The sequence below is a fragment of the Monodon monoceros genome, unplaced genomic scaffold (assembly GCF_005190385.1).
Source record: "Monodon monoceros isolate NGI ecotype Baffin Bay Population unplaced genomic scaffold, NGI_Narwhal_1 Super_Scaffold_22, whole genome shotgun sequence".
Taxonomy (NCBI): Eukaryota; Metazoa; Chordata; class Mammalia; order Artiodactyla; family Monodontidae; genus Monodon; species Monodon monoceros.
The window spans coordinates 48416765-48560943 of record NW_021703779.1 but is presented as its reverse complement, the minus strand read 5'-3'; the positions used below and the strand labels follow the sequence as shown (position 1 = coordinate 48560943).

Here is a 144179-nt window from a genome sequence, read left to right as displayed (position 1 = left end):
CTAAGAGACAACCCTCAGAATGGGAGAAATTATTTTCAAACGAAGCAACAGACAAAGAATTAATATCCAAAATATACAAACAGCTCCTGCAGCTCAATAAGAAAAAAACCCAAACAACCCAATCCAAAAATGGGCAGAAGACCTAAATAGACATTTCTCCAAAGAAGACATACAGATAACCAAGAGGCACATGAAAAGATGCTCAACATTGTTAATTATTAGAGAAATGCTGATCAAAACTGCAATGAGATATCACCTCACACCAATCAGAATGACCATCATCAAAAAATGTACAAACAATAAATACTGGAGAGGGTGTGGAGAAAAGGAAACCCTCCTACACTGTTGGTGGGAATGTAAATTGGTATAGCTACTATGGAGAACAGTATGGAGGTTCCTTAAGAAACTAAACAGAGAGCTAACATATGATCCAGAAATCGAACTCCTGGACATATATCTGGAGAAAAACATGGTTTGAAATGATTAATGCACCCTAATGTTCATTGCAGCACTGTTTACAATAGCCAGGACGTGGAAGCAACCACAATGTCCATCGTCAATTGACAGATGAATGGATAAGGAAGATGTGGTATATGTACAGTGGAATATTACTCAGCCATTAAAAAGAATAAAAATGCCATTTGCAGTGACATAGATGGACCTGGAGATTATCTTACTGAGTGAAGTAAGTCAGACAGAGAAAGCAAATATGATATGATATTGCTTATATGTGGAATCTTAAAAATGATACAAAGGAACTTATTTACAAAACAGAAATAGAGTCACAGATGTAGAAAACAATCTCTGGTTATCAGGGGGAAAAGTAGGAGGGATAAACTGACAAATTGGGATTAACATATGCACTCTACTATATGTAAAATATCAATAGACAACTACTAAGGACCTAGTGTATAGCACAGGAATCTCTTCTCAATACTCTGTGATGACCAATATGGGAAAAGAATCTAAGAAAGAATGGATATAAGTATATGTATAACTGATTCTCTTTGCTATAAATCAGAAAGTTACACAAAATTTGAAATCAACTATACTCCAATAAAAATAAAAAAAAAGAATTGCAGATCAATGTAGTAAGGATCTAGAAACTATAAAGCTGAACCAATCAAAAATATATGATTCACTTGCTGAGTTAAAACCAAAAGGAAGAAATGAATAGCAGAGTAAGTGACATGGAAGAATGAATAAGTAATCAGGAAGATAGACTAATGGGAATATCCCAATCAGAACAGCAGACAGGAAGAAAAATGTAAGATAGGAAAGCAACATACATGATCTATGGGATATAATGAAGCATGCCAACCTAAACATAATGAGGTTTCCAGAGCAGGAAGAGAGAAAGAGGGGAATTGAACACGTATTTGAAGAAATTATGGCTGAAAACTTCCCAAGCCTGAAGAAGGAAACAGATATCCAAGTACAAGTAAACAGAGGGTCCTAAACAAGATGAATACTAGCAGACACACACCAAGACATATCGTAGTTAAAATGACCAATGTTAAAGATAAAGTGAGGACTCTGAGGGCAGCAAGTGAAAAAAGGAGTCAGTTATAAGGGAACCAGCATAAAGCTATCAGCTGATTTCTGTGAAGAAACTTAGCAGGTCAGAACAGAGTGGCATGATATATTCAAAGTCCTGAAAGGGAAGAATCTGCAACTGCAGATACTACATCCAACAAGATTATCATTTAGAGTAGAAGGAGGGATAAAGAATTTCTTTGACAAGCAAAAACTCAAAGAACTCAGCAATACTAAAGGTACCTCAAAAGAAATATTGAAGGGTCTTATCTAAATATAAAAGAAGAAAGAATATATATGAAAGTGTAAATCACAGTGAGAAAGGCAAATATATAAAGGTTTGAATGCCAAGTAAAAAAGGCCTGTACATAGATTACAAAACAATTTTAAAAATTGTAAAAGTTATCAAAACTACAAGTAAAAATAAAAGGATAAGCATGAAGATGTAAGTGGGAGTAACAATAAAAAGAAATTAGAAAATACCTTGAGACAAACGAAAATAAAAACAGAAAGTCACAAAATTTATAGGATGCAGCAAAAGCAGTTTGAAGAGGCAAGTTCATAATGATACAGGACTTCCTAAAGAAAAATCTCAAATAAACAACCTACCATACCACCTAAAATAGTTAGGAAAAAAGAACAAAGAAAACCAAAGATCAGGAGAAAGAAGGGAATAACAACGATCAGAGAGCAAATAAATAAGATAGAGAAAAAGTATACAAAAGATCAATAAAACCAAGAGCTGGTTTTTTTTTGTGTTTGTGTTGTTCTTTTTTTAAGATAAACAAAATCATCCAACTTCTAGCCAGGCTCACAAAGAAGTAAAATGAGAGGACTCAAATAAACAAAATAGGAAATGAAAGTGTAGAAATAACTAATAGCAGAGAAATACAAAAAAAAAGATGAGAATACTATGAACAGTTATGTACTAACAAAATGGACAACTAGAAGAAATGGACAGCTTTCTAGAAAAGGAATGAGAGAAAATATTTGCATATTTTGTGACCAAGAGAAAGTTATTATCCAAAATATACAAACAGCTCATACAACTCAATATTGAAAAAACAAAGAATCCAATCAAAAAATGGGCAGAAGGCCTAAATAGAGATTTCTCCATAGAAGACATACAGATGGCCAATGGGAATGTAAAAAGACACTCAACATGGCTAATTATTAGAGAAATATAAAACAAATCAATAAATGTGACAAAAGGAGAAAAAGATGGACATTACGTGATAATCAAACTATCAATTTAAAAAAATATAATAATTATAAATACATAAGCACCTAAATAGCAGTACTTAACTATACAAGGCAAATATTAAAAGACATAAAAGGATAAATCAACAATAACACAATAATAATAGGGGACTGTAAAACCCCACTTACATCAATGGACAGATCATCCAGACAGAAAATCAATAAGGAAACATTGCACATAAATAATACATTAGACCAGATGCACTTAATTGGTATAAGGAGAGCATTCCAACTGAAAGCAGCAAAACACAGTTTTTTTCAAGTGCATGTGGATCATTCTCCAGGAGAGATCACAAGCTAGACTACAGTACAAAACTTGGTAAATTAAAAAAAAAAAACTGAAATCATATCAAGCATCTTTTCCAACCACACTGCTATGAAACTAGAAATCAACTACAGAAAAAAAAGACTGCAAAAACCACAAACACATGGAATTTAACAATATGCTACTAAATTTCCAATGAATCACGGAAGAAATCAAAGATAAAATTAAAAAATATCTAGAGACAAATGAAAAGAAAAACACAATGAGACTAAACCTATAGGATGCAGCAAAACAGTTCTAAGTGGAAAGTTTACAGTAGTACAATCCTACTTCAGGAAACAAGAAAAATCTCAAATACACAACCTAATCTTACACATAACAGAACTCGAGAAAGAAGAACAAACAAATCCCAAAGTTAGTATAAGGAAAGATATTGTAAAGATCAAAGAAGAAATAAATGAAATAGAGACTAAAAAAAACAATAGAAAAGATCAATTAAACTAAAATATTTTCGTTGAAAAGCTAAACAAAGATTGATAAATCAGACTCATCAGGAACAAATGGGAAAGGACGAAAATCAGTAAAATCAGAAATAAAAGAGAAGGTATATCTGACACCACAGAAATGCAAAAGATCATAAGAGACTACTATGAACAACTATATGTCAATAAAATGGGAAAACTAGAAGAAATGGACAAATTAGTAGAAAGTACAATATCCCAAGACTGAAGCAGGAAGAAATAGAGAATATAAACAGGAATGAAATTGAATCAGTAATTTAAAAACCTCAGCAAACAAAATTCCAGGATGAGATGACTTCACAGCTGAATTATACTGAACATTTAGAGAAGGATTAATACTTATATTTCTCAAACTATTTCAAAATTTTTCAGTGGAAGGAATACTTCCAAATGCACGCAATGAAGCCAGCATAACCTTGGTAGCAAAACCAGATAATACTATCACAAAAAAGAAACTACAGGCCAATATCAGTGATGAATACATATGCAAAAATCCTCAACACAATATTAGTAAAACAAAATCAACAATACATTAAAAGGATCATACACCATGGTCAAGCAGGATTTATACCAGAAAATTTTCAAATTCTGCAAATAACTGTTACACCACATTAACAAATTGAAGAATAAAAACCATATGATCATCTCAATAGATGCAGGAAAAAAACTTTTGACAAAATTCAAAATCATTTATGATAATATTTATCCATAAAGTGGGCATAAACAAAACATGCCTCAACATAAATCAAACAATACCTAGAAACAAATGACAATGGAGACAAAATGACCCAAAACCTATGGGATGCAGCAAAAGCATTCTAAGAGGGAAGTTTATAGCAATACAATCCTACCTTAAGAAACAGGAAACATCTCAAATAAACAACCTAACCTTGCACCTAAAGCAATTAGAGAAAGAAGAAAAATACCCCAAACTTAGCAGAAGGAAAGAAATCATACAGATCAGATCAGAAATAAATGAAAAAGAAATGAAGGAAACGATAGCAAAGATCAATACAACTAAAAGCTGGTTCTTTCAGAAGATAAACAAAATTGACAAACCATTAGCCAGACTCATCAAGAAAAAAAGGGAGAGCACTCAAATCAATAGAACTAGAAATGGAAAAGGAGAAGTAACAACTGTCACTGCAGAAATACAAAGCATCATGAGAGATGCAATTCTATGTCAATAAAATGGACAACCTGGAAGAAATGGACAAATTCTTAGAAAAGCACAACCTGCCAAGAGTGAACCAGGAAGAAATAGAAAATATGAACAGACCAATCACAAGCACTGAAATTGAAACTGTGATTAAAAATCTTCCAACAAACAAAAGCCCAGGACCAGATGGCTTCACAGGCGAATTGTATCAAACATTTAGAGAATTGCTAACATCTATCCTTCTCAAATTCTTCCAAAATACAGCAGAGGGAGGAACAGTTCCATACTCATTCTATGAGGCCACGATCACCCTGATACCACAACCAAAGATGTCACAAAGAAAGAAAACTACAGGCCAATATCATTGATGTACATAGATGCAAAAATCCTCAACAAAACGCTAGCAAACAGAATCCAACAGCACATTAAAAGGATCATACAGCATGATCAAGTGGGTTTTATTCCAGGAATGCAAATGTGATAAAACATATAAACAAATTGAAGAAAAAAAACCTTATGATCATCTCAATAGATGCAGAGAAAACTTTCGACAAAATTCAACACCCATTCATGGCAAAAACCCTGCAGAATGTAGGCATAGAGGGAATTTTCCTCAACATAATAAAGGCCATATATGACAAACCCACAGCCAACATTGTCCACAATGGTGAAAAACTCAAAACTTTTCCACTAAGATCAGGAACAAGACAAGTTTGCCCACTCTCACCACTCTTATTCAACATACTTTTGGACGTTTTAGCCACAGCAATCAGAGAAGAAAAAGAAATAAAAGGAATCCAAATTGGAAAACAAGAAGTAATGATGTCACTGTTTGCAGATGACATGATCTGATACACAGAGATTCCTAAAGATGCTCCCAGAAAACTACTAGAGTTAATCAATGAATTTGGTAAAGTAGCAGGATATAAAATTAATGCACAGAAATCTCTGGCATTGTTATACACTAGTGATGAAAAATCTGAAAGTGAAATTAAGAAAACACTCCCATTTACCATTGCAACAAAAAGAATTAAATTCCTGGGAATAAACTTACCTAAGAAGGCAAAAGACCTGCACATAGAAAACTATAAGACACTGATGAAAGAAATTAAAAATGATAAAAATAGATGGAGAGATATACCATATTCTTGGATTGGAAGAATCAATATTGTGAAAATGGCTCTACTATCCAAAGCAATCTACAGATTCAATGCAATCCCTGTCAAACTACCACTGACAATTTTCACACAACTAGACCAAAAAATTTCACAATTTGTATGGAAACACAAAAGACCCGGAATAGCCAAAGCAATTTTGAGAACAAAAAACGGAGCTGGAGGAATCAGGCTCCCTGACTTCAGACTATACTACAAAGCTGCAAGAATCAAGACAGTATGGTACTGGCACAGAAACAAAAATATAGATCAATGGAACAGGATAGAAAGCCCAGAGATAAACCCACGCACATATGGTCACATTATCTTTGATAAAGGAGGCAAGAATATACAGTGGAGAAAAGGTAACATCTTCAACAAGTGGTGCTAAGAATACTGGACAGGTACATGTAAAAGTATGAAATTAGAACACTCCCTAACATCATACAGAAAAATAAACTCAAAATGGATTAAAGACCTAAATATAAGGCCAGACACTATGAAACTCTTAGAGGAAAACATAGGCAGAACACTCTATGACATAAATCACAGCAAGAGGGAAGAGTTATGGCAACATATGTTTATGTATAACTGATTCACTTTGTTATAAAGCAGAAACTAACACACCATTTTTAAGTAATTATAGTTCAATGAAGATGTTAAGAAAAAAAGGCAAAGAGAGTCATGTTCCAAAATATTCATTGTAGATCTATTTACAATAGCCAGAACATGGAAGCAACCTGAGTGTCCATCATTGGATGAATGGATAAAGAAGATGTGGCACATATATACAATGGAATATTACTCAGCCATAAAAAGAAACGAAATTAAGATATTTGTAGTGAGGTGGGTGGATGCAGAGTCACTCATACAGAGTGAAGGAAGTCAGAAAGAGAAAAACATATACTTTAGGCTAACACATATATATATATATATGAAATCTAAGGAGAAAAGAAAGAAAAAGGTTATGAAGATCATAAGGGTAAGATGGGAGTAAGGACATAGTCCTACTAGAGAATGGACTTGAGGATATGGGGAGGGGGAAATGTAAGCTGTGAGAAGTGAGAGAGTGGCATGGACATATATACACTACCAAACGTAAAATAGATAGCTAGTGGGAAGCAGCCGCATAGCGCAGGAAGATCAGCTCGGTGGTTTGTGACCACCTAGAGGGGTGGGATAGGGAGTGTAGGAGGGAGGGAGATGCAAGAGGGAAGAGATATGGGAACATGTGTATATGTATAACTTATTCAATTTTTTATAAAGGAAAACTAACACACCATTGTAAGGCAATTATACTCCAATAAGGATGTTAAACAAAAGAAAGGTTGTATGTGACAAACCCACATCTAATATCATAGGCAATGTTGAAAAGCTGAAAACATTCCTCTAATATCAGGAACAAAAAGACTGCCCACTTCCACTAGTTTTATTCAATGTAGTATTGGTAATCCTAGCGAGAACAATCAAAGAATAAAAAGAAATAAAATGAATCCAAATTGGAAAGAAAGAAGTAAAACTGTCATTGTTTGCAGATGACATGATAATATATATCGAAAATCCTAAGGATGGTACAAAATACTAACCTCATTAATGAATTTGGTAAAGTTGCAGGATATAAATTTAATATAAACAAATATGCTGCATTTCTGTACACTAATAATGAACTATCAGAAAGAGAAAATAAGGAAACAACTCCATATACCATTACTTTAAAAAAATACCTAGGAACAAATCTAACTAAGGAGATAAAAGACCCGTACTAAGAAACATATAAGACCAGGGACTTTCCTGATGGTCCAGTGGTATAGAATCCGCTTTCTAATGAAGGGGACATGGGTTTGATCCCTGGTCAGGGAACTAAGATCCCACATGCTACAGAGCAATTAAGCCTGCGTGCCTCACGAAGAGACCCCGAATGCCACAACTGCAGAGCCCATGCGCCCTGGATCCTGTGATCCACAACTAGATAAGAGAAAACCTGCATGCTGCAACTAGAGAGAAGACCGCACACTGCAGCGAACAGCCCATGTGCTGCAATGAAAGATCCCACATGCAGTAACTAATACCTGATGCAGCAATAAATAAATAACTAAATAAGAAATTTATATAAAAAACAGAAACCTATAAGGCAGCTATGAAAGAAATCTTTTTAAATTTTATTTATTTATTTATTTGGCTGTGCCATGTCTCAGTTGGGGCACATGGGATCTTCCTTGCCAAATGCGGGATCTTCATTGTGGCATGGGGGATTTGTTCCCTATACAGGGATTGAACCAGGGCCTCCTGCATTGGGAATGTGGAGTCAGACACTGTACCACCAGGGAAGTACCACTTATGAAAGGAATTGAAGTTGACACAAGCAGATGGGAAGATATACCATATTCTTAGATTTGAAGAATTAGTATTGTTAAATAACCATACGACCCAAGGAAATATAGAGATTCAATGCAATCCCTATTGAAATACCAATGGAATTTTTCACAGAACTAGAAGAAATAATTTAAAAATTTGTATGGAAACACAAAAGACCATGAATAGCCAAAACATTTCTTATAAAGTAGAGCAGAGCTGGAGGAATCATGTTCCATGATTTCAGAATATACTACAAACCTACAGTAATCAAACCACTATGACAGTGGCACTAAAACAGACACATATCAATGGTAAAGAATGGAGACCCAAAAATAAACCCATACTTTTATGGTCAGTTAGTCTATGACCTTGGAGGCAAGTATATATAATGGAGAAAAGAGAGTCTCTTCAATACCTGATACTACACAAATTGGTAGCAAACAGCTACATGTAAATGAATGAAATTAGAACATTCTCTAACACCATATATGAAAAAAAACCTCAAAATGGATAAAAGACCTAAATGTAAGACCAAAACCATAAACTCCCAGAGAAAAACATAGAACACTCTTTGACATAAATCACAGCAATATTTTTTTGGATCTGTCTTCTAAAGGAAAGGAGTTAAAAGCAAAAATAAGCAAATGCAAACTCATGAAAATTAAAAGCTTTTCACATCAAAGAAAGTCATCAACAATGACAAAGAAGGAGAACATACTGAATGGGAGAAGATATTGCAAATGATATGACCACCAATATATATATAACCAAAATATATAAACTGCTCATACAATTCAACATCAAAAACACAAACAAGTTCATTGAATAATGAGCAGAAGAGCTGGGTAGACATTTTTCCAAAGAGTAAATGCAGACAGCTGACAGGCACATAAAAAGATGCTCAATATAGCTAATCATCTGAGAAATGCAAATCAAAACCACAATGAACCATCACGTCACACCTGTTAGAATGGCTGTCATCAAAAAGGTAACAAATAACAAATGTTGGCAAGGATGTGGAGAAAAGAGAACTCTTGTACAATGTTGATGGAATTGTAAAGTGGTGAAACCACTGTGGAAAACATTATGGAGTTTTCTCAAAAAGCTAAAAATAACACTACTATATGACCAAGCAATTCCACTCCTGGGTATATATCAGAAGAAAACAAAAACACAATTTTGAAAAGACAGATGCACCCTAATATTGACAGCAGTATTATTTACAAATGCCAAGATAGTGAAGCATATATATATATATGTACACACACAATGCAATACTACTCAGCCATAAAAAATAAAGAATTTTTGCCATTTGCAGCAACATGGATGGACTTGGAGGGTATTATTCTAAGTGAAATAAGTCAGATACATAAAGAAAAATATCATTTGATATCACTTTTATGTGGAATCTAAAAAATACAACAAACTAGTGAATATAACCAAAAAGAAGCAGATTCACAGACATTAAAAACAAACTAGTGGTTAATCAGTAGGGGAAGGTGAGAGAGGCAATATAGGAGTAGGGCATTAAGAGGTACAAACTATAAATTGAGTATAACCATCAAAAAAGTGTGAATCACTATATTGTACGCTTGTAACTTACATAATATTGTGCATCAATTATACTTCAGTCTATGAAATCATCCAAAAAATGAACAAAATTAATACCTTGAGCAAAATAAAAATGGAAACCTAAATTTCCAAAATCTGTTGGCTGTAACAAAAGCAGTTCTTAGAATGACACATATCAATATAAGCCTGTCTGAGAGGGAACAAAAGTCCTCAGGTGACCTACAAGCAGGCGAGGGGGGCAAATCCAAACTCGAACCCCAGGAGTTGTGTGAAAGTAGAGAAAGGGAAATTTCTCCTAGCAGCCTCAGGAGCAGCGTATTAAATCTCCACAATCACCTTGATATACTCTACACCTGTGGAATACCTGAATAGACAATGAATCATACCAAATTGAGGAGGTAGACTTTGGGTGCAATGATATATACATATATTTCCCTTTTTCTCTTTTTGTGAGTGTGTATGTGTAGCATCTGTGTGTGATTTTGTCTGTATAGCTTTGCTTTTACCATTTGTCCTAGGGTTCTCTCTGTCTGTTGTTTTTGTTTTTTAGTTTTTTCTTTTTATCATATAATTTTAGTGCTTGTTATCGTTGGTGGATTTGATTTTTGGTTTGTTTGCTCTCTTCTTTCTTGTTTTTTTAAAAATTACCTTTCAATATTTTATTTTTAATAATTATTTTTTATTTTATTGTACTAACTTTATTTCATTTTATTTTTTTCTTCTGGTCTTTCTGTTTTTCTACCTTTCTTCTGAGCCATGTGGCTGACAGGGTCTGGGTGCTCTGGCCAGGTGTCAGGCCTGTGCCTAAGATGTGGGAGAGATGAGTTCAAGATATTGGTCCACCAGAGACCTCCAAGCTCAAAGTAATATCAAATGGTGAAAACTCTCCCAGAGATCTCCATCTCAACGCTAAGACCCAGCTCCACTCAACGACAAGCAAGCTAGAGTGCTGGACTCCATGTGCCAAACAACTAGCAAGACAGGAACACAACCATACCCATTAGCAAAGAGGCTGCATAAAATCATAATAAGGTCATGGAAAACCCGAACACATTATTGGATGCGGGCCTGTCCACCAGAGAGACAAAATCCAGTTCATCCAACATAACACAGACACGAGTTCCCTCCACAGGAAGCCTACAAAACCTACTGAAGCAACCTTAGCCACAGGAGACAGACACTAAAAACATCAGGAACTGCGAACCTGCAGCATTTAAAAAGGAGACCACAAAGACAGTAAGTTAAGCAAAATGAGAAGGCAGAGAAACACACAGCCAATGAAGGAGCAAAATAAAAAGGCACCCGACAAATGGATCAAGAGGAAATAGTCAGCCTACCAGAAAAATAATTCAGAGTAATGAGAGTAAAGATAATCCAAAATCTTGGAAATAGAATGGAGAAAGCACAAGAAACATTTAACAAGGACCTGGAAGAACTAAACAGAAAACAAACAATGATGATCAACAGAATAAATGAAATTAAAAATTATATAGAAGTAATCAATAGCAGAAAAGCTGAGGCAGAAGGACGGATAAGTGATCTGGAAGCTAACAGAGTGGAAATAACTACTGCAGAGCAGGATAAAGGAAAAAGAATGAAAAGAATTTGGGACAGTCTCAGAGACCTCTGGGATAACATTAAACACACTAACGTTTGGATTATAGGGGTCCCCGAAGAAGAAGAGAAAAAGAAAGGGACTGAGAAAATATTTAAAGAGATTATACTTGAAAACTTCCCTACATGGGAAGAGAAATAGTTAATCAAGTCCAGGAAGCACAGAGAGTCCCATACAGGATAAATCCAAGGAGAAACATACCAAGACACATATTAATCAGAGTATCAAAAATTAAATACAAAGAAAAAATATTAAAAGCAGCAAGGGAAAAACAAAAAATAACATACAAGTGTATCCCCATAAGCTTAAAAGCTGATCTTTCAGCAGAAATTCTGCATGCCAGAAGGGAGTGGCAAGATATATTTAAAGTGATGAAAGGGAAAAACCTACTGCCAAGATTACTCTATGCAGCAAAGATCTTGCTGAGATTTGATGGGGAAATTAAAACTTTTACAGATAAGCAAAAGCTAAGAGAATTCAGTACCATGAAACCAGGATTACAAAAAATACTAAAAACTTATCTGGGCAGGAAACGGAAGAGACCTACAGTAACAAACCCAAAACAGAAGTAAAAGACCTACAATAACAAATGGAAAACAATTAAGAAAATGGTAATAGGAACATACATATCGATAATTACCTTAAATATAAATGGATTAAATGCTCCAACCAAAAGACATACACTGGCTGAAAGGATACAAAAACAAGACCCATATATATCCTGTCTACGTGAGACACACTTCAGAACTAGCGACAGATATAGACTGAAAGTGAGGGGATGGAAAATGATATTCCATGCAAATGGAAATCAAAAGAAAGCTGGAGTAGCAATTCTCATATCAGAAAAAATATACTTTAAAATAAAGACTATTGCAAGGAACAAAGAAGGACACTATATAATGATCAAGGGATCAATCCAAGAAGAAGATATAAGAATTGTAAATATTTATGAACCTACATCAGAGCACCTCAATACATAGGCAAATACTAACAGTCATCAAAGGGGAAATCAACAGTAACACAATCATAGTAGGGGACTTTAACAACCCACTTTCACCAATGGGCAGATCATCCAAAATGAAAATAAATAAGGAAACACAAGCTTTAATGATACATTAAACAATATGGACTTAATTGAAATTTATAGGACATGCCATCTGAAAACAACAGAATTCCCTTTCTGCTCAAGTGCTCATGGAACATTCTCCAGGATAGATCATATACTGGATCACAAATCGAGCCTTGGTAAATTTAGGAAAATTGAAATCATATCAAGTATATTTTCTGACCACAACGCTATGAGACTAGGTATCAATTACAGGAAAAAAACCTGTAAAAAATACGAACACATGGAGGCTAAACAATACACTACTTAATAACAAAGAGATCACTCAAGAAATCAAAGATGAAATAAAAATTTCCTAGAAACAAATGACAATGAAATCATGATGATCCCAAAACTATGGGATGCAGAGAAAGCAGTTCTAAGAGGGAAGTTTAGAGTAATGCAATCCTACCTTAAGAAACAAGAACACCTTAAGAAACAAGAACAATCTCAAATAAACAATCTAATCTTACAACTAAATCACTTAGAGAAACAAGAACAAAAAAAACCCCATAGTTAGCATAAGGAAACAATTAATAAAGATCAGATCAGAAATAAATGAAAAAGAAATGAAGGAAACAATATCAAAGATCAATAAAACTAAAAGCTGTTTTTTTTGAGAAGATAAACAATATTGATAAACCATTAGTCAGACTCAACAAGAAAATAAGGGAGAAGACTCAAACAATAGAATTAGAAATGAAAAAGGAGAAATAACAACTGACACTGCAGAAATACAAAGGATAATGAGAGATTACTACAAGTAACACTATGCCAATAAAATGGAAAACCTGGAAGAAATGGATAAATTCTTAGAAATGCACAATCTTCCGGGACTGAACCAGGAAGGAATAGAATATTTAAACAGGCAAATCACAAGCACTGAAATTGAAACTGTGATAAACATCTTCCAAAAAAGAAAAGCCCAGGACCAGATGGCTTCACAGGCGAATTCTATCAAAGATTTACAGAAGAGCTAACATCTATCCTTCTCAAACTCTTCCAAAATACAGCAGAGGGAGGCACACTCCCCAAAACATTCTGTGAGGCCACTGTGACCCTGATATCAAAAATCAGACAAAGATGTCATGAAGAAAGAAATCTAAAGGCCAATATCACTGATGAACATAGATGCAAAAATCCTCAACAAAATACTATCAAACAGAATCTAGCAGCATGTTCAAAGGATCATACACCATGGTCAAGTGAGGTTTAACCCAGGAATGCAAGAATAATACAATATATGCAAATCAATCAATGTGATACACCATATTAACAAATTAAAAATATAAACCATATGATCATCTCAATAGATTCAGAAAGAGCTTTCAACAATGTTCAACAACATTTATGATAAAAACATAGAGGGAAAGTAGGCATAGAAGGAACTTATGTAAACATAATAAAGGCCATATATGACAAACTCACAGGCAACATCCTCTTTAATGGTGAAAAACTGAAACCATTTCCAATAAGGTCAGGAACAAGGCAAGGTTGCCCATGCTCACCACTATTATTCAACTTAGATTTGCAAGTTTTAGCCACAGCAATCATAGAAGAAAAAGAAATAAAAGGAAATCCAATCAGAAAACAAGAATTAAAGCTGTCACTGTTCGCAGATGACATGATTCTATACATAGAAAATCCTAAAGATGTTACCAGAAAACTACTAGAGCTAATCAATGAATTTGGTAAAATAGCAGGATACAAAATTAATGCACAGAAATCTCTTCTGTTCCTATACACTAATGATGAAAATCTGAACGTAAAATTAAGAAAACACTCCCATTTACCACTGCAACAAAAGAATAAAATACCTAGGAATAAACCTACCTAAGGGGACAAAAGTCCTGTATGCAGAAAACTATAACACACTGATGAAAGAATCTAAAGATGATACAAATGTTCTTGCATTGGAAGAATGAACATCGTGAAAATAATTGTACTACCCAAAGCAATCTACAGATTCAATGCAATCCCTATCAAGCTCCCAGTGGCATTTTTCACAGAACTAGAACAAAAATTTCACCATTTGTATGGAAACACAAAAGACTTCGAATAGTGAAAGCAATGTTGAGAAGGAAAAACGGAGCTGGAGGAATCAGGCTCCCTGACTTCTGACTCTACTACAAAGCTACAGTAATCAAGGCAGTATGGTACTGGCACAAAAACAGAAATATAGATCAATGGAACAGGATAGAAAGCCAGAAATAAACCCTATCACATATGGTCACCTTATCTTTGATAAAGGAGGCAAGAATATACAATGGAGAAAAGACAGCCTCTTCAAAAAGTGGTGCTGGGAAAACTGGACAGCTATAAGTAAAAGAATGAAATTAGAACACTCCCTAACACTATACAGAAAAATAAACTTAAAATGGATTAAAGACCTAAATGTAAGGCCAGACACTATCAAACTCTTAGAGGAAAACATAGGCAGAACACTCTATGACATAAATCACAGCAAGATCCTTTTTGACCCACCTCCTAGAGAAATGGAAATAAAAACAAAAATTAAAAAATGGGACCTAATGAAACTTAAAAGATTTTGCAAAGCAAAGGAAACCATATACAAGACAAAGAGACAACCCTCAGGATTGGAGAAAATATTTGCAAATAAAGGAAATGCTAAAGGATTAATCTCCAAAATTTACAAGCAGTTCATGCAGCTGAATATCAAAAAAATCAAACAACCCAATCCAAAAATGGGCATAAGACCTAAATAGACATTTCTCCAAAGAAGATAAACAGATTGCCAACAAACACATGAAAGAATGCTCAACATCATTAATCATTAGGGAAATGCAAATCGAAACTACAATGAGATATCAGCTCACACCGGTCAGAATGGCCATCATCAAAAAATATACAAACAATAAATGCTGGAGTGGTTGTGGAGAAAAGGGGACCTTCTTGCACTGTTGTTGGGAATGTAAATTGATACAGCCACTATGGAGAACAGCATGGTGATTCCTTAAGAAACTAAAAAACAACTACCATACGACCCAGCAATCTCACTACTGGGTTTATACCCTGAGATAACCATAATTTAAAAAGGGTCATGTACCAGAATGTTCATTGCAGCTCTATTTATAATAGCCAGGACATGGAAACAACGTAAGTGTTCATTGACAGATGAATGGATAAAAGAGATTTGGCACATATATACAATGGAATATTACTCAGCCATAGAAAGAAACGAAATTGAGTTATTTGTGGTGAGGTGGATGACATAGAATCTGTCATACAGAGTGAAGTAAGTCAGAAATAGAAAAATAAATACTGTATGCTAACACATATAGGTGGAGTCTGGAAGAAAACAACGGTCATGAAGAGCCTACGGGCACTTTGGGAATAAAGACGCAGACCTAGTAGAGAATGGACTTGAGGATACAGGGAGGAGCAAGGGTAAGCTGTGAGAAAGTGAGAGAGTGGCATGGACATATATGCACTACCAAATGTAAAATCGATAGCTAGTGGGAAGCTGCTGCATTGCACAGGAAGATCAGCTCAGTGCTTTGTGACCTGCTAGAAGGGTGGCCTATGGAGGGTGGAAGGGCGGGAGATGCAAGAGCAAAGAGATATGGGAATATATATATGTATAATTGATTCACTTTGTTATAAAGCAGAAACTAAGACATCATTGTAAAGCAACTATACTCCAATAAGGATGTTAAAAAAAAATAGAGACTAGTACAAGCAACTCATATATAAAATGGACAAATTCTTAGAAAGGTATAAACTTCAAAGACTGAACAAGAAAAAAATAGCAAAAATGAACAGACCAATCACAAGTAATGAAATTGAAACTGTGATTAAAAACCTTGCAAAACACTAAGTCCAGGACCAGATGCCTTCAAAGTGAATTCTATCAAACATTTATAGAAGAGTTATCAACCATCCTTCTCAAACTCTTCCAAATATTTGCATAGGAAGGAACACTCCAAAACTAATTCTATGAGGCTACAATCACCCTAATACCAAAATCAGAAAAATATACTATAAAAAAAGAAAATTACAGACAAATATCACTGATGAACATAGATGCAAAAATTCTCAACAAAATACTAGCAAACAGAATCCAAAATCACATTAAAAGGATCATACACCATGGTCAGGTGGGATTTATCCCAGGGATGCAAAGATTCTTCAATATACACAAATCAATCTATGTCATGCACCATATTAACAAACTGAAGAATAAACTGCATATGATCATCTCAATAGATGGAGAAAAACTTTTAACAATATTCAACAACCATTTATGAAAAACACTACAGAAAGTAGGCATAGAGGGAGCCTGGCTAAACATTATAAAGGCCCTATAGAACAAACCCACAGCAAAGATCATACTCAATGGTGAAAACTGAAAGCATTTCCTCTAAGATCAGGAACAAAACAAGGATGTCCACTCTTGCCACTATTATTTTACATAGTTTTGGAAGTCTTAGCCACGGCAATCACAGAATCAAAACAAATAAACGGAATACAAATTGGAAAAGAAGTGAAACTGTCACTCTTTGCAGATGAAATGATACTATACATAGATAATCCTAAAGATACCACCAGAAAACTACTAGAGCTAATTAATGAATTTGGTAAAGTAGCAGGATACAAAATTAATGTACGGAAATCTCTTGCATTCGTATACCCTAATGATGAAAAATTTGGAAGAGAAATTAAGGAAACACTCCCATTTACCATTGCAACAGAAAGAATAAAATACCTAGGAATAAACCTACCTAGGGAGACAAAAGACCTGTATGCAGAAAACCATAAGACAGTGATGAAAGAAATCAAAGATGACACAAACAGATGGAGAGATACACCATGTCCTTGGATTGGAAGAATCAACATTTTGAAAATAAATATACTACACAAAGCAATCTACAGATTAAATGCAATCCCTGTCAAATTACTGATGACATTTTTTAAAGAACTAGAACCAAAAATCTTAAAATTTTTATGGAGAGGTAAAAGATCCTGAATAGCCAAAGCAATCTGGAGTGAAAGAAACAGAGCTGGAGGAATCACATTCCCTGACTTCTGATTGTACTACAAAGCTACGGTGATGACAACATTATGGTATTGGCACTAAAACAAAAATATAGATCAATGGAACTCTATAGAAAGCTTAGAGATAAATCTATGCACCTATAGTCAACTAATCTATGACAAAGGAGGCAAGGATATATAATGGAGAAGTGTCAGTCTCTTCAATAAATGGTGCTGGGAGAACTGGACACCTACATGTAAAATAATGAAATTAGAAAACTCCCTAACACCATACACAAAAATAAATTCAAAATGGATTAAACATCTAAATGTAAGACCAGACACTATAATACTCTTAGAAGAAAACAAAGAAAAAACTCTCTTTGACATAAATCCCAGCAAGATCTTTTTTGACTCACCTCCTAGAGTAATTGAAATAAAACCAAAAATAAACAAACGGGACCTAATGAAACTTAAAAGTTTTTGCACAGCAAAGGAAACCATAAACAAGACGAAAAGACAACCCTCTGAAGGGGAGAAAATATTTGCAAATGAATCAACAGACAAAGAATTAATCTCCAAAATATACAAGCAGCTCATGTAGCTCAGTATTTAGAAAGCAAACAACCCAATCCAAAAATGGGCAGAAGACCTAAATAGACATTTCTCCTAACAAGATATACAGATTGCCAACAAACACATGAAAGGATGCTCAATATCACTAATCACTAGAGAAATGTAAATCAAAACTACAATGAGGTATCACCTCACACCAGTTAGAATGGGCATCATCAGAAAATCTACAAACAAAAAATGCTGGAGAGGATGCAGAGAAAAGGGAACCATATTGCACAGTTGGTGGGAATGTAAATTGATACAGCCACTATGGAGAACAACATGGGGGTTCTTTAAAAAACTAAAAATAGAACTACCATATGACCCAGCAATAGCACTACTGAGCATATACCCAGAGAATAACATAATTCAAAAAGACACATGCACCCCAATGTTCATTGTAACACTATTTACAATATCCAGGTCATGGTAACAATGTAAATGCCCATCGACAGATAAATAGATAAAGGAGTTGTGGTACATATATGTAATGGAATATTACTCAGCCATAAAAAGGAACGAAATTGGGTCATTTGTAGAGATGTGGATGGACCTAGATACTGTCATACAGAATGAAGTAAGTCAGAAAGAGAAAAACAAATATCATATGTTAACACATATACATGGAATGTAGAAACATGATACAGATGAAGTGGTTTGCAAGGCAGAAATAGAGACACAGATGTAGAGAACAATCTTATGGACATCAAGGGGGGAAAGCGTGGGGTGGTGGTGGTGGGATGAATTGTGATATTGGGGTTGACCTATATACACTAATATGTATAAAATAGATAAGTAAATGGAACCTGTTGTATAACAGAAAGAAAGGAAGGAAGGAAGGAAGGGAGGGAGGGAGGGAGGGAGGGAGGGAGGGAGAGAGGGAGGAGGGAGGGAGAGAGAGAGGAAAAGAAAAGAAAGAAAGAAAGAAAAAAGAAAGAAAGAAAGAAAGAAAAAGAAAGAAAGAGAAAGAGAGAAAGGACGGAAGGAAGGAAGGAAGGAAGGAAGGAAGGAAGGAAGGAAGGAAGGAAGGAAGGAAGAAAAATCTGTTGTGTTTGTATACACTATAATTAAATATCAGAAAAAGTTTTTAAAATCCCATTTAAAATCACACCAAATATAGTAAAATACCTAGCAGTAAACTTCACCAAAGAGGTGTAAGATCTATAGTTTGTAATCTCTTTTAAATTATGTAGAAAGTAAAAAGTGGAATTAAGAACCAAATTATAGTAATAATGGCTTTCATATTTGCACATGTATTTACCTCTACTACATATTTTTATATCTTCATAATACTTCAAGTTAGTGTCGAGCAACCTTTTGTTTCAACCTGAATAATCCCCTTTTGCATTTTTTTCAAGGCAAGTCTTGTGGTAATTCCCCTAGCTTCTGTTTATCTGAGAATGTCTTAATTTCCCCCTTATTTATTTATTTAAAGAAGGTGTTTGGGGTAGGAGTTAATTAATTAATTTATTTATTTTTGCTGTGTTGGGTCTTCGTTTCTGTGTGAGGGCTATCTCTAGTTGTGGCAAGCGAGAGCCACTCTTCATCGCGGTACACGGGCCTCTCACTATCACGGCTTCTCTTGTTGTGGAGCACAGGCTCCAGATGCGCAGGCTCAGTAGTTGTGGCTCACGGGCCTAGTTGCTCCGCGGCGTGTGGGATCCTCTCAGACCAGGGCTCGAACACATATCCCCTGCATTAGCAGGCAGATGCTCAACCACTGCACCACCAAGGAAGCCCCTCTTCCTTATTTTATTTTTTTTAACATCTTTATTGGGGTATAATTGCTTTACAATGGTGTGTTAGTTTCTGCTTTATAACAAAGTGAATCAGTTATACATATACATATGTTCCCATATCTCTTCCCTCTTGCGTCTCCCTCCCTCCCACCCTCTCTATCCCATCCCGCCAGGCGGTCACAAAGCACTGAGCTGATCTCCCTGTGCTATGCAGCTGCTTCCCACTAGCTCTCTACCCTACGTTTGGTAGTGTATATATGTCCATGCCTCTCTCTCGCTTTGTCACAGCTCACCCTTCCCCTCCCCATATCCTCAAGTCCGTTCTCTAGTAGGTCTGTGTCTTTATTCCTGTCTTACCCCTAGGTTTTTCATGACATTTTTTCCTTAAATTCCATATATATGTGTTAGCATACGGTATTTGTCTTTCTCTTTCTGACTTACTTCACTCTGTATGACAGACTCTAGGTCTATCCCCCTCATTACAAATAGCTCAATTTCATTTCTTTTTATGGCTGAGTAATATTCCATTGTATACATGTGCCACATCTTCTTTATCCATTCATCCAATGATGGGCACTTAGGTTGTTTCCGTCTCCAGGCTATTGTAAATAGAGCTGCAATGAACATTTTGGTACATGACTGTTTTTGAATTACGGTTTTCTCAGGGTATATGCCCAGTAGTGGTATTGCTGGGTCATATGGTAGTTCTATTTTTAGTGTTTTAAGGCTCTCCCTTATTTTTGAAAGGCTGTTTGACTGTTCATAGAATTCCCAGTTAACAGTTTTATTTAAGCACTTTAAATGTACCATTTCCAGAGGAGATCAAGATGGCAAAAAAGGAGGACATAGAACTTACATCTCTCCACAAACACATCAAAAATACATCTACATCTGGAACAATTCTCACTGAAAACAAACTGGAGACTGACAGAAAAACTCCTGTACAGCCAAGGCTGTAAAGGAAGATCTACATTGACTCAGGCAGTAAGGGAGGAATAGCAATCAGGTCAGGACACACAACCCTAGGAGACGACACAGAATAAGTGGGGAATATCATGGGCGCAGAGGTCCTTCTAGGGGTCTGACATGGGAAAGATGAGTCCACTTAGCTGGTTTGAAAATGAGTGGAACTAACACGGGGGCTCTAAGAATCAGACTCCATTCATGAAGAGTGACCACAAGCTTGCTTACTCTCAGGAACAATGTGGAGGAAGCATATTGAAGCTGTACCTCCCAGTTTCTTGCAACCTCCCTGTGTGCACCCGGTACACGCCAAGCACCAGCTCCAGCCCCTCTAACTATCAGGTTCTTACTAGGGAGATAGCTTCTGTTGCCAAGGAAAGCGCCCAATTGTGAGGCAGAGAGCTGGCTCAGACACTGCACAGAATCTGAACTGGGTGAGAGCAGCCATTACTGGCATTCATGGAGGACGCAGATTAAGAGCAGTCTGGAGCTCTGACTGGTGTGCAGGAACTGCCCCAGCATGTTCCCCAGCAGACGCTGATTGCCCATTATGGCCATTTTTGCTCCAGTTCAGCTCCTCAGAAGCCCAAAGGTTGCCATTGATGAGGAGGGTGCATGGTTGAGGGGGATGGAACTGCATCTGAATGGGACGAGGGTAGCCATTAATGGTGCTCATGGATGCAGCAGATTGGTCGCTATTTTGAGCTCTGTGTGGTGTAACACAACAGCCCCAGCCTGCATCCTTCCCTACATTGTGAGCCAGATCTGTCCACTCTTGCTCCAGCATTGTTACCCTCTGGGGCAAAGATGCCATTGGTGGGAGAAGGGAGAGCACAAATTTAAAGGGAATGGAATCAGTAGGACTGATCCTCAGAGCTACTCCAACACATTAGGACACAATCCCTTCCCCCTGATAGGGTGGTAACAGCCACTGAGAATAGTAGAATCCCTGGATCACATCTGGCTCTGACTCTACCTCTAGCCCCTCCATCTCCAGCCCTACCTTCCAAGCAAATAGATAGCTGCCAGTACATACTAGAGTCAGACATGACCCATACTTACTTGATATCCATCTCCCTCACCAAAGCTACTGAGCACACATAGACTGCATAGGGACATACCCACACAAGGGTGGAATAGGTAACTGTTTCACCTAACTTCATAGAGACAGAGAAAGTTAAGAAATATGAGAAGACAGAGAAAGTTGTTTCAAATGAAAGAAAAGAAAAGAATGTAAAAAACAACTAAGGAGGGCTTCCCTGGTGGTGCAGTGGTTGAGAGTCTGCCTGCCGATACAGGGGACACAGGTTCATGCCCCCGGCCGGGAAGATCCCACATGTCATGGAGCGGCTAGGCCCATGAGCCATGGCCGCTGAGCCTGAGCATCTGGAGCCTGTGCTCCACAACGGGAGCGGCCACAAGAGTGAGAGGCCCATGTACTGCAAAACAACAACAACAAACAAACAAACAAAAAAAACCTAATGAGACAGAGATAATTTACCAGAGATAGAGTTCAAAGCATTAGCAATCAGAATGCTAACTGAACTAGGTAAAATGTAGATGAACACAGTGAGAATTTTAACTAGAATATATTAATTAATGAACTAGAAAATATTAAAAAGGATCAGTAGGAACAGAATAATACCATAAGTGAAATGAAAAACACACTAGAAGGAATTAATAGCAGACTAGGTTATACAGAACATATAAGTGACCTAGAAGATAAAGTAGTGAAAGTCATCCAAACAGAAGAGTAAAAGTAAAAGCAAATTTACAAAAATGAGCACAGTTTAGGGTAACTTTAAGACAACATCAAGCATAGGAACATTTGCATTATATGGGTCCTGGAAGGAGAAGAAAGAAATAAAAATGGTCAAAAATGTGTTTGAGGGAGGAGCTTCAAGACAGTTGAAGAGTAAGACGTGGAGATCACCTTCCTCCCCACAAATACATAAGAAATACATCTAAATGTGGAACAACTTCTACGGAACACCTACTGAATGCTGGCAGAAGACCTAAGACACCCCAAAAGGCAAGAAATGACCCCACGTACCTGGGTAAGGCAAAAGAAGAAAAGAAAAAACAGAGACAAAAGAATAGAGATGGGACCTGCAACTAGGGGAGGAAGCTGTGAAGGAGGAAAGGTTTCCACACACTAGGAAGCCACTTCGTGGGTGGAGACTGTGAGTGGTGGGGGGGAAGGTTCAGAACCACGGAGGAAAATGCAGCAACAGGAGTGCAGAGGGCAAAGTGGAAAGATTTGTGCACAGAGGATTGGTGCAGACCAGCACTCACCAACACGGGAGGCTTTTCTGCTCACCCACCAGGACGGCTGGAGACTGGGAGCTGAGGCTACGGATTCGGTCAGATCCCAGGGAGAGGACTGGTGTTGGCTGAGTGAACACAGCCTGAAGGGGGCTAGTGTGATACAGCTAGCTGGGAGGGAGTCTCGGAAAATGTCTCGAACTGCCAAAGAGGCAAGAGACTTTTTCTTGCCTCTTTGTTTCCTGGTTCATGAGGAGAGGGGATTAAGAGCGCCACTTAAAGGAGATCCAGAGATGGGCACAAGCCACGGCTATAAGCGCAGACCACAGAGACGGGCATGAGACTCTAAGGCTGCTGCTGTAGTTACCAAGAAGGCTGTGTGCAAGCACAGGTCACTATCCACACCTCCCCTCCTGGGAGCCTGTGCAGCCCGCCACTGCCAGGGTCCCCTGATGCAGGGACAGCTTCCACAGGAGAACACATGGCACACCTAAGGCTGGTGCAACGTCACACCAGCCTCTGTCACTGCAGGATCACCCCGTATTCCATACCCCTTTCTTCCCCTGGCCTGAGTGAGCCAGAGCTTCTGAAGCAGCTGCTCTTTTACCCCTGTACTGTGTAAGTGAAGAAGAGATGCCCTTAGCTGTGCAAAGAAGGAAGAGAAAGGGAAATCTCTCCAAGCAGCCTCAGGAGCAGTGGACTAAATCTCCACAATCAACTTAATGTACACTGCATCTGTGGAATACCTGAATAGACAATGAATTATGCCAAATTGAGGAGGTGGACTTTGGGAGCAATGGTATATATATATATATATATTCCCTTTTTCTCTATTTGTGAGTGTGTATGCGTATGCTTCTGTATCTGATTTTGTCTGTATAGCTTTGCTTTTACCATTTGTCTTAGGGTTCTTTCTGTCCGTGTTTTACTTTTTTTTTTTTAAGTATAGTTTTCAGTGCTTGTTATCATTGGTGGATTTGTTTTTTGGTTCAGTTGTTCCTTCACTCTTTCTTTTTTTATAATTTAATTTTTTTAATAATGATTTTTAAATTTTAATAATTTTTTATTGTATTCTATTTTATTTTATATTTTTTCTTTCTTTCTATCATTTTTTCTCCCTTTTCTTCTGAGCCAGTGGATGACAGGCTCTTGGTTTTCCAGCCAGGAGTGAGGGCTGTGCCTCTGAGGTGGGAGAGCCAAGTTCAGGATATTGGTCCACCAGAGACCTACCAGTTCCATGTAATACCAAACAGCGAAAATCACCCAGAGATCTCCATCTCAATGCAAAGACGCAGCTTCACTCAACGATAAGCAAGCTACAGTGCTGGAAACCTTATGCCAAGCAACTGGCAAGAGAGGTACACAACCACACCCATTAGCAGAGAGGCTGCCTAAAATCATACTAAGGTCACAGACACCTGAAAACACACCACAAGACGTGGACCTACCCACCAGACAGAAAAGATCCAGCCTCACCCACCAGAACACAGGTACTAGTCCCCTCCACCAGGAAGACTACACAACACACTGAACCAACTTTAGCCACTGAGGGAAGACACCAAAAACAATGGAAACTACGAACCTGCAGCCTGCAAAAAGGAGACCCCAAACACAGTAAGTTAAGCAAATTGAGAAAACAGAGAAACACGCAGCAGATGAAGGAGCAAGGCAAAACCCACCAGACCTAACAAATGAAGAGGAAATAGGCAGTCTACATGAAAACTATTTCAGCATAATGATAGTAAAGATGATCAAAAATCTTAGAAACAGAATGTAGAAAATACGAGAAATATATGCAAGGACCTAGAAGAACTAAAGAGCAAGCAGTGACGAACAACACAAACAATGAAATTTAAAATTCTCTAAAAGGAATCAATAGCAGAATAACTGAGGCAGAAGAACGTATAAGTGACCTGGAAGATAAAATAGCGGAAATAAGTACTACAAAGCAGAATAAAGAAAAAATAATGAAAAGAATTGAGGACAGTCTCAGAGACCTCTGGGACAATATTAAGTACACCAACATTCAAATTATAGGGGTCCCAGAAGAAGAAGAGAAAAAGAAAGGGACTGAGAAAATATTTGAAGAGATTGTAGTTGAAAACTTCCCTAATGTGGGAAAGGAAATAATTACACAAGTCCAGGAAGGACAGAGAGCCCCATTCAGGATAAATCCAAGGAGAAACACGCCAAGACACATATTAATCAAACTACCAAATATTAAATACAAAGAGAAAATATTAAAAGCAGCAAGGGGAATACAACAAATAACATACAAGGGAATCCCCATAAGTTTAACAACTGAAGTTTCAGGAGAATCTCTGCAAGCCAGAAGGGAGTGGTAAGACATATTTAAGGTGATGAAGGGGAAAAAACTGCAACCAAGATTACTCTACCCAGCAAGGATTTCATTCAGATTTGATGGAAAAATTAAGAGCTTTACAGACAAGAAAAAGCTAAGAGAATTCAGCACCACCAAACCAGCTTTACAACAAGTGCTAAAGGAAATTCTCTAGGCAGGAAACACAAGAGGAGGAAAACACCTACAATAACAAACTCAAAACAATTAAGAAAATGGTAAGTGGAAAATATATATCAATAATTGCCTTAAATGTAAACGGATTAAATGCTACAACCAAAAGACATAGACTGGCTGAATGGATACAAAAACAAGAACCGTATATGCTCTCTACAAGAGACCCACTTCAGACCTAGAGACACACACAGACTGAAGGTGAGGGGATGGAAAATGATATTCCATGCAAATGGGAATCAAAAGAAAGCTGGAGTAGCAATTATCATATCCAGGAAAATAGATTTTAAAACAAAGACTATTACCAGAGAGAAAGAAGGACACAACATAATGATCACGGATTAATCCAAGAAAAAGATATAACAATTTAAAATATTTATGCACCCAACATAGGAGCCCCTCAATGCATAAGGCAATACTAACAGCAATAAAAGGGAAATCGACAGTAACACAACCATAGTAGGGGATTTTAACACCCCATTTTCACCAAAGGACAGATCATCCAAAATGAAAATAAATAAGGAAATACAAACATTAAATAATACATTAAACAACGTGGACTTAATAGATATTTGTAGGACATTCCATTCAAAAACAACAGAATACACTGTATTCTCAAGTGCGTATAGAAAATTCTCCAGGATAGGTCATCTCTTGGGTCATAAGTCAAGCCTTCGTACCTTTAAGAAAATTGAAATTGCATCAAGTATCTTTCCTGCAACACAACAGTGTGAAACTAGATATCAATTACAGGAAGAAATCTGTAAAAGATAAAAAAAAACATTTAGGCTAAACAATACAATACTTAATAAACAAGAGGTCACTAAAGAAATCAAAGAGGAAATAAAAAAATACCTAGAAACAAATGACAATGAAAACATGATGACCCAAAACCTATGGGATTCAGCCAAAGTGGTTCTAAGAGGGAAGTTTATAGCAAAACAATTGTAACTTAAGAAACAGCTCAAATAACCCACCTAACCTTACACCTAAAGCAATTAGAGAAAGAAGAACAAAAAACCCCAATGTTAGCAAAAGGTAAGAAATCATAAAGATCAGATAAGAAATAAATGGAAAAGAAAGGTAGGAAACGATAGCAAAGATCAATAAAACTAAAAGCTGGTTCTTTGAGAAGAGAAACAAAATTGATAAAACATTAGCCAGACTCACCAAGAAAAAAGGGGAGAAGACTCAACTCAACAGAATTAGAAATGAAAAAGGGAAGTAACAACTGACATGGCAGAAATACAAAGGATCATGAGAGATTACTACAAGCAAGTATATGCCAATAAAATGGACAACCTGGAAGAAATGGACATATTCTTAGAAATGCACAACATCCGAGATTGAACCAGGAAGAAATACAAAATATGAACAGACCAATCACAAGCACTGAAATTGAAACTTTAATTAAAAGTCTTCCAACAAACAAAAGCCCAGGACCAGATGGCTTCACAGGCGAATTCTTTTCAAACATTTAGAGAAGAGCTAACACCTATCCTTCTCAAACTCTTCCAAAATATAGCAAAGGGTGGAACACTCCCAATCTCATACTACGAGGCCACCATCACCCTGATACCAAAACCAGACAAAGATGTCACAAAAAAGGAAAACTACAAACCAATATCACTGTTGAATATAGATGCAAAAATCCTCAACAAAATACTAGCAAACAGAATCCAAAAGCACATTAAAAGAATGAAACACCATGATCTGGTGGGATTTAACCCAGGAATGCAAGGATTCTTCAATATATACAATGCAATCAATGTGACACACCATATTAACGAACTGAAGGAGAAAAACCTTATGATCATCTCAATAGATGCTGAGAAAGCTTTTGACAAAATTCAACACCCATTTATTTTAAAAACCCTCCAGAAACTAGACATGGAGGGAACTTATCTCAATATAATAAAGGTCATATATGACAAACCAATAGCCAATAGGGTCCTCAGTGGTGAAAAACTGAAACAATTTCCACCAAGATAAGGAACAAGACAAGGTTGCCCACTCTCACCACTCTTATTCAACATAGTTTTGGAAGTTTTAGCCACAGCAATCAGAGAAGAAAAAGAAATAAATGGAATCCAAATAGGAAAAGAAGTAAAGCTGTCACTGTTTGCAGATGACATGATACTATATATAGAGAATCCTAAAGATGCTACCAGAAAACTGCTAGAGCTAATCAATGCATTTGGTTAAGTATCAGGATACAAAATTAATGCACAGAAATCTCTGGCATTCCAATACACTAATGACGAAAAATCTGAAAGTGAAAATAAGAAAACACTCCCATTTTCCACTGCACCAAAAAGAATAAAATACCTAGGAATAAACCTACATAAGTATCCAAAAGACCTGTATGCAGAAAATTATAAGACACTGATTAAGGAAATTAAAGATGATACAAATAGAAGGAGAGATATACCATGTTCTTCGATTGGAAGAATCAACCTTGTGAAAATGACTCTACTATCCAATGCAAGTTACAGATTCAATGCAATCCCTGTACAAACCAGCACTGGCATTTTTCACAGAACTAGAACAAAAAATTTCACAATTTGTATGGAAACACAAAAGGCCCCGAATAGCCAAAACAATCTTGAGAAAGAGAAACGGAGCTGGAGGAATCAGGCTCCCAGACTTCAGACTATACTACAAAGCTACAGTAATCAAGACAGTGTGGTACTGGCAGAAAAACAGAAATATAGGTCAATGGAACAGGATAGAAAACCCAGAGATGAACCCACACACCTATGGTCACCTTATCTTTGATAAAGGACGCAAGAATATACAGTGGAGAAAAGACAGCCTCTTCAATAAGTGGTGCTGGGAAAATCGGACAGCTACATGTAAAAGAATGAAATTAGAATACTCCCTAACACCATACACAAAAATAAACTCAAAATGGTTTAAAGACCTAAATGTAAGGCCAGAAACCATCAAACTGTTAGGGGAAAGCATAGGCAGAATACTCTATGACATAAATCACAGCAAGATCCTTTTTGACCCACCTCCTAGTGAAATGGAAATAAAAACACAAATAAAGAGGTGGGATCTAATGAAACTTAAAATCTTTTGCACAGCAAAGGAGACCATAAACAAGACAAAAAGGCAACTCTCAGAATGGGAGAAAATATTTTCAAATGAAGCAACTGACAAAGGATTAATCTCCAAATTTACAAGTAGCTCATGCAGCTCAATATCAAAAAAACAAACAGCCCGATCCAAAAATGGGCAGAAAACCTAAAACACATTTCTGCAAAGAAGATATATATATTTCCAACAAACACATGAAAGAATGTTCAACATCATTAATCATTAGAGAAATGCAAATGAAAAGTTCAATGCAATATCAACTCACATAGGTCAGAATGGCCATCATGAAAACATGTGCTAACAATAAATGCTGGAGAGGGTGTGGAGAAAAGGGAACCATTTGCACTGCTTGTGGGAATGTAAATTGATACATCCACTATGGAGAACAGTACGGAGGTTCCTTATAAAAGTACAAACAGAACTACCATACGACCCTGCAATCCCACTTCTGGGCATATACCCTGAGAAAACCATAATTCAAAACGTGTCACGTACCAGAATATTCACTGCAGCTCTATTTACAATACCCAGGACATGGAAGCAATCTAACTGTCCATTGACAGATGAATGAATAAAGAAGATGTGCCACATATATACAATGGAATATTCCTCAGTCATAAAAGGAAACCAAATTGAGTTATTTGCAGTGAGGTGGATGGACCTAGAGTCTGTCATACAGAATGAAGTAAGTCAGAAAGAGAAAGACAAATACCATATGCTAACACATATATATGGAATCTAAAAATAAAAAAAAATAAGGTTATGAAGAACCAGGGGCAAGACGGGAATAAAGATGCAGACCTACTAGAAAATGGACTTGAGGACACAGGTAGGGGGAATGATAAACTGGGAGAAAGTGTGAGAGTGGTATTGTATATATGGACATATATACACTACCAAATGTAAAATAGATAGCTATTGGGAAGAAGTTCCATAGCACAAGGAGATCACCTTGGTGCTTTGTGAGCAGTAGAAGTGTGTGATAAGGAGGTTGGGAGGGAGGGAGATGCAACAGGGAAGAGATATGGGGATATATGTATGTATAACTGATTCACTTTGTTATAAATCAGAAACTAACACACCATTGTAAAGCAATTATACTCCAATAAAAACGTTTAAAAATTGTGTTTGATGAAATTATGGATGAAAACTTTCCAAACCTGAAGCAGAAAATGGATATCTAGGTTCAAGAAAGCAGAGGGTCCCAAACTAGAGTAAGTCAAAGATACTCACACCAAGATATAGCATAATTTAAAATGGCAAAAGTTAAAGATAAAGAGAAAATTCTAAAGGTAGCATGAGAAAATAATGGTCACATACAAGGGAATTCCCATAGAGCTCTCAGCCAATTTTTACCGAAATTCTGCAGACTACAAGGGAGTGGTATAATAAATTTAAAATGCTGAAAGGGAAAAGTCTACAATCTAAGATTGTAACTAGCAAGGTTATCTCAGGCAACAAAAATTAACAGAGTTCTTCAATACTAAATTGATTCTAAAATAAGTGTTAAAGGGTTTTCTCTAAGTGGAAAAGAAAAGGGTACAACAAGAAGTAAGAATTTATAGGAAAGGATAAATCCCAAGTAAAGGCAAATATATAGTAAAGGCTGTGGATCGACCAATTAAATAATCTAGTATTAAGATTAAAGGCAAAATTGTAAAATTACCTGTCACTACAATAAACATTAAGATGTAACATATGACATCAAAAGCACAATGTAGGAGGACTTCCCTTGTGGTGCAGTGGTTAAGAATCTGCCTGCCAATGCAGGGGACACAGGTTTGATTCCTGGTCCGAGAAGATCTCACATGCTGCAGATCAACTAATCCCATGTGCCACAACTCCTGAGCCTTCACTGTAGGGCTGGTGAGCCACAACTACTGAGGCCCATTCGCCTAGAGCCGTGGTCCACAGCAAGAGAAGCCACTGCAATGAGAATCATGTGCACCACAACAAAGAGTAGCCCCTGCTCGCTGCAACTAGAGAAAGCCCATGAGCAGCAACAAAGACCCAACACAGCCAAAATAATAAACAATTAAAAATAAATAAATCTACAAAAATGAAAATTATTAAAAAACACAATCTGGGAAAGGGAAGTAAAATATGTATATATTTTAGGATGCAATTGAACTTAAATGACTATCAGTTTAAAACAAGTAAATATAGATATAGCTCAACATATATAAACCTCCTTGTAACCACAAATAAAAAAGCTAAAACAGGTACATAAAAAATAGAGAGGAAGGAACACAAGCATACCACTAAAGAAAATCATCAAACCATAACAGAACAAACTAGAAGAAAAGAACAGATAACTACAAAACAACCAGAAAACAAAACAACAAAGTGGTAATAAGCACATACCTATAAATAATCATTTTAAATGTAAACAGCTTAAGTGTTCCAACAAAAAACAGAGTGGCTGATTAGATACAAAAACAAGACCCACCTATATGCTTCTTATAAGAACCTCACTTCAGTGCTTAAGACACACACACACTGAAAGTGAAGGGATGGAATAAAATATTTCATGCCCAAGTGTTTTGGGTAGTAGGGCCATTTTACCAATATTAACTTTTCCAATCCAAGAGCATGGGATAACTTTCCATTTCTTTTTATCATCTTCCATTGCCTTCATCAATGTTTTATAATTATCAGAGTATAGGTGTTTCACCTCCTTGGTTAAGTTTACCCCAAGGTATTTTATTCTTTTTGATGTGACTGTAAATGGGATTGTGGTTTTCTTTTAACTTTATCTTACTTATATTTTATTTTTTTGTATATAGAAATGCAACAGATTTCTGTATATTAATCTTGTATCCTGCAATCTTGCTAAATTCATTTATTATTTCTAATAGGTTTTCTATGGAGACTTTAGGGTTCTCTATATAAAGTATATCATCTATCAATAGTGACATTTTTACCTCTTTCCTTCCAAGTTGGATATTTTTCATTTCTTTTTCTTGCCTTATTGCTGTGGTTAGTACTTTCAATACTATGTTAAATAGAGGTGGCAAGGGTAGGCATCCTTGTAGCATTCCTGAATTTAGAGTAAAGACTTTCAGCTTTTCACCATTGAATATTATGTTGGCTGTAGGCTTGCCATAATTAGCCTTCATTATATTGAGATATGTTCCCCCCATACCGTTTGATGAGTTTATTTTTATTTTTATCAATGTATATTGACTTGTCAATTTCTTTTTTTGAATCTATTGAGTTTATCATGCGATTTTATCCTTCCTTTTGTTAATGAGGTGTATCACATTAATTTATTTGCAAATGCTGAAACACCCTTGCACCCCTGGAATAAATCCAATTTTATCATAGTGTATGATCTTTTACATGTATTGTTGGATCCAGTTTGCTAATACTTTGTGGAGGACTTTTTCATCTAAATTCATCAAAGATATTGGCCTATAATTTTCTTTTGGTTCTTTTTCATTGAGACTTGTTTTGTGGCCTCATGTGTGATCTATCCTGGAGAAAATTCCATGTGCCCTTGAAAAGAATGTGTATTCTCCTGTTTTTGTATGTAATGTCCTGTAGATACATATTAAGACCAACTGGTCTACTGTGTCATTTAAAACCACTGTTGACGTATTAATTTTTCTTCCTGGGTCATCAGTTCATTGATGTAATTAGGGTGTTAAAGTCTCCTATTATTATTGTATTATTTTCAATTTCTCCCTTCATGTCTCTTAGTATTTGATATATATGTATATGTATATATCATTATATAATGCTTTTCTTTGTCTTTTGTTATAGCCCTTGTTTTAAAGTGTATTTTATCTCTATTGGCCTGTTAATGCTGAGCCCATTATAGGCATTACCTTGCTCAATACAACTGTACTATGAAGTAGATACTTTTATTTCTGTTTTAATGTCATTTAACATCTCTATTGGAGTATAATTGCTTTACAATGGTGTGTTTGTTTCTGCTTTATAACAAAATGAATCAGTTATACATATACATATGTCCCCATATCTCTTCCATCTTGCATCTCCCTCCCTCCCACCCTCCCTATCCCACCCTTCTCAGTGGTCACAAAGCACCGAGCTGATCTCACTGTTATGCAGCTGCTTCCCACTAGCTATCTATTTTATATTTGGTAGTGTACATATGTCCATTATACTCTCACTTTGTCCCAACTTACCCTTCCCCATCCCCATATGATCAAGTACATTCTCTAGTAGGTTTGCATCTTTATTCCTGTCTTGCCCCTAGGTTTTCATGATCTTTTTTTTTTTAGATTCCACATATATGTGTTAGCATAAAGTATTTGTTTTTCTCTTTCTGACTTACTACACTCTGTATGAAAGACCCTATGTCCACCCACCTCACAAAAAATGACTCAATTTCGTTTCTTTTTATGGCTGAGTAACATTCCATTGTATATATGCAACATCTTCTTTATCCATTCATCTGTTGATGGACACTTAGTTTGCTTCCATGTCCTGCCTATTGTAAATAGAGTTGCAATGAACATTGTAGTACATGACTCTATTTGAATTATGGTTCTCTCAGGGCTTACGCCCAGTAGTGGGATTGCTGGATCATATGGTAGTTCTATTTTTATTTTTTATGGAACCTCCATACTCTTCTCTGTAGTGGCTGTATCAAATTACATTCCCACCAATAGTGCAAGAGGGTTCTCTTTTCTCCACACCCTCTTCAGCATTTATTGCTTGTAGTTTTTATGATGATGGCCATTCTGACAGGTGTGAGATGATATCTCATTGTAGTTTTGATTTGCATTTCTCTAATGATTAATGATGTTGAGAATTCTTTCATGTGTTTGTTGGCAATCTGTATGTCTTCTTTGGAGAAGTGTCTATTTAGGTTTTCAGCCCATTTTTGGATTGTATTGTTTGTTTTATTGATATTGAGCTGCATGAGCTGCTTGTAAATTTTGGAGATTAATCTTTTGTCAGTTGCTTCATTTGCAAATATGTTCTCCCATTCTGAGGGTTGTCTTTTTGTCTTGTTTATGGTTTCCTTTGCTGTGCAAAAGGTTACGTTTCATTAGGTCGCATTTATCTATTCCTGTTTTTATTTCCATTTCTCTAGGAGGTGGGTCAAAAAGGATCTTGCTGTGATTTATGTCATAGAGTGTTTTGCTTATGTTTTCCTCTAAGAGTTTTATAGTGTCTGGCCATACATTTAGGACTTTAATCCATTTTGAGTTTACTTTTGTGTATGGTGTTAGGGAGTGTTCTAATTCATTGTTTTACATGTAGCTGTCCAGTTTTCCCAGCACCAGTTATTGAAGAGGCAGTCTTTTCTCCACTGTATATTCCTGTCTCCTTTATAAAAGATAAGGTGACCATATGTGTGTGGGTTTACCTCTGGTCTTTCTATGCTGTTCCATTTATCTATATTTCCTTTTTGTGCCAGTACATAATCTATTGATTACTGTAGCTTTTTAGTATAGTCTGAAGTCCAGGAGACTGATAGCTTCAGCTCCGTTTTTCATTCTCAAGATTGCTTTGGCTATTCACTGTCTTTTGTGTTTCCATACAAATTGTGAAATTTTTTGTTATCGTTCTGTGAAAAATGTCAGTGTTAGTTTGGTAGGGATTACGTTGAATATGTAGACTGCTTTGGGTACTGGAGTCATTTTACAATGTTGATTCTTCCAATCCAAGAACATGGTATATCTCTCCATCTATTTGTATCATCTTTTATTTCTTTCATCAGTGTCTTATAGTTTTCTGCATACAGGTCTTTTGTCTCCTTAGGTAGGTTTATTTCTAGATGTTTTATTCTTCTTGCTGCAATGGTAAATGGGCGTGTTTCCTTAATTTCACTTTCAGATTTTTCATCTTTAGTGTATACGAATGCAAGAGATTTATGTGCCTTAATTTTGTATTGTGCTACCTTACCAAATTCATTGATTAGCTCTAGCAGTTTTCTGGTACCATCTTTAGGATCCTCTATGAATAGTATCATGTCATCTGCAAACAATGACTGCTTACTTTTTTTCTGATTTGGATTCCTTTTATTTCTTTTTCTTCTCTGATTGCTGTGGCTAAAACTTCCAAAACTGTGTTGAATAATAGTGGTGAGAGTGAGTACCATTGTGTTGTTCCTGATCTTTGTGGAAATAGTTTCATTTTTTCACCATTGAGTATGATGTTGACTGTGGTTTGTCATATATGGTCTTTGTTATGTTGAGGAAAGTTCCCTCTATGCCTACTTTCTGGAGGGTTTTTATCATAACTGGGTTTTGAATTTTGCCTAAAGATTTCTCTGCATCTATTGAGATGATCATATGGTTTTTTTCCTTCAATTTTTTAATATGGTGTATAACATTGATTGATTTGCATATATTGAAGAATCATTCCATAACTGCGATAAACCCCACTTGATCATTGTGTATGAGCCTTTTAACGTGCTGTTGGATTCTGTTTGCTAGTATTTTGTTGAGGATTTTTGCATCTATGTTCATCAGTGATATTGGCCTGCAGTTTTCTTTCTTTGTGACATCTTTGTCTGGGTTTGGTACCAGGGTGATGGTGGCCTCGTTGAGTGCATTTTGGTGTGTTCCTCCCTCTGCTATATTTTGGAAGAGTTTGAGAAGGATAGGTGTTAGCTCTTATATAAATGCTTGATAGAATTAATCTGTGAAGCCATCCGGTCCTGGGCATTTTTTTGTTGGAAGATTTTTAACCACAGTTTCAATTTTAGTGCTTGTGATTGGTCTGTTTACATTTTGTATTTCAGTCTCTGAAGGTTGTGCATTTCTAAGAATTTGTCCATTTCTTCCATGTTGTCCATTTATTTGACATTTAGTTTCTTATAGTAATCTCTCATGATCCTTTGTATTTCTGCCATGTCAGTTGTTACTTCTCCTTTTTCATTTCTAATTCTATTGATTTCAGTCTTCTCCCTTTTTTCCTTGATGAGTCTGGCTAATGGTTTATCAATTTTGTTGGTCTTCTCAAAGACCCAGATTTTATATTTATTGATCTTGCTTTTGTTTCCTTAAGTTCTTTTCCATTTATTTCTTTTCTGATCTTTATGATTTCTTCCCTTCTGCTAATTTTGGGGTTTTTTTTCTTCTTCTTTCTCTGCATTAGGTGTAATGTTTGGTTGTTCATTTGAGATGTTTCTTGTTTCTTAAAGTAGGAGTTTATTTCTATAAACTTCCCTCTTAGAACTGCTTTTGCTGAATCCCATAGGTTTTGGGTCATCCTGTTTTCATTGTCTATTGTTTATAGGTATTTTTTGATTCCCTGTTTGATTTCTTCAGAGATATCTTGTTTATTAATTAGTGTATTGTTTAGCCTCTGTGTGTTTGTATTTTTCCAGATTTGTTCCTGTAATTGATATCTAGTCTCATAGCATTGTGTTCGGAAAAGATACTTGATACGATTTCAATTTTCTTAAATTTACCAAGGCTTGATTTGTGACCCAAGATATGATCTATCCTGGAGAATATTCCATGAGCACTTGAGAAAAACTCTATTCTGTTGTTTTTGGATGGAATGTCCTATAAATATCAATTAAGCTCATCTTGTTTAATGTTTTATTTAAAGCTTGTGTTTCCTTATATATTTCCATTTTGGATGATCTGTCCATTGGTGAAAATGGGGTGTTAACTTCCCCTACTCTGATTGTTTTTCGGTCGATCTCCCCTTTAATGGCTGTTAGTATTTACCTTATGTATTGAGGTGCTCCTATGTTGGGTGCATAAATATTTACAATTGTTATATCTTCTTCTTGGATCGATCCCTTGATCATTATGTAGTGTCCTTATTTGTCTCTTGTAATAGTATTTATTTTAAAGTCTATTTTCCCTGATATGAGAATTGGTATTCCAGCTTTCTTTTGATTACCATTTGTGTGGAATATCTTTTTCCACCCCTTCACTTTCAGTCTGTATGTGTCTGTACATCTGAAGTGGGTCCCTTTTAGACAGAATATATATGGGTCTTGTTTTTGTATCCATTCAGCCAGTGTATGTCTTTTGGTGGGAGCATTTAATCCATTTACATTTAAGGTAATTATCGATATGTATGTTCCTATTACAATTTTCCTAATTGTTTTGGTTTGTCAATTTAAGTCTTTTCTTCATCTTGCATTTCCTGCCTAGAGAAGTTCCTTTAGCATTTGTTGTAAAGCTGGTTTGGTGGTGCTGAATTCTCTTAGCTTTTCCTTGTCTGTAAAGGTTTTAGTTTCTTTGTGAAATCCGAATGCGATCGTTCCTGGATAGTGTAAGCTTTGTAGTAGGTGTTTCCCTTTCATCACTTTAAATATGTCTTGCCATTCTCTTCAAGCATGCAGAATTTCTGCTGAAAGATCAGCTATTAATCTTATGGGGATTCCCTTGTATGTTATTTGTTGTTTTTCCCTTGCTGCTTTTAGTATTTTTTCTTTGTATTTAATTTTTGATAGTTTGATTAATATGTGTCTTGGCGTGTTTCTCCTTGGATTTATCCTATATGGACTCTCTGTGCTTCCTGGACTTGATTAACTATTTCCTTTTCCATATTATGGAAGTTTTCAACTATAATCTTTTCAAATATTTTCTCAGCTGCTTTCAATTTCTTTTCTTCTTCTGGGACCCCTATAATTCGAATGTTGGTGCATTTAATGTTGTCCCAGAGGTCTCTGAGACTGTCCTCAGTTCTTTTCATTCTTTTTTCTTTTTTCTACTCTGCAGTAGTTATTTCCACTATCTTTCAGGTCACTTATCCGTTCTTCTGCCTCAGTTATTCTGCTCTTCATTCATTCCACAGGATTTTAAATTTCATTTAAAGTGTTGTTCATCACTGTTTGTTTGCTTTTTAGTTCTTCTCGCTCCTTGTTAAAAGTTTCTTGTATTTTCTACATTTTATTTCCAAGATTTTGGATCATCTTTACTATCTTTATTCTGAATTGATTTTTAGGTAGACTGCCTATTTCCTCTTCATTTGTTAGGTCTGGTGGGGTTTTATCTTACTCCTTCATCTGCTGTGTGTTTCTTTTTCTTCTCATTTTGCTTAGCTTAATGTGTTTGGGGTCTCCTATTCACATGCTGCAGGTTTGTAAATCCCTTTGTTTTTTGTGTCTGCCCCCAGTGGCTAAGGTTTGTTCAGTGGGTTTTGTAGGCTTCCTGTTTGAGGGGACTAGTGCCTGTGTTTTGGAGTATGAGGCTGTATCTTTTCTTTCTGTTGGGCAGGTTCACGACTTGTGGTGTGTTTTGGGGTGTTTTTTGCCTCATTATGATTTTAGGCAGTCTCTCTGCTAGTGGGTGGGGTTGTGTTCCTGTCTTGCTATTTGTTTGGCATAGGGTGTCCAGCACTGTAGCTTGCTGATCATTGAGTGGAGCTGGGTCTTGCCATTGAGATGGAGATCTCTGTGAGATTGTCTCCATTTGAAATTACGTGTAGCTGGGAGAACTCTTGTGTACCAATGTCCTGAGGTTGGCTCTGTCACTTCAGAGGCATAGCTCTGATGCCTGGCTGGAGCATCAAGAGCATGTCATCCACACACCTCAGAAAAAAAGGGAGAAAAAATGAAAGAAAGAAAGAAGATAAATAAAATAAAGTTATTAAAATGAAAAATAATTATTAAAATAGAAAGAAAGAAAGAGAGTCACGAAACCATAAAACAAATCCACCAATGATAAGAAGCACTAAAAATTATACTAAAAACAAACAAACAAACAGAAATGGAGAGCCAGAACCGTCAGAAAAGTGGTAAAAGCAAAGCTGTACAGACAAAATCACACACAGAAGCATACACATACACATTCAGAAAAAGAGAAAAAGGGAAAATTGTATATATATTGTTTCTCCCTAATTCCACCTCCTCAATTTGGGATGATTCGTTGTGTATTCAGTTATTTCACACATGCAGTGCACATCAAGATGATTGTGGAGATATACTCCACTCCCCATAGGCTGCTGGGTGAGATTTCCCTTTCACTTCTTTGTTTGCACAGCTCCTGGTGTTCACCTTGGATTTGCCCCTGCCTCTGAGTGTTGGTCACCTGAGGGTGTCTGTTCCCCTCCCAGAAAGGATGGGGTTAAAGTAACAGGTGATTCAGGGGCTCTGGCTCACTCAGCCTCGTGGGAGTGAGGGGTATGGAATGTGTGGCAAGCCCACGGCGGCAGAGGCTGGCTTGACGTTGCACCAGCCTCAGGCATGCCGTGTGTTCTCCCGTGTAATTTGTCCCTGGATCATGGGACCCTGGTAGTAGCGGGCTGCACAGACTCCCGGGATGGGAGGTGTGGATAGTGACCTGTGCTCGCACACAGGTTTCTTGGTGGCTGTAGCAGCAGCCTTAGCATCTAATGCCCGACTTTGTGGTCTGCACTGATAACCGCAGCTCACGCCCGTCTCTGGAGCTCCTTTAAGCGGTGCTCTTAATCCCCTCTCCTCGCACACCAGGAAACAAAGCAGCAAGAAAAAGTCTCTTGTCTCTTCAGCAGCTCCAGTCTTCTACCCGGACTCCCTCCCAGCTAGCTGTGGTGCACTAGCACCTTCAGGCTGTGTTCATGCAGCCAACCCTAATCCTCTCCCTGCGATCTGACCTCAGAAGCCCGAGCCTCAGCTCCAAGCCCCCACCCGTCCTGACGGGTGAGCAGACAAGCCTCTCGGGCTGGTGAGTCCTGGTTGGCACCGATCCTCTCTGTGGGAATCTCTCTGCTCTGCCCTCTGCACCCCTGTTGCTGTGCTCTCCTCTGCAGCTCCGAAGCTTTCCCCCTCTGCCGCCCACAGTCTCTGCCCACGAAGGGGCTTCCTAGTGTGTTGGAACATTTCCTCCTTCACAGTTCCCTCCCCTAGTTGCAGGTCACATCCCTATTGTTTTGTCTCTGTATTTTTCTTTTTACTTTTGCCCTACCTAGGTACGTGGGGAGTTTCTTGCCTTTTGGGAGCTCTGAGATCTTATGCCAACATTCAGTAGGTGTTCTGTAGGAGTTGTTCCACATGTAGATATATTTCTGATGTATTTGTGGGGAGGAAGGTGATCTCCATGTCTTACTCTTCCACCATCTTGAAGCTCCTCTCTATTTCTGTTTTTAAAGTGAGGAATTTGAATGTTAAATGTGTTCCATCCCTTGAATAAAATCACATAAATCATTAAAAAAATAGTTTATCTAATAAGAGTATTGCTCCCCCCACTTTCTTGTCATTTCCATTTGCATGAAATATTTTCTATCCCTTCACTTTCATACTGTGTGTCTTTAGTCCCAAAATGAATCTCATGTAGGCAGCATGTTGAAAGGTATTGTTTTTTGTTTTTTATCCAATGAGCAACCCTATGTCTTTTGATTGGAACATTTACTCCATTGATATTTAAAGTAATTATTGATAGGTGTGTACTTATTCCTGTTTCACTACTTGTGTTCCAGTTGTTTTTGTAGTTCTTCTCTCTTCATTTCTTCCTGTTTTTGGTTCTAACACTGTGGTTTGATGATTTTCTTTAGTAGTATGCTTGAATCTCTCTCTCTCTCTCTCTCTCTCTCTCTCTCTCTCTCTCTCTCTCATATCTATTGTAGGTTTTTGATTAGTGGTTACCATGGGGTTCATATATGTTCACCCATCATTATATCTACTTGACTTAAACTGATAGTCACTTAAGCTCAAACACAATATCTTCAACTTTTTTACTGCTCTCCCACCCATTTTGTGTTTTCGATGTCATATTTTACACCTTTGTGCTTATCCATTTACCATTCATTGTAGTTACAATTGGTTTTACAATTTTTTATCTATTAATCTATGTGCTGGTGTTTAAGTGAGCTTAAATTCTTACTATACATTTTCCTTTCCTAGTGGGGTTTCCTTATTCCTATAGATCCTTACTTATTTTCCATTTAGAGAATACTGTTAAACATTGTTTTGAGTGTAGGTTTAGTATTGCTGAATTATTTAGTTTTTGCTCATTTGAGAAGTTCTTTATTTCTATTCTAAATGATAATGTTGCTGTGTATCATGGTTTGTAGGTTTTTCATTTCAGCACTTTGAATATATTATGCCACTCCCTTCTGGTGTATTTTTTTAATCTCAGATATTGAATTATCTATTTTTGATTGAGTACTTTTTTATTTTCTTTTTTCTTGTTAAAAAGATGTGTGTTTAGATGAATTCACTTCCCTAATTCAGTTAACATTTAAAAAGTTTTAAATTTGTATTTATTTTTTATTGAAGTATAATTGGTTTACAATATTGTGGTTGTTTCAGGTGTACAGCAAAGTGATTCAGATACACACATGCACACACACACACACACACATATATATGTATAATTTCTGATTATTTTCCTTAGTAGTTATTACACGATACTGAATAGTGTTCCTTGTGTTATATAGTAAATTCTTATTGCTTATCTATATTATATGTAGTAGTGTGTATCTGTTAATCCCATACTCCTAATTTATCCCTCCCCTCTCCCTTTCCCCTTTGGTAACCATAAATTTGTTTTCTATGTCTGTGAGTCTGTTTCTGTTTTGTAAATAGATTCATTTGTATTATTTTTGAGGTTCCACATATAAGTGATATAATATTTGTCTTTCTCTGTCTGACTTACTTCAGTAAGTATAATATTCTCTAGGTCCATCCATGTTGCTGCAAATGACAGCAAATATAGTTATACTGGTCCATAGCTATGTATAGCTGTAGCTATAGCTATATATATCTTAAGCCATTCATCTGTTTATGGACACTTATGTTGCTTCCATGTCTTAGCTATTGTAAATAGGCTCTTCTGAATATGAGGGTGCATGCATCTTTTCAAATTAGAGTTTCTGTCTTTTCCAGATACATGCCCAGGAGTAGGATTATCGGATGATATGGCAGCTATATTTTTGTTTTTAAAGGAACCTCCATACTCTTTCTCATGGTGGTTACACCAATTTACATTCCCACAAGACAGTGTAGGAGGGTTCCCTTTTCTCCACAACTTCTCCAGCATTGATTATTTGTAGACTTTTTGATAATATCCATCCTGACTGGTGTGAGGTGGTACCTCATTTTGGTTTTGATTTGCATTCCTCTAATAATTAGCGATGTTGAGCATTTTTTCATGTGCCTGTTGGCCATCTGTGTGTCTTCTTTGGGGAAGTGCCTATTTAGATATCCTTCTTATTTTTTGAGTGTGTTCTTTTATTTTGTTTGTTTATTTGTTTGTTTTCTGATATTGAATCATCCGAGCTGTTTTTATATTTTGGAAATTAACCCCTTATTAGTAAAGCTAGCATTTTTTATTACAAATGTTTTGAATTCTTTATCTGGTATATTGTCAATTTCTGTTTATTAATTTTTTCAGGGTTTTTCTCTTGCTCTTTCAATTGAGAGTAGTTCCTCTGTCTTTTCATGTTACTTAACTTTCTCTGTCTATATGAATTTACATTAAACAGTTACCTATTGTGCTCTTGAAGTGGTGTTCTTATGTGGGACTACCCCATGTAGGGTGTGTGTGTCCAAAACCTTTGGTCAGAAGGCTGGATTTGACCTGAATGACAGTCACATCTTTCCTCAGGGTGTGCTAGCAGCTATCACCTTGGCATGGGGTGTGGTTGATAATGGAGGAGCTAGAGCCTGCTTAGGAGGTGGGGAAGGTCTTCCTCTCTGCTCATTGGCCATCAGTGCCCTGTCAGGGGTTGTGTCTTCTCCCAAGTTGCTGGAGCAGAAGCCCTGGAGTCAGGCTCGAGCTGACTCTTTTATGTTTAATTGAGTGTTTTTCCTTCTCCTTGCACTGGGAACTTTGCCCCAAAGGAGGGGAGTACTGAAGCAAGTGTGGTTCACGTACCTACTGAGGTCCAATGCTTTGACTCTGTAGGGGTCTGCAGCTCCACTCAGTTGCAGCCCATGATTACATATTTTCCCTTTCATGGCTGCCCCAGATGTAATGCTAGCAGTGATGTGGAGTGAGTACGGTTGGAGCATTTGATTGGCTAGTGCTCAGGCGTGTAGTGAGATGGTCAGGGAAATTCTGGTATCCTCACTGCCATAAGAAGTCTGGACTGCTTCTGGGGTGTTGCTTGAGTAGGTGCCAACAGGAGCCATCGCCTCCCAACCTGGGCTATGCCCCAGGCCCCTGGGCCATTTCTACATCCCTAGGTCAAGAATATTCCCAAGTTCTGGCTGCCCTAGGTCAAGTGCCAAGCTGTGACATGTAGTGAGTGGAGCTGGGGCATGGGGAGCAAAGCAATGTGGAATTCCCTAAGAAAGACCTCTCACTGCCCTGCCTGGAGACAAGCTAGAACCCAAACAACCCTCATGAGTGGAGTCTAGGCTTCTCCAGCCGTTTTCTTTGTCCCAGTGATTCTCCAAGTAGACAAGGGGTCTTGTGTCCTACATTTAGGACCCCAGGACTGGGACCCCCAGTCTGTGGCTTGACCCACTCACTCCCCAGAATGAGTGTCCACCTGTGTGATCTCCTTTCTCCTCTGAGTCCCTTCCCAGGGGCACAGGTCCCAACTCAATGCTTTTCTTCCCATCCTACCTGATTCTGTTTGTATCTTTCTTACAGCCTTGGTTGTACAGGAGTACTTTTGACAGCTTCCAGTTAGTTTTCAGTGAGAAATGTTCCACATGTAGATGTATTTTTGATATGTTTGTAGTGGAAAGTGAGCTCCACGTCTTCTACTCTGTCAGCTTGATCTCTCCTCAGTAAGGTTATATTAACAATATTATTTTTCTAATCTGTGAGCATGGTATATCTTTCCATTCATTTGTGTCTTATACTTTTTTATTGATCAATGTCTTACAGTTTTCCGATTGCAGGTCTTTTACCTCATTAGATTTGTTCCTCAATATTTTTTTTATTTTTGATGTGAATATAAATGAGATTGTTTTCTCAATGTCTTCTTCTGTTAGGTCATTGTTAGTTTATAGAAACACAAGAGATTTCTGTATATTAATTTTGTATCCTGCAACTTTCCTGAATTCAATGATGATTTCTAATAGGTTTTGGTGGTGTCTTTAAGATTTTCTATATACAGTATCATGTCATTGGAAAACAGTGACTGTTTTACTTCTTTTTTCCACTTTGGATTTGTTTTTCTTGTCTGATTTCTGTAGCTAGATCTTCCAATACTAAGTTGAATAAAACTGGTGTGATTGGGCATCCTTGTCTTTTTCCTGATCTTCAACGACATGCTTTCAGCTTTTCACCATTGAGTATGATGTTGGCTGTATGTTTGTCATATATATTCTTTATTATGTTGATGTATGTTTCCTCTATACCCATTTGTTGAGAGATTTTTATCATTAATGGGTATTGAATTTTATAAATTCAATAATGATAATTACTGAGCTTACCATTTGATTTTTAATTTTCAATTTGTTGATGTGGTGTATCATTATTGACTGATTTTGGATATGCAATCATTCTCACATCCCTAGGATAAATCTCTCTTGATTACAGTTTAAAATCTTTTAAGTGTACTGTTGAATTCTGTGTGCCAATATTTTGTTGAGGAGTGTTGAATCTATGTTCATCAGTGATGTAATCCTGTGATTTATTTTGTGAGTGTGGTAGCTTTCTCTCATTTTGATATCAGGGTCATGCTGACCTCACAGAATGAGTTCTGAAGGGCTGTTTCTTCAAATTTTTGGTATAGTTTGAGAAGGATAGGTGTTAATTCTTCCTTCAATGTTTAGTAGATTTAACCTGTGACATTGTCTGTTCCTAGACTTTTGCTTGTTTGGGAGTTTTTTTTTTAAATTATTGATTCAATTTCTTTACTTGTAATTCTTTTGTTCATACTTTCTATTTCTTCTTGATTCATTCTTGGGAGAGTGTACATTTCCAGGAATTTATCCATTTTTCTTAGGTTGACCATATTATTGGCATATACTTGTTCTTAGTAATTGCTTATGATCATTTGTATTTCTATTGGGTTAGTAGTACCTTATCCTTTTTCATTTGTGATTTTATTTATATGTAACCTCTTTTATTTTCTTGATGAATCTGACTAAAGTTTATCAATTTGTTTATCTTTTCAGATAACCAGCTCTTAGTTTTGCAGATATTTTCTATTTTTTTTAGTCCCTATTTTACTTATTTCTGCTTTGGTATTTATTATCTCTTCTACAAATTTTGGGTTTTGTTTGTTCTTTTTCTAGTTTCTTTAAGCATAATGTTATGTTGCTCTTTTGAGTACATTCTTGTTTGCTGAGGTAGACTTGTATCACTATAAACATCTTAGAATTGCCTTAGTTATGCCCCATAGATTTTTAATCATTTTAGTTCCATTTTTATGTGTCTCCATATAATTTTTTATTTTCTCTTCCATTTCTTCAGTGACCTGTTGGCTGTTTAGTAGCATATTGTTCAGCTTTTTTGTATTTTTGCAGTTTTTTTCTTATAGTTGATTTCTAGTCTCCTATCATTGTGGATGGAAAAGGTGCTTGATATGATTTCAATCTACTTAGCTTTGAGACTTATTTTGTTTCCTAACATGTGATCCTGGAGAGTGTTCCATGTGCACTTGAAAAGAATATGGGGATTCCCTGGTGGTGCAGTGGTTGAGAGTCTGCCTGCGATGCAGGGGACACGGGCTCGTGCCCCGGTCTGGGAAGATCCCACATGCCGTGGAGTGGCTGGGCCTGTGAGCCATGGCCACTGAGCCTGCACGTCCAGAGCCTGTGCTTCGCAACGGGAGAGGCCACAACAGTGAGAGGCCCACATACCGCAAAAAAAAAATAAAAAGAATATGGATTTTTCTGCTTTTGGATACACTGTTCTCTCTCTATATATAAAGTCCATCTGGTCTAATGTGTCATTTTAAGGCCAGTTTTTCCTTATTGATTTTCTGTCTGGATGATCTGTCCAGATATAATTGGGGTGTGAAAATTCTCCACTATTATTGTGTTACTGTCAATTTCTCTATATTTTTATAATTTGATTTATGTATTTAGGTGCTTCATTTTGGGTGCATATATATTTACAATTGTTATATCTTCTTGTTGAATCAAACCCTTGACCATTATTTAATATCCTTCTTTGTCACTTGTTACAGTCTTTGTTGAAGGGTCTATTTTTTCTGATATCAGTATTACTATTCCAGCTTTCTTTTTATTTCCATTTGCATGAAATATTTTTCCCATCCCCTCACTTTTAGTCTGTACTTGTCTTCAGATCTGAAGTGAGTCTTTTTAAGACAGCATATATGTAGGTCTTGTTTTGAATCCTTTCTGTCACTCTGTGTTTTTGATCAGAACATTTAGTCCACTTACATTTAAAGTAATCATTACCTGGTATGTAGTTGTTGCCATTTTAATTGTTTACGTGTTGTTTAGTAGTTCTTTTTGTTCCTTTCTTTTCTTTTTCTCTCTTCCCTTGTGATTTGATGAATACCATTAGTGTTATGTTTGGATTCCTTTCTCTTTTTTATTTGTGTATAAATTATAATTTTTTTTGTTTGTTGTTACCCTGCAGTTTATATATAGTAAATAATATATATATGATTATTTTAAATTGACGATGTATGAAGTCAAATCCATTCTAACAGCCCTGACTTTTTATTCCCACTTTTATGTTTTTGATACTTCATTTTAATTCTTTTTGTTTTGTGTATCCCTTAAATATCCATTAACTACTTATTGTGGTTATAGATGCTTTTGAGAATCATGTTTTTGTTTATGCTTGTTTGTTTGTTTTTGGCTGTGTCATGTGGCTTGGGTGATCTCAGTTCCCCAACGAGGGATTGAACATGGGCCCTGGCAATGAAAGCCTGGAATCCTAAACACTAGGCCACCAGGGAACTCCCTGCTTTTACTACTTTTGTATTTTAACATTCCTCTTAGCTTTATTTATTTACTATATATTTGCCTGTATCAGTGAGGTTTTTCCTTTTGTAATTTTTATATTTCTACCTGTGATCTTTTCTTCTCCACTTAGAGAAGTCCCTTTAACATTTTTTTTATAAAGCCAGTTTAGTGGTGCTGATCTCTTTTAGCTTTTGCTTGTCTGTAACACTCTTTATCTCGCTTTCAAATTTGAATGATAGCCTTGCCATGTAGTGTATTCTTGTTTGTAGGTTTTTTCCTTTCATCCTGTCTAATGTATTGTGCCACTCTAATCTGTCCTGTAAATTTTCTGCTGAAAAGTCAGCTGACAGTCTAAATGTTTCCTTCTTGTAACTAGTTGCTTTACCCTTGATGCTTTTAATATTTTCTCTTTATCTTTAAATTTTGCTATTTTAATTACAATGTGTTTTTCTGTGGCCTTCTTTGTGTTGATCATTTTTGAGACTCTCTGTGCTTCTTGGACTTGGATATCTGTTTCTTTTCCCAGCTTAGGGAAATTTTTAGCTATTATTTCTTCAACTAGGTTTTCTTTCTCTTTCTTTCTTCTCCTCCTGGGATCCCAATAAAGCAGATGTTTGTTAGTATGTTTGACGTTGTCCCATAGGTCTCTTAAACTTTTCTCATTTTTTAATCCTTTTTTTAGCTATAAAGCTTGGGTTATTTCTACCACTCAATCTTCCAGTTTGCTGGTCCATTGCTCTGTAACTTCTAATCTACTGTTGATTTCTTCTAGTGAATTTTAAATTTCAGTTATTGTATTCTTCAGCTGTTTTGTTCTTCTTCATATATTCTAACTCTTTGTTAAACTTCCCACTGTGCTCATCCATTTTTCTCCCAAGTTCACTGACCACCTTAATGATCATTATCTTGAACTCTTTATCAGGTAGATTCCTTATCTCCTGTTTTCTTAGTTCTTCTTCTGGTGTTTTATCTTACTAACTCACTTGAAACACATTCCTTTGTCATCTCATCTTGCTTAATTTTCTGTGTTTATTTGTATGTATTTGTAGGTCAGTTACATTTCCCAATCTTAGAGAAGTGGCATTATGTAAGAGAGGTCCTATGGGGCCCAGAAGCACATTCTCCACATGTGACCAGAGCTATATGATCTTGGCATGTCCCCTATGTTGGCTGAGTTGACCCTTCTGTTGTGGAGGGGCTGACTACTGTGGGAATGCTTGTAGGTGGGGCTGTTCCTTGGCCTGTTGGCTGCCAGGCCCTGTCTCTTGTGGAGGCTGCTAGCTGCTGGTGGGCAAGGCTGCATCCTGGCAAGGTTGAATCTGCACCCTTAGTATTCCTGAGTCTGGCTCTGGCCCACTCATGGGTTGGACCATGTCCTGGCATGGTTCAGTGTGACACATGGGGGTTCCTGGGGATGGTGCCTGTCCACAAGTGAGTGGGGCCAGGACCTTAAGAGTTCCAGGACTGGTCCTAACCTACCTGTTGGCAGAGCTGGGTCCTGGGGCTGTTAGGTGTGGTGTATTTTGGGACTTAGGACTGGTCTGGCCCACTTGTGGGGATGGCTGGCTCCCAGGGAAGCTGGCTGTGAAGAACAAGTGTTCAGGGGCTGGTGTCTACCCATTGGTGAGTGGGGCTATATCCTGGCATGGCTGAGTACAGGGCCAGGGTGCTTCAGTGCTGGTGCTACTCACTAGTGGCCTGGGTCATTGGGCACTTGAGTTGATTTCATGTCTTGGTTATTTTAAATAGTGTTGTTATAAACATTGTCATGCATGTATCTTTTCAAATTAGTGTTTTTGTTTTTTTGGATATATACCCAGAAGTAGAATTGCTGGGTCCTATGGTAGTTCTATTTTTAGTTTTCTGAGAAACCTCCGTAACTGTTTTCCACAATGGTTGCACCAATTTACATTCCTACCAAGAGTGCATGAGGGTTCAGTTTTCTCCACATCCTCTCCAATATTTGTTATTTGTAGACTTTTTGATGATAGTCATTCTGACAGATGTGAGGTGATATCTCTTTTTTTGATTCGTATTTCTCTAGTAATTAGCATTGTTGAGCATCTTTTCAATTATAAGAGAATGCTATTATAAAGGAAATTCTTCTCTGTTGTACACTTGATACTAATGTAATATTGTAAATCAACTTTACTTAAATAAAAGAAGGAAATTCTGCTATTTGCAATAACATAGATGGAACTTGAGGGCACTATGTTAAGTGAAATAAGTCAGACACAGAAAGACAAATACTCTATTATCTCACTTATATATGGAATCTTTTTTTAAACACTACTTATTTTATTTTTGGCCACTTGGCACAGCTTGTGGGATTTTAGTTTCCCGACCAGGTATTGAACCCATGCCCTTGTCAGTGAAAGCACGGAGTCCTAAACACTGTACAACCAGGGAATTCTCCTGGAATGAGAAATCAAGCTCACAGAAAAAGAGATCAGATTTGCGGTTTCCAGTTTACCAGAGTTGGGGCCTAAGGTGTGGGGGAATTGGATGAAGGCAGTCAAAACAAACAAATATCCACTTATAAGATAATACTAGGGATACAATGTACAACATAATGACTGTAGGTAATAGTGCTGTGTGGTATATTTGAAAATTTTTAAGGGTGTTGATCCTAAGAGCTCTCATTATAAGAAAAAAAACTTTTTTTTCTTTTTTCTATCTATATATGATAATGGATTTAACTAATTTTTTTGGAAATATTTCACAATACATTTAAGTCAACTGCATTATGCTGTATGTCTTAAACTTATACAGTTCTGTATGCCAATTATATCTCAATAAAGAAAAAGAGGGAAGGAAAGAAAAAATTATAGAAAGGAAGGAAGAATGGAACAAAAGAAGGAAGGATGGAAAGAACAAAGGAAAGAAAGATAGAAAGCTAGGAAAGAATAAAGGAAAGAAAAAATTTGAGCATACTAAAACAATAAATAAAAGGATAATGAGACCACTATGAACAATTATATGTCAACAAATTGGACAAATTAGAATAAATGGATAAATCCTGAGAAACATACAACCTACCAATTGTGAATCATGAAGAAGTAGGAAATCTAAACACAGCAATAACAAGTTAAGGATATTGAATCAGTAATCAAAATCTTCCCAACAAAGAAAAGCCCAGGACCAGATGGCTTCATGGGTAAATTTTGCCAATCACCTAAATAAGAATTAATGTCAACCCTTTTCAAACTCTTCCAAGAAATAGAAGAGGAAGGAACAGTCTCAAACTCATTTTACAAGCCCAGCACTACAATGATACCATGGTCATATAAGGATATTACAAGAAAACAATATCTCTGGTTAAATTATATACAAAACTATCAACGAAATACTGGCAAACAACATTCAATACCTTATTATAAGGATCTTACATTATGAAAAAGTGTGCTTTATAGAGATGCAATTATTTGTTCAATATACCAAAATCAACAGATATGATACACCACATTAATTTATATGAAAGACAAAAATATGGTCATCTCAATGAGTGCAGAAAAAGATTTTGACAAAGTACAAGATCCTTTCGTGATAAATCCCTCAACAAATTGGGTATAGAAAGAATATACCTCAAAATCATAAAGGCCATATCTGACAAAGCCACAGATAACAGTATACTCAACAGTGAAGTGTTGAAAGGTTTCCTCTACGATGAGAAACAAGAAAAGGGTGCCCACTATCCCTGCTTCTATTCAACATATTACAGGAAGTCCTATCTAGAGCAATTCAGTCAAGATAAATAAATAAAAATTATCTAAATTGGAAAGGAAGAAGTAAAATTGTTGAAGATGATATGATATATAAAATATTCTTAAGACGTAACAAAAAACTGTTGGAACTAATCAATGAATTCAATACAGTTGCAGTATATGAAATCAACATGCAGAAATCAATTGTGTTTTTATACATTAACAGTGAAATAGCTGAAAAAAAATTTAAACATCTATTTACAATAGCACTGAAAATAATAAAATACATGGGAATAAATTTAACAAAGGAAGTGAAAGATCTGTACAATGACAACTACAAGATTTTGATGAAATACATTGAAGAAAACACAAACGTATAGAAAGTTATTCTGTGTACATGGATCAGAATAGTTAATATTGTTAAACTGTCTGTACCACCTGAAACATCTATAGAACCTATGTAATCTCTATCAAAATTCCAATGTCATTTTTCACAGAAACAGAAAAAATAATCCTACAATGTGAATAGCAAAAACAAACAAAAATCCAGTTAAAGATTGGCAGAGGACTTGAGTAGACATTTTACCAAAGAAACATACAAGTGGCCAACAAGTATGTAAAAATGTGCTCAACATCACTAATCATCTGGGAAATGAAAATCTAACCATGATCACTTCTCACCTCTTAGAGTGGCTATTATCAAGAAGTCAAGAGATAACAAACACGGGTGAGGATGTGGATAAAACATAACCATGGTACACTATTGATGGGAATGTAAATTGGTATATCCTCCTGGAAAACAATATGGAGTTTTCTTAAAAATTTAAAATAGAATTACCATATGATCCAGAAATCCCACTTCTTTTCTTTTTGAATTTTATTTAATTTATTTTTTATACAGCAGGTTCTTATTAGTTATCAATTTTATACATATTAGTATATATATGTCAATCCCATTCCCCCAATTCATCACACCACCACCCCCACCACCACTTTCTCCCCTTGGGGTCCATACGTTTGTTCTTTATATCTGTGTCTCAATTTCTGCCCTGCAAACCAGTTCATCTGTACCATTTTTTTAGGTTCTACATATATGTGTTAATATATGATATTTGTTTTTCTCTTTCTGACTTACTTCACTCTGTATGACAGTCTCTAGATTCATCTACGTCTCTACAAATGACCCAATTTCATTCCATTTTATGGTTGAGTAATATTCCATCATATATATGTACCACATCTTCTTTATCCATTTGTCTGTCGATGGGCATTTAGGTTGCTTCCATGATCTGGCTATTGTAAATAGTGTTGCAATGAACATTGGGCTGCATATGTCTTTTTGAAATATATATTTTTTCTGGGTATATGCCCAGTAGTGGGATTGCTGGGTCATATGGTAATCCTATTTTTAGTTTTTTAAGGAACCTCCATACTGTTCTCCATACTGGCTGTATCAATTTACATTCCCACCAACTGTGCAAGAGCATTCACTTTTCTCCACACCGTCTCCAGAATTTGTTGTTTGTAAATTTTCTGATGATGCACATTCTAACTGGTGTGAGGTGATACATCACTGTAGTTTTGATTTGCATTTTTCTGATAATTAGTGACATTGAGCAGCTTTTCATGTGCTTCTTGGTCATCTGTATGTCCTCTTTGGAGAAATGTCTATTTAGGTCTTCTGCCCATTGTTTGATTAGGTTTTTTTTTTTTAATATTGAGCTGCATGAGCGGTTTATATATGTTGGAGATTAATCCTTTGTCCATTGATTCATTAGCAAATATTTTTTCCCATTCTGAGGGTTGTCTTTTCATCTCGTTTGTGGTTTCTTTTGCTTTGCAAAAGCTTTTAAGTTTCATTAGGTCCCATTTGTTTATTTTTGTTTTTATTTCCATTACTCTAGGAGGTGGATCAAAAAACATCTTGCTGTAATTTATGTCAAAGAGTGTTCTTCCTATGTTTTCCTCTAAGGGTTTTTTGGTGTCTGGTCTTACATTTAGGTCTTTAATCCATTTTGAGTTCATTTTTGTATATGGTGTTAGGGAGTGTTCTAATTTCATTCTTTTACATGTAGCTGTCCAGTTTTCCCAGCACCACTTATTGAAGAGGCTCTCTTTTCTCCATTGTATATCCTTGCCTCCTTTGTAATAGATTAGTTGACTATAGGTGTGTGGGTTTATCTCTGGGTTTTCTATCCTGTTCCATTGATCTATATTTCTGTTTTTTGCCAGTACCATATTGTCTTGATTACTGTAGCTTTGTAGTATAATCTGAATCAGGGACTCTCATTCCTCCAGCTCCGTTTTTTTCCCTCAAGACTGCTTTGGCTATTCGGGGTCTTTTGTGTCTCCATACAAATTTTAAGATTTTTTTTTTGTTCTAGTTCTCTAAAAAATGCCATTGGTAATTTGATAGGGATTGCATTGAATCTGTAGAAGCAATCCCATTTCTGAAAGAGGTGAATTCACTCTCTTGAACAGGTATGTGTTTTTCCATATTCAATTCAGCATTATTCACAATAACCAAGACATAGAAACAACCTAAGTTTCCTTCAACAGATGAATGGATAATAAAAATGTTATATATATATATATATATATACACATACATATACACACTCACATATATATATATAGTTGAGTATTATTCAGCTATCAACAAGAAGGAAATCCTGACATTTTCAATAGCGGATGGACCTTTTAGCCATATTGTTAAGTGAAATAAGTCAAAGACACATATTCTATATTCTTACTTATATGTGAAATCTAAAAACATCAAACACATAGAAACAGAGAGTAGAATTGTGTTTTCCAAGGCCTGAGTCATGGGCAAAATACAGAGATGTTGGTCTAAGATTATAAACTTTCAGTTATAAGATGAACAGATTCTGGGGACCTAATAAATAGCATGGTGAGTATAGTTAACAATACAGTATTGTACACTTGAGAGTTGCTATGAGAGTAGAACTTTAATATTCTCACTATAACAACAACAAAATGGTAATTATGTTAGGTGAACGACATGTTAAGTAACCTTATTGTGGTAAAAAATTCACAATATATGTGTATCAAACCGCCACATTGTATACCTTAAACTTACACAATATTATTTGTCAATTTTATCTGAATATAGCTGGGTTAAGGGAAAAGAAAATATAATTTGAAGAAAATGTTGAGGGAAAATATCCCATCTACAAATAAGATTATAGCAACAGATCCAGATAGTCAGCATGAGGAGCCAAACCTTCAGGTCAGTTCTCATTTCACCCCTCACCTCTTGAAAAGTGCAAAAAGCCTGTGTTCTGGGTCTCTCATTCTTAGCTATTCTGGCTTCTTATGATCCCTTGTCCAAGATGCAATAGTTACTTGCTGTGGTTTCACCAGGATATGCACCTTAACCCTTGCTGACCTACTCATTCTTCTAAAAATGTACCTGGTCCCATTCTCTTCTATCCCCACTCACTCTCTGCCCAGTGACTGTAGCTAACCTGATAAATGAATCAGGGTAATATAATTGTAGGTGTTCAAATATGAATATACATATTAATTGTCCCAAGTAACTCCTGTGTATTTTTTTTAACATATTTCAGAAGAGAAGTGCCTTTGGGTTCACTGTTCCTTTAACCATATTCTCTGACAGCCCTACAAGATGCTTCCCTCCTGAATTCTTACAGATTTATTTTAAACCCTCAAGCTGAGGTTCTTCATTTCTCTTAATACAAAGGCACAGTAATCTGGTTGGTCTGGATCCTTCCAAAACAATATTGTTTGAAGGTCTTTCCATACAGGTTAATATGGATCTACCCCATTCCCATTGACTACTGCATTATGTTCCACAGTATAACTTATACCATAGTTTACTGTCATTCCCCTTTTGATAGATGTTTAGGTTATTTATATTTTTTAATGATTATAATCAATGCTGAAATAGACATCTTTACTGTATATGCACCAACCTCTCTGTAGACACTCAAAAGTGAAATTTCAGGGACATAGAGTATTTGGTCTTTTTGGTAACAATAAACAAAGAAAAAGTTCCCTCCAGTATGACTACCATTTTTTATCTTCAGCCAGTAGTGTATAATAATTACCCATTTCCATATATTTTGCCAACACTTGTTCTTATGAAACTTGTAAATATTTTCCAGTCAAATGAGTGGAAAATTGTTCTCATTTTACTTTTTATTATTTATTTTTAAATTTTTATTGGAGTATAGTTTATTTAAAATATTGCATTAGTTTCTGCTGTACAGCTAAGTGAATCAGTTATACATATACATATATACACCCTTTCTAAGATTATTTCCCCATATAGGTCATTACAGAGTATTGAGAAGAGTTCCCTGTGCTATACAGTAGGTCCTTATTAGTTATCTATTTTATATATAGTAGCGTGTATATATGTCAATCCCAATCTCCCAATTTATCCCTCCCCCCTTTTCCCCTCTGGTAACAATGTTTGTTTTCTACATATGTGACTCTATTTCTGTTTATAAATAAGTTCATTTGTCCTATTTTTTCTTTAGATTCCACATGTAAGCAATATCATATTTGTTTTTCTCTGTCTAACTTACTTCACTCAGTATGACAATCTCTAGGTCGATTCATATTGCTGCAAATGACATTATTTTGTTATTTTTAAATTGAATTTCCATGATTAGTAGTGAGGTCAAACATCTTTTTATAGGTTTATTGCCTATATAAAATCCATCTGTGAATTGTTAATTTTTAATTCATGTTGCATTTTTAAATTATTTGTATGATTTTTATGTGTACTAGACATAAATCTTGTGTTATATGTGGCTACCTTAACTTTTTATGTTATCTTTTACTGTTTAAATGGTTTTAATTTTCAGTAATATGGAACATATATCTATTATGAGACTTAAGAGATTACTGTGTTTTTTTTTCATGCTGGTATCTCTTCTTAAGGAGTGAATTTCTTGAGAGCAGCTGTGTTTTATTCATGTCCATAGCAACCAGCAAAAAGCCTGGATTATTGGTAGCTTTTCAGTCAATGTATTTGTAGCATCGAGTTGATGATGCTTTTAACCCAAAGGGATGACAGTGACTCTCAGAATAAATAAATGAGTAAAAAGAAATTTGGGGGAAACTTATAAAGCTTGAGATTCCTTGTTTTATAATTTGTAGTAATAATCCCTTTCTGTCAGCTCTAAGAAAAGTTAATCTTCAATCTGTTCTTCTAGCTCTTGGTCTAAATCTCTCACAGTATTTCTCCCTTTTACCTTTTTCCCCAGCATCTCTCTGAGAGATGAAGTTTCCCAAAGCAGAATCAGTTTCCCAGATCCCCACCCAGGGGTGGTATTTGTACTGAGGTAGCTTTGAAGTTTAAAGCTGTCCCAATACCCTACTCTCTTGAATTCCTTCTCAGGAAAAAAACAATGTGGTGAAGGGAACAGGGATAGGCAGGGAAACCTTACCAGCTGAGCCTGTATCATACAGGGTGATTCTCTGTAAGAAATATGCAAAAGAAGCACAGTCTCCATGCAGTCCCATTCAGGGACATGCTGAATAGATTTCCAAGAATGGGGAGGGCCTCATGTACTTAGAGAAATTATTGTGTTTAAGACAGCCCAGCTTCCTTTCTTGCCCCATGCTAGTATAAAGTAGTTTCACCATAACTTTACCCAGTTAAGGGAAGGAAAACGAAAACGATTTACTGGTGCCATGCAATGTTGTGGAAATGTAAATGAAGACAAATTCAAGATAACAGCCATGGATTCTGAAGTTTCAAATATTTTTTTATTAATAAAAAGTACAATAATCAAACGTAACAAGATTGTTTAGTTCCCAAACATACACCCTGCCTGGATGCCACAGAGGAAATGTCCCATTGAGCGAGAACGTAGTAATCTATAAGTGACCATGCTAACTGAGGCAGTTTTTGAGTATCTCCAGGGACCTAACAGGCTTGAATATGAGAGATTGCTCACAATCTTAGTCTCACAGCCATGTCGCTGGAGCAAGAACTAGTATAAAATAGAGAAAAAACAGGGTGCTGCTCTAAAGTACTGAAATAACAAGGCAGAGACATGAGTAATAAATACTAAAGCTTAATATACTGTTCTATAACTTCTTTAAACAAACAATGACAAAAAACAATCAATCATTTCACTGCAGGCTCCTTTCCCCAACACAAAAATGAACAGTCAATTTCTGGCACTGTTTTCCCACTGTGTCCTCCTGTCAAAAAACAAGGATGGACACCACTAGGGATTCTCTTCCTCTTTTTATTCAGAAATACAATGAAAACAGCACTGCATACAACATAGTTATAATGTCCAAAACAACTACTTATACTGATCCTGGGAAACATCTACTGGAAAGGAAGGAGAGTTTCTTAATAAACAAAATAGTGTCTCTCCCCCTGTCCCCAACCCACCACCAGAAAAAGAAATGGGAGGTAAAACCAGTATTTGAGAATCAAAGAAATATCCTGCCACTAGTATAAGTTCTATTCTCTTCCGTCCCACTCCCACCCCAACCACCCCACCCCACTTCCCTTCTACCTATACTGTTCAGAATATAATAAGTGTGGAAAGACAAAATGTAACTGGTGATGCTGGACTGGCCAAAGTTTGAAGGGCTGTGGGAGATTGCCTCTGTGCTTCTGACAGGGTGACATGTAATGTGGTCCAGGCAGAGTGAGGAAAGGGGAAGAATACAGCTTTTACAGCAATGGATTTTGCCTACTTATTCCTTTAGACCCTAATATGCTTTGAGTATAAAAACAGATGAGAATCTTATAGTTAGCAATGAGGAGAATGTAGGGAAAGTGAGAGGAAGAGATAATATTGCTTCCAGCGACCACTCTTCAATTATCCTTGTTACTTACTCAAATTTAGCTCTTTATCATCCAGGAAGCCTAATCTTCTCCTTTTTCTAGGGTAAATATAGAGTACTATAATTATCATCATAATGGTAATCATAATACTTTGTTGTTCATTTAAGGATCACTTGTAATTTTTGCCAACATCCATTAATGAGAATCCTCACAACAATCCTGTGAGGTAGGTATTTGGATCCCCATTTTACAGATGGGTTAACTGAGGCACAGAGAGGCGATGTGACTTGCCTAAGATCAATAAAGTGAGAGATGGGAAAATATGGAAGAGAGGTAACTTAGGGTAGCACCTCTATTGTCAGAGAGCCATATTTACCAGTGAGAAAAGACAGTGCTAAGTGTTTCTTTAAATTGGGCACACCTACTTTCTTCAGTATACCTATTTCTATATAGCTATTAACACACTAGGGAGGATCAATAATTTCCCTTGGCTTATTAAAGATTAGATCAATTCCCAATGGTTTTGCTCTTCGGAAAACCTTTTGAGGGTAGGATACACCCCAAGTTCCTGGAACTCAGGTCATCGACTCCTGAATTTTGCAGATCACTTTGTTTCAAAGAGCTGTTAGAGTTCTAAAACTGTTACTATCATGTACATAAGCACTGTGTTCTAAGTGTTCCCACAGGTGTACAGGCTAACAATTCAGATACCACTATACAGGTACTCTGGAACTGAACAAGTAAGTAAGTAGATGGCAACGTGTGGGAGCCAGGTTTCTCACTGTTGGAGTGGAAGGTTAGAGTGAACAAAGGCAAAAGGCTAGGATAAGATGATCCATGTGGTAAGGGATTGGAGTAGGAGACATCAGTATGAACTCATGTTTAGCTTAATAAAGATATGGATGACTACATACAGAAATATTTGTAGATATGTATGTATAGATATACATGGGTTAGTGCACACACATATATTTCCTTGCTCTGTTAGCTGAGATGACTTAGAAGCGAAAATACAAGTAGCAACAAGCATACCTAATGCCCAGATCTTCATTTCTAATACAATTCTCCATTAAAAGAAACCAGGACTCCTTAAAGAAATGGTTGATTACAGGATTCGGCAAAAAAACATATACAGGATGAGCTTGCAGCATCTTGTAGTGCTGGAAAATAAAGGTGTGCTAAAAAAAAGATGGGGGTCTGTCAAAAGAACATGGAAATCAACCCAAAAGTGTGCCCAATGACCAACGCTGGAACAATTTGAGTAACAAAATAAGTTGCATTGGACTATAACCCAAAGTACTAAATAAATATCCATGAGTCCATACTGATACAAGAAAATGATTGCATAAATAAATAAATGAGGGAGAAAAGACAACTCTACCACGCAGAATTCCAAATAATTTATGTAGATACTCACCCTCAGGCATGTAGTGCATAGCTAACCACTCCTTAAGTGTGGGCTGCACATAGTGATTTCCTTCCAAAGGGTTTCCTTCCACCTTATGGAAGTGATTTCCTTCCACCTTATGGAAGGTGGGGTGGAATACAGAGGAGAAACCTGACAAACACTATCTCAGCCAGGTGATCAAGATTAACATCAAGGGTATAAGTCATGTTAATATGATGTGATGAAAATGGCAGTTCACCTCTGTGGTCTTCCTCCCCCAAACCCATAAGCTCAGTTTAATCATGAGAAAAACATCAGACAGATATTAATTGAGGGACCCCTTGAAACTACCAAGGTCATAGGAAACAAGGAAAGTCTGAGAAACTGTCACAACCAAGAGAAGCCTAAGGATATATGACTACTAAATGTGATGTGGTATCCTGAACAGGATGCTGGAAAAGAAAAAGGATATTAGGTAAAAACTAAGAAAATCTGAATAAAGTTTGGACTTTAATTAATAATAATGTATCAGTACTTCATTAATTGCAACAAATGTACATCTAATGAAAGATGTTAGTAATAGGGAAAACTGGGTTTGAGATATAGGGAAACTCTGTACTATCTTCAGAATTTTTCTGTAAATCTAAAACCGTCTTAAAATAAAAACTTTATTTAAAAAGAATTTAAGAATTTATTCTCACAAACCTTTCTGTCTTGCCTATAATGCACTCCACCTAATGTACTCAGCAGTTCATATTCTTCATAGTTTTTCCTGAATTTTCCAATCATAATTATCAATAGTAATGTTCAATTGCCAATCATCTACAACTGGAGGAATTCCACTGCAATAAATTCCAAGATATTATTCAACCCTATCGATCAAGGCCATTTTCCATGCCCTAGGCAACTGTCCACATAATGGTGGTTAGCTGGTGTGAGCACAGCAAATTCAATTAATTCCAAATGCTACCTAAGAGAGACAATTATTTTCCATCTCACTGTCTATTTAGCAAAGTTCTATGTGCTTTTGGTGTGGTACAGTATTATACTGTATTCGAGTACCTGTGCTCCATGAAATACTCTTAATGAATGTTGATATATTTCTTAAAGAATATGGAAATAATTTGTAAAGATTTTATCATTATTTGGAGGGAAGAGGGCAATGAAAATAGGGTTAGAATTGTTTCCTGACCATAGACAATTAATAAAGCATTAACAAAGTCCCTCATTACTTTGCAGGAAAAATTTTGAATAAAGGCTTAGAGATATCAATATTTGGAATTCTAATTTGATTATCCTAGTTAGTACAACACTATGTTTTATAGTCTTTATTTATAAATAGATCATATGCTCCAATGCAAAAGATCCTGATGGACACAGGTCAGTTATGAACCCTGGAAAAGGAGTCTAAAATCCAAACTCTGGAGAAAATGGGTAAGCCCTTAGACTCTACTGTGAAATACCATATCAACTACTCAATTATAAGCTTAACTTATGTATGATGGCAATTCACCTTTAACAACCTGTCTTACACCTGCATAGAAGTCCCCTTTAACAGATTGGCCCTAGATATTTCCTAGTGCTTTAACAATTAGTCTACAGTGTGGAACTTGCACACTTAAAGTCAGGGTAAAACATATCAAAATAACAAGGCTAAAATAGTAAAAATCTACATATCATTTGGAAAAATACAGGTAGTCCTTAAATTTATGAGGGTTTATGGTCTGAAAAGACACTGTAACTTGAAATGAGGTAAAGCAAACCTGAGATATTATAGAAAGTGTTAGAATAGAAAAACTGTGTTCCTAATGTTATATATCAACGACCACAAGCACATTTTACTTACAATTTAGTCAACTGTAAATGATTTTGTGAGTGGTCTAAATTTTTCTGAAGCCTAACATATAAACTTGGGCAAATACTGCAACCAATCATGTAAAATTTTCTTTAATTTGGTTTAATAATGTGATCTCTGGGAGAATGGGTGTCCAGGTCTGTAAGGCCTCAAGGAAACATCTGGGGAAGGAATCTGACCCGTATTTGTCTCATCTGTAAAATATTAATGATGGGTAGGACTAGATAGCTAATAGGATCCCTTCTTGGTGCTAGAATTCTATGATTTAGTCAGACTAGGTGGCCTTGGGAAGTAATGACCTGAAGTATTCAAGAGAGACTGGTTGAATATCTGCCAAGGAAAAGGGGTACCGTATGAAGACAACCTTTTCCAGGAGAGAGGCTGTGTCCACAATTAAGTGATGCAAACCTCCCCTCCCTGACCCCAGGAGAGGAAATATGCCAGGTGGAGGTAGATCTGAGGTCCAGGGCCTGGAACAGAGGGTTTTATGTCCCAGAGACTATTATAAAACATTGATTGGGTAAACAAGTGTGTATATTATGCAACATGCTATAATGGCTAAAATAAATGGCTTAGACGTTCATAGCAGTTGCAGAACATCAAATTGCTTTCTGTTTGTCAGTTTTCACTAAATGCCTCTTATAGTTCCATTTGAAACATAGGAATGCATGCTAATAATGCCATGTACTTAACACATTTTTTTCTTCCAACCCCTCATCTCTGTATAACATGGCCCCAGTGTGTCATTTCTTATCATGCAATATGCACATAACAGTTGCTTTATGTAAACAGAAGAATAAACAGTACAGTGTAGCCCCTCAAGACATTGTCTCAACAGATTGCCATTTGAATGAGACTTGTGATTATAGCACTTTTGATATCCTATCCATAAAAAGTCCTCCTCTATTTGTTTTCAGGATCATCCTGGGTCTACTTGTTCCTGTCACTGCCCAACTTACTCTCCTGGAACACTTTTTACGCTACTGGCACGTCGATGTGTGCTTTGAATTTTTGTTCAAATTTAACAAAACAAAGAATGTAATTGTGCAGCAAAATCTTTAATCCTGAAGGAGGAGGAGGAAGAAGAGGAGGAAAAGGAGAAGAACAAAAAGATCCTTTCATTCCCTTTGATGGACTAAAGAAGCAAGAAGCACCAGCACTGTCTGAAAACCAAACTGTAAGAACAAATAGGATTGGCTTTACAAAACCTTGGAGCTTGGTATGGGACTCAGCTTATTCACTGAGAATGTGCCCTATACTCAGGACCCAAATCCCTGTAAATCTTACCAGCCAACTACAATGTTATGCCCTCTTCTGTCTAGGAACTTGAAAAAAGTCAATTTAGGACACTACCAACCACTTTGATGTACTGATTCAGAAATATGATAAGAATTCTATAAAACAAGAGGAAAATAAGAACAAAAAGCAGCGTATGTTTGTTCACAGCCTTGAATTTGATTCCTGTTTTCTTATTGTAGGAAAAATGTCCTATCTCATAACAGGGACGGGAGGGGGGCAACCATGGGTGCCGCACTGGAATTCAACCCATGCGGAGGTTGAAAAAACTGGGGACTAGTCAGTGGAGAAATGAACGTGGAATATAAAGAGTCCCTATGGAAGATCAGCTATATTTTCCTCCAGTTTCGTCAGCCTGGCTCAGTGAACTGTTCCAATCCCATCCCAGAGGCAAGCTGAGTCAAAGAGGAAAAGATGGTCATGATTCCATTGCGCGCGCGCACACACACACACACACACACACACACACACACACACACACACTCAAGAAAGAGACCAGTGCAGCTCTTCTAGTGCAGTCTGTGCCGCTCACATGGTGTCATGGCGCCGGCGGTGCAGAGACAGGTGGTCAGAGCGAGAAAAGCTACGATTGCAGTCTGTGCACCGGAAAGGCTTGATGCCTGTGTGCTTGCGGAAATGGCGGGTTAGCTCATCTGAGCGAGCAAATTTCCAGGAGCAGCCATCCCAGGTGCATTTATAAGGCTTCTCTCCTAAAAAAGGGAATATGACAAAACAAAGGGAGTCAGATAAGAGACGTTTGGATCCCGAAAAGATAACAGAGTACATAACCTTTTATAAAGTCAAAAAATTAAGCAATCACTTTAAAGACATGTTCTCTTTCACCTTTACTGAAGTCCCAAAGAGAAGCCACGATGGTTGAATGGAAAACACATAGGCTGTGCCTCAAACAGGCCTTTGCTCGAATCCTGGCTCTAGTACATAGTAGTTGTGTGACCTTAAATAAGTCACTTCTCCCTGGCTGGATCTCTGTTTTTTCATCTCTAAAGAGGGATAAAAATATCTCACAAGGTTGTATGAAACATTTTATCCTTTAAACACAGCCAATAAATGATAAAACTGGGATCAAAACCCAAATCTTTGACATTTTCCACTATACCACACGGTAGTAACCGTATTTTCTCCTCTAATAGCTCCCCAAAAATAATAGTCTAAAATAGAGCCATACACACAGGAAGAATGTGTGGTTCACTGGAATGGGTCTTCAGTTAAGACTACAGGCCTTTTTCTGTGAAAGATCAGAAACTCAGTGGCATGGAGTGGGGTGAGGAGAAGTGTCAAGTCAAACTTTTTGAAATAGTTACATGCTTGCTCAGTACCCCCAGGTTGCACCTGGGTTATATATGGAATATGTATGCTTTGGGTAGAAAACTATATGAAAAAAAAAGTCATATAAAAAACATTAACACAGTATAACCCCATAATGGTGTATATGTCACATAACACATATTTATATACTCAGAATAAAGGCAATATCAACACACTTAAATATAAATTATGAGAGAAATTATTAACAGTGAGTGAATATCTGAAAAGTGAGGATGAGAATGAGAAGAGAAGAGGAGAATCAGGTGAGAAGAGGATTTTTACTTTTCACCTTCCTGTATTGTTGGAATGTTTTAAAAATCATGTAGCTGTATCTTATAATAAAAATTTAAACGTAAAAAGGTAAGACGGTATGAGCAAAAAATAAATATTAACTATGGTTAAGTTAAGATTATGGGGTTAGGGTAACGATTGTTTTCTTTTTAATGTGCTTTTCTACTTCCCATCTTCTACGATGAGCATGTATAATCTTATAATCATAAATAAGAGATAATGTAGGTATTGGGTTGGCCAAAAAGTTCATTTGGGTTTTTCTGTAACATCTTATGGAAAAACTCGAATGAACGTTTTAGCCAACCTGTACAAAATGTATTGGTATTTTAATGGTCTTTCTTACTTTGGCTCTTTCTCCTCTTCTCCTTATAAATACTCCAGAGCATTTTATTTTATGTTGTTCTAAATTCTGGTGGCAATCTGGTTTGCATATGCTGTTTTTCAACTTACTGCTCAACACTTATCAATCCTCCTAAGTGCTTACTAATTAACTGTACAGCTTTCAAACAATGGGCAACAGAATGGAATTCACTCTGACTCACAGTTGTGGACAATACCAAGGCAACTATTTTGAGGATTAAATATGCCAATTACTGATCACTTCAATATACAGAAATTGCTGCATTAGCTGCTAAGAAGAATGAGATAGAGTTGGATGTAGTGAGACCAAAAGATGGCCAATGAAATGTTATAAAATGAAAAGAAAAAGCTACTGAATGGCTATGCACCACACACATACACACACACAGAGTAGGATCCCATTTATGTTCTCTAAACTTCTCTACCTCTGTGTCTCTGTGTCTGTCTCTCTGTTTCTCTCTCTCTCCCTCTCTCACACACACACAACCCCCAAACAAAGAGAAAAGATCTGGAAGACTACACAGCAAATTACCAGTGGAAAGGAGAATGAGACTGTAGATGGTGTTTAGTGTGTAAATGGGATTTTTCAGTTTGGTCTATATAATTCCATTCCATCTCCACACCTCCAAACACTGCTATATATTTTGTTGCAATCTCTCAAGAATTTCTCCTACTTCTATCTTCTCTACAATCAAATGAAGAAAATTTGACTTGTAAAGCAGTGACACCCTGTGGTGATAAGAGCTCATTGCTAGAATACACAGATTACACAATTCAGCAAGGAGACCAATTTTTCCTATTGCAAAAGCTGTTACCTTTTATTATCATTGAACAGGCTCCTGTTTGTGCTAATGCACTTCATGTGGCACAACTCAACTCATGACCTTCATCAATACATCATCGATATTGAAGAACAAAACATACAAAGGGAAAATAATAATATAAAATGTACATATTAGGGGCTTCCCTGGTGGCACAGTGGTTGAGAGTCTGCCTGCCGATGCAGGGGACGCGGGTTCGTGCCCCGGTCCGGGAGGATCCCACATGCCGCGGAGCGGCTGGGCCCGTGAGCCATGGCCGCTGAGCCTGCGCGTCCCGAGCCTGTGCTCTGCAACGGGAGAGGCCACAACAGTGAGAAGCCCGCGTACCGCAAAAAAAAAAATGTACATATTAGCTATGTGACAAAGTATGATATAAGTTCCAAGGCTTAATAATCTGTGCGCTAGTGTGAAGGCATTAAGCTTGAAACATGGGTAGGTTTAGATGGGTAGAACAGTAGGTGAAAAGCAACCCAGTCAGTTGGGGGCATGGGCCAGTAGGAAGCACCATAAATGATGCATGGGGCATGGGATCAGCCATCCTGAATTCTGTAAAAATCTTTACAGAATTTCCATGAGATGGTCCCTATTACAAAGGCCAGACTAAAGAATTTGGATTTTAGCATGAAATGTAGTGACATACCAAAGAGGGGGCAGTGAGAGTAGTCTGCCTCAGATATAGGCAATAAGGGGGATGCATTGACTATAAAGAATTTTAAAACAAAATAAACTAAAATTTTGCTCTTTGTTATCATCATGTTCCAGTTGTAAGTCAATGATAAGATACTCCTTCTGGCTATGACATCTCCCACTGCCCTGTCCCTCTTGGTACACCACTGCCAGAAGGCAGTGGTTGGGGGGTGGGGGGAGTGTGCAACACTAAACACCTTTTGAACTTGAGAGTGACTTGATCAAATCTGAATGTTGAAATGATCTAGCCATGATATGCAAGATGGATTACAATGAATACAAGGCTACTGGTGTAATCTATTGTCTGGCACATACTGGTACTCAAATCATTTATTGATTTGATGAAGGAATCAATAATAAATGTCACAGAAGATTGAAGTAAATAAAATCAGAAATAAGAGAAGAGACATTACAATGGATGCCACAAAAATAAAAAGGATTATAAGGGACAATTATAAACAGTTATATGCCAAAAACTAGACAACTTATAAGAAATGGATAAATTCCTAGAAACATAACCTACAAAAACTGAATTAAAGCATAGTAAGCTTGAATAGATCAATAAAAAAAAAGGAAATTGAATCAGTAATCAAAAATCTCTAAACAAAGAAAACCCCAGGACCAGAGGTCTTCACAAGTGAATTCTACATCCAAAGAAATTATACTAATTCTCCTTAAATCTTCCAAAAAATGGGAGAGGAAGGAACACTTCCAAACTCATTCCATGAGAACAGCATCACCCTGATATCAAAACTAAACAAAGCACAAGATAAGAAAACTATAGGCCAATATCCTTGATGAATATACATGCAAAAATCCTCAATAAAATCCTAGCAAACTGAATTCAACTGCACATTAAAAAGATTATAGGGGGCTTTCCTGGTGGCGCAGTGGTTGAGAGTCTGCCTGCCAATGCAGGGGACACGGGTTCGTGCCCCGGTCCGGGAAGATCACACATGCCGCGGAGCGGCTGGGCCCGTGAGCCATGGCCGCTGAGCCTGCGCATCCGGAGCCTGTGCTTCGCAACGGGAGAGGCCACGACAGTGAGAGGCCCACGTACCACAAAAAAAAAAAAAAAGAAAAAAAGATTATACACCATGATCAAGTTGGACTTATCCCTGGGATGATGCAAGGATGGTTCGATATACTTAAATCAATGAACGTGATAAAACACATTAACAAATTTAAGAAAAAATCTGCATGATCATCTTAATAGATGGAGTAAAAGCACTTGAAAAAGTTCAGTATCCATTCATAATTAAAATGCTCAACAAAGTAGGTATATAAGAACTTACTTCAACACAAGACATACACGACAACAACTAACATCACAATCAATAGCAAAAAACTAAAAGCTTTTGTCCTAAGATCCAGCACAAGGTAAGGAAGCTGACTCTTCCCCTTTCTTTTCTTCATAGTACTGGAACTCGTAGCCATAGCATTATACAAGAAAAGGAAATAAAAGTCACCCAAGATGCTCAACATCACTAATTATTAGAGAAATGCAAATCAAAACTACAATGAGGTACTACCTCACACTGGTCAGAATGGCCATCATTAAAAAGTCTACAAACAACAAATGTTGGAGAGGATGTGGAGAAAAGGGAATCCTCCTACACTATTGGTGGGAATGTAAGTTGGTACAGCCACTATGGAAAACAGTATGGAGTTTCCTTAAAAAACTTAAAGGAAAGTTGCCATATGATCCTGCAATCTCATTCCTTGGCATATATCTGGACAAAACTAAAATTCAAAAAGATACATGCAATCCCTATGTTCATAGCAGCACTATTCATGATAGCCAAGACATGGAAACAACCTAAATGTCCATAGCCAGATGAATGGATAAAGAAGATGTGGTACATATATACAATGGAATATTACTCAGCCATAAAAAAGAATGAAATAATGCCATTTACAGCAACATGGATGGACCTGTAGATTATCATACTAAGTGAAGTAAGCAAGAGAAAGACAAATACCATATGATATCATTTATATGTGGAATCTAAAATGTGACACAAATGAACCCATCTGTGAAACAAAAATAGATTCACAGACATAGAGATCAGACTAATGGCCAAAGGGGAGGGAGTTTCGGAGAGGGATGGATTGGGAGTTTAGTGTTAGCAGATGCAAACTATTATATATAGAGTAGATAAACAAGGTCCTACTGTATAGCACAGGGAACTATATTAAATATCCTGTGATAAACCATAATGGAAAAGAATATAAAAAAGAATGTAATGTATACGTATGTATAACTGAATCACTTTGCTCTACAACAGAAATTAATGCAACATTGTAAATCAACTACACTTCAGTAAAAGAAAGGCACCCAAAACAGAAAGGAAGAAAAAAGTTATCTTCATTTGCAGATGATATGATCATATATATAAACAACACCAATTTTTTTAACATCTTTATTGGAGTATAATTCCTTTACAATGGTGTGTTAGTTTCTGCTTTATAACAAAGTGAATCAGTTATACATATACATATGTTCCCATATCTCTTCCCTCTTGCATCTCCCTCCCTCCCACCCTCCCTATCCCACCCCTCTAGGTGGTCAAAAACCACTGAGCTGATCTCCCTGTGTTATGTGGTTGCTTCCCACTAGCTATCTATTTTATGTTTGGTAGTGTATATATGTCCATGCCACTCTCTCACTTTGTCACAGCTTACCCTTCCCCCTCCCCATATCCTCAAGTCCATTCTCTAGTAGGTCTGTGTCTTTATTCCCGTCTTACCCCTAGGTTCTTCACGACTTTTTTTTTTCTTAGATTCCATATATATGTGTTAACATACAGTATTTGTTTTTCTCTTTCTGAACTTACTTCAACACCAAATTTTAAACAAACAAAAACTGACCTAATTAAAGGATTTAGAATTAATTAAAGAATTCAGTAAACTTGCAATATACAAAATCAAAAGAGAAAAATCACTCATGTTTCTAAACACAAACAACAAAGTATCTGAAACAGAAATGAAGGAAACAATACAATTCAAAATAGCTACAAAAAGAATAACACAGTTAGGAATAAATTTAACCAATGAGGTTAGAGACTTGTACACAGAAAATTATACAACACCAATGAAGGAAATTAAAGAAGGTACAGACATCTTTCCATCTGGAAAGATATCGCATGTTCGTGGATTGGTAAAATTAAAATTGTTAAGATATCCATAACTCAAAATGACCTACAGATTCAATGTGACTCCTATCAAAACCCCAATGGTGTTCTTTACAGTAATAGAAAAAAGAATTCTAAAGTTCATGTGGAACTGCAAAGGACCCTGAATAGTCAAAGCAATTTTGATAAAAAATAATAAGGTTGGAGGCATTCCAAGTCCTGATTTCAAAATATATTACAAAGCTACAGTAATCAAAATAGTAAAGTACTGACATGAAAATAGAGATATAGACCAATGGAATAGAGAGCTCAGATAGAAATACATGCATCTATAGTCAATTGATCTTCAACAACGTGTCTATAACAAACAATGAGAGAATAATGTCGTTGATGAATGGTGTTGGAAAAACTGGATATCCACATACAGAAGAATGAAATTGGACCCTTATCTCATATCATATACAAAAATAAGCTCAAAATGGATTAACATCTAAAATGTAAAACCAGAAACCATAAAATTACAGAAGTAAACATAGGGGGAAGCTTCTTTTATTGAAGTATAATTGATTTACAATGTTGTGTTAGTTTTAGGTGTAGAGCAAAATGAACTAAATCATTTCACTGTATACCTGAAACTAATACAACATTGTAAATATAAATAAATATATATTTGAAGTTATATTTATACATGTATATTTCTTACCAGATTATTTTCCGTTACAAGTTATTACAAGATACTGAATATAACTCCCTATGTTATGCAGTATATCCTTGTTTCTTATCTATTTTAAGTATAATAGTTTGTATCTGTTAATCCCATAAATCTAAATTATCCCTCCCGTAATCCTTTCCCCTTTGGTAACCATAAGTTTGTTTTCTATGTCTATGAGTCTGTTTCTATTTTGTATAGAGATTCCTTTGTATTGCTTTTTAGATTCCACATGTAAGTGATATCATATATTTGTCTTTGTCTGACTTACTTCACTAAGTATAATATTCTCTAGGTCCATCCATGTTGCTGTAAATGGCAATATTTCATTCTTTTTTATGGCTGAATAATATTCCATTATATATATACCACATCTTCTCAAACCAATCCTCTGTTGATGGGTAACTGTTTTTTTTTTTCTGTGTCTTGGCTGTTTTAAATAGTGCTGCTATGAACATGGGGTGCACGTATCTTTTCAAATTAGAGTTTTTATCTTTTCTGTATATATAATCAGGAATGGGATTGCTGGATCATATAGTAGCTTTACTTTTAGTTTTTAAAGGAATCTCCATACTGTTTTCAACAGTGGCTGCACCAATTTACATTCCCACGAACAATATAAGAGGGTTCCCTTTTCTCCACACCCTCTCCAACATTTACTATTTGTAGATTTTGATGATAGCCATTTTGACTAGTGTGAGATGATACCTCATTGTGGTTTTGATTTGCATTTCTCTAATAATTAGCAATGTTGAGCATCTTTTCATGTCCCTGATGTCCAACTGTATGTCTTCTTTGGAGAAATGTCTGTTTAAGTCTTCTGCCCATTTCTTGATTGAGTTGTTTGTTCTTTTAATATTGAGTTATATGAACTGTTTGTGTATTTTGGAAATTAATCCATTGTTGGTTGCATTATTTGCAAATATTTTCTTCAATTCCATAGGTTGTCTTTTCATTTTCTTTATGATTTTCATTGCTGTGCAAAAGAGTTTAAGTTTTATTAGGTACAACTTATTTTTGCTTTTTTCCCTTTTGCATTGGGAGACTGATGTAAGAAAATGTTCCTATGATTTATGTCCAAGAATGTTTTCCCTATGTTCTCCTCTAGGAGTTGTATGGTGTCATGTCTTATATTTAGGTCTTTAAACCATTTTGAGTTTATTTTTGTATATGGTGTTAGGCAGTGTTCTAATTTCATTGATTTATATTAAACTGTCCAACTTTCCCAGCACCACTTGTTGAAGAGACTGTCTTTTCTCCATTGTATGTTCTTGCCTCCTTTGTCATAGATTAATTGACCATAGGTGTGTGGGTTTATTGCTGGGCTCTCTATTCTGTTCCACTGAGCTATATGTCTGTTTTTGTGCCAATACCACAATGTTTGGATTCCTGTAGCTTTTTAGTATAGTCTGAATTCTGGAAGGGCTATACCTCCAGCTCTATTCATTTTCCTCAGGATTACTGTGCCAATTCTGTTTTTCTGTAGTTCCATACAAATTTTAGGATTATTTTCTCTAGCTCTGTGAAAAATGTCACATGGGTACTTTGAGAAAGATTGCATTAAATTTGTAGATTGCTTTGGGTAGTATGGCCATTTTAAAAATATTAATTCTTCTAATCTAAGAGCATGGGTTATATTTCCATTTCTTTGAATCCTCTTCAATTTCCTTTATGAATGTTTTATAGTTTTCACCTCCTAGGTTTAGATTATTCTTAAAGATTTTTGATGTGACTTTAAATGGTATTCTTTATTGTTAGTGTAAAGAAATGCAACAGATTTCTGTATATTAATCTTGTCTCCTGCTAACTTTCTTAATTCTTTTGTTAGTTCTAATAGATTTTGTGTGGAGACTATAGGGTTCTCTCTCTATATAGATGATCATTTCATCTGCAAATAGTGACAGTTTTACCTCTTCTTTTCCAAGTTAGATACTTTTTATTTCCTTTTCTTGTCCGATTGTGGTGGCTAGAAATTCCAAAACTATGTTGAATAGAATTGGTGAGAGTCAGCGTCCTTGTCTTATTCCTGAATTTAGCTTGAAGGCTTTCCGCTTTTCACCATTGAGTATTGCATTGGCTGTGAGTTTGTTATAAATGGTTTTTAATATGTTGAGAAACATTCTCCCTATACCCACTTTTGTGAGTTTTTATCATGAATGGATGTTGAATTTTGTCACATGCTTTCTCTGCCTCTATTGAGATGATCATGTGTTTTTTGTCTTTCCTTTTGTTAATATGGGGTATCACACTGATTGATTTGCAAATGTTGAATCATCTGGAATGATTATGGTGCATGATCCTTTTTAGGCACTGTTGTATTTGGTTTGCTAGTATTTTGTTAAGGATTTTTGCCTGAATATTCATCAAAGACATTGGCCTGTAATTTTCTTTTTCTTTTTTGTAGTGTCTGGTTTTGGTATCAGGGTGATGGTGGCTTCATAGAATGAATTTGGGAGTGTTCCATCCTCTTAAATTTTTTTGGAATTGTTTTAGAGGGATAGGTATAATCTCTTCTTTGTATGTTTGATAGAATTCCCCAGTGAAGTCCTCTGTTCCCCGACTTTTGTTTGAAGGGAGTTTTTAAAATTACAAATTCTATTCTACTTTTAGTGATTAGTCTATTCATATTGTCTGTTTCTTTTTGAATCACTCTTGGCAAGCTGTATGTTTCTAGAAACTTGTTCATTTCCTCCAGGTTGTCCACCTTTTTGGTACATAACTTTTCATAGTATTCTCTTATAATGTTTTTTATGTCTGTGTTATCAGATATTTCTCCTCTTTTATTCCTTATTTTATGTATTTGGGTCCTCTTTCTTTTCTTCTTGGTGAGCCTGTCTAGAATTTGTTGATTTTGTTTATCTTAAAAAACAAAAAACAAAAAACCCCCAAAACAGCTCTTGGTTTTATTGACCTTTTCTGTTATTTAAAAAAATCTATTTTATTTATTTACCCTCCAGTCTTCATTATTTCGTTCCTTCTGCTGACCATTGGTTTTGTTTGTTCTTCTTTTTTGAAATTCTTTTAGGTGGTAAGTTAGGTTGTTTATTTGATTATTCCTGTTTCTTGAGGAGGTCCTGTATTGCTATGAACTTGCCTCTTAGAACTGCTTCTGCTGCATCCCATAAATTTTGTAAGGTTGTGTTTTCATTTTTGTTTGTCTTTAGGTATTTTCTGATTTCTTCTTGATTTCATATTTGACCCATTGGTTATTTTAGTAGCATGTTCATTTTCCTCATGTTTGTTCTGTTTCTGTTTTTCTTTCTGTGTTTAATTTCTAGATTCACACTGCTGTTTTCATAAAGATGCTTGAAATTATCTCCATCCTCTTAAATTTATGAGGCTTGTTTTGTTACCTAGTATATGGTCTACCTTAGAGAACATTCCATGCACACTTGAAAAGAATGTGTATTTTGATGTTTTGCTTTGTTTTGTTTTTTGGATATTGTGTCTTGTAGATATAAATTAAGTTCAACTGGTCTACTGTGTCATTTAGGACCTCTGGTGCCTTATTGAATTTTCTGTCTAAATGATATTTCCATTGATGTCAGTGGTTATTAAAGGCCCCTACTATGGTTGTATTACTATCCCTTTCTCCCTTTATGTCCCTTAGTATTTATTTTATATATTTAGGTGCTCCAATATAGGGTGCATAAATTTAACAAGTGTAATATTGTCTTCTTGTATTGATCCCTTTATAATTTATGATGTCTTTCTTTTTCTTTCTTTATGGCATTTGTTTAAAAAACTTACAACCAAGAATACTCTAACAAGCAAGGTTCTCATTCACATTCGATGGAGAAATCAAAAGCATTACAGACAAGCAAAAGCTAAGAGGATTCAGCACCACCAAAGCACTATACAACAATTGCTAAAGGAACCTCTCTAGGCAAGAAAGACAAGAGAACAGAACAAAAGAGGTAAGGAAGAAAAAAGGCCTACAAAAACAAACCCAAAACAATTAGGAAAATGGCAATAGGAACATACATATTGATAATTACCTCAAATGTAAATAAATTAAATGCTCCAACCAAGAGACATAGACTGGCTGAATGGATACAAAAACAAGAGTTATATGTATGCTATCTACAAGAGACCCACATCAGACCTAGTGACATATATAGACTGAAAGTGAGGGGATGGAAAAAATATTCCAGGCAAATGGAAACCAAAAGAAAGCTGGGGTATCAATACCCATATCAGACAAAATAGACTTTAAAAAGAGGCTGTTGCAAGAGACAAGGAAGGACACTACATAATGATCAAGGGATCAATCCAAGGAGAAGATATAATATTTGTATATATTTATGCACCCAACATAGCAGAATATCAATATATAAAGCAAATACTAACAACCATAAAAAGGGAAATCAACAGTAACACAATAATAGTGGGGGGCTTTAACACCCTACTTACACCAATGGACAGATTATGCAGACAGAAAATTAATCAGGAAACACATGCCTTAAACGACACATTAGACCAGATAGACTTAATTGATATTTATAGGACATTTCATCCAAAAGCAGCAGAATACACTTTCTTCTCAAGTGCATGTGGAACATTCTGCAGGATAGACCACACCTTGGGTCACAAATGAAGCCTTGGTAAATTTAAGAAAATTGAAATTGTACCAAACATCTTTTCCAACCACAATGATATGAGATTAAAAATCAATTACAGAAAAAAATCTTTAAAAACCACAAACACATGGAGGCTAAACAATATGCTACTAAATAACCAATGGATCACTGAAGAAATCAAAGAGGAAATCAAAAAATACCTGGAAACAAATGACAATGGAAACATGATGACCCAAAACCTATGTGATGCAACAAAAGCAGTTCTAAGAGGGAAGTTAATAGCAATACAACCCTACTTCAAGAAACGAGAAAAATCGCAAATAAACAATCTGATCTTACACCTAAAGCAATTAGAGAAAGAAGAACAAACGAAACTCAAACTTAGAAGGAAAGAAATCATAAAGATCAGAGCAGAAATAAATGAAATAGAGAGAAAGAAAATAGCAAAGATCAATGAAACTAAAAGCTAGTTCTTTGAGAATATAAACAAAATTGATAAAATTTTATCCAGACTCACCAAGAAAAAAGGGAGATAATTTAAATCAATAAAATTGGAAATAAAAAGGGAGAAGTTACTGGCACCACAGAAATACAAAGGATCATAACATACTACTACAAGCAACTATATGTCTATAAAATGGACAACCTGAAAGAAATGGACAAATTCTTAGAAAGGTAAAACCTTCCAAGACTGAACCAGGAAGAAATAGGAAGTATGAACAGACCAATCACAAGTAATGAAATTGAAACTGTGATTAAAAATATTCCAACAAACCAAAGTCCAGGACCAGATGGCTTCACAGGTGAATTCTATCAAACATTTAGAGAAGAAACACTTATCCTTCCCAAACTCTTCCAAAAATTGCAGAGGAAGGAACATTCCCCAGCTCATTCTATCAGGCCAATATTACCCTGATACCAAAACCAGACAAAGATATCACAAAAAAAGAAAATTACAGGCCAGTATCACTGATGAACATAGATGCAAAAATCCTCAAAAAAATACAAGCAAACAGAATCCAACAACACATTAAAAGAATCATACATCCTGATCAAGTGGGATTTATCCCAGAGATGCAAGGATTCTTCAATATATGCAAAACAATCAATGTGATACACCATATTAACAAACTGATGAATAAAACCCATATGATCATCTCAATAGATTCAGAAAAAGCTTTTGACAAAATTCAACAACGATTTATGATAAAAACTCTCCAGAAAGTGAGCATAGAGGGAACCTATCTCAACATAATAAAGGCCATATGTGACAAACCCATAGCAAACATCATTCTCAATGGTGAAAAGCTGAAAGCATTTCCTCTAAGACCAAGAACAAGACAAGGATGTCCACTCTCACCATTATTATTCATCATAGTTTTGGAAGTCCTAGCCATGGAAATCAGAGAAGAAAAATAAATAGAAGGAATCCAAACTGGAAAAGAAGTAAAAATGTCACTGCTTGCAGATGACATGATACTATACATGGAAAATCCTAAAGATGCCACCAGAAAACTTCTAGAGCTAATCAATGAATTTGGTAAAGTTGCAGGTTACAAAATTGATACACAAAAATCTCTTGCATCCCTATACACTAACAATGCAAGATCAAAAAGAGAAATTAAGAAAACAATCCCATTTACCATTACAGCAAAAAGAATAAAATACCTAGGAATAAACCTACCTAAGGAGACAAAAGACCTGTCCTCAGAAAACTATAAGATACTGATGAAAGAAATCAAAGATGGCACAAACAGATGGAGATATATAAGATATTCTTGGATTGGAAGAGTCAATATTGTTAAAATGACTATACTACTCAAAGCAATCTACAGATTCAGTGCAATTCCTTGTAAATTACCAAGGGCATTTTTCACAGAATTAGAACAAAAAAGTTTACAGTTTGTATGGAAACACAAAAGAGCACAAATAGCCAAAGCAATCTTGAGAAAGAAAAACAGATCTGGAGGAATCCAGCTCCCTGTCTTCAGACTATACTACAAAGCTACAGTAATCACGACAGTATGGTATTGGTGCAAAAACAGTAATATAGATCAAGGGAATAGGATATAAAGCCAAGAGATAAACCCATGAACCTATGGTCACCTAATCTATAACAAAGGAGGCAAGAAAAAACAATGAAGAAAAGACAGTCTCTTCAATAAATGGTGCTGGGAAAACTGAACAGCTACATGTAAAAGAATGAAATTAGAACACTCCATAACACCATACAGAAAAATAAACTCAAAATGGATTAAATACCTGAATGAAAGGCTGGACACTATAAAAGTCTTAGAGGAAAACATAGGCAGAACACTCTTTGAGATAAATTGCTGTATGACCTTTTTTCATCTACCTCTTAGAGTAATGAAAATAAAAAGAAAAATAAACAAATGGGATCTAATTTAACATAAAACTTTTGCATAGCAAAGGAAACTTAAAAAAAAAAAAAAACGAAAAGACAACCCACAGAATGGGAGAAAAATTTTGCAAATGAAACAACTGACAAGAGATTAATCTCCAAAATATACAAACAGGTCATAGAGTTCAATATCAAAAAAACAAATAACCCAAACAAAAAATGGGCAGAAGATCTAAATAGACATTTCTCTAAAGAAGACATACAAATGGCCAAAATGCCCATTAAAAAAGATGCTCAACATCAGTAATTATTAGAGAAATGCAAATCAAAACTATAATGAGGTATCAACTCACACCATTCAGAATGGCCATCATCAAAAAATCTACAAACAATAAATGCTGGAGAAGATGTGGAGAAAATATAAGCCTCCTACACTGTTGGTGGGAATGTAAATTGGTACAGCCACTATGAGAACAGTACGGAGATTCCTTAAAAAACTAAAAATAGGGCTTCCCTGGTGGCGCAGTGGTTGGGAGTCCACCTGCCGATGCAGGGGATGCGGGTTCATGCCCCGGTCCGGGAGGATCCCGTGTGCCGTGGAGCGGCTGGGCCCGTGAGCCATGGCCTCTGAGCCTGTGCGTCCGGAGCCTGTGCTCCACAGCGGGAGAGGTCACAACAGTGAGAGGCCCGCGTACCGCAAAAAAAAAAAAAAACTAAAAATAAAACTACCATATGACCCAGCAATCCCACTCCTGAACATATACCCAGAGAATACCATAATTCAAAAAGATACATGCACCCCAATATTCATTGAAGCAGTATTTACAATAGCCATGACATGGAAGCAACCTAAATGTCTTTCAAAAGAGGACTGGATAAAGAAGATGTGGTACATATATGCAATGGAATATTACTCAGCCATTAAAAATAATAAAATAATGTAGCAACATGGATAGACCTGGAGATTATCACACTAAGTGAAGTAAGTCAGAGAAAGACAAATATTATATTACATCACTTATATGCAGAATAAAAAAAATGATACAAATGAACTTATTTACAAAACAGGAACAGACTCACAGATTTAGAGAATGAATTTTTGGTTGTCAAGGGGGAAAGGTAGCAGGGAGGGATATTTAAGGAGTTTGGGATTGACATGTACACACTGCTTTATTTAAAAAATAATAATAATAAATTATCAGAAGTAGTGTTCAAAGCATTACTAATAAAATGCTAAAAGAACTTGCAAAAAGAACAGTTGAACACTTTAGAATTTCACTAGAAACTAGAAAATATTTTAAAAAACAGTCAGGACTGAAGAATATAATAACTGAAATTAAAAATTCACTAGAAAAAAATAACAGAAGACTAGGTGATACAGAAAAATGCATAAGTGATCTGCAAGGTAGAATAATGGATATCACCCAATCAGGACAGCAAAAGGAAAAACAATTTAAAAAATTAAGGTAGTTTAAGGGACCTTTGAGACAATATCAAATGTTCTAACATTCACATTATAGGGATTCCAGAAGGGGAAAAGAGAGAGAAAGTGTCAAAAATGACGTTGATGAAATTGCAGCTGAAAACTTCCCAAATGTGAAGAAGGAAACAGATATCCAGGTGCAGAAAGCACAGAGAGTCCTAAACAAGATGAATGCAAAGAGACCCATACCCAGACATTTCATAATGAAAATGGCAAAAATTAAACACAAAGAGAGAATTCTAAATGCAGCAAGAGGGGGATTGATCAAGGTGGAGGAGTAAGAGGACATCGAGCTCATCTTCCCCATGAACACAGCAAAAATTCAACTATACATGAAACAAGTCACACAGAAAGCTAGCTGAAAACTGGCAGAAAGACTCGTATACAACCAAGGCTGTTAGAAAGATCCACATGTAATGTGGTAGGAAGGAAAGAAAAGTGATTGGGTCAGGATCTGTGCCCCTGGAAGGGGCCTCAGAAGGAAGGGGAGAATGCACAGGCAGACACCAGCCCTTGGAAATGAGCCATGAGAGCCATAGATTGGGCACCCAAATCCTGGACCCCTGAGCGGGGGAGATGAGCTCACTTGGTTGGTTGGAGGAATGATTGGACTAACAGGAGGGCTGTGGGAAGCCTGGACTTCACTAGTGATAAGCACGTGTGTATGTTGGCTTGCCTCTGAGGCAGGATGGAGAGAAGACTGATCTAATGATTGCCAGATTTCCATGGCCTTCTCTGCATGCATCCCAGCCTGAGCCCAGCAAATGCTTTGGCCTGCTTACTTCTTGCCACAGTGCCACACTGGATCTAGGGTTGCCATGACCAGGAAGAAGACTTGGCTGTAGAATGCAGAGGATACTGATTCCCAGAGGAGAGCCTGGGTAGAGTGGTGGTAGCTATTGTTAGTGCTTACTCAAGCAGTGCATCAGATGTAGCCCAAAACTCTGACAGTGGCCACTCTACCACACCTCATGCCCTGTATATGCTGAGAATCCCCACAGGGCTCCCACCTGCCCTGCATTATGATTCCACAACTGAGTGGGTGCAGCAGAAGCTAGGGACTAAATCAGCTGTGAGGGACAAAAGGGACTTCCATCCAATGCTGTGTCTGAGCCAAGCAAGGAAAACAATTGTGGGTGCCTCCACAGGCAGTAAAATGGAGATAGCTTCATCCTCTGTCTGTAGCTGACATGAGTCTAGAGCTTGCACAGAGTCACATTGCTTCAGCACTCTGCCACTCTGGGGCAAGGACCCCAATCCTACGAGAAGGGAAAACACACACTTAAACAGAGACAGCTCAGGCCTGACCCTCAGGGTTTCTGCTCCAGCAACATGGGATTAGACCCCACCTCTGATAGGGCCATGATGGCTACTGAGAAGAGGGGAAGTTCCACCTCACACCCAGCTCCATCTCTAGCTTCTCCATCTCCAGCCCCACCAAAGTGATAGCTGCCAGCACACCCTGGGGAAAGAAATGACTTGTATCCACATCAAATCCAGCTCTCCAAGCAAAGGCATTGGGCACACACATTCTGTACAGGGCACTCCCACATAAGAACACCCCTTCAAGAAAGTAATAGGTAACTGTTTCACCTAAATTAATAGAGACAGAGAAATTTAAGCAAAATGAAAAGGCAGAGGAACTGCTCTCAATCAAAAGAGCAAGAGAATATACCTGCAGAAAATGAATAATGAAACAGAAATAAACAATTTGACAAATAAAGAATTCAAAGCATTGGTAACAAAAATGTTAAGTAAATTTGGGAAGACTATAGATGAACACAGTAAAAATTTTAACAAGTAGAAAACATTTAAAAAGCGCCATTAAGAAATGAAGATTTAAATAAGTGAAATAAAAAACACACTAGAAGGAATGAATAGCAAATTAAGTGATGCATAAGAACACATAAGTGATATGGAAGGTAGAATACTGGAAATCACCCAATCAGAACAGCAAAAAGAAAAACAAATTTAAAAATAAAAGCAGTATAAGATATCTGGGATAACATTAAGCATACCAACGTTCACATTATAGGGGTCTCAGAAGAAGAGAGAGAGAAGGGGATTGAAGATGTATTTGAGTAAATTATGGCTGAAAACTTCCCAAACTTAAAGATGGAAACAGATATACAAGTACAGGAAGCACAGAGGGTACCAAACTAGATTAACCCAAACAGATCTACACCAAGACATACCATATTTTTACAAATAACAAAAGTTAAAGACAGAATTATACAGGAATCAATAGAAAAACAAAGTCATATACAAGGGAACATCCATAAGACTATCAGCTAATTTCTCTGCAGAAACTTTGTAGGCAAGAAGAAAATGGTATAATATATTCAAAGGGTTGAAAGGGAAAAAAACCCCTGCAACCTATGATACTCTACCCAGCAAGATTATCATTCAGAATCAGAGAGATAAAGAACTTCTCAGACAAGAAAAAACTAAAAGAGTTCATCAATACTAAACCTACCATAAAAGAAATGTTAAAGGGTCTTCTCTAAGTGGAAAAGAAGTAAGAATCTATGGTAAAGGGAAAATCCCACCAGGAAAGGCAAATATATAGTAAGGATTGAAGATCAACCAATTAAGGAAGCCAGTACAAAGATTAAAAAGACAACATATTATAAAAGCAACTATAACTACATAAACAGTTAAGAGATAAACATGAAGATGTAAAATATGATGTCAAAAAAACCAAAACATTGGGGAGGGAAGAAAAAAATGCGGATTTTTTAGAATGTGTTTGAACTTAAACGACTATGAGTTTAAAAGAGTAGATATAGTTATAGATCAACATATATGACCCCCATGCTAACCACAAATCAGAAACCTATGTAGAGACCCAAAAAATAAAAATAAGGGAATACAATAATACTACTTTTAAAAAAATCATCAAACCACAAGGGAAGAAAAACAGAAGAAGAAATGAACAGAGAAGAACTACAAAAACAATCAGAAAACAAATAATAAGATGGGAATAAGTACATAACTATCAATAATTACTTCAGATGTCAATGGACTAAATGCTCCAATAAAAAATATGGTGACTGAATACCAAAACAAGACCCATGTGTATGTTACTTACAAGAGACTCACTTCAGAGTTAAACACACACACAGAAGGAAACTGAGGGGTTGGAAAAAGATATTTCATACAAATGAAATAAATATGAAAGTAGAGGTAACAATACTCAAAGACAAAATAGACTTTAAAACAAAGGCCATAACCAAAGACAAACAAAGGCATTATATAATGATAAAGGAATCAATACAAGAAGATGATATTTTGTTAACATATAAGAGCCCAATATGGGAGCACCTAAATACATAAAACAAAATGACAATAATTCAATAATAGTAGGGGACTTTAACACTCTACTTATAGCAATTGACAGACCATTTGTACAGAAAATCAATAAGGCAACAGTGGTCTTAAATGACACAATAGTCCAGTTGGACTTAATAGATATCTATAGGACATTTGATCACAAAACAGCAAAATATACATTTTTTTCAAGTGCACATGGAACATTCTCCAGGATAGATCACATGCTAGGCCACAAAAGAAGCCTCAATAAATTTAAGAGGATAGAAATAATATCATGTACTTTTTCCCAACAACAATGGTATAAAACTAGAAATCAATTACAAGAAGAAAAATGGGAAAAGCACGAACACATGGAGACCAAACAACAGGCTTCTACAAAAACCAATGGTTCAATGAAGAAATCAAGGAGGAAATCAGAAAATACCTCCAGGTGGATGAAAATGGAAACACAAGTTTCCAAAATCTATGGGATGCAGCAAAAGCAGTTCTAAGAGGGAAGTTTTGTCAATACAGGCCTACCAGAAGAAACAAGAAAAATCTCAAAAAAACAATCTAAACTTCCATCTAAAAGAATTAGAAAAAGATGAACAAAGAAAGCCCAAAGTCAGCAGAAGAAAGGAAATCATAAAGATCAGCGAGGAAATAAATAACATGGAGATCAAACAAAAACAAAACAATAGAAATGGTCAATGAAACTAAGACCTAGTTTTTTTGAGAAGATAAACAAAATTGATCAATCTTTATGCAGGCTCATCAAAAAGAAAAGAGAGAGGATACAAATAAAGAAAACAAATGAAAGAGGAGGAAATAACAATGAATTACACAGAGATAAAAAAATTAAAAGAGAAAACTATCAATAGTTATATGTCAACAAAATGGAAAACCTAGAAGAAATGGACAAATTTCTAGAAACATACAACCTTCCAAAACTGAACTAGAAAGCAATAGACAACCTAGTCAGAATGATCACTAGTAGTGAAATTAAATTTGTTACCAAAAAAACAAAAATATTTCCCAGCAAACAAAATTTCAAGGTCTGTTGAATTCAAAGGGAAATTCTACCAAACATTTAAAGAAGAGTTAGAGTTTCCCTGGTGGTGCAGTGGTTAAGAATCTGCCTGCCAACATAGGGGGCATAGGTTCGAACCCTGGTCCGGGAAGATCCCACATGCCACAGAGCAACTAAGCCCATGCATCACAACTACTCAGCCTGCACTCTAGAGCCTGCGAGCCACAACTCCTAAGCCCATGTGCTGCAACTACTGAAGCCCATGTGCCTAGAGCCCATGCTCTGCAACAAGAGAAGCCACTGCAATGAGAAGCCCGTGCACCACAACGAAGAGTAGCTCCTGCTTGCTGCAATTAGAGAAAGCCCTCATGCAATCAATGAAGACCCAATGCAGCCAACAATAAAATAAGTAAAATAAATTTTTAAAAAATAAAGAAGAGCTAATACCTATTCTTCTCAAACCATACAAAGAAATTATAGAGGATGGAGTATTCTCAAATTCATTATACGAGGCCACCATTACCCTGATACCAAAACCAGAAAAAGAAACTATAAAATCAAAATTATGCACCAATATCTCTGATGAATATAGATGTAAAAATCCTGAACAAAATATTAGCAAACGGAATCCAACAGTACATAAAAAGGATCTATGGTTAAGTGGGACTTATTCCAGGGTTGCAAGAATGGTTCAATATTTGCAAATCAATCAAAACAGATTAACAAAAAGAAGAATAAAAATCATGAGATAATCTCAATAAGCACTGAAGAAGTGCTTGACAAAATTCAGCATGTTTATAATAAAAACTCTCAAAAAGTGAGCATAGAGGGAATATACCTCACCATAATAAAGGCAAGCCTACAGTTAACATCATACTCAATGATGAAAAGATGAAAGCTTTTTCTCTAATAGAGTGGTCCCCAACCTTTTTGGCACCAGGGACCAGTTTCATGGAAGACAACTTTTCCATGGACTGGGGTGGCGGAGATGGTTTCGGGATGATTCAAGTGCATTACATTTATTGTGCACTTTATTTCTATTATTATAACATTGTAATATATAATGAAATAATTATACAGCTCACCATAATGCAGAATCAGTAGGAGCCCTGAGCTTGTTTTCACTTGCCACTCATTGATAGGGTTTTGATATGAGTCTGCAAGCAATTGATTTATTATGGTCTCTGTGCAGTCAAACCATTCTGCTAATGATAATCTGTATTTGCAGCCACTCCCCAGCACTAGCATCATTTCCTCAGCTCTACCTCAGATCATCAGGCATTAGATTCTCATAAGGAGTGTGCAACCTAGATCCCTTGTATGCACAGTTCACAGTAGGGTTCGTGCTCTTATGAGACTCTAAGGCCACCACTGATGTGACAGGAGAAGGAGCTCAGGCAATAATGCAAGTGATGGGGAGCAGCTGTAAATACAGATGAAGCTTCACTCGCTTGCCCACTGCTCGCCTCCTGCTGTGCAGTTTGGTTCCTAACAGGCCACAGACAAGTACCAGTCAGTGGCCCGGGGGTGGGGACCCCTGCTCTAATACAAAGAACAAGACTAGGATGCCCATTATTGCCACTTTTGCTCAACATAGTATTGGAAATTCATGTTAGAGAAGTTAAACAAGAAAAAGAAGTAAAAGGCATCCAAATTGGAAGGGAGGAAGTAAAACTGTCACTATTTGCAGATGACATAGAAAACCTGAGGTTTATACCAAAAAGCTATTAGAACTGATAAATGATTTCAGTAAAGTTACAGGATACAAGATTAATATACAGAAATCTGTAGATTTTCTATATACTAATAATGAACTAGAAGAAATATAAATTAAGGAAACCATCCCATTTACAATCACATCAAAAAGAATAAAATACCTAGGAATAAACTTAACCAAGGAGATGAAAGACCTATACTCTAAAACTATAAAACATTGATAAAGAAATTTGAAAATAATACAAAAAAAGGAAATATATTCCATGTTCTTGGATTTGAAGAATTAATATTGTTAAAATATCCATACCACCCAAAACAATCTACAGATTTAATGCAATCCCTATCCAAATACCCATGACATTTTTCACCGATCTAGAACTAGTAATCCTAAAATTTATATGGAACCACAAAAGACCCTGAATAGCAAAAGCAATCATCAGAAAAAAAGAACAAAACTGAAAGTGTCATGCTCTCTGACTTTAGACTATACTACAAAGCTACAGTAATCCAAACAGATTGGTACTGGAACAAAAACAGACACATATATCAGTGGAACAGAACAGAGAGCCCAGAAATTAACCCATATACATATAGCCAATTAATCCATGACAAAAGGCACAAAAATGTACAATGAGGAAAAGACAGTCTTTTCAGTAAGTGGTGCTGGGAAAACTGGACAGCTACATATAAAAGAATGAAATAAAGCATTTTCTAACACCATATAAAAAATAAAATCAAAATATATTAAAGACCTAAATTTAATACCATAAACCATAAAATGTCTAGAAGAAAGCATATGGGGGACACTCTTTGACACAATTTGTAGCAATATTTTTTTGGATCTGTCTCCCCAGGCAAAGGAAACAAAACAAAAATAAATAGATGGGACCTAATTAAACGTAGCAGCTTTTGCACAGCCAAGGAAACCATCTACAAAATGAAAAGGCAACGTACTGAATGGGAGAAAATATCTTGAAACAGTATGTCCAATAAGGTGTAAAATCATATATATATATATATATATATATATAATGAAAACTTCATATAAAAAAAGAAGAACCTAATGAAAAAATGGGTAGAAGACCTGCAGACACATTTTTCTAAAGACATATACATGGCCAACAGGCACATGAAAAAAATGCTCAACATCACTAAACATCAGGGAAATGCAAATCAAAACCACAAAGAGGTATCACCTCACACCCTTCAGAATGGCTAATATCAAAATGTCTGCAAATAACAAATGTTGGATAAAATGTGGAGAAAAAGAAACCCTAGTACACTTTTGGTGGGAATGTAAATTGGTGTAACCATTATGGAAAACAATATGGAGGTTTCTCAAAAAACATAAATAGAACTACCATATGATCCAAGCAATTCCACTTCTGGGTATATATCTGAAGAAAATGAAAATGCTAGTTTGAAAAGACTAGTATTTTCAACGTTGGAATAGCACCCCAATGTTCATAGCAGCATTATTTACAATAACCAAAATATGGAAGCAACTTAAGTGTCCATCCACAGAAGAATGGATAGAGAAGTGTATATATATACTCAATGGAATATTACTAGGCATAAAAAAGAATGAAATTCTGCCATTTGCAGCAGCTTGGACGGCCCTAAAGAGTATTATGTTTAGTGAAATAAGTCAAACAGAGAAAGACAAATATTTTATGATATCACTTACATATGGAATCTAAAAATAATATAAATGAGTGTATATGCAAAATAGAAACAGACTCACACGTGTAGAACACAAACTTGTGGCTACCAAAGCAGAAAGGGAAGCGGGGAAGGGGTAAATTAGGAGAATGAGATGAAGAGATATAAACTACTATGTATAAAATAGATAAGCAACAAGGATATATTGTATAGCACAGGAAATTATAGCCTTTATCTTGTAATAATTTATAATGGAGTATAATCTGCAAAAATACTAAATCACTATGCTTTATACCTGAAAATGATATAATATTGTAAATCAACTATACGTCAATAAAAAAAGATGTGGTACACACACACACACACCACACACACACAAACACACACACACAGTGGAATATTACTCAGCCATAAAAAAATTAAAATCTTGCCATATGAAACAAAGTGGATGGACCTGGACAGTATTATGCTTAGTGAAATAAGTCAGACAGAGAAAGACAAGTATAAGTTTTCACTTACATGTAGAATCTAAAAGAAGAAAACAAATGAATAAATATAACAAAACAGAAAGAGAATCACAGATATAGAGAATAAACTAGTGGTTACCAACGGGAAGAGGAATGGTGGGTACAAATTTCAGTTCTGCAAGATAAATAAGTCCTAGAAGTCTAATGTACAACAATGTGAGTGTAGTTAACAATATTGTATACTTGAAATTTGCTAAGAGGGTGTATCTTAGGTGTTCTCATGAGACACACACACATACACACAAGGTAACTTTGTGAGGTGATGGACGGGATAATCAGTTTGTGATGAATATTTCAGAATGTATACATATCAAATCACCCATTTTTACATCTTAAATATGCACAATTTTAATTTTCAACTATAAAGTTGGAGGAGAAAAAGAATAAATTAAGACAAAAAGCCTAACTGTGTGGAAGTGAGACTGGAATTGAAAGGATACAAATAATAGCTCACATATATTGAGAGTTTACTATATGTCAGACAGTATTCTAAGTGTTTAAGCTATTAATATTCCCAGATAAAGAAACTGAGGCAAAGAAAGGTGAAGTAACTTTCAGCTAATGAGTGATAGGCTGGGATGTCAAATTCAGGCAGTGTAGTTTCACAGTGTATGCTCTTGGCTATTATGTTTACATCCTCAATAAATGAGCTATTTGAAGAAAGAAATAATAGAAGTTTAGAAACACATAACTGGGGGCACAGAGAATGTTAAGAATCAATCATTAATTTTGAGCCTGAGTGAATGGGTGATGCTGTTATTAAAAACTGGGGCTTAACTGTATGTTAAATGGAAATTGTTGTATCTGTACTTTCTGCTTTGCATGATTGTAAGCTCAAAGGAGATGAAGGGCTGCATTGCATACTAGAGGTGGTATCCAGATAAGCTAGAGCCTCATGGCTCTCTGCTGAGAATATCTACCAGAGACAAGGATATCACTCTCTGGAACCCCTCGCAATGAACCCCAATCTTTAGAGTGCAATAAAGCAGGCATTTCTTCAGCTGTCTCAGTTCCAAAGAACCTGTGGAATACCAGTAATAGAAAAAAGTATACCCAGGTTGCATACCAAGGTTGGGTTCTATACAAACTCTAATACAGTATATGTTTACAAGAAAAGAGGCCCCCTTCCTAGTCCAGGGTGTCCAAATCTCACTTCTGAGCTGGAGATGATTGGGGATGAGAAGTCTTCAAGGAGAGGGTACAAACTGATGACTAAAAAGCTATTTCTGGCCCATAGGCAGGTTTCTTTGAATCTATGGTGTTATAAAATTTGTTTAATTACATGACAACATTCAAAATCTAGGATGTTTCACATAAAAATCATGATTCTTGGGCTTCCCTGGTGGTGCAGTGGTTGAGAGTCCGCCTGCCGATGCAGGGGACGCGGGTTCGTGCCCCGGTCCGGGAAGATCCCACGTGTCATGGAGCGGCTGGGCCCATGAGCCATGGCCGCTGACCCTGCGCGTCCGGAGCCTGTGCTCCACAACGGGAGAGACCACAACATTGAGAGGCCCACGTACCACAAAAAAAAAAAAAATCATGATTCATTTTAATTTGGGAGATTTGGTAATACTTATTTGGAGTTGAGTGATAGTTCTCCTTCAGATGGGGCAATTTGCTCACTCCCTCAGCACCCCCCTCAGCCCCCAGGTCTGCTTTACTTATTCTTTCTAATGTCCACCTTTCATTTCTAATGAGAACAAAGATATGTTATAGGTTGGTAAATGATGCTGAGCTCCAAAAGCCTGCTTTAATTTCACTGTACTTTTCAATACTCAGTAAAACTTGTGGGGCTCTGGTAGTAAGGGAGGGAGTCTTATCTGCCTTAATCTTCTTATAAATGTTATGACTTCCCAATTAGAAAGACCTACAGGTGCTCAATGGGAATGATAACTATTCAGAAGACACCAGGTTTAGTGTTTTCTTAGGCTGGTTTCATGAAAGCTACCGTAGAGTAGAAACAAGACATAGGGGTAAAAGCCATGAATGGAACCTGTGCCCATGAGTATAACTAGATCAACCTTTGTTTCAAGACTTTCTTCTCTTCCTGTCTCTCAGAGACTGTGTGTGTGTGTGTGTGTGTGTGTGTGTGTGTTGGGGGTAGAGTGGAGGTGGGCAGACCTGTATGGATTCTTCGGTGGGCCTTCAGGTGAGAGCTTTTGGTGTACACTTTGCTGCATCCCGCAAAGTCACACTGGTGAATCCGTCTTCTCTTCAAGTCAAGGGACTCTTCTCCCTGCATTTGGCTCATTGCTGCTGGCCTGAGCAAAGAAAGAGAGATAAGGCCAAATAGTGATTTTAAAGTGGAGGCTAAATAAATGGACTTACATATAATGGGATCACCTCATACATGCATTTAATTTATGCAAATTTAATACCAGCCCCCCCCAATAATTGAAATAGCTCAAGCAATTCCCTCAACTAAGCCATTCTGCTCAGTAAATGCAGGTCCCAGAAGGTGGTAATGTTTCTTTGGGTGGTTTCTGTTCCCAAGCAATATGAGCATTTCACTCTAATAAGTTTCATTCTTAGGTTTAAAGAAATGTATTTTTCATCCAACGTGGTTGCTAAAACACAAGCCAATGATAAGTTTGCTTTAAACTTACAGAGAGAAACAGAATGCAACTGTACTTTATAGGAAATTTGTATATTTTCCAAGGGTAAAAATTGATGATCTACAATTAAAACATTACTGTGTCATAACACCCATGTCCATGCACATGTGTGCATACAAGCTCATACCTTCGCTGAAAAGGCAGTTTACTTATATTTTGTTGTCCTCGAATTCTTACTATTGTGTCTGAGAATTTGTTCCACTTTTACCACAGACACACACATATATACACAGAGACAGACCTGAAGTAAAGATAAAAGTACTTACTCTTGTACCTGAATACCCTGTAAAGCTGAGGATCCACTCTCAATTGCACTCTCCTCACTGTCACTTGGGATCTCCAGTGGAGACATGGAGGTGGGGTCAACTTTAACTAAAAGCAAAGAAAAGGAGCAGTGTGGGCTACAAATATATGAACCTCTAATCATTTTCAGGATTCCCAGTTTGGCCCACAATGAAAAGTAGCAGCAAGATAGAGAAATAAAGAAAAAGCAAAGATGGAAGAAGTATATTTGTATGGAAGGAAAAGAAGAGCATTTAAAATTTTAGCAGAGCAGGATAAAGAAATTCCTTTGAGGGAAGGGTAGTGTGGAGCATTGTCACTAGAATGAGCTTCTCTAGGATAGTGAGCAAGATAAGATAGTGGGTTTCTCTAGGATAAGGTCTGGGTATGATTCAACTCCCTATCTCCAGGACCCAAGACAGTGTCTGTTGAAGTCAGGTTCAATTTGTATTTGTTGAATCAAACTCTAAATAGTTCCCTGGCTGTCCTCAGATCAATGCCTAGGCTCATGCTAGAGATGAGAACATCCCCTTTGGCTTTTGTGTTCCTTAATGGAAACGAGTCATTGAGATGAGACACATAATGCATGTCTAGCAGGTGCTTGATACATGTTAACGTCCTTCCCTTCCACCTATGTTGGCAGAAGCCCTTAAATCTTTATTGTCAACCAGTGGTGTTCCTGACGCCTAACAAAACTCAGTTACATGGTCAGACACCTAGATCTAGTGAAAGCTTCAAAATTTCTATATAGAAGAAACTTAAACGTGGCAATAAAGTTGGGGATGGGGAGTATTTGGCTAGAGCAGTCACCTCCATACATTGTGTATCATTCACTAAAACGTTTTAAGCATATATCTGTGTCTGTGTCTCTGCATGCGTATGTTGTGTGTTTATGATATAAATGTACTAGCATCCTAAAATTTTGTGTACATTATGAAAAATAAACAAAATATCATGTAAAGGGTGAGACAATACAAATAGAAGTTTTGATGCTTTCTTTTTGTGCTCCAAATACTTTGTGCAATACCCCCTTTGCCCCCCACGAAGGTGTAAGCATACCATTTGGAGACCACTGTGCTAATGGTCTTAGCTTGAAACTACATTGAACACCTTACAATTTATTCCATTTATTTAAAATGGTTCTGATGGGGCTTCCCTGGTGGCGCAGTGGTTGAGAGTCCGCCTGCTGATGCAGGGGACGCGGGTTCGTGCCACGGTCCGGGAAGATCCCACATGCCGCAGAGCGGCTGGGCCCGTGAGCCATGGCCGCTGAGCCTGCGTGTCCGGAGTCTGTGTTCTGCAACGGGAGAGGCCACAACAGTGGGGCCTGCATACCGCAAAAAAAACAAAAAACAAAACAAAACAAAAATGGTTCTGATGGACTGATGGATATTATGATGGGGGGGAATTCAAAGCCCATCAAACCATCCCTTGGTGTTACCACTGCCTTGATATCAGTAAATTCTCACACAAAGAATTTTATTTTCCCATCTCCTGTTTTGTTTGGCTCTCTCCCTATATGAAAATTTATAATTGTATTTTAAATAAACCCCTCAGGGGATCTCAAAAACAAGATTGTTATGAATACTTATCATTACCACAACTAACCACTAATCGATAACGGCATTTTTATTCAAAAGAACACAGCGGAGTCTCAGCAGCTTGATGCTTAGTATGTCATTCTCCTACGTTTAGTGATGGAAAGATCACAAGACATTAAATTTCAAAGGTAGAAAACTCTTAGAAAGTTTTTTTTTTACACTGAGCTGAAATCTGGTTCCTAGTTATTTCCACCCGCATATCTCCCCTTTGGTCTTTTTAATTCATGCTAAACAGTTATCATCTCCTTTCTGACATGGGTTTTAGTCCTCTCATCATCTTAATCTTTCTCCTCTGATTATACTCCAATTTCCCAACATCCTTCCTAAAACTGAACATCCAAAACTGCTTGTAATTCTACAGATGTGGTGAAGGTAAATATCTTGAACCACTTCAAGAAGCCATATAATTTTCTTCCATCATTCTCCATTACAAACTAGATATGTCTCTAGGAGGGGAACTGGGTGGCTGGGGGATAGTGGTGAAAGGGAGATAAACATACCTTTCTGAATTCTGAACTTATTTTAAAAATAAATAAAAGGTAAGATTACAGCATATGAACTCTCTCCTGGAAAAATTTTCAAGTTTGTTCATCACATTATTTTTTACAAGACAACTACTATCTACCACTGTCCTCTCTGGAGATGCACAAAGAAAAATAAGATGGAGTCTTGTCCTCGAGAAATTTACAATTCAGTTGGGAAGAATGCCCATACACTTGTGATACAGACATGTAAAAAATAACGTGGAAGGTGATAGATGCTAAATGAGGTGGAACACAGGAAAGATGGCAAAATTTCAAAGAAGACTATTTTACCTGTAGGGAAGAGAAAAGGTACAGTGCTGGGAGAGGCTGGGAGATAAGGCTGGCTATGTATGTAGGGCTAGAAACATTCTCAACTTTTCTACCAAAGCATTCTTAATGGCATAGAAGACTAAACACATCCTCCTGGAAAGTCCCAGTGTAGTTGCTTTAGTAGTTTAAAACTATTTTTGAAGGTCATGTTTTAAAATATTATTCAAATATTATATTTTCTCTTTAATAAAATCATATTTTAAAAATATAAAATGTTTTAAATTACTTACTGTCAAATAATATAGAGGTTCCAGGAAGATACATAGTATTTCACTCAAAGATATGTATACCCCAGTTTGAGAAACATGGGCTAAATGAAAAATATTCTTTGTACATTTGTAAGCATTGAAGAGACATGATAAAAACAGTATTTATGAAAAATTGCTCTTAAAGCTGTATGCAAGAATAATTGGAAAAGAAATAGGAGATACAATATTCAAAAAGGGAATAGATGAAGGAAGGTAAAGTCCAGCAAAGGGGCAGATTGATGCTCACCTGATCCAGCATTTTTGCCATCTCCTCCAATGAGTGGGACTGTAATGGCTGCAGGGCTCCCATCTGCAGGCAAAGTAGTATACACCATGGGCAGTGACTGCACCATCACTGGGATGGCCTTCAGGCTACCCATCTTATTTGGCAGATTGACTGAGGGCATGCTGTGAATCACATGTAAGATCTGCTGACCACCAGTGCCCTGAGAGGAGGCCAGGATAGAGCCTGGGGTCAGAACAGTAGGGATGTTTGCTGAAGTGCCTGTGTCTGATGTTGAAGTGGATACTACAAGTGTCTGGGAAGCAGACTGTGGCTTGGGAGGACGTATTGGAGCTTGCAGCATACTGGCAGGCTGAAGAGGAGACTTTGGCTTGTGAAAGGAGAGGTCAACTGGTTCCACCTGGGGCAGGTTGAAATCATTAGCCAGAAGTTCTTCTGGGGGCTCAATCTTGATGTCATTTAACAGTGCTGGGTTCTCCATGGGGTTGGCATCCAGGAGTGGTGGAGATGTCATATTACCTCTGTCTGCTGCCTTAAGGGAATCTCTAATTTTAACAGGGCCAGTGACCTAAAATAAATACATAAACAAATGAGAGGTGCAAACAGTGAGTGTTAGTACCCTGAAGAAGAGAGATGGGAGCAATGAAAGAAAGAAATCTCTATTCTGTTGTCATGGACAGAATATACAGGGAGTTGAGAAAAATGAGGCAAGAGGAAAAAGTAAAACAAGAGTAAAGAGGAAAAAAGAGGGAAACTTTATTGAGTACCAGCATCAGGCACTGTATAAGGCAATTAATACAAATTGTTTCATTTAAACTTTACAATAATTCTGCAAGATTAATTAGAATCAACACATCTGAGTACCCACTATTAGTACTGTGTTAAGCCCAGTGAGGGCACAAATGAATAAGGTATAGCCACGAAGTACATACTAACATACCAACTACAATGATAGAATAATATGAGTAGCTTATAAGTCATACCATAATAAGTGATGCAGTAGATATGCAAGCAAGGTATTTTAGAAAAAGAAAAGGGAATGATTCATTCTGTCTAGAAGATCAGGGAAGGTTTCAAGGAGGAAGTGATATTTCAGATGAGTCTTAGAGAATTAATAGAAGTTCTGTAAGAAGAGAAAGGGTAAAAAAAAATTTCCACCTACAGAGACATACCAACAGACAATATGCTTAGGTAATAATGATGCAGTACAGTCAGTTTTATTAAATGAAAAATATATCTGTGCAACTTTTAAATTTAAAAATACCAATTAAGGGACTTCCCTGGTGGTCCAGTGGTTAAGACTCTGTGCTTCCAATGCAGGGGCCGCAGGTTTGATTCCTGGTCAGGGAACTAAGATCCCACATGCAGCGTGGCCAAAAAATAAATACTAATTAAATGATCACTTTATAGGTAATATATAAAATAACATAAAACCTCAACCTAATTACAATTTTTCTGAGTTGAATGAATTCAAAGATCAAGGATATCCCCAATTAAAAAATGGGTAGACGGGAACAGTCACCAACAGGAAGACATTGGAACTCACCAAAAAAGATATCCCACATCCAAAGACAAAGGAGAAACCCCAGTGAGACAGTAGGAGGGGCACAATCACAATAAAATCAAATCCAATAGTTTCTTGATGGGTGACTAACAAACCAGAGAACATTTATACCACAGAAGTCCACCCACTGGAATGGAGGTTCTGAGCCCATGTCAGGCTTCCCAACCTGGGGGTCTGGCAAGAGGAGGAGGAATTCTTAGAGAATCAGACTTTGAAGGCTAGTGGGATTTGATTGCAGAACTTTGACAGGACTGGGGGAAAGAGAGACTCCACTTTTGGAGGGCACACACAGGGTGGTGTGTGCATTGTGACCCAAACAAGGGAGCAGTGATGCCATGGGAGAGAGAACCAGACCTGCCTGTTGGTGCTAGAGGCAGGGGGTGGCTGTGTCTCACCGTGAGGACAAGGACACTGGCAGCAGAAGTTCTGGGAAATACTCCTTGGTGTGAGCCCTCACAGGGTCCGCCATTAGCCCCAACAAAGAGTCCGGGTAGGCTCCAGTGTTTGGTCGCCTCAGGCCAAACAACCAACAGGGAGGGAATCTAGCCCCACCCATCAGCAGACAAGTAGAATAACGTTTTACTGAGCTCTGCCTACCAGAGCAACAGACAGCTCTACCCACCACCAGTCCCTTCCATCAGGAAATTTGCACAAGCCTCTTAGATAGCCTCACCCACCAGAGAGCAGACAGTGGAAGCAAAAAGAACTACAGTCCTACAGCCCGTGGAACAAAACCCACATTCACAGGAAGATAGACAAAATGAAAAGGCAGAGGACTATGTACCAGATGAAGAAACAATATAAAACCCCAGAAAAACAACTCAATGAAGTAGAGATAGGCAACCTTCCAGAAAAAGAATTCAGAATAATGATAGAGAAGATGATCCAGGACTGTGGAAAAAGAATGGAGGCAAAGATAGACAAGACGCAAGAAATGTTTAACAAAGAACTAGAAGAATTAAAGAACAAACAGAGATGAAAAATGCAATAACTGAAATGAAAAATACACTAGAAGGAATCAATAGCAGGATAACTGAGGCAGAAGAACGGATAATTGATGTGGAAGAGAGAATGGTGGAATTCACTGCTGAGGAACAGAATAAAGAATAAAGAATGAAAAGAAATGAAGACAGCCTAAGAGACTTCTGGGACAATATAAAATGCAACAGCATTTGCATTATAGGGATCCCAGAAGGAGAAGAGAGAGAGAAGGAACTGAGAAAATATTTGAAGAGATTATAGTCGAAAACTTCCCTAATGTGGGAAGGAAATAGGCACCCAAGTCCAGGAAGTGCACAGAGTCCCATACAGGATAAACCCAAGGAGAAACAAGCTGAGACACATAGTAATCAAATTGGCAAAAATTAAAGACAAAGAAAAATTATTGAAAGCAGAAAGGGAAAAATGACAAATAACATACAAGGGAACTCCCATAAGGTTAACATACAAGGGAATTCCCATAAGGTTAACAGCTGATTTCTCAGAGGAAACTCTCCAAGCCAGAGGGAATGGCATGACATACTTAAAGTGATGAAGGGGAAGAACCTACAACCAAGATTACTCTACCTGGCAAGGACCTCATTCAGATTTGATGGAGAAATCAAAAGCTTTACAGACAAGCAAAAACTAAGAGAATTCAGCACCACCAAACCATCTCTACAGCAAATGTTAAAGGAACTTCTCTAAGTGGGAAAGACAAGAGAAGAAAAGGATCTATAAAAACAAACCCAAAACAATTAAGAAAATGGTAATAGGAACATACATATCAATAATTACCTTAAACGTGAATGGATTAAATGCTCCAACCAAAAGACACAGGCTCATTGAATGGTTACAAAAACAAGACCCATATATATACTGTCTACCAGAGACCCACTTCAGACTGAGCGACACATACAGACTGAAAGTGAGGGGATGGAAAAAGATATTCCATGTAAATATCAACAGAAACCTGGAAGCAATTCTCATATCAGACAAAATAGACTTTAAAGTAAAGAATGTTACAAGAGAAAAAGAAAGACACTACATAATCATCAAGGGAGCAATCCAAGAAAATATAACAAATATAAATATATATGCACCTAATATAGGAGCACATCAATACATAAGGCAACTGCTAACAGCTATAAAAGAGGAAATCAACAATAACACAGTAATAGTGGGTGACTTTAACGCCTAACTAACACCAATGGACAGATCACCCAAACAGAAAATTAATAAGGAAACATAAGATTTAAATGACACATAGACCCGCTAGATTTAGTTGATATTAATAGGACATTCCATCCAAAAACAGCAGATTACATTTTCTTCTCAAGTGCACACAGAACATTCTCCAGGATATATCACATCTTGGGTTACAAATGAAACCACAGTAAATTTAAGAAAATTGAAATCATATCAAGCATCTGTTCTAACCACAATGCTATGAGATTAGAAATCAGTTACAGGGGAAAAAACCATAAAAAACACAAACACATGGAGTCTAAACAATATGTTACTAAATAACCAAGAGATCACTGAAGAAATCAAAAAGGAAATAAAAAAATAACTAGAGACAACTGGCAACACAAGCACAATGATCCAAAACCTATGGGATGCAGAAAAAGCAGTTCTAAGAGGGAAGATTATAGCAATACAAGCCTACCTCAAGAAACATCTCAAATAAACAACCTAAACTTAAACCTAAAGGAACTAGAGAAAGAAGAACAAACAAAACGCAAAGTTAGCAGAAGGAAAGAAATCATAAGGATCAGAGAGAAATAAATGAAATAGAAACAAAGAAAACAATATCAAAGATCAATAAAACTAAAAGCTGGTTCTTTGAGAAGATAAACCAATTGATAAACCATTAGTCAGACTCATCAAGAAAAAGAGGAAGAGGCTTTAAATCAATAAAATTAGAAATGAAAATAGGAGAAGTTACAACAGACACCACAGAGATACAAAGCATCCTAAGAGACTACTACAAGTAAATCTATGCTAATAAAATGGACAACCAGGAAGAAATGGACAAATTATTAGAAAGGTATAACCTTCCAAGACTGAACTAGGAAGAAATAGAAAATATGAATAGACCAATGACAAGTAATGAAATTGAACCTGTGATTAAAAATTTTCCAAAATATAAAACTCCAGGACCAGATGGCTTCACAGGTGAATTCTATCAAACACTTAGAGGAGACTTAACACCCTTCCTTCTCAAACTCATCCAAAAAGTTGCAGAGGAAGGAAAACTCCCAAACTGATTCTATGAAGCCACCATCACCCTGATACAAAAACCAGACAAAGATACTAAAAAAAAAGAAAATTACAGACCAATATCACTGATGAATGTACATGCAAATATCCTCAACAAAATACTAGTAAACAGAATCCAACAGCACATTAAAAGGATGATACACCATGATCAAGTGAGATTTATCCCAGGGATGCAAGGATTCTTCAATATACACAAATCAATCAATGTGATACACCATATTAACAAACTGAAGAAGAAAAACCATATGATTATCTCAATAGATGCAGAAAAAGCTTTTGACAAAATTCAACACCCATTTATGATAAAAACTCTCCAGAAAGTGGGCATAGAGGGAAATTACCTCTACAAATAAAGGCCATATACGACAAACCCACAGCAAAGTTCATTCTCAATGGTGAAAACCTGAAAGCATTTCCTCTAAGCTCAGGAATAAGACAAGGATGTCCACTCTCACCACTATTATTCAACATAGTTTTGGAAGTCCTAGCCACGGCAACCAGAGAAGAAAAAGAAATAAAAGGAATACAAATTGGAAAAGAAGAAGTAAAACTGTCACTCTTTGCAGATGACATGATACTATACATAGAGAATCCTAAAGATGCCACCAGAAAACTAATAGAAGTAATCAATGAATTTGGTAAAGTTTCAGGATACAAAATTAATGAACAGAAGTCTCTTGCATTGCTATACATTAATGGTGAAAAATCTGAAAGAGAAATTAAGGAAACACTCCCATTTATCATTGCAACAAAAAGAATAAAATACCTAAGAATAAACCTACCTAGGAAGAAAAAAGACCTGCATGCAGAAAATTATGACACTGATGAAAGAAATTAAAGATGATACAAAGAGATGGAGTGATATACAACGTTCTTGGATTGGAAGAATCAATACTGTGAAAATGACTATACTACCCACAGCAATCTATAGATTCCATGCAATCCCTATCAAATTACCAATGGCATTTTTTACAGAATTAGAACAAAAAAACCTTAAAATATTTATGGAGACACAATAGACCCCAAACAGCCAAAGAAGTCTTGAGGGAAAAAAAAACAGAGCTGGAGGAATCAGACTCCCTGACTTCAGACTATACTACAAAGCTACAGTAATCAAGACAATATGGTACTGGCAAAAAAACAGAAACATAGATCAATGGAACAGGATAGAAAGCCCAGAGATAAACCCATGCACCTATAGTCAACTAATCTATGACAAAGGAGTTAAAGATATACAATGGAGAAAAGACAGTCTCTTCAATAAGTGATGCTAGGAAAACTGTACAGCTACATGTAAAAGAATGATATTAGAACACTCCCTAACACCATACACAAAAATTAACTGAAAATGGATTCGAGACCTAAATGTAAGACCGGACACTATAAAACTCTTAGAGGATAACATTGGAGGAACACTCTTTGATATAAATCACAGCAAGATCTTTTTTGATCTATGTCCTAGAGTAATGGAAATAAAACCAAACATAAACAGATGGGACCTAATGAAACTTAAAATCTGTTGCAAAGCAAAGGAAACTACAAACAAGATGAAAAGATAACCCTTAGAATGGGAGAAAATATTTGCCAATGAATCAACAGACAAAGGATTAATCTCCAAAATATATGAACAGCTCATGCAGCTCAATATTAAGAAAAACAGAGAACCCAATCCAAAAATGGGCAGAATACCTAAATAGACATTTCTCCAAAGAAGACATACAGATGGCCAAGAAGCACATGACAAGCTGCTCAACATCACTAATTATTAGAGAAATGCAAATCAAAACTACAATGAGGTATCACCTCACACCAGTTAGAATGGGCATCATGAGAAAATCTACAAACAACAAATGCTGGAGAGGGTGTGGAGAAAAGGGAACCCTCTTGCACTGTTGGTAGGAATGTAAATTCATACAGCCACTATGGAGAACTGTATGAAGGTTCCTTAAAGAACTAAAAATTGAATTTTCGTATAACCCAGCAATCCCACTTCTGGGCATATACCCAGAGAAAACCATAATTCAAAAAGTCACATGCACCCCAATGTTCATTGCAGCACTATTTACAATAGGCAGGCCATGGAAACAACCTAAATGCCCATCGACAGATGAATGGATAAAGAAGATGTGGTACATATATACAAGGGAATATTACTCAGCCATATAAAGGAAAGAAATTGGGTCATTTGTAGAGACATGGATGAATCTAGAGACTGTCATACAGAGTGAAGTAAGTCAGAAAGAGCAAAACAAATATCGTATATTAACGCATATATGTGGAACCTAGAAAAATGGTACAGATGAACCGTGTTGCAGAGCAGAAATTGAGACACAGATGTAGAGGACAAATGTATGGACACCAAGGGGGGAAATCGGCAGGTGGGGTGGTGGTGCTGTGATGAATTGGGAGATTGGGATTGACATGTATTCACTGATGTGTATGAAATGGATAACTAATAAGAACCTGCTGTGTAAAAAAATAAAATTAAATTAAATTAAAAAATTTAAAAAAATTGGGTAGAAGATGAATAGACATTTTCCAAAGAAGACATACAGATGGCCAACAAGCATATGAAAAGATGTTCAACGTTGTTAATTTTCAGAGAAATGCAGATCAAAACAACAAAGAGATATCACCTCACACCTGTCAGAATGGCTATCATCAAAAAGTCTACAAATAACAAATGTTGGAGAGGATGTGGAGTAAAAGGAACCCTTCTGCACTGTTGCGAATATCAACTGGTGTAGCCACTATGGAAAACAGTATGGAGATTCCTCAAAAAGTTAAAAATACAACTATCATATGCTCCAGCAATTCCACTCCTGGATATGCATCAGGAAAAACAACAACAACAACAAAAAAAAACACTAATTCAAAAAGATACATGCACCACAATATTCACAGCAGCACTATTCGTAACAGTCAAATATGGAAGCAACCCATGTCCATCAATAGACGAATAGATAAAGAAGATGTGGTATATATATATATATATATATATATATATATGTATATATATATATATATATACACATACATACACACACATATACACACAATGGAATATTACTCAGCCATAAAAAATGAAATTCTTCCTTTTGCAGCAACTTGGATGGTCCTGGAGAATATTATGCTTAGTGAAATAAGTCAGACAGAAAGATACTGTATGATATCACTTATATAAGGAATCTAATATATAATACAGGGAATTCTCTGGTTGTCCAGTGGTTAGTACCCAGCACTTTCACTGCAGGTTCAATCGCTGGTCGGGGAAATAAGATCTTGCATGCTGCATGGCACAGCCAAAAAAATAATAATAATAATACTATCAAATGTATATGCAAAACAGAAACAGATTTATAGATATAGAAAACAAACTAGTGGCTACCAAAGGGGAGTAGACAAATTAGGGGTAGGGGATTAAGAGATAAAAACTACTATGTATAAAATAGATAAGCAACAAGGATATATTGTATAGCACAGGGAATTATAGCTATTATCTTGTAATAACTTCTAATGGAGTATAATATGTAAAAATGCTGAATCACTATGCTGTACACCTGAAACTAATATAATATTGTAAGTCAACTATACTTCAATTAATAAAAAAATGGTCAAGGATATTGTGGACTGTTTACTGCCGTTGCCAAGCAATATCTGGACCTTGAAGATGGCTTTGGAGATAGTAGTGCTACTTAGCCAGTAAACAAGCAAGACTCCATTCTCTATCAGGATCATACTGAGCTGTAGGAGTTCTGAATTATGAGAGATGTTCAGGAATGCAGCCCTTACACAAAATATGACTATGCTTTATTTTTGGAATATGAGAGAAGGTGAATTTCAAGGAAAGGCTGGGTGAGATAAAAGATAATTGTTTTGAGGAGGGGAGTGACATGGGCAGAGCTATTTCTGTGATATTTAACTAGCTCCTTAATGAAGGATAGATTAAAGAAGGAATAAGACAGGATTTAAAGAGGTCAAAATGGAAGCATAAGGAAAAATCTTGGTAAGACATTTATGAGACAATTGGATAAATTTGAATATTAACTGCATATTGGATGATATTAAAGAATTATTGGTAATTTTTAAAGTACTCAATCCATAATATCATTATCCACAATATCATTATCAAGTGGTATTATGGTTATGATTTTAAAATTTTAGATGAAAGATAATATGGGCCTAAACTCAGAGAATGATGACGGGCAAGAGTAGGCAGTGTTCTCTTGTTCTGACTTTCTTTAAAATACCCTCAGAGCATGCTGAGCATGAATAAACGCACCAAGAAGTACCCACATTTTACTCACAGAATTTAGCCAGACAGCCATCTGCTTTCTCCCTCTGCTATGCTATGATATTTTTGGTTTCTCGATTTACAAGACCTCATCCCAACTCACGCCTTGTTTGTGGTCCACATATTGCTTCAATCTGCCCCTCTAAGACATGTCTTCTGTGATTTGTCTCACTGTTTGACATACTTCTAATGTAATCCATCCTTCATGGGTGGATTCACTCCATCCAGGTAAGGTGAGCAGTAGAATTCTGTTGGTGGGGAGGGGGAGGATGTGGAGAAGTTGTCAAGAATGGCTGTGCTGAGCTTAAAAATTCCTTCTCCTCTGAATCCCTCATATAAACTTAAGCTCCTATTTTTCCCATATTTCCTACTTGTCCCTTCACTTAACTAGCTCCTTTCCCAGATTAAAGAGGCAGACTCCCAGGAATGTCTGGGATAACAGAGATTATCCTGAAAACACTGAGAAATAGAGTTACAACAGAAAGCATAAGAAGAGGTTCGGTTGGGAATTCCCTGGTGGTCCAGTGTTTAGGACTTGGGGCTTTCACTGCTGTGGCCTGGCTTCAATCCCTGGTCAGGGAACTAAGATCCAGCAAGCAGTAGGGCATGGCCAAAAAAACAAAACAAAACAAAAAACAAAAACAAAAGAAGAGGTTAGGTATAATATTGTTTTTCTAGAAGTATATAGACTGTGGGTGCAGATATAGAAATAAACAGTCTGCCAGTATACATTAAGGAAAGATCTAGTTAAATTTTCAGGGACTTTCTGGACTCTCGGCTTTAGTCCCAGAAACCTAAGGAAGCTGAAGTTCTGAATGTTAAATATAAAATGGAGATTACTTTGGCAACCTCACTATCTTTTGCTAAATAGAGGCCATCTCCTAGACCTTGAGTGTTGCCCAGAATAATGTCATGGGTTCAAGGCCTTGTGATTAGCTAGTACTCAATCCACAGTTATTCATTATATTGACAAACATATTATTCAGGAAAATCCAAAATGGAAACTGACTGATGAAAGTATAGAACTTGAAGAACATATAGGCTATTCTTATTGCCTTGACAAGATAAGATGTTGCAGGGTCCTGCTTCAGCAAACCATCATGAGTTGTCCTTCTGTAGACCAAGTCTGCCCTGTGATCTAACAAAAACCCTGTCCACAATAGGGCTTCAGTCATTACTCTTCTTCTGCCATCATCACAGGACTTTATATTTTTTTATTTTTTTTAACATCTTTATTGGAGTACAATTGCTTTACAATGGTGTGTTAGTTTCTGCTTTATAACAAAGTGAATCAGTTATACATATATATATGTTCCCATATCTCTTCCCTCTTGCGTCTTGCTCCCTCCCACCTGCCCTATCCCACCCCTCTAGGTGGTCACAAAGCACTGAGCTGATCTCCCTGTGCTATGCGGCTGCTTCCCACTAGCTATCTATTTTACGTTTGGTAGTGTATATATGTCCATGCCACTCTCTCACTTTGTCACAGCTTACCCTTCCCCCTCCCCATATCCTCAAGTCCATTCTCTAGTAGGTCTGTGTCTTTATTCCTGTCTTAGCCCTAGGTTCTTCATGACCTTTTTTTTTTCTTAGATTCCATATATATGTGTTAGCATACAGTATTTGTTTTTCTCTTTCTGACTTACTTCACACTGTATGACAGACTCTAGGTCCACATGACTTTAAAAGAAATGTTGGAAGACCAGTTGTTTGGGTTGTATTGTTTTAATGGTAACTTCCTCAAATCATATCATCACATATTTCCTTCTGTCCATGTCACTTTCAAGTGTACCTGTTATGCCTAAGTGAATCCAGCCTGTAGCAAAGGATTCTCCGGCTTGTGAATACTGTATTCTGCATGTATGCTCCCTCAAGAGAACAGACTGTGCTTGAAAGCGGCTCTCAAGGTTTACCTTACCGTTTCTTGCTTTGTGACATGAAAACATAATAGGATAAGCATTCCATATCTACATATTACTATAGTGAATGATTTTTGTGTGCACTGAGATTTCTCTTTCAATACGGTCAAAGTAATTTTAATAAGAATTTCAATATACTGTCTGAATTCTTTCATATTTTGAATATAGCTATCCTTATGGCTAAAGAAAAAACACAGACTATCTGGTTTACCTTCTCCTTGTACATAGCATACTATACTTGAAGGTTCTGAAAAAGATATAACATAAGAAGTGAGTATGTTTTCAGCCCTAGACTTTCAGAGATTTTTAAGAATTCTCACTAAGATGACTCAAGATGGCTCCCCATTCCACTTTTCATTGAATACAATTACCACAGCTTTGAAAGCTCATCTGAGGATTGATCTAAAGCTGTGTCATCAGATTTTTCTCTTTAAATCAACTCTTTTAATTTGCAGTATTGTGTGATGACTTCAGGTTTCAAGTGTTCTGTAGTCAGTCAGTACAGAACTCTCTCTCCCTCTTCAAATAAAGAGAATTCTTTACCCATTAGATATTTTAAAACTTCAGGCTGCAGCTTTCAAAGATTTCTGAGTATATGAAGGAGCTTAGGTATGGGAAAAATACAGAAACTTGGGGGTAATTTGCAGAGAAGTTTTAATTTCCACAGTCCTTCCTCTCAAATGTCCAGAATTCTAATCAGACTTTAAGGCAATGTGAGTTGACAAAAAAGAGTTATTTATTGATATATCACCACAGAGGTTGGATAAAGGCACCTACTGCCTTCAATTCTAGAAAGAAACCCAGAGAAAAGGTGGTTAATTTCACAATTACCTAAGCTCTTGAGCATTTGATGAAGATAGGTAGAAAGGCCTTGGGAGGTGGAGGGTCAGGGAAATCCATTGCTTAAAACAGCTCTGATTTAGAGCTTGAAATTGGGAAGGCAAGGCTAGAAAGAAAATGAAAGAATAAAATACTCCAGACAGCACAGCAGGTGGAAAGGAGAGGAAGGAGTATTGTGATGGTAATAAGATAAAGCTCAGAGGGCTTCCCTGGTGGCACAGTGGTTAAGAATCCACCTGCCAAGGTAGGGGACGCAGGTTTGAGCCCTGGTCCAGGAAGATTCCACATGCCACGGAGCAACTAAGCCCGTGTGCCACAACTACCAAGCTTGTGCTCTAGAGCCCGCAAGACACAACTACTGAGCCTACGTACCACAACTACTGAAGCCCATGCGCCTAGAGCCCATGCTCCACAACAAGAGAAGCCACCGCAATGAGAAGCCCGTCGTCCGCAACGAAGAGTAGCCCCCGCTCGCCGAGAAAAGCCTGCGCACAGCAACGAAGACCCAACACAGCCAAAAAAAAAAAAAAAAGATAAAGCTCAGGCTCCTCCCAAATAGAAAGAGGAAAGCTGCTCTTGTACACAGGTCTCTTCTAGCTTTGCTCTGGGTTTAGACTAATCATTTTCATGCCCAGGTACACATGTATGCACATATATGTGCACATTCATTGTTTAAATAAAAAGTCACTTTAACCCTCTGAATCTCCAGTCCTTCTCCAATAAGGACATCATGTGTTTGGGTATTAGAGAAAGGAGAGGTGGATGGAGTTGGATATTATTAGAAAGTTAGACCTCATCTAAACCTAGAGGGAATTCAAATTTTACTTCCCACCATCACAGTAGCATCAGGAAATGAAACACTGTAAGACAAAAGAATTAATCAATTTGTACAAACTAATGAAGTAGGCAATCCTAAGGGACTGGGAAAAAGTATCAAGCATAGTAGCAGCTACATCCAGGCAAAATGAGGTCAGAAATGCATATATGTAGGTATATACATATGTATGCATGTATGCATATGTGTATTAGGTATTTGATAATAAGATGAAACATTTTTTCTTCCTTAGAACATCTAAGATTGTTTTTGGTTGGTGCATAGATAAATTATTTTATTTAAATAGTTATATATTTATTTATTACATATTAGAAAAGTATATACATAACACATTGTAGTGGGCTGAATGGTTCCCCCAAAAGATATATTCATGCCCTAATCCCCAGATTAGGGGATTCTCCTTGATTATTCGGGCAGGCCCTAAATTCAATAACAAATAACCTTATAAAAGACACACAACTACAAATAGAACTACCATATGACCCAGCAATCCCACTATTGGGCATATACCCTGAGAAAACCATAATTCAAAAAGAGTCATGTACCAAAATGTTCATTGCAGCTCTATTTACAATAGCCAGGAGATGGAAACAACCTAAGTGTCCATCATCGGATGAATGGATAAAGAAGATGTGGCACATATATACAATGGAATATTACTCAGCCATAAAAAGAAACGAAATTGACCTATTTGTAATGAGGTGGATGGACCTAGAGTCTGTCATACAGAGTGAAGTAAGTCAGAAAGTGAAAGACGAATACCATATGCTAAAACATATATGTGGAATTTAAGAAAAAAAATTGTCATGAAGAACCTAGGGGTAAGACAGGAATAAAGACACAGACCTACTAGAGAATGGACTTGAGGATATGGGGAGGGGGAAGGGTAAGCTGTGACAAAGTGAGAGAGTGGCATGGACATATATACACTACCAAACGTAAAATAGATAGCTAGTGGGAAGCAGCCGCACAGCACAGGGAGATCAGCTCAGTGCTTTGTGACCACCTAGAGGGGTGGGATAGGGAGGGTGGGAGGGAGCTAGACGCAAGAGGGAAGAGATATGGGAACATATGTATATGTATAACTGATTCACTTTGTTATAAAGCAGAAACTAACACACCATTGTAAAGCAATTATACTCCAATAAAGATGTAAAAAAAAAAAAAGACACACAGAGGAGACACACATAGAATCTCAGAGAAGAAATCAATATGAAGAAGCACGCAGACATTGGAGTGCTGAGGCCACAAGTCAAAGAACATCTGCATCCACCAGAAGGTGGAAAAGGCAAGGAACAGATTCTTCCCTAGAGCCTTGGGATGGTTTGAGGCACTCAAAACACCTTGATTTTGAACCTCTGGCCTCTAGAACTGTAAATTTCTGTTGTTTTTAGCCACCCAATTTGCAGTAATTTGTTGTGGCAGCCCTAGGAAACTAATACCCCACATCAAACCCAAAATTCTCCAGACTGCTTAGGACAAAACTAATATAGGTATTTATTTATTTTTACTGATCTAATTTTTTAAGTAAATAATATTGATGATAAGGATATGGCAGAAATTGTGAAAGTGGTACACAAGTAACTGAAGTTTGGGAGACAAAGAATATCACTGTGTAAATGAGATATTTACATGAAGCTCTTGACAATTAGAAAACAAGTAATAAACAGAGGCACATGAGTGACTGATACAGATAATTTAGCATTCCAGGAGTTCAGGGCACTAGAGATTAGTGAGAGTTGGGGTTATCAATGAAAGTTTTTTATGGAAGAGATGAAATTAGAATTTGGGTCCTACAGAAAGTGTGCGATATGGTAAATTAAACAGGCTGAATGAAACACATTCCAGAAAGAAAGAATGGTATGGGAAAATGTGGCACTGAGAACCATTGAGAAATGAATGACCCATTTATGTAATATTATAGAAACATTGTTAATTTTCCTGGGTATATTAGTATTGATGTAATTATGTAGGAGAATGTCATTATTTGTAAGTGATGCATGATGAATTATTTAGGCTTGAAGTTTCTTGATGCAAGTTACTTTCAAAGGTAATAAGTGAAAAAGAGAGAGAGAGAGGGAGAGAATCACAGGGAGAGAGGCAGAGAAAGAGAGAGAATATATTCAACTATGTGAAAATATGTGCCAAAATGTTAACAATATTAAGTTGGAGGGGGGAAGATATGTATGATACAATATGAACCTTAAATATGCTCATACATTTTTTCCAAGAAATCCTACTTCTGGGAAATAATCAGAAACCATAAACAAAGGGCAGGTGACAAGCAAGTACTCATTCATTATATGGTATGGTGATGTAGGAATTCAAAGAAGTGAGAGCAGGATGTGTGTACTGAGCTAGACACCCATCCACCAATCCTACCTCATGACATAAACACATCATGTAATGAACCAAACTAGGAGGCTTTTGCCCACTAAGATGTTGCCAGCATTGTACTGTTATAGAACACAAGCTCTGGGCCTGGGACATGGTTAGTGTTTTCTATTCATGTACCACAAGTACCCTAGCTTTACTAAAAACAAGATATCTTGGAAATGGCAAGAAACAAACAAAACAAAAAATGCTTAGATCATCTACTATCCAGAATTTTCTATACATTGCACTAATTTCAAAGTGACCTCAAATTTTGGAACCTTACTCTACTTAACACATGGAAAAACATTTTTTGAATTGTATTTAGGTGTACTGAGATTTCAAAATAAGATAGCTATGCATGCTTGACAACATTTCACTGAATTTTTTTATTACAAGTTTAATCGATTTTTATCCAACACTTATACTCAGCTTCCTCTTAGTATTTACTACAACAAAGCACCCGCAACCAGCAGAAGTTTTGCAATAATTAGCAACTTTTGATGTGCTAATAGTTCCTAAATGGCAACAGCTACAAGTAAGGTAAATAAGACATTGCGTTGGATTTAATGTCATTAAAACAGTATAAGGGCATCTCATCCATATGCACATGTAACAAACAAATTCAATTGTACACCAAAGGCAAAGCACTTAATGATTAAAAACATTTTTTTTCTAAAATATGACCCCTAAATGTCAGCCAGATACTTTATCTGGTGACTTAAGTAAAGAAACAGATCAGTACTGGATACACAAAACTGTATGCTCAATTTTACAGGCAATTTAAGGGATTTTCAAGGATAATTTTGACTGTATTTGGTTTTCACTTATGCAATAACATTAGAACTCAACCCTGAGCAAGATGGGACTTCAACATCTAACACAGAGTGCTTAGCTGTAAAAACCAGGTAATCTGTTTTGAATCCTTGTTCAGGAATGACCAAGGTCACAACTTTCTTATCTGTAAAATGGGAACATTAAGAATACATATCTGTGATGGTTAATTTTATGTGTCAACTTGGCTGGGCCAGGTGCCCAGATATTTGGTCAAACATTATTCTGAATGTTTCTGTGAAGAAGTTTTTTTGGGTGAGATTAACGTTTAAATCATTGAATTTTGAATAAAGCAGATTACCCTCCATAATGTGGGTTGGCCTCATCCAATCACCTGAAGGCTTCAATAAACAAAGACTGATCTCCAAGGAAGAACAAATTCTTCCAACAGTCTGCCTTTGGACTAGAACTGTAAAACTTCTATGGCTCTCCAGCTCGGCAGCCTACACCATCAGATTTTGGATACACTAGGATTCCATAATCATGTGAGCCCAATTTCTTAAAATCTTTCTCTCTCTGGGGTGTGGAGAAAAGGGAACCCTCCTACATTGTTGGTGGGAGTGTAAACTGATGCAGTCACTATGGAAAACAGTATGGAGGTTCCTCAAAAAAACTAAAAATAGAGTTGCCATATGATCCTGCAATCCCACTCCTGGGCATATATCCGGGACATAGAGAACAGACTTGTGGTTGCTAAGGGGGAGAGGGTGGGGGAGGGATGGATTGGGAGTTTGGGATTAGCAGATGGAAACTATTATATATAGAAGGAATAAACAACAAAGACTGTATAGCACATGGAACTATATTCAGTATCCTGTGATAAACCATAATGGAAAAGAATATGAAAAAGAATGTATATATATATATATATATATATATATATGTATGTATGTATAACTGAATCACTTTGCTGTACAGTAGAAATTAATACAGCATTGTAAATCAGCTATACTTCAATAAAATAAATATTTAAACATTCTTTCTCTATAGATAGGTAGATAGATATAGATATATTTGGATAGATCTATAGATATAGATATATTTTTATTTTATATGTAAAGATATATATTTATATAATATATATACTAATTATATATATAGACAGATAGATATAGATACAGTAGATAGATATAGATAGATACATATTTTATGTATATCTATAGATAGAGAGAAATTGAGAAATACACATTCTGGTGGTTCTGTTTATCTAGAGATCCCTGACTAACACACTACCCAACAGTTATTGTGAGGATTAAATAAGGCATTGCATTTAGTCTTCAGAATGCCCCAAATATGAACTAGTGCTAGATAAATGACTGCTGTTGTCTACAAAGTGTGTAATCTTGTCCCTATAGCCTTGATCCCAAAGGCTATGCTTCTTTTACGCCAGATTTACTACCTATTTGAACCAGAAACCCAGGCATCCAGGTACCTCCTGGAAACCTCCCTTCATTCACCCCTTCTCAGCTCCCAACATGTTGTTAGAAAGAAAAATGAGCTTCAGCTCTATGACAATTACCAGATACTCAACACTATTATGGCTCAATATTAGTATCTCATTTTCTTGATAACTGACCTGTTTGAATATATGCTTTGAGCCACCTTCTGAATTAAGTTGGACCTCCAAGTTGTTTATGAGTTGATCCATATCTGGAAAAGAATCAAGGGAAAGATAATTTAAAAATAAAATCTAACCCACTATACACATACAGTATGCCATTTATGCCTGGTTACTCCTGTTTGTATTCTATGAACATTATTTTTCAGGACTTACTAGATACTGAGAAGTCAGTATTTGGACAACACTCTAATTTACATATTCTACTCACCAAGATAGCTCTGACTGGTCCCCAGCAATACTAGCTGCCTCCTCCCCTCACATCCTGTATGCACGTGAATCTGTTTCTTCCAACCTGTCCAACTAGTACTACCTTCACAGGAATATCATCATAGCTACATAGTTTCCAGAATCCTCCCCTTCCTGGCCTAGTTCTCATTCTAAAGAGTTCCATGCTCCTGTGTGGACATTTACCCTAATGAACTTGCTTACACATCAGCGCCGAATCTCTCTAAAGAAGCATTTTATCTTCCTATTTCTCTTAAACATACAAGCCAAGTGGGGTTAATATAAGCAATTTTTAATTTCCTTTTTAGATACTTTTTCCTCTTTTTTATTTTGTTTTTATTTTCTGTTTTTTAGTTTTTTTTAATTGAAGTATAGTTCATTTACAATGTCATGTTAGTTTCAGGTGTACAGCACAGTGATTCAGTTCTCTCTCTCTCTCTATCCATATATATATATATATATATATATATATATATATATATATATATATATCCAACTAAAACAATACTCACAACCTAAAAGTTGAGAGTTACGCTTTATTTGGCAGGAAATTTTAGGACTTCAAGCCCAGGATGCAGCATCTCAAGTAACCCTGAGAGAACTGCTCTGAGGAGGTGAGGGGGGAGCTAGGATATATAGGAGCTTTGCAACAAAGGGCAGGTAGTTGGAACATCAAAAGATTACTGTTAATTAAAGAAAACCAGAATTCCCAGGTTAAGGAAATGATTGTGATGGCATAGAGCAGTTGAATGAAGCCACCAAGTGTTTACTTTTTCCTCTTATGAAAGTAAACACTTGGTGGCTTCATTCAGCTGCCCTACACCATCACAATCATTTCCATCATTAGTACCTACCAGCACCTCTTCAACCAGATTTCCTTTGATTTATCTACATTCATCAGAGACGAAAACATTGGGTAAGAAAGATGAATTCATAGCTTGCTTTTGACTTAATTGGTCAGATTTCAGATTACACTGCCTCCAAGTCAATTACAATTAGTTTCCTCATTTATGACTTGGTTGCATTTCAAAAGACAGTCCATAAATCAGTTAATTGTTTTGGATGTCAACTACATTTACCCATAGAAATGTTCATTTTACAGGTCACTTCACAATATCCTTTTTAAGAACTAATGCAGTTAAAATACAGCAAATGAACAACCTGCAAGGATACAAATTATAATACAGTCACACAAAAAAGTAAAAGATAAACTTATAAATAATTCCTTTATTTATTAACTGTCAGGAATTGAGGAAACCAGTTCTAATTAGATAATTAGATAGGCAATAACACACAATGAATCTTCTATTGAGATTATGAGGAAAATTTCTGAGCCACAATCAAAGAATTTGGAGAATTCTGACACTCTAAAATATCTCCAATTTTATCTCAAAACAATTTCTTTTCTTCGATCTAAGTATATGAGTAGAACTGCTCACATATACATTCATCATTCACTAAATATTTATGCATATTACTACGTGTCAGAGTTTATACTAGGCACATTGTTATCAGTTTTAGATCTGGGTCAACCAGACATGGAGAGTCAGCAAGTATAGCAGAGAGCACTGACCTGGGAGTTAGATGCCCAGGAATTATATTCTATAATCTTTGTCAAGGCATTTTTTTTCTAAGCCTCAACTTAAAATTAAAAGATTTAAAATTGTTCTCTGCAGCTTCCTAAGGCTTCTATGAAGCCTTTTTAGGGGTAGGGGTTGGGGTTAATGAAGGAAGAAGCATAGTAAGGCATAAGCACACTAGAAGTCAGATGCAGAAAACTCTAATTTCCATTAGACTGTAAGCTCTTTGAAGTCAGAGATTTTCATCTTTGATTGTTTTTTCAGTGATGTATTTCAAGGTCTTAGAATAGTGTCTGGCACATGGTAGGTGTTCAATACATTTCTGAAAGTTTTTGATGAATGACAGAAAAGGAAAATGAAGTGTGTTTTCTCAAGTACAGGAGTTGGACAAGAGTGGGAAAGAATAAAAGAAAATTAGAGAGGTTATGTATGAGAGATGTTTGAAGTGTAATTAACTGTGAAGTATGAGATGCCAGAGAGGGCAGCCTTTTCTGATTTTAAGAAGGAGGGGAGGGGACTTCCCTGGTGGTGGTTCAGTGGTTAAGAATCCACCTTCCAATGCAGGGGACGTGGGTTCAACCAAGCCTTGTTATTTCTAGCCAGGACAACTTACAAGAGCCCTCTCCTATCTGGTCTTCCTCAATTCCTATGGATTATGAAACAACAAGGTTGAGGGAGCAGAGTGACTTTGACAAGATGTTTAGCCCCTGTGAACCTCAGTTTCTCTACCTGCGTAGAGGTAGGGGAAATGACATTGATTTAATAGGGTAAATGAGAGGATTCTATGGATTAGTACATGTAAACTCACTTAAAATAGTTCTTGGCATATAAAAAGTTTTCAATATAATTAGCTATTGTTATCACCACCACAATTATTATTGTTGATGGCCAGAATCTCTCTTTCTCTCTGGCCCAGAATAGCTCCTAGGAATCAGACAGGTTGTTTATAGTCAACGTGCTTACAAACCTTCTCCACCTCCTATATTTACAATCTAAATTGTTTAGCACCACTATCAACACATTCTCAGTCTCAGTGACTGAGGGTCAGTCACCTTTGACCCTTCTCTCTCCATCTCCAGCCAATTGGTTATCAGCAGCATAAATTCTACTTCAGAAATATCTCTTAAACCTAGACCTTCAACTCGCAGCCACTTCCCCTTCTAGTCCATATATCACATTGCCTAGGGTCATATCCTGGTTCTGCAACTTCTTAACAATAAGATTTTGGGCAAGTTTTCCTTTGTTCCCTTAACTGTAAAATGGGAATAATAATAGTACCAGCTCATAGGATTTATCAATTTAATATGTGTTCAAATGTTTAAAACAGTACCTGGCACACAGGCATTGTCTGTTTCCCTTACCATAAGGTGAGCTCCACAATAGTTACCTCGTCTTGTTCTTCTCTGTATCCCTTTCTTTTAGCAGAGTACTTCCTCCATACAATGTGCTAATGTCCAGTGAATGAATGATCATGGGAATAAGAGTGGTTATTTACTGGCAAAATATTATAATATAAAATAATATTATTTAATAGCAATAATCAAGGAGTCTGAAAAATACTTTTGTCCCACCCATATCACAAATATTTTAGTCAAATTGCACAAGGAGGATAGCTGGCAATTAGGAATGTCTCAGCCATTTCTGGTTAACGTACTCTCCATAGAACAGCCAATTGGAATAGCCATTAGATAACCCAGGATAACACTTTAAATGTTGGTAAAAAATGAGTAAAGGGAAAGCTATCAGGAAGGTGTATAAGCTTCTCTTTTTTAAAAAAATGTTTACTTTAATATTTTGCCAGACAAAATGTAAAACAGAAGGAAATTAGGGCTTACAGAACAGTTAAAGAAAGCTCAGGGTTTTTTTTTAAAGTGCTTTATAAACCTTTTGCTTTCCTCTAGAGTTGGAGTTGCTATTCTAAGTGTCTGAGACTAGACAGCTGCTCAGAAACTGTGAGATAATTGGTCAGGAAATACCCAAAAGGGGTTAGGGTATGTCCTGGGCCACTGAGATGTGAATCACACAGGCAGGAGAGCTTCAGAAATGCAAGTTACCTACTTAAGATAATAACCATTATTCTGCTTGAATTGGCTCTTCAAGCCTTTGTGTCTAGAAGCTGGACTTTCTTGGACTTTCCTGGCAGTCTAGTAGTTAAGCCTCCGTGCTTCCATTGCAGGGCGGTGGTGGTGGTGGGGCCACGGGGTTCAATCCCTGGTTGGGGAACTAAGATCCCACATGCCGAGTGGCATTGCCAAAAAAACCCAAAAAAGGTCTAGAAGCTGGACTTTTTGGTCCTTCTTCTAAGGAAGGGAGTACTGGAGGAGGAAATAAAGGAGGCGAGAGCGAGGACTGAGCCCTATCCACAGCAGGTCAACATCTCATATATGTAGAACCTCACAAATGATGCTTCAGGGACCATGACCATAGAAATTTCATAAGATTATACTACCTTTGTCATGTTCGAAGTTTATTTTGTTACCCACTGTTTTCCACAGTGAGCTGCTTGTTTTATGAAAGTGAACAGTGCCTCCAAGGGACAGGAGCAGGTGACTGACTAGTAAGAACACATCCCACTCTTTGGCCAGCACTGAGGAGGAAAAAAGTGTCTAGGGATGAAGTGAGAAGTTAAGTCTATAAGGCGGGAAGCAGAGCAGAGTCACTGGAGCCTACAACTATCAATACAAAAGAAAGCAAAGCTTTGGGAATCCTGACACTGACCTATGAAGGTACCTAGTAGTTAACAAGACAGAGCATGTTGACAATACAAATAATAATCCCTCATGTGCAACTACATAGCTTTACAATAGGGAAATGGACAGCTTTCATATATCATTCCCATTTTACAGATAATGAATTTGGAGGACCAAGGTCACATATTTTAGCAGTGATGGAGTCAGAAACGGAACTCTTATCCTCTAACTCAAATTACAGTGCTCCCAAACTACTTTCTAATATCCCAAATCTGGTGAGCACCTTATTTCTAGAAAACTGCTTGCTAAAAGAAAAACAAGTTTAAGGACAACAAGTCAATTATTTTGGAAGATCTTGAGAAATCATGCACTTTCAGCCTCTGACCCATAAGAAATTCTGGAATTGCTCGAAAAATGAAAATCAATGTTTTAGGGTTTTGAGATTATAGGTATTTTTATTTTTTTTTATTTTTTATTTTTATTTATTTATTTTTATTTTTTGGTATGCGGGCCTCTCACTGTCGTGGCCTTTCCCATTGCGGAGCACAGGCTCCGGACGCGCAGGCTCAGCAGCCATGGGTCTCGGGCCTAGCCGCTCCGCGGCATGCGGGATCTTCCCGGACTGGGGCACAAACCCGTGTCCCCTGCATCAGCAGGCGGACTCTCAACCACTGTGCCACCAGGGAAGCCCCAGGTATTTTTAAAATAGTATTTCTTATGTCTTTTATGTTAGAAAAAGGTAACTAAAGGACAACTAGATACACATATATTTTCAGACAGTTTAATTGTATAACTTCCAGGGGAATAGAGAGTTTTACAATGGGTCTCTGGGAAAACCTTCAAGATTGAGGCTACTCTGAGCATGACATTAACAATAGAATGGTGATAAAAGAACAATAATTACCAACAGTCACTGAGTACTTACTATGTGCTAGGTACAGTGCTGCTAAAAGAACAAATACTTATATTAGCTCATTTAATCCTCATAATTCTAGGAATGGGCACATTATTTCCCCATTTTTAAAATGAGGAAACTGAGACAGAAAGATGAGGTAGCTTATCCCCAAATCACCCAGCTAGTAAATGGTAGAACTGAGATATGAACCTCAGCAGTCTAGAGCTATAATGAAGCTATAATGCTCCATGACCTGGGTGCCAGTGAGATCTGCCAACCTCTGCTTGAAGGTTACATAATGGGGGGGGGTAAATGGTTGCTAGAAAAATAAATACTTAATAAAAGGAGATTGCAAGATCCTCCATTTCCTCTCATTTCTTCCAAACAGGGTCATACCTATCACCATAGGAACGACTGGACAACCCAAACTCAAAGAATCTCCACTTGTGGCATCTCAGCAGGTAGCTCACTATGAGTTTTCTATTCAAGAGACTCAACATACACAAAATCTGGAGGGTGTCTGAGGTACTTAGTCCAAAGTATAGGAATCACCACCAGAGCAGGTACTCAGAAGTGGCTCCAAGACAAGAAATGCCTGCAGCTTGTTTTCTCAGCTTTCCTGAGCGAGATTTCAGTAGGGGCAACTGAAATGTTTAAAAAAAACAACAACATGAATTTAAGAGGAAATAACATATTACCACAAAAAAACTGAAGACTGACAGCACATACCACGTGAAAGAAAGAAACAGTATTGCATCATTATACAATAGCCAGCTAAGCTTGAAGCAGTGAAGTAATGTGAGGTAATAAAAAGATAAGGTGATAAGAAACACCAGAAAAGAGCTGTATGACTTTGGGCAAGCCATTTGACTTTTCCATGCCTCAGTTTTCTCATCTGCAAAATAGAGATATATCAGCTTGGCCCTACCCCTCAGAGGGTTGTTATGAAGACCATCGTGATAACACATATAAAATTTCTTTATAAGGTGTAAATGTGAAATCTCCATATAAGTTTTTAGGAATACTTTTGTCAGAAAATCCAAAACTAAAGTACATAAAAATATGTACAATACATACAGTCACATTTTAAAGATCCAAACCACTCACAATAACAATACCTAATCTTATGAATTTTTATATGTTTATCTCCATTCTCACATGAGTTCATGATCTACAGGATCATCTGCAAACCTTCCAGTGCTTTCAGCCACTTTCATTCCCCCCAGATGCTGATGTTAAGCTCCATTTTCTTTTCCACAGAGAAATCCAAATATGCATGAAAGAAAAATCACCCTGGAATGTGCTAGAGATTAAGATTCTTGATTCTGGAAAAGAAGAAAGCTAAAGAGAATTATTATAAATGTCTAAAACTAGTGGATTTGAGGTTCAATGAACTCTAGGCCTGAGTTTTAGTTCTAGTTTAATTACCAAATTGTTGAATAACTTTGGACAAGTCCCATCACTTAATACAGACAGTAGAAATAATTCTTGCTCACAAGGTCACTGTGAACCTCACAGGATCATTGAGAGGATCAACTGAAAGAACAGATTTAAAAGTATTGTATAAATTAACCTCAGATTTCTAGAACTAGTTCCCTTGTCTTCCATCAAACAGGTAAATTTATTTTTTTAAAATAATCTTACATGCAAGAAACTGATAGAACTTATGTTAAAAGTGCTATAGTTAAAGAAAGCAGCATGAACAATGGGAAAATCTTTTACCTAGGAGCTGGAGACCTGGGTTCTAGTTCACTGTTATCTAGGAATGTCATTTTGAGTAAACTACTTAGCCCTTTTCAGATCTCTTCCATAACACTCTATGATATACGACAGAGGACATCTATGAAAGAGCTATAGTTTTCCAAGTTTCTGCTTAATCTGTGAAGCTGATATCAAGAAAGACAATTAAGTTCTCCACAAACCATTAGGCAAAACTGAGTTCACTCCTACAGCATTAAAAAAAAAACTTTTTATTTTGTATGATCACAAATGCGTACAAAAGTAAAGATGAATCCCACGTACCTGTTCCCACCTATTCCCAGTTTCAGTGATTTTCAGCTCATGGAAAATCTTGTTTCATTTGTACTCCCGACTCACTTCTCCACCTCAATGGCTACTTATAGGTAAATCCCAGATATTATTTCATTCCTATGGCATTTCCAAAGGGACATATTTAATTTTCACAATCTCTGTGAGGTAGGTACTACTGTTGATTCCATTATGCACATGAATAAATACAGACTCAGAGAAATTAAGTAATCTCAAGGTCACATAGCTGGTAAATTACTGGGATTTGAATCCAGGGATGATGTCTGATAGCAACACTCTTTTTCTCCCTTAAAGTAATTGCTACTATCCTGCACTTTGAAATAGTTTGATGATGTTGAAAATAATAATACTGGATATTTTTTATACATTAGCAGTATGCTCTACTATTGAACATCTGAAAAGAATATTAAAAGATTCCCACTAACTGTGATGTTAATCATCAGACAAAACCTCTAGGAATACAGAGCTCCAGCTTGGCACTGAGGCATTGGTTTAGAAAAAGGACAAAAAGCCACAGCAATACAAGCTCACTGCTCTGCACCATCATGTAAAATCTCATGCAATCCACTTCATTACTTTATACTATTGTTTCATGCAACAGTCTCCTCCAACAAATTAAACATGGTGCCATTCCAGCAACCAAAACGAATGTACAACACAGTGGTCTTTGCTCATGCTTAGTACAGTGCTTAAGGGCAGAGACTTTCTCTTTTGAATGGTCTCTCCACTCACTGCCTGAGCTACCTGGCTCAAGAGCACCAAGTCTTTTAAGAATCCTGGACCATCTCAATTTATAGGACCTACAGAGGTCATGTAAATGAAGGTACCAATAACAATAATCATTATTGTTATTTTCAAGGCTCCATATTGATTCTAGGATCTCGCTACAAAAAACTGGAGGAGCTATATTGTACATATTTATCAGAACTAGTTTTTTAAAAAAGAAAATGAATAGATTCATATCACACATTCTTATTCTAATTGAAGATGAAACAGCTAAATCATTGACAGCACAGAAAGAGACAACAGAGCTGGAATAATCAGCCTCAAATAAATAAAAGTTAAGTCTCTCTTCAGTATTGTGAAGACCTTTCTGAGGATATTGTACCTTGTCTGTGTTTGTATTTCAAGGGAAATGAAATGGAAGAGAATTGCAGAAAAGAATGAAAGAAACTCTAGAGAAATAAATGATAATTTTTTAAAAGAAAAAAATGGAGCTAGGTCAAGGAATTTGGATGGTTACATTTGGAAAAAAGGAAGTAAGGGAAAGGAAGGCTGTCCTGATAATTGCCTTCAAAGGCACATGTTAGGTATTAGGAGAAAACAGAACTGCTATATTATTATTGGAGATTACAGTTGACTTAAAGAGGAACTTACTGATGATAACCAAGTCTTTATAGATAACTTATTAAATAGCCAACGCTGTAGTAGATACTGTGTATATATACAAGAGGGGGAGCAGATAGTACCAAGCTTCCACCTGGTCTCTACATTCTGGGAGTTTTGCAGTGTAGGTCAGATAGAGAAAATTGGCAGCCCACTGCGGATGCTGGCCTGGTTCTCACTGTGATGTTAAAAAAATAAAATCAAATTAGCTGATAATCTTTTATTTTCCCTCACCCCTATATTTATTTATTTATTTATTTTTAATTTTTAATTGAAATATAGTTGATTTACAATGTTGTGTTAGTCTCAGGTGTACAGCAAACTGATTCAGTTATATATATATTATATATATATTCTTTATATATATATATATTCTTTTCTCTTTTTTTACATTCTCCTTTAAAAGCAGATTTCTATTTTAAAAAACTCCATTTCTTGGGACCTCCCTGGTGGCCCAGTGGTTAAGAATCTACCTTCCAATGCAGGGGACATGGGTAAGATCCCTGGTCAGGGAACTAAGATCCCACATGCCTCGGGGCAACTAAGCCCACATGCTCTAGAGCCCGTGCGCCACAACTAGAGAGCCCATGTGCCACAGCTACTGAGCCCTCGTGCTCTGGAGCCTGTGCGCTGCAACTACTGAGCCCATGTGCCACAACTAGAGAGAAGCCCACACACCGCAACTAAGAGCCTGCACACCAAAACAAAAGATCCCGCATGCCACAACTAAGACCCGACACAGCCAAATAAATAAATAAATATTTTTAAAAAAATTTCATTTCTGAAAAAGTTGAGAGATCTTACAACATGGAATCTACATTGGCACAAGAGAAAAATTACCTGGAGTTGATAAATGGCTGCCCCCTTTATACAGGACATGCTTCTGTCATTTTATTGGGCCCTGTAGAGATCTGAGCTGCCAAGTCTATGTAGTGAGACATAACTATGCATAAAACAATAACAACTAAATATTACAAGATAATAGATGCTAAAGTGATTAATTATGATTTGAAGCTAGGAACACTAATTACAAGAGGAGATAACTGAAAGTAGAATAGTCAGAAAAAATTCCAAAGAAATGGTCTGTGGTGAGGTCAGCCTTGAGGAACTAAGCTTGGTCAAGAAGAGACAGAAAGGAAATCCAGAAGAGAGGAAGAGTAGACTATACACTCTGTGAAGGCAAGGGTCCCATCTAAATTGTTCACTACTCTAACCCCAGCTTCTAGCATAATGCCTGGAACTTTGTAGGCACCCAGTAAATGATTGTGGAGCAAAGGAAAGTGGCATAATTTTTAAAATGTGTTTTAGATGACATATTCAGGCAGTGGTCTACAGAATAGAGAAGGCCAAAGAACCAAGGTAGAACTAGAAACTATTGGAATACTTTATGTGTATCATGGTAAGAGCTTACATAGGTGTCACAAACTCAATACCTAGAGGGGTCAGGCAGGTTAAGATCACCTAGGCCAGATAGGAAATATGGTGAACTGAGAACACATGTCCTGTCTAAAAGGGAAAGGAGGAAGCAGTTCACCAACTCCAGGCAATTGTTGACAAGGGGGAATACGGGTTGGTATCTTCTGATTATTTAAGAGAAGCTGGAATTCTAGAGTTTTAAGTAAAGTATGATTTTTAATTTTTTAAAAGTTTTTACTTTTTATTTATTTATTTTATAGAAATATAGTTGATTTACAATATTAGTTTCAGATGTACAATATTATATTAGTTTTAGGTGTACTACATAGTGATTCAATAATTTTCTAGATTATACTCTATTCAAAGCTATTATAAAATATTGGCTATATTCCCTGTGCTGTACATTACATACTTGTATCTTATTTATTTTATACATAGTAGTCTGTACCATTTAATCCTCCACCCCTATCTTGCCCTCTCCCTCCTTCCTTCCCCTCACTGGTAACTAATTTGTTCTCTATATCTTTAAGTCTGTTTCTATTTTGTTATATTCGTTTGTTTCAATTTTTAGATTCCACATATAAATGATAACATACAGTATTTGTCTTTCTCTCCCTGACTTATTTCACTAAGCATAATACCCTCCAGGTCCATCCATGTTGTTGCAAATGACAAAATTTCACTCTTTTTTATGGCTGCGTAGTACTCCATTGTGTACATATACCACGTCTTCTTTATCCATTCATCTGTTGGTGGACACTTAGGTTGCTTCCATATCTTGGCTATTATAAATAATGCTGCTATGGGAGTTCCCTGGTAGTCTAGTGGTTAGGATTCTGCACTTCCACTGCAGAGACCTGGGTTCAATCCCTGGTTGGGGAACTGAGATCCTGCAAGTTGAGCAGTGTGGCCAAAAAAAAAAATGCAGCTGTGAACATTGGGGTGCATATATCTTTTAAAATTAGTGTTTTCATTTTCTTTGGATGTATACCCAGGAGTGGAATTGCTGGATCATATAGTAGTTCTAGTTTTAGTCACTGAAATTTTTAAAGCCATGAATGTAATTTAACAGGAACACTATCACAGGCAATCATTTTTTGTTTTGTTGCAAAAGCTGTTGGATACATGTTAGAATGATTTTTTTTGTCTGTGTGTATGACAGGAAAATAATGTTTACATCAATATGTAAATCAAAGCCTCTCCACTAGCATTATTAATCTAGAAGGAAGTATTACATAGACAATAGTAAAAGGAAGGACATTTAGTCTATATTTTCAAATGGGACTTGATCATTTTAAAGTTGTTCACTGGCAAAATTTTTCACCAAGGTAGTATAGATTATATGCTACTTCATAAAAGATAGCAATAATTAAGTTTGGGTTTTTTTGTTTTGTTTTTCAGTATTTGCTTTCAGAGAAAAATCCTAAAACTTGTAGGGATTTCTGATGCCAGAAAATTTTGATATTAAGAGTATATTTAGCAATCGGGGTGACTTAGATCATGGTAAGTGGCGAATGTATAATTATAATATGCATTCCAGTTATTTAAACTGAGGTATCCTTGATCAGGTTGAACATACTGTGAGTAGAAGATCTCTTCTTCCAAGAAATAAAATGGAGACAGTCTTTGGAGAATGGCCTTACTGAATTGGTAAGTTAACTTTCTCCGGATTTTGATGACTTCCCCACTTCTTCCATAATTCCTCAGTGCTCTGGCCATTTTCTGGTAAGTCATGGTCTTCTGGTTGCCTTTTCTTTTCCCCCAAATTTGGGGAAGTTTTTCTTTGTTTTTTGATACAAACTGAAAGATGCCTTTGGTTTGATCTATCCATTGAATACAAGACCCATCTCGGGATTACACAGGGATTCATGAAGGTATTCAAACAGTCAGAGCTTCTTCCTGCCTTTTCCTCCCTTTTGCTGGAGAAGAGTAGGTTGCACCAGCTGGTTTTCAGGGATGTTCTACAGAAACTGATGAATATTTCTTTCAAAATAGAGGTCCACAGCACTGTTTATTACTGTTCTCCAATTGTAGACTGGTTCCTCTGTGGGCAGCACACCATAGCTGTTGGAATTTCCTCTGACATGAGAACAGTGGTTGATGAAAGCCAGGTAATTTTTGTAATCTGAGGAGTACTGAAGATCACCAGTTGAATGTTGCCTCAGTACTTCAAAAGCATCTTCAAATGCTTGACCCAGCTTGTCTTGTTCAAAACAAGTCATGCTTCATTAATAAATTGACAATTCTGTCAATCTGAGGCCAATCTAACATTTAGGTATACTCCAGGTGGAAATAACTTTCCCCTCTCAAGCGCAGGTTGGCAACACCCTTCAAAGTATGATTTTTCAAATGTTGGCAATCAACCATTTTTAAAAAGTGTGGGTCTGGGCAAATTGACCTACTGCTACAAACTGAATTGTGTCCCTCCCCAAATTCATATATTGAACTCCCAACCCCCAGTGTGACTGTATTTGGAGATAAGGCTTTTACGGAAGTAATTAAGGTTAAATGAGGTCATAAGGGTAGGGTCTTCCTCCAATGGGATTAGTGTCCTTATAAGAAGAGACATCAGGGAGCTCACTCTCTTGCTCCAGGAGCACAAAGAAGAGGTCATATGAGCACACAGGGAGAAGGCAGCCATCTGAAAGCCAGGAAGAGGGCCCTCACCAGAGTCTGATCATGCTGGTACCCTGATCTTTGACTTCCAGCCCCCAGAACTGTAAGAAAATAAATTTCTGTTGTTTAAGCGACCCAGTCTATATAGTGTTTTGTTATGGCAGTCCTAGCAGACTAATACACATACTTATAAAGTTTTTATTGTTATTACAAACAACACTGCAAAAGTTTGTAAATATCTTAAATGGCATTCAATAGAAAACTGTTTAAATAAATTGTGGCTCATCCATGTAGTGAGAAACTATGCAGTCACACAAGAGAATGAGATATTTATTTACATACAGATATGGAAAGGTCTCCAAAGTATATTTTTAAGTAGACAAAGCAAGGTGTAGAACAATATGCAGAGAGTGTTACTATCTGTGTATAAAAGGAAAGGGGGAGAAAAAATACTCATTTGTTTGATATGCATAAAATGCCTGTGGAAGGGGCTTCCCTGGTGGCACAGTGGTTGAGAGTCCACCTGCCGATGCAGGGGACACGGGTTCGTGCCCCAGTTCGGTAAGATCCCACATGTCACGGAGTGGCTGGGCCCGTGGGCCATGGCCACTGAGCCTGCACATCCGGAGCCTGTGCTCCGCAACGGGAGAGGCCACAACAGTGAGAGGCCCACATACCGCAAAAAAAAAAAAAAGTCTGTGGAAGAATTTCCAATAAACAGATAACTTTAGTTGCCTGAGGCAACTAGGGGACAAGACTAGGAGGGAGACTCTTCATTGTATATCACTTTGTATATTTCAAATTTTGAGGGATGTATAATGCATTATTAATTTAAAATTCATTTTTAAATGAAAGTTTTATCAATTTAGGGGGAACAAAACACATGCGTAGGCTGTATTTGGCCTGTTGGCTAATTAGTTGTACCTCTGGACTAAATTAAAGTGGTGGTAATTAGAATAAAAAGAAAGGAACTGATGCCAGATACAAAGGGAAAAAAAAAACATAGCCCTTGGCAACCAAGTAGACAGGGAAACTGAGGAAGAGGTTGATGCCAGCATTTTGAGCATGGAATATGGGAACCACAACAACTATGTTTCCCCATTTCTTACTACACTATCATGCATTCTTCTAAGTGCTTTACAAAATTAGCACATTTATTCCTTACTGCAACCCTATGAGGTAGTTTCTATTATTATCCTCAGTGCAAAGATGAAAAAACTCAAATTCAGAGTTTAAATGACTTCACCAAGATTATGATGATGGTAAATTGCGGGACCAGGTAAATGAAAAGGAGAAGTCTTGAATGAGAGGTGGGGGAATACTCTAGGGGTAATGTTGGGTTCTCTTTTAGAAATGATGAGTTTGAGGTTACAACAAAATATCAAAATGCTAGTGATTTGATACCTGGATTGGTATCAAATACCTGGATTTGGCTCTAGAGTTAGGTTATAGTTCCTTAATTTAAAGTGTTTAATACTTCCAGAGTTGCTTTGCCCACATTACATCTATTTTGTCTAAGTACACAGATATCTTTAATTTTTTATACAAAGCGTCAAGCTTGTTACAGACTTTTAAATCCAGATTGCTGTCTCACTGAATTACCTTCCTTTTTCCCAAAAACCAAACAATGTTTAAATAAAATAAACTACTCTAAGTAACAAAATTGTGAGACCCTCCACTTAAGAAATATGTATTAGAAGTTAGGTACGGAGTCCAATGTTTTACTTACATTATTTATAATCACAAATACTGTATTATTTTAGATGTGAGAAAACTGAGGCTAGATGATAAAGCTGAGTTGGGGACAATAAATACAACAAAAACCCAACTTCAGGTATACAACCTGAATTGAACACATTATTATATGAGAATCAGAAAGTACATCAGACAAGGGTTCACATCATCTTTGCATAAACTAATGAACCTGATATGACAATGTTATTCATTCACACTCTACTTAGTAATGAGATGACAACTGTACTAGATGATCATCTAGGTCAATCATCCCAATCAAGTTTTCCTTCACTGACAAAAACATGACATTTTGGAGCTATATCTTAGAAGATCATCTATAATATATGTACCCCGTGTTTACATGGGAAAGTTAATTGGGTAAGTACTTTGAAGATACAATCATAGTAATATCCTCAAGCACCTTTCTGTCTAGAAACGGGGTAAGGGCTTAGATATGTACAGAAATGACCAAAATACAGGGAAGAGAGTTGTGTAGGTTCCAGATAATGTGGGTAAAGTGATACGGAAACTCAAAAGAGTTTATTTCTATATGCAAGGATCAGGTAAATTTTCATACAAATGGCATTTGATTTGGGATTAATAATGAGAGGAATATTATAAATACTGTTTTAAGGAAAAAATCATAAAAACAAGTACATTACAAAGCAGTTCACTTATAAGTATCCACTGAGCAGAACAGACAGTGATGTACAATTTCTAAGGAATAGCTGAGGAGATAAGGAAAGCTTTATGTGGGGGCTAAGGACTAAAATAGGACTTGAAGGAAGATTGAGGTTTAAATGGGAGGGTAGGCAAAAAGAAGTCATTTAAGATGGAGGAATAGAAAATGAGTTTTTAACAATTTTATCAGTGCCTGACACAGTATGCCAACACATATTTGCTAAATGAATTATATATCCAAAGGCAATCTTATTATTCATCAGTGTAAGTGAGACAATAAACTAGAACTGACTCAAGGCAAGGGTGAATATATAAATGTGTTACATAATAATAATGCCACTGCCAGAATGAGAAAAGGTTGGTCTCCCTCACCACCAGATACACACAATCTGGAGAGGTGAAAGATGACTAGACTAGGCTTGGTGACTTGGTTATTGGAATTCAATTAACTGAACCAACAAGGGCCCCATTTCAGAAATGCATAGACTAGGATGATAGGGGTTGGGGGGAGTTGAAGCAATGGTAGTGGTAATCTAGTTCATGTTTTTTCCCCAGTTTTCTTTCCAATGTATCCTGAAAGCCCTAATGAGAGGTACCTATGGCTCCCCAGAGCTCTGAAAATAGAGTCATTAACTAGTCCGGTCTTGAGGATGGACTAGATTCACCTATCACTTTTACTTTTGAGTTTATATTTCTTCCCTTCCTATGTTTTCTGCCTGTCTGCCCCCCAAACCAACCTGAAGACACTGTTCCCAGCCCATTCTCTGTGTTCCCAACAGTCACCAAAAATGAAAAACCTTCATATATAAGGGTGCCCCCCAAAAATCTGAAGAATGGGATGAGGTCATTTGTAAGTCACTGATTTCTGTTGTCCAAAGGTCCTGTTGGTTATATCATCCTAGTTAAGTTGTCCAAAGAATGAGGGGAAAGGCAGGCTAGTGTCCCTTTCTCTCAGAGGTGCTAAAGTCCAGTGGGAACAATGTTAAACCAGTAGCAAGCAAAACCTATGTTCTAGCTTCAGACTTTGGGCAAGCTAATTCAATATTCCAAGGTCTCCTTTCACCCCCTGGAAGGTGTTTTAAGGACAGCAAAACACTAATTCTATCAGCGGTGCTCCAAAGAAAGAGTCTCAAACAGAGTAGGAAAAGGAAGTGAAACTACGATATACATGGAGTGGCAGCCTCCGTCACATACACTAAGGTATTTAATCTACCCAAATATCTTTAAGATTATTACTCCACATTCTCTAGTAGAGAAAAGCAATGCCTAGGATCACACAGCTAGTAAGTGGTGGCATTAGGATTTCAAAGCAGATCTGCCTGTTACCCCAACCATCATAGTCTCCATCAGCTTCAAATCCAAATTTGGAGATTATTCTCTTTGCCTAGTTATTATCACATTGAGTGCCATCAGACTGCTGCTTAATAAACGCTTTTCTTTACAATGTAGACAGAACAAAAGGAAATAAAGGATCGTTCCCTTGACCATCTGTTTGTATTTATTTTTCCAAAGAATAAGTTTTATTTATTTTGTGATTTATTTTTCCCCAAATTCTTAGAGTTAAACATAAAAAGCCCACAAAAAGGCAGCTCTTCTAAGTGACCATTGCAAATCGATACTCTCTAGCAATCCCAGCAATTCGGCCCAATCTTCCACCTACACAGACAAACCAACCGCCTTAGCCACGTTTTAAAGAGCCAGGGCAGGGCCTATGCTTTCTTCTCCAACCATGCCCAGCCCCTCCTTAAAGAGCCGGCACGCCCAAAGCAGCTCCTCCCTGGCGGCTGCCTTCAGGGCCTCGCCTTTCAATAGCCTCGGCTCAAACCTTAAGCCCCTGCTCTTCTTCCTTTTAGAAGCATATCTAGGTACCTGCTACTATTTAGGGGGTTTACCTTGGAACGTTGGCCTTCCGAATCCCGTTCTCTCTGGTAGCAACTTTGGCTGTGTGGGGTTAAGTCAAGACAAACCTTACCCCTGAAGGAAAAATGAAAGCACCAAACCAGGGCGGATTAAATTAAACAAATCCATCCATTCGTGCCCCTCTTCATTTCTCCTACGAGGCTCCCCAAAGTACTCCTCCCATTCCGAACCCCTCTTTGCTCAGCCCTTTAGCAAAGTCATTTTCCCTTGAGTTTCACTTAATTCCACATAATGTTTGTACCCTTCTCTCCCCACAGCCCCCGCCGCACTCCCTCTACTAAAACCTATAGAAGTGAGGAGTGGGGGTGGGATGGGGGATAGAATCTAGAGGGAGGAGATGGGATTGGGTAGGTTCTAATTCCGGAGTCACTTACCGCCCATGTCACTAGCTGGAGACTCCTGAAGTGTCCGGAGCTCATGCGGTCCTCTGAGAGGCTCATACTCCTGATCGCAAGACAGCTGTTTCCCTCACACCCGCCCCTGTCTGACAGCGCGCCAGGCGGCTCGCTCTTGCCTTCTCTTTCTCGGCCCCCCACCTCCTCTTTTTCTCCTGGCTGGAAATGAGGAGGAGGGCCAGAGCCGACAGAGTCGATTCAGACCCAGCTGGACCACCCTCGAAACAAGGGAAACAAAGCTCTCAAGCATCCAACCCCAAATTGGGGAGCCAGAAAAACCGACTTCCTAAAAAGAATCTTCCCCTTGCTGCAATGCTCTTTTAGCTCTTTTCCTCGGCTAAAAATAAAGTGGGTTCGCTGGGCCCAAGTGGCCAAGGTTGAGGATCCTCCGTTCCCCTTTCACCTCTACCAATTCAGTTCCGGCCAAACCCACTCTCCACCCATCCTCTGAACTCCACACACCCTTGAGGAGAGTGCCGGGGCTAAGAGCTAAGAAAACCAGCCCAAACCCCAAAGCACTACTTGAATACAAAGTTGAGGCGGAGGACTCCTTCAAGACAGGAACCCAGGAGAATATACCACAAAAAGATCCCTTTACTGCCGTTGTTGCTGCTGCACACTCCAAAGCCTTCCTAAAAAGAAAGAAGGGAGGGGCAAATGCCTACGATTGGTGGAAACACATAGGGGCACCCCAGTCTAGGACAGGGGCTTTAGCAAAAAACGTCAAGAACTTGTGCGAGTACTCTAGAGCGAGGTTTCTTGGGTGCACCTAGTTGCCCCACTGGGGACCTCACGTTCATGAGGGTCAGTACCGACAGTGCTAGCTGGGCAACCCGAGTGGGTGGGGTGACTTGCCTCCTGCCCGGCTAGAACCAGAGAAGTGGTGTGACTATCCTGAGGGTGGAGTTACTTAAAAGGAACAGGCGGACACTAGAGGAGAGTGAAGAGAGGAAGGAGGTGGAGAAGGGGGGCGCTGAGACCAAGGAGGGAGAGGGGGGGGGGGGGGGCGGGGCCCAGTGTGGAGAGCTCTGGTCTTTTCCCTGGCGGCAGTCTCCAGAAGCAGCAGGTACAACTCAAACAAATTCAGCTCCTTATTCTTAAAGAGGCTTGCAAGCACACCGTTTGGTCACCTATCCGTTTGCGTGTTAAGCTGAGGGAGGGTGAAAGGGATGTGGGAATTGGGGGTGGGGGCTGTATAGGAAGGGAGGAATAGGGAAGGGGAAAAGCAAGAAAGCTGGCAACTGAAAAATATTTACAGTCCTAGCTCTGCATGGTAACACTGTGACACTAGCAAGGACAACGAAGTCACAGTATCTTCTCAGGGAGGAGACTAAGAGCAAAGAAGAATGGAACTGGGGGCATTTTCTAGCAAGATATAAGGGAAGAAGGTGAGGGTGAAAGGGTGGGAGGGGAAGAAGGAGGAGATGAAGGAACTGTGAATACTGAAAGATTCTTTTTAGTGTCCCAAATACCAGACCTCTAAGAATAGAGTCCTCAAACCCCTGAGATGACCTCTCTTCCAGGCATTGTGGAAGATCCCTGTGGAGCTGAATCCATAGCAAATCAGCCACATTTCCAGGATTTCTTTGCCCTTGCTTGAAAGTCCCTCTCTAAACCATTTAATAGGAGGCCAGGAAGTCACAGGCAACCACAGGCCTTTTTCAGTGCCTCTTTCCTACCACAGTTCTTTTAAAGGGGAGGAAAGAAGAGAGAAGAAACAAAGCAGAGAGAGGGAGGGAGCAGAGAGACAGGAGAAATAATAATAGCTACTGTGTATTCAGCACCTAATATGGGCAAGTCACTAGGCCAGGTGTTTTTACATTCATCATTTCTCATTTATTCCTGATAACAACCCTGGAGAATAGGTGCTATTATATTCTCCAAGCCCCTCCTTTATTTTTTTGGCCACCAGGGAATTCCCAAGCCCCCTTTTAAAAATAAGAAAACTGAGGTTCACAGCCCAGTACCTCCCAACACGTATATGCCCACTCACTTGATATTGCTGCCAGAATCTCTAATCGTCTCATCTCTTCTTATTCCACCCCAAACTCGGTTATTCCTCCTGTAGTTCACCTGAATGACATCACCATGTACCCCAACATCCAAGGCAACACTCTGGGACTCATCCTTTAATCTGCTGTGATCTGGACCCTGCCTACCTCTCAGGCAGCAGAGCTTTTGCTGATTTCCTGGGCCTTACCTGTATTAAATATCCCTGAGAATGCCAGGTTATTTCCATCCTCTATGCTTTGGCTCACTTTTCTTTCTCTTTCTCAAATGGCCTAAGCTCTCTGTCTACCTCCTTGAAAGGACTAATTCAAGATCATCTCCCCTCCTTACTTAATTCCTTCAGGCAGAACTAACCATCGCTTCCTCTGTGCCCTTCTCTACCTCAGGGCACATATTTGTTGATATAATTGCTTGCCCACACTAGACTATAAAGACCCTGAAGTTAGGCACAAGATGTTATCATCTCTGTAACCTGAGTGCCAGGTATTATTATTAACAATAATAATAGTTATTGACCATTAACTATGTGCCAAACTGTTCTAAGCCATATGTGTATACATATATACACTTATTGAGTGTATATATATATATATATATGTTTTATATATCACAGCTAATTGCAAAGGCAGGACTTTTCCTTTATATTCTTTGCCTTTTGACACATCAATAATCAGCAAGTGGCCATGTAAGTCACAGGAAAGGGTATGGGGGAACACGTATGGAGAAGTAGAAATTGAGATCAGTTTCCCTCTCCTTCCAGGAAGCAACACAGACTCTCCTTTGTATTAGCTTCCTTAAGAAATAAACCAAACAGCGACCTGCAATACCTTCAACTCCTTCTATCAAACCCGAAGGCTTGAGACTGTCTGCTTGAAGTAGCAGCCTGTGCTTTCCTCTTTATAACCAGAGTCAGATGAGGGATGTAACAGTTAAATTAAGCAGGGACCCAATGAACAACAGCTAAGAAATATGCAGATAACCCAGGTGTCAGGGCCCAAGAAACACTGTTTTTCCCTTTCCCTCTTCCTCCTCTTCATCCTCTTGCCTCTCCTCCTTCTTTTCTTGAAAGCCAGCTGACAAACTAGTAGGGTGGAGCCCAGTCTGAGGGCTGGAGGGAGGGGAGGAAAAGCCTCAGTAAGAGGACTCCACCCTCCCTGCTCCCAGTAGAACAACAACAAAAGAGAAGTCTTGGGGAGCTGGGGCTGAGAGGAAGGTGGGGTAGAATAGGGTGAAGTGAGGAAGGGAAGGGAGAGCATGGGGAGATAGGGGCCCAACAGCGTAGAGCTGGTCTGGGGAAATCAAGTTGTATATAAACAGAAAAGCCTGCATTCTTAAGTCACTGTTGTTCATGGAACAACAAAAGTGTAGCTGAAAGTAGCGCATAGCTCAGATCTAATAGGAAAAATATTGCCCTCCTCACCCACTTTCTTCTTGTTCTGCAGTTCCCCAGAGGGAATATTCCCCCTGTGAGCTCAGCTAAAAGGAGACCTTTTGCCCCTCTGCTAATGTTGAACAAGTGTTAAGTTCCTCACACATGCCAGAAGACAGTGCTAAGTTCTGCCAGCAAAGGATAAGGATATTTTAGAGAAGGAAATTCAGTTAGCTGAGAAGAGAAAACCTGGAAAGAGATTGTGGGAGAAAAACAATGACTTAACTTACAAACTGTACAACCTTGGGCAAGTGACCTCACTTCTCTAAAAGTCAGTTTCCTCACCTATTTCTTTTAAAAGTATACCGCTAGTACTTCTCAGAATTGTCAAAAGATTTAAAAAGATGCAGAGGTGGCTTTACAGTGAAATTAATGAAGTTTGAGCTTCGAGGCCCTTCATTTGAATGGCCTTTCCAAGACACTGAGAGTGATCAAACTGTGTTTTTCTTAAAGAGGATCCCCAACGTTGTATAAGCTTCAGGCCCCACAAGTCCTAGATCTGCCCGCAATGAGATTATAGCCTACAAAGCACAGTACCTCACACAAAGAAAGCACTCAAGATAGGATAACTATTATTCTTAGCAATGGCAGCTCTTAAATCTACTAGCTTTAGATTGCGTCCCTTTCTGGACACAGATATTGGGAACATGCCTCCATGTTTCCCATAACTCTCATACTTGTATATATGAATAACTTATAAAAATTAATAACTAAACTGCTTGCTTGAGACATTCAGAGGCATGACTAAATTCACTTTAGGAATGGCCAATGGGCCAGGAGCAAGTGACCAGGCTTTGAAATTCTCTTGGAAGAGCCCCATCCTAGGCAAGCTCTAGCAGGCCTGCTACCATCCACGAGTTTAGTTGTACCTCAGGCTGCTAACTTTATGAGCAGAGCTTGACTAGGGGTGTGTGTGGGTGTGTGTGTGTGTGTGTATGTGTGTGTGGACTTTTCACACTATTTAGACCATAGATGCTACCACACCTATAAATTGGAGGAGGGAAGAGGCTTTATAATTAACAACAAAGCCAAAGCAGAAAAACTGGGATCCTCAGCCTCATCTGCAGGAAAGGAATAACATCCTTGGCCTGGTCCCAAAAATGTATATTCCTGAGTCAGGGAAGGATTCTACTGAGTATACAAGAAAAAGACTTGCATTCTTGCTTTCATATTAAACAAATAAATATACAAGATTGTCAAAGGAAATGTATAAATAGAACAGGAACTTCTTTATCATTGAGCTGGATTCAGAGAGGCACCAGGGCCCTGCAGCCCTCCCCGGCAAAGCAGACTCATGATTATCATCCTTGCATTACCACAGGTAGCTCTCACTTTCCTAACAGATGGGTTGTGTCCATCTACCACTGTCCCCCAAACCAGTGGGAGAATGGCTTTCACCCTACAGCCTATTGTAGTCTTATTACTTCCCTGAGAAAGTAAGAGGGAGAGAAGAAAGAAGATGGGGAGTATGTATTCAGTGCTTTCTTAAAACCTTTCCACTAACATACCTATCGAGGTATTGCACCTTTATTCTTTCCTTCCTCTGCTCTTTGTTTGTCCAAATGTCCCTGTATTGTGGTAGCTCTTTCCTCTCAAGTCAATATCACAAATATAGTTGTAGCAGCCTACCATTAAGTCACAATGACAGGACATTACCTTTTCAGGTCAGGTTAGTAGTGAATTTAAAAGTGTAAGGCAGGCAGATTAGCAATGGTAACTCACTTCATAAAGTGAGATAAATGGTTTGATCTGGGAAGTGAATCTATAGTATGTCATGGGGATATAGGCAACTACACCTGTTTACATGGTGTAAACACATAGTTGAAATGATCAGGACTATGTGAAGAACAGGTGGAAAAATATACACAAATATGATGAAAATAAAACACTGGAGGCATACACTAGAGGCAAAAGTTAGTCACCCAAGCACAGAATGTTGTTGTAGGAAGGGCCTGTAAGATCATTTCATTCAGCATTTTTCAACATGTCTTAGGCATACCCCTAGTGTTATGAAGGATTATCTTAGGCAGTACAGAGTTAACTATTTTCTAATAGTATGCATGTATTTTAATGGTTGCCTTCTATTTATGGGGAGTTAAACTGGCTTTCTACTTATGGTAGTGTTATTTTCAATGCAATTTTTTAGTAAAATAAGTCAGTTTATTTAAGAAAGCATACTAAGTAAATAACAGTACAGCTAATACTCAAATATGGTCTAAATCATGAAGGTGAAATGTAAATAACTGAACTTTAGCAAACAATGATTGAACCCAATTATCTTCCCAATTCAGGAGCTCCTTTATTAGACACTTTGGTTTAAAGGAGGGTCTAACCCCCAAATAAATAAATGTATAGCAATCCTGCCTCCTCCTATACCCATGACAGAATTGCTAATATAACATGGAAGTTTTCCACTGAGCTTGGATGAAACCTCATACTGTTTCTGAACACACTTCTACAGCAAGTTTTCCTTGAACCTCCAGTTTGGGCTAAGGGGGTCTCTTCTAGCCCTTATAGCACGCTGACATAATTATTTCATAAGACTCACCACATTATAGTACACCTATCTTTTTATATGGCAGTTTCATTCATTTGAGTGTCAGTTCCTTGAGGTTAGGAGTTCAATCATCAGTAGTTCAATTATCTTTATATTTTTAGCTCTTTGCACAGTACTTATCATATAACAAGTACTCAATAAAAGTTGGTGGAATGGAATAATTTAGAGCCACATGTCTCAGTGTAAATTCTGCTTTCACCACTTGCTAGCTGTGTGACCCTGAACAAGTTATTTAACATATCTGGGCCTTCGTGTCCTCATCTGTAAGATAGGAGTAGTAATAGTACCTATCTCATAGGATATTGAGAGGATTATGTAATTTAGTACATATACATATAACATGCTTAGAACAGAACTTGGCACAGACTAAGCACTATAAAAATTTTTGCTATTATTATGTTGAACTGAAATATGCTTTCTGAAATTTCTACCTGTGCATCCTGGGACTGACCCTGGAAAAACAAAGAGCAAGTCTACTCCTTCTTCCATGTCATGGTCGCTGAAATGTCTCACCTTCTTTTCCCTCCCATAAACATCCCTGATTGCTTAATCTATCCCCTGTATAGTATGGTTTCCATACTTTCAACAACCTGTTTTCTTGGTTGGTTACAGCAAAATGATCAGAACTCCCAGGCTAGAGATGCTGTCTCACAGAGATCAACGTACTTCCCCAGGTAAGCAAGTGCAAGGATGAGTATATCTCTATTACCAAAAAAGCAGAGATGGGGACAAAGGAAGCTCATCCCAGATTTAAATATAACAATAAAAAGTTGGAAAGAATCTGAATGTTCACAACAAGATGTTGGGTAGCTAAATTATAATGCATGCATATGACTACAGAGTTATTCAAATTTAAGGTTTTCAAATACTCTCATTGACCATGGAAAATATTTGTATAATAATGTTAAATGTAAGAATAGGACACAAAAGTACACTTACACTATCATTTCATTTTTGTTCAACATACATGCCACATATTTTTACCACAGAAATAAACACATTTTAGTATTAAAAAAGATAGCAGTAGAATTATAAGAATTTAGTTTTTTAAATTTTTCTATAATGAGCATGTATTACTTTTATAATTGGAAAAAATATTTGAGTTGGGTGTCGAATTAAAGTTGTAGGTAGTTGAAGGATTATGGGAAGTTTGTTTCCTTTTTTATACTTTGTTTTCTAAATTTTCTATAACAAATTTTTACTATTTCTATAATTAGAATAAAACAACTTGGATGAATTGTTTGTAAATCAGCATCTTATCATAACCCTCACTTGCCTGAATCACATCAGCTTAAAGAAAGGATACTCAAGTAGCATGTATATGTAATATTAGTAATAGGAACCACTCACATCATTTCTTACCTAGCTTATCAAAATAAACTCCTAATTAGTCTCCCTGTCTCTACTTTTGCTCTCATGCACTGCAGCTAGGATTGATTATTCCAAAATCAGAAATTTCTCAAAGGTATCTTATTGTCCTCAAGGTAAAAGCTAAAACCTCTTAGTGTGACCTACAAGAAAGGCCTTCATAAATGTTTCATACATTTTCCCTAGAGGACTTGCCACCTGCTCTGGACAATGCTTTGTAAGCCAAAGTACAGGAATTCTGGTTGAATGTTCCTTTCCCTCCTTATACATTTGGCAGAACAATTTTCCTTAGTAGCAATAACCACAATTTTTAATTGGGTATGTTGTGCATTTGTGTGATTACTTTTTCTTTACCTGTCTCTCCCACTAGACCTCTTTTTTTTTTGGCCATGCCATGCAGCATGCAGGACCTTAGTTCTCCAACCAGGGATCAAACCCATGTCCCCTGCATTGGGAGCACAGAATCTTAACCACTGGACCACCAGGGAAGTCCCTAGACTTCTTTTTTTGTGAAGGCAGAATCCAGTTCAATTTTACTCTCAGATGTAGTCCACTGCTTGGAAGAGAATAGATGCTCAATGAATATTTGTTACCTCACTGACAAGTTAACTGAATAATATCCTCATCTGTTCTTTTTTTTAATTTTTTTTTGCTAAGTATTCATCTTTGACTCCTCTCCTCTATAAAGGTCCTGAATGTGCCTGGATGGCAACGGGTCATAGTAGTGGGGGTAGGGTAAAGTGGAGTAGGTTTTTCCCATTCATAATAATTGGGTAAAGAGCTTAGGGCTGAAATTAGTCTACATCGCTGTAATAATAATAATAACAACACATATGAATTGTGTATAGTCACTCTTCCAAACACTTTACCTGTAGAAAGACATTCAATTCCTGCAACAATCCTATATGTGCCATTATCCTTATTTTACAGATGAGGAAATTAAGGCAGAGAGAACTTAAGTAACTTTGCCAAGATCGCATACCATATCACCCCTTTTAGTTATCCTGATTTTATCTGGATCCAAAGAACATGGGACAAGCCTCAGTATCCTCAGGAATAGGTTCTAGAGATATGAGTAAGAACCTGTTTTAAACCTGCACAAGTTTTGAACAGGGAAGTCTCATCTAATGACCCCACTAGGAATGAAGCAGGAGGCACTATTCCATGGTGACCAAAAAGGCCATTTGTTGTGGAATTATTTTTGCATTATGAATTTGCTTTAAAATTAGTCCGGACAATTCCAGCCAATATTATCGTTCTCATTTTAGAGTATCAGAAATGCACAGTATTTGTGAAAAAGTGCCTTGCACAAAGTCAATATTTTGTGACAACATTTAAAACTCCAGTATATCATGATTCTCACATTTGAGTGTGCATTAGAATCACCTGGACATCTTGTTAAAAACAGATTGCAGGGCCCCAACCCCAGGGTTTCTGATTTAGTAGGTTGTGGGTGAGACCTAAGAATTTTCATTTCTAGCAAGTTCCCAGGTTATGCTGATGCTGCTCTTCTGGGGACCATACTTGGAAAACTAATGGTCTGAGTTTTGCTCATTAGGGTAATGGGAACATATATTCTGCTATCCCGTATTGCTCTACAGGTATTAGAAATCCATAGTTGATTGATCCATAGGAAGTACTTTTTGTTGATTTTCAGAACAAAGAATGCTTTCTATAGTTAATTAATTTTTACCATTTTATAGAAGCAGCTAGTAATAATGACTACCATATTCTGAGTACCTACTGCACTGCTAAGCACTTTTTAGTCATTTACTCATTTAAATTACCTCATTTACTCCTCACTACATCACTGAGATTCTTATTTTGCCCTGGGTAGGAGCTGAAGGCCCACTGATGAAAAAGGTAGCTGAAGACAAAGGTGGCTCTGAAGAACACAACTGGAGAGAATAAATCATCATCATCATCATCACCATCGTCTAACATTGGTGGAGCACTGTGATAAGCCCAATACTGACTTTATTTAATCCATGCAAGCACCCTCAGAGTTAATATCCCAGTCTTATAGCCAAGTACATGCCAGAGTGTGCGTGTGTGTGCTTAACCTCTACTGCTTCCCAATGCTCAGTCTCAGGCTTTTTAATTCACCCATTTTGAATTGGGTGGATGGGGAAGACAGCAATGTAAATGGGAGAAGGAGAGGTACTGGAGAGAGGCTGGAGGTCAGTGGGCATCTCTAGCATTGGTTTAAACATGGATATCCATGGATTCTAGCCTTATGATAGCTAAGGATCATATTTTTTGGAGGTTATTTTTAGTCTGAGAAAAAAATGAGTCTGGTAGCTTTAGCAATGGTCCATTCCCCAGTTGCTAATACCTAGGGCTTAGAGCCACTCAATATTAATCATCTGTCTGTCTGCACAGAACTCCTGGCAGACCCATTCCTCCTGTGGGAGAAGCTGTAATAACTGGCCACTCACCATTTGTGTTTGATGATACTCATTCTTCAGAGAGGTCTCCAAACAGCTTTAGATTCCTTCAATAGCTTATCACAGGCAGAGCCTAAAAAATATCACTTGGCCAAGGCTTCACATTCCCTAAAGACATCGAATTTCAAATTTGCCTTTATTGCCAAATTGCAGGATTGAAAGATTCATCATATAAATTCAAATGTGGAGCCCATGATTGGACCACACTTTCTGTGATACACTATTTTTAATATTTATATATAAGAATTTTAAAAAATCTTGTGAATAACATTGTATTATGCATCCTTATTAAAAATGTCATTTTCTTTAATGTGATAATTTAAAACATACCACACTTTTGCAGACATTTCTGATATTTCATTTAAAAATATTCTGAGAATTTCAACAAAAAGAAGTAAACCAGATTCTTTTGATCACTGTGAGGTCTGGCCCCATGTATACCCCCTTCCCTAAACTGACTTGAGGTTCTCTTATCCTACATCTTTACTCTGTTAAAGAGAAAGCTTAACCTAATCCTCACAAACCCTTTTGCATTTCTACAAACCTGTATAGAGAGCTTCTGGAAAGGAGATTCCCCCACCCAATTTATCTAGGGTTAAATTAAAAGAATTAAAAATTTCCTTGGCCTTTCAACTTTCCTTAGTATTTATGCCTAATTACAGTGAGGCTAAATAGCAATTATGTGTATCAGTAAACGTATGTTAGATTAAATTTTACATTCTAGTTTGATTATGTTACTAAAACATTATGAGTCTTTTTGATCTTCATAGTATATTGCTCAGGTAGAATGATGATCTGCTTGCAATAAAAGGGAAAGATTATTGGTTTTAAGATGAGACATTGGCAGTATGTTTATTGCTAGCTTTGTATATAGGACACAGCCAACTTACTTATGAGTTCTTACCACAGAACATGTTTTGAACCAGAAAAAGGATTGTTTTCATCAGACCCCAAAATATATCTTCTACTGAGCAGGACACTTGGCTTTCCATTGCTCTAACCCAAACTCTGGGTTCAGGTCCCAGAACCCTAGCCTAGGTATATTACATCACTACTTCTGTTTTTAACAGAGGAGAGTTTGGACACTATCTGGTACCTCAGACACTTACAGAGTTCTAAATTAATTTAATCAAAGCATCAAGATTCTTCATCCCTGCCCCTAGAAACAGGTTCCCTTTGGACCCTCTCTTTACAGATACAGGCACTGGTACAGGTTTTCCTTTCTGCCGTTGGTATATGATGGGAGTCAGATGATTCTGCTTCTTACTAGGAAAACTGCTGCAATGGATGATCAGTAGTCTTATTTCAGACCCAGTTGGTTGTTGGGAGTCTGCCAATTACATCGCTAGCAGTGATTTCACTCCCACCTGGTCTGCAGCAAGTGACCCCAGCTACAGCCAGGGACCTATAAGCTAGGACCTCCTACCCACCATCCATCCTTCTTCAGTGTACTGTCCCTTTCTCATTAATCTCTCTCCATATTACCAATCCTAATTTACTTCTTCATTTCAATGTTCTGCCTGTCAGAATATCTGTTAACTCCAATGTTGTTTTCTTATCTCAAAGGCATAATTCCCTCTGTTCAGAAAGTTCAGTGAAATCTCCAGAAGCAGAGTCTACTAGGCTACTGGAAGGGACAGAAATCCCCTCCATAATACCTTTTGTTCTAACTCTTGGGTTCACCGAATATCATCATCCTTTTAAAGGTACAATTGAAGATGACATGGAAAAATACTGGATTCTACAACCCCAGTTAGTTAGAACCTGGAGCAATTAGCCTCTAATTTAGTTCTAATATATTCTATCAGGAAAACACTCCCAATAATAAATTCCTCCACAGCACCAGAGTTGTAGTGGAGATGTTCTGGTTTCTAACGGGCATTCTACATATGAAATCATTGCCAGGATGCAGCTTACTACCCTTGAGTATGCCTCCAAGACAGAAAATCATCAAGTACTAATTTTTGCTATTAGTTATGCTCTTCATATAGGCAACACATACGTTCACTACCATTGTGAAAACCATTGTGCACAAGTTCATATTTATTTGGCATATACTATTTGCTATTGGAGAGAGATTTGAGATATCAAGGAAGATCAGAGAAAGCTTACCTGAGGTTCAGTAAACACTAACTAGGCCAAGAGGGAGTACACAGGAAGAAGAAATATCATGGGCAAAGGCCTGGCAGCATTAGGGTCTTACATATAGGGTTTTATATATGTCCAAAAACCCAAGAAACCAGAGAGGTGGGAGGAAAGTGAGTGAGAGTAGTACACGTTGAAGCTGGAGATACAGGAAGGGACCAGACTATACAGGAGTTCATAGAGATCCTAAAGAGTTTTGTTTTTCTCCAAATATTTTTAGCAGAGGAGCTACATAATCAGATATGTATTTTGAAATGTATCTTTGGCTGTAGTGTGGAGATCAGATTGGAGGGGGCTGTGGTAAATTAGGGGAAACAAGTTAGGAGGTGCAGGAGTTCAGCAATAAATTATTATAATTTAGATCATAGCTTAGATTATACCCTAGGTAGAGGCAGTGAAGATGCAGAGAATCATACTGATTTTAGAGAAACTTAGGAGGTCCTATCAACAGAATTTTGTAAGGGATTTAATATTGGAGGTGAGGGAGAGGGAAATGTCCAAGATGATTCTTAGAACTCTAACTTGAGCAACTGGATAGTGAAGTCATTCACTGAGGAACAATGTAAAAGAACCATATTTAGGGAGGGAAGATAATGAGTTTGGTTTCGGATGTGTTGAGTTTGAGGTGCTTTGTGGCAATGCCAAGTAAGATATTGGCTATGTGGGTTTCTGAGGAGTTGCATGCTCACTGTAGAGGACTTAAACCTTATAGAGCACTGATTGCTTCTGCAGACTTCAGGTATTGTTCTACTTTATATAAAAGCATTTTTTCAGAGCTTCTACTTGGGGTTCTCTTCTAGCAGCATTTTGCATTTAATTAGGGGAGATTTGTTTAGTTTGCAGCCAATTTTTTCTTTCTTTTTTCAAAACAAATTCTCTTGAATCCTCCAACCAACTCTTATTGAATTAGCCATCTCTAAAATAGTGAGGACTTGTTCATTTAGCATACATATCACCAATGTAATAGTGGTAGTCTCAATTTGTTAGTTATGTTTTCTTGATAAGAACAAGAAGAGCAAATAATTATTGAGTGTTTAATATATGATACATCTTATTTCATAGACTCTGGAGATTCCACAGTGAATTAAGATTTGCTCATTGTGTGCAAGAGACTCATAGTCTACTGATCAAACTTGCCACCTACCTCTGTCCTATAGCATATAACTTAGCAATAGTTATATTTCTAAATTGGAAGGCCAATGACATGTGCTGAGCACCTGTTATGTGTCAAATATGAAACTGGTATTTGAGATGTACTTGTGCATGTAAGGCAGTATAAGGTAGTAGTTAAGAGGGTAAACTTTGGAGTTAGACTGCCTGAGTTCCACTCCTGGCTCTATGACTTGAGTAAGTTACTTAATCTCTCTGTGCCTCTGTTTCTTCCTCTGTAAAATGAGTCTAACAGTAGTACCTATGTATAGTAGTTTGCTATGGCTGACATAATAAAGTGCCACAACTGTTGGCTTAAATAACATAAATTAATTGTCTAACAATTCTGGAGGCTGGGAGTCCAAAATCAAGATGTTAGCAGGGTTGGTTCCCTCTGTGGGCTGTGAAGGAAGTATCTATTCCAGGTCTCTCTCCTTAATTTGTAAATGGGTGATTTCTTTCTATGTCTTTTCACATCATCTTCCCTTTACACACATCTCTATAAACAAATTTCCCTGTTTATAAGGACACTAGTCACATTGGATTAGGGTCCACTCTAATGACCTTATCTTAAGAAATTTCATCTGCTACACTGGGGGTTGGGACTTCAACATATGAAGTTTGGAAGGGGAGACACAATTCAACTAATAATACTATATTATAGGATTATAGCAAAGATTAAAAAAGAGCATCCATAAATTACTTAAAACAACTCCTGGCACATTGTGCACACTCAATGAATGTTAACTATTAAGTTAAATATATTATTTCATTTAATCTTTATACATATGGCCCATATTAAGAAGGTAATTTTTAATGATTAGCACACTGAGACTCAATGTCACACAGCTATTTTTTGGTAGAGCCAGGATTGTAACCTAGCTCTGACTGATCTCAAACTTAATGTACGTTTCACTATACCACGAGGCATCATCAGGTGACTAGGTTGTTGTCTCTGTGAAACTGCCATAGAAATATTTTCAGATATGGTCAATGACTTCATGCATCAGTGTGAGGATCCCATTGTCTGTGGGTCTCTGATTAGCAACAGTCATTTGTCATAATATACTTTGTCATCTAAGATAACACTATCACCAAGCGACCCAAGCTAACAACAGTATCATTGAGAATAAGGGCCTAAGCAATGTGGGAAGAAATTTAGGTCCTCAAAAGTCTATTTGTAGAGACTTTCAAGATGGTGGAGGAGTAAGACGTGGAGATCACCTTCCTCCCCATAAATACATCAAAAATACATCTACATGTGGAACAACTCCTACAGAGCACCTACTGAATGCTGGCAGAAGACTTCAGACTTCCCAAAAGGAAAGAAACTCCCCACGTACCTGGGTAGGACAAAAGAAAAAAGAAAAAACAGGGACAAAAGAATAGGAACAGGACCTGCACCTCTGGGAGGGAGCTGTGAAGGAGGAAAAGTTTCCACACACTAGGAAGCCCATTCACTGGTCAAGATGGGGGGTGGGTAAGGGGGTAGCTTCAGAGCCATGAAGGAGAGCACAGCAACTGGGGTGCAGAGGGCAAAGCTGGGAGATTCCACACAAAGGATCAGTGCTGACCAGCACTCACCAGCCTGAGAGTCTTGTCTGCTCACCCACCAGGGTGGTGGGGGATGAGAGCTGAGGCTTGGACTTCAGAGGTCAGACCCCAGGAAAAGGACTAGGGTGGGCTGTGTGAATACAGCTTGAAGGGGGCTAGTGTGTCACGGCTAGCTGGGAGGGAGTCCAGGAAAAAGTCTGGACCTGCCAGAGAGGCAAGACATCTTTATTTTGGGGGGCTCAAAGAGAGGGGATGCCTTACCTGTGGGCCCACAGAAGACAGAGCACTGTCTAAGTGAGCTCCAGAGAGAGGCGTGAGCCATGGCTATCACCTTGGACCCCAGAGATGGGCATGAACCGCTAACACTGCTGCCACTGCCAGCAAGAATCCTGTGTGCAATGACAGGTCACTATCCACACCGCCAGGAGTCTGTGAAGAAAGCCACTGCCAGGGTCCTGTGATTCAGGGACAAGTACCCTGGGAGAACACACAGCATGCCTCAGGCTGTTGCAAGATCACAACAGCCTCTGCCACCTCAGGCTCACCTCAAATTCCAATTATGACTACCATACGCCTACCTACCCCCAGACTGATTGAGCAAAAGTGCCCAAATCAGCCGCTACTTTAACCCCCTCCTCTCTGGGAAGGGAACAAGCTCCTGAGGGTAGCCTACACTCAGAGGCAGGGCCAAAACCAAAGCTGAACCCCAGGAGATGTGCGAACAAAGAAGTAAAAGGGTAATTTCTCCGTGCAGCCTCAGGAGCAGCAGGTAAAATCCACACAATCAACTTGATAAAGGCTGCAAATGAAGAATACATAGACAACGAATGTTCCCAAAATTGAGGCGGTAGACTTTGAGAGCACCTGCGGACTTGGTGTGTGCTTTCTATGTCTAATTTGATTCTGGTTTTATGTTTATCTTAGTTTAGTATTTAGTGTTTATTATCATTGGTGGATTTGTTTATTGGTTTGGTTGCTCTCTTCTTTATATATATTTTTGTTGTTCTTTTTTTACCTTTTCTCTTTTTGTGAGTGTGTATGTGTATGTGTATGCTTCTTTTTGTGATTTTGTCTGTATAGGTTTGCTTTTACCATTTGTCCTATGGTTCAGTCTGCATGGTTTTTTTTTTTTTTGGTTTTGTTTTTGTCTTTCTTTTTGTTTAGTTTTGTCTCTTCCTTTTCTTCTGAGCAATGTGGCTGGCAGGGTCCTGGTGCTCTGGCTGGGTGTCAGACCTCAGTTTCTGAGGTGGGGGTCCAAGTCCATAACAATGGACCACAAGAAAAGAACCAGGCCCATGTAAAATCAAAAGGAAAGATCTCTCCCAGAGATTGTCGTCTCAACACTAAGACCCAGCTACAAGCAAAGGTCAGCAAGCTTCAGAGCTGGACACCCCATGCCAAATAGCAGGACAGGAACACAACACCACTCATTAGCAGAGAGGCTGACTAAGATCATAATGAGTTCACAGACACCTCAAAACACATCGCTGGATGCAGTGCTGCCCACCAGAAAGACAAGATCCAGCCTCATCCACCAGAACACAGACACAAGTACCCTCCACCAGGAAGCCTACACAACCCACTAAACCAACCACATACACTGGAGGCCCACACCAAAACTAACGGGAAATACAAACTTGAGACAGCAAAAAGGACACCCCAAACACAGAAAGTTAGACAAAATGAGAAAAGAGAGAAATATGCAGCAGATGAAGGAGCAAAGGGAAAAGCCACCAGACCAAACAAAAGAAGAATTAGGGAGTCTACATGAAAAAGAATTTGAGAGTAATAATAGTAAAGATGATCCAAAATCTCGAAAGTAGAATGGAGAAAACACAAGAAACATTTAACAAGGACCTAGAAGAACTGAACAGCAAACAAACAATGATGAACAACAAAATAAATGAAATTAAAAATACTTCAGAAGGAATCAATAGCAGAATAACTGAGGCAGAAGAAAGGATAAGTGACCTGGAAGACAAAAGAGTGGAAATAACTGCTGCAGAACAGAATAAAGAAAAAAGAATGAAAAGAATTGAGGACAGTCTCAAAGACATCTGGGACAACATTAAATGCACCAATATTCGAAATATAGCAGTCCCAGAAGAGGAAGAGAAAAAGAAAGAAACTGAGAAAATATTAGAAGAGATTATAGTTGAAAACTTCCCTAATATGGGGAAGGAAATAGTCAATCAAGTCCAGGAAGCACAGAGAGTCCCATACAGGATAAATCCAAGGAGAAACATGCCAAGACACATATTAATCAAACTATCAAAAAATAAATACAAAGAAAAAATATTAAACTTAGCAAGTGAAAAACAACAAATAACATACAAGGGAATCGCCATAAGGTTAACAGCTGATCTTTCAGCAGAAACTCTGCAAGCCAGAAGGGAGTGGAAGAACACATTTAAAGTGATGAAAGAGAAAAACCTACAACCATGATTACTCTACCCAACAAGGATCTCAATCAGATTTGATGGAGAAATTAAAAACTTTACAGAGAAGTAAAACTAAGAGAATTCAGCATAACCAAACCAGCTTTACAACAAATGCTAAAGGAAATTCTCCAGACAGGAAACACAAGAGAAGGAAAAGACCAACAAAAACAAACCCAAAACATTAAGAAAATGGAAATAGGAACATACATATCGATAACTACCTTAAATGTAAATGGATTAAATGCTCCAACCAAAAGGCATAGACTGACTGAATGGATTCAAAAACAAGACCAGTATATATGCTGTCTACAAGAGACACACTTCAGACCCAGGGACACATACAGACTGAACATAAGGGTATGGAAAAAGATATCCCATGCAAATGGAAATCAAAAGAAAGCTGGAGTAACACTTCTCATATCAGACAACAGAGACTTTAAAACAAAGACTATTACAAGAGACAAAGTAGGACACAACATAATTATCAAGAGATCAATCCAAGAAGAAGATACAACAATTGTAAATATTTATGCACCCAACATAGGAGCACCTCAATACATAAGACAAATGCTAACAGCCATAAAAAGGGAAATTGA

At 37.2% G+C, this 144179-nt stretch overlaps 1 protein-coding gene, 1 non-coding gene and 1 pseudogene across 5 annotated transcripts; 1 reads left to right on the top strand and 2 right to left on the bottom strand.

Moving 5' to 3' along the window:
- Nucleotides 1–61987: 61987 nt before the first annotated feature.
- On the bottom strand, nt 61988–127333 carry KLF8 (Kruppel like factor 8). 4 transcript variants are annotated; one of them, XM_029241001.1, is made up of 6 exons: nt 127063–127333; nt 126463–126642; nt 108852–108925; nt 91359–91923; nt 88393–88498; nt 61988–62221 (listed from the first exon to the last, which is right to left on the bottom strand). In XM_029241001.1, the coding sequence occupies exons 2-6, from the start codon at nt 126467–126469 to the stop codon at nt 62206–62208; spliced, it is 768 nt and encodes a 255-aa protein (XP_029096834.1). In that variant the 5' UTR covers nt 126470–126642; nt 127063–127333; the 3' UTR covers nt 61988–62205. The 4 variants fall into 4 exon arrangements, with proteins under 4 accessions (XP_029096834.1, XP_029096832.1, XP_029096836.1 ...); XM_029240999.1 differs by lacking the exons at nt 108852–108925; nt 127063–127333 and adding an exon at nt 87633–87772 and having other exon boundaries at nt 62040–62221; nt 126463–126528; XM_029241003.1 differs by lacking the exons at nt 126463–126642; nt 127063–127333 and adding an exon at nt 87633–87772 and having other exon boundaries at nt 62040–62221.
- Nucleotides 119948–120019, top strand: TRNAG-UCC. The gene has a single exon. It is a non-coding gene; the product is annotated as a tRNA-Gly (tRNA).
- Nucleotides 120614–121359, bottom strand: LOC114906295 (annotated as a pseudogene).
- Nucleotides 127334–144179: the final 16846 nt, after the last annotated feature.

Bases quoted from the DNA above. Each gene is read 5' to 3' on its own strand.
- KLF8 (XM_029241003.1), bottom strand. From the start codon at position 108,923: ATGGATCAACTCATAAACAACTTGGAGGTCCAACTTAATTCAGAAGGT. The intron at 91,924-108,851 runs GTCAGTTATCAA...TATTTATTTTAG, and splicing joins CAAAGCATATATTCAAACAG to GTCACTGGCCCTGTTAAAAT. The intron at 87,773-88,392 runs GTAAGTACTTTT...TTCTTTGCTCAG, and splicing joins CAGGGTATTCAGGTACAAGA to GCCAGCAGCAATGAGCCAAA.